At 35.5% G+C, this 108,899-nt stretch overlaps 8 protein-coding genes and 1 long non-coding RNA gene across 14 annotated transcripts; 5 read left to right on the forward strand and 4 right to left on the reverse strand.

Moving 5' to 3' along the window:
• The first annotated feature begins 5,344 nt into the window (after positions 1 to 5,344).
• si:ch211-131k2.2 (protachykinin-1) lies at positions 5,345 to 7,564 on the forward strand. 4 transcript variants are annotated; one of them, XM_059530467.1, is made up of 6 exons: positions 5,345 to 5,601; positions 5,784 to 5,880; positions 6,209 to 6,241; positions 7,140 to 7,220; positions 7,341 to 7,412; positions 7,518 to 7,564. In XM_059530467.1, exons 1-6 carry the CDS (start codon positions 5,488 to 5,490, stop codon positions 7,553 to 7,555), a joined length of 435 nt encoding a protein of 144 aa, XP_059386450.1. In that variant the 5' UTR covers positions 5,345 to 5,487; the 3' UTR covers positions 7,556 to 7,564. The 4 variants fall into 4 exon arrangements, with proteins under 4 accessions (XP_059386450.1, XP_059386452.1, XP_059386453.1 ...); XM_059530469.1 differs by having other exon boundaries at positions 7,140 to 7,190; XM_059530470.1 differs by lacking the exon at positions 6,209 to 6,241.
• kat7b (K(lysine) acetyltransferase 7b) lies at positions 6,939 to 16,069 on the reverse strand. The gene is made up of 14 exons (XM_059530466.1): positions 15,818 to 16,069; positions 15,265 to 15,412; positions 14,148 to 14,393; positions 13,879 to 13,961; positions 13,615 to 13,698; positions 13,224 to 13,322; positions 11,920 to 12,030; positions 11,322 to 11,513; positions 11,106 to 11,195; positions 10,795 to 10,935; positions 10,004 to 10,097; positions 9,207 to 9,353; positions 9,016 to 9,122; positions 6,939 to 8,245 (listed from the first exon to the last, which is right to left on the reverse strand). The coding sequence occupies exons 1-14, from the start codon at positions 15,830 to 15,832 to the stop codon at positions 8,144 to 8,146; spliced, it is 1,659 nt and encodes a 552-aa protein (XP_059386449.1). The 5' UTR covers positions 15,833 to 16,069; the 3' UTR covers positions 6,939 to 8,143.
• On the forward strand, positions 15,340 to 17,461 carry LOC132121251 (uncharacterized). The gene is made up of 3 exons (XR_009426258.1): positions 15,340 to 15,459; positions 16,793 to 16,875; positions 17,004 to 17,461. It is a non-coding gene; the product is annotated as an uncharacterized LOC132121251 (long non-coding RNA).
• A 5,056-nt stretch (positions 17,462 to 22,517) lies between these two features.
• LOC132121252 (glucose-6-phosphatase catalytic subunit 1-like) lies at positions 22,518 to 26,483 on the reverse strand. The gene is made up of 5 exons (XM_059530472.1): positions 26,051 to 26,483; positions 25,153 to 25,262; positions 24,269 to 24,374; positions 24,076 to 24,191; positions 22,518 to 23,032 (listed from the first exon to the last, which is right to left on the reverse strand). The coding sequence occupies exons 1-5, from the start codon at positions 26,266 to 26,268 to the stop codon at positions 22,521 to 22,523; spliced, it is 1,062 nt and encodes a 353-aa protein (XP_059386455.1). The 5' UTR covers positions 26,269 to 26,483; the 3' UTR covers positions 22,518 to 22,520.
• Positions 26,484 to 28,784: 2,301 nt separating this feature from the next.
• LOC132121253 (glucose-6-phosphatase catalytic subunit 1-like) lies at positions 28,785 to 32,727 on the forward strand. Its single transcript, XM_059530473.1, has 5 exons — positions 28,785 to 29,077; positions 29,161 to 29,270; positions 29,371 to 29,479; positions 31,034 to 31,149; positions 31,946 to 32,727. The coding sequence occupies exons 1-5, from the start codon at positions 28,848 to 28,850 to the stop codon at positions 32,446 to 32,448; spliced, it is 1,068 nt and encodes a 355-aa protein (XP_059386456.1). The 5' UTR covers positions 28,785 to 28,847; the 3' UTR covers positions 32,449 to 32,727.
• Positions 32,728 to 33,092: 365 nt separating this feature from the next.
• Positions 33,093 to 38,879, reverse strand: aarsd1 (alanyl-tRNA synthetase domain containing 1). Its single transcript, XM_059530474.1, has 12 exons — positions 38,726 to 38,879; positions 38,312 to 38,440; positions 38,052 to 38,211; positions 37,470 to 37,527; positions 37,226 to 37,382; positions 36,263 to 36,379; positions 36,034 to 36,164; positions 35,901 to 35,967; positions 35,723 to 35,814; positions 35,581 to 35,635; positions 35,382 to 35,476; positions 33,093 to 34,377 (listed from the first exon to the last, which is right to left on the reverse strand). The coding sequence occupies exons 1-12, from the start codon at positions 38,762 to 38,764 to the stop codon at positions 34,239 to 34,241; spliced, it is 1,239 nt and encodes a 412-aa protein (XP_059386457.1). The 5' UTR covers positions 38,765 to 38,879; the 3' UTR covers positions 33,093 to 34,238.
• Positions 38,880 to 42,285: 3,406 nt separating this feature from the next.
• On the forward strand, positions 42,286 to 70,441 carry LOC132121255 (phosphatidylcholine:ceramide cholinephosphotransferase 1-like). 2 transcript variants are annotated; one of them, XM_059530475.1, is made up of 6 exons: positions 42,286 to 42,421; positions 63,467 to 64,266; positions 65,670 to 65,787; positions 67,523 to 67,676; positions 68,946 to 69,112; positions 69,215 to 70,441. In XM_059530475.1, exons 2-6 carry the CDS (start codon positions 63,653 to 63,655, stop codon positions 69,386 to 69,388), a joined length of 1,227 nt encoding a protein of 408 aa, XP_059386458.1. In that variant the 5' UTR covers positions 42,286 to 42,421; positions 63,467 to 63,652; the 3' UTR covers positions 69,389 to 70,441. The 2 variants fall into 2 exon arrangements, with proteins under 2 accessions (XP_059386458.1, XP_059386459.1); XM_059530476.1 differs by lacking the exon at positions 42,286 to 42,421 and adding an exon at positions 62,680 to 62,910.
• A 4,796-nt stretch (positions 70,442 to 75,237) lies between these two features.
• On the forward strand, positions 75,238 to 87,603 carry asah2 (N-acylsphingosine amidohydrolase 2). 2 transcript variants are annotated; one of them, XM_059530477.1, is made up of 21 exons: positions 75,238 to 75,362; positions 76,518 to 76,656; positions 76,853 to 76,962; positions 77,220 to 77,363; positions 80,476 to 80,652; positions 80,785 to 80,912; positions 81,188 to 81,265; positions 81,364 to 81,484; positions 81,820 to 81,945; positions 82,398 to 82,484; positions 82,576 to 82,680; positions 83,157 to 83,238; positions 83,337 to 83,452; positions 83,656 to 83,750; positions 83,849 to 83,888; positions 85,705 to 85,803; positions 85,950 to 86,045; positions 86,135 to 86,287; positions 86,597 to 86,653; positions 86,751 to 86,839; positions 87,377 to 87,603. In XM_059530477.1, exons 2-21 carry the CDS (start codon positions 76,527 to 76,529, stop codon positions 87,567 to 87,569), a joined length of 2,226 nt encoding a protein of 741 aa, XP_059386460.1. In that variant the 5' UTR covers positions 75,238 to 75,362; positions 76,518 to 76,526; the 3' UTR covers positions 87,570 to 87,603. The 2 variants fall into 2 exon arrangements, with proteins under 2 accessions (XP_059386460.1, XP_059386461.1); XM_059530478.1 differs by having other exon boundaries at positions 76,856 to 76,962.
• A 636-nt stretch (positions 87,604 to 88,239) lies between these two features.
• LOC132121258 (APOBEC1 complementation factor-like) lies at positions 88,240 to 98,502 on the reverse strand. Its single transcript, XM_059530479.1, has 12 exons — positions 98,371 to 98,502; positions 95,095 to 95,238; positions 94,585 to 94,719; positions 94,216 to 94,346; positions 93,882 to 94,120; positions 93,473 to 93,637; positions 93,167 to 93,264; positions 92,812 to 93,091; positions 91,924 to 92,141; positions 91,687 to 91,823; positions 90,470 to 90,612; positions 88,240 to 89,805 (listed from the first exon to the last, which is right to left on the reverse strand). Exons 2-12 carry the CDS (start codon positions 95,191 to 95,193, stop codon positions 89,666 to 89,668), a joined length of 1,785 nt encoding a protein of 594 aa, XP_059386462.1. The 5' UTR covers positions 95,194 to 95,238; positions 98,371 to 98,502; the 3' UTR covers positions 88,240 to 89,665.
• Between the last annotated feature and the right edge of the window lie 10,397 nt (positions 98,503 to 108,899).

A 108,899-nucleotide genomic window follows, 5' to 3' on the forward strand; every position in this document is an offset into this window, starting at 1 on the left:
GATCTGCTATATTGATTTATGTGCTGCTTCACTCCAATAGCTGGTAAAACAGCAAATGTGATCACCAGCTCAGTTTGCTACAATAAAAGTAACAGTAATAACACTTGAAATCTGTTGGACTCGATGATTGTTCTCACACACATGCACAAACTGGCATTTGGCCAATTTGACAGGGAATCTGTCATCACAGGACTAGAGCACAAAGATTTTACAGTGACTCTTTTAACAAAGGGGGCATTTGTCATCTGTTGGCAGGGTTCCTGTCTTTATTCTATATAGACACAGTCTGTAAACAGTACAGCTGTATAGCTGTACATTTATTGTCTCTCTAAGTACATTTCTTTATTAAAAATGTATGGTGTTCACTTAAAGCACAAACCATTCTAACTGGTTTAACAGAATTTGTCTAAATTTGTGCTTAACACTAAAGACATAAAAATATTGCTCAGATTGTTTAACTGACTGTAGCTAATTATTTCCCCGAAAACTCAATTAACGGTTAATGAACAAATGTCATATTTTAGAGATATCTGATCTACTTGCACAAGGTGACCCTCAAATTGAGTTAACAGAAGACATTCAGAGCAAACTGCTGGTACATTTCTTCAAAGCTTTCGATAGCTTTTATTCTCAGATTAAAATCGAAAATTAATCGTTTTAAAGGCTGACAAAACCTGTTCCAGCACATGCTGTTCTGCTCCTCTAAATGCAAACCTGGACCTGCAACAGGAGAAAAAAATCACCTTACTTCAAATTCAACAGATTTCAAATATCAGATTCAACTGTCTGGTTCGAAAAAGGCTTCAGAAAATACAGGACAATTTGAACTACAGATACAAAAGCAAGAAATGTCTCGTCACATCTATTAAAAGCAACAATATCAGCCATCGGATGATTCACAAAGGAAGAAAGATCTTAAGGAAATGTCATTTGGTCAAAGTGAATGCAATCAAGACATACCCAGTCACGAATTCCCACCAAGATCACGACACTCCTCAAGAGTACTTTAAGACTAAACTTACTTTCATTTGCTTTAACAGGGCTATACAATTATACAATTACATATATAATTACTATAGGCCTAAACATAGGAAATTATGTATCTGAACTGCATATAAAATTTCCATCCATTCAGATTACACAGTTTTGACATAAACTAATAAACTTAATGTAAAGCATAATTGTCAGCTAAACATGAATAAAAGAGGTATGATTTCAGCACTCAAAATTAATAAAAAAATAAATAAATAAAACTTGGCATAGTTTACTATTAACTATTAAGAATAACTATCAAGCATCTGCTTGATTTCATTAAAATAATTATATTTGCATTTATATATTTAAATAAAGTTTAATAGTGAAATCAATTCAATTTATATTTTTGTTATTCAAGTTTTTTCTTGTATATATTGTCTTGGATTGAAATCAATATATAGTTCACACACACACACAACCCTAACCCTATATATATATATATATATATATATATATATATATATATATATATATATATATATATACAGGTGCTGGTCATATAATTAGAATATGATCAAAAAGTTGATTTATTTCACTAATTCCATTCAAAAAGTGAAACTTGTATATAATTTTCATTCATTACACACAGACTGATATATTTCAAATGTTTATTTCTTTTAATTTTGATGATTATAAATGACAACTAAGGAAAATCCCAAATTCAGTATCTCAGAAAATTTGAATATTACTTAAGACCAATACAAGAAATTTTGGCCAACTAAAAAGTATGAACATGAAAAGTATGAGCATGTACAACACTCAATACGTAATTGGGGCTCCTTTTGCCTGAATTACTGCAGCAATGCGGCGTGGCATGGAGTCGATCAGTCTGTGGCACTGCTCAGGTGTTAGGAGAGCCCAGGCTGCTCTGATAGTGGCCTTCAGCTCTTCTGCATTGTTTGGTCTGGCATATCACATCTTCCTCTTCACAATACCCCATAGAAAATCTTAAGATCGGGCGAGTTTGCTGGCCAATTAAGAACAGGGATACCATGGTCCTTAAACCAGGTACTGGTAGCTTTGGCACTGTGTGCAGGTGCCAAGTCCTGTTGGAAAATGTAAACTGCATCTCCATAAAGTTGGTCAGCAGCAGGAAGCATGAAGTGCTCTAAAACTTCCTGGTATACAGCTGCGTTGACCTTGTACCTCAGAAAACACAGTGGACCAACACCAGCAGATGACATGGCACCCCAAAACATCACTGACTGTGGAAACTTTACACTGGACCTCAAGCAATGTGGATTGTCCAGTCCAGTCCTTTTTGAAGCGAGACGCTTCTGATGCTGTCTGTTGTTCAAGAGTGGCTTGACACAAGGAATGCGACAGCTGAAACCCATGTCTTGCATATGTCTGTGTGTAGTGGTTCTTGAAGCACTGACTCCAGCTGCAGTCCACTCTTTGTGAATCTCCCCCACATTTTTGAATGGGTTTTGTTTCACAATCCTCTCCAGGGTGCAGTTATCCCTATTGCTTGTACACTTTTTTTCTACCACATCTTTTCCTTCCCTTCGCCTCTCTATTAATGTGCATGGACACAGAGCTCTGTGAACAGCCAGCCTCTTTTGCAATGACCTTTTGTGTCTTGCCCTCCTTGTGCAAGGTGTCAATGGTCATCTTTTGGACAACTGTTAAATCAGCAGTCTTGCCCATGATTGTGTAGCCTACAGAACTAGACTGAGAGACCATTTAAATGCCTTTGCAGGTGCTTTGTGTTAATTAACTGATTAGAGTTTGGCACTGGGTGTCTTCAATATTGAACCTTTTCACAATATTCTAATTTTCTGAGATTTTGAATTTGGGATTTTCCTTATTTGTCAGTTATAATCATCAAAATTAAAATAAATAAATATTTGAAATATATCAGTCTGTGTTTAATTAATGAATATAATATACAAGTTTCACTTTTTGAATGGAATTGAAAGTGAATTAAATAAACCTTTTGATGATATTCTAATTATATGACCAGCACCAGTGTGTATATATATATATATATATATGAAAAAAATAACTAATACATGAAATTAATTGGATTTAAAGATACATATCTAAAGCTGGTTATTGTATATTTAAAACACATTCAGTTTATTAGTGTAATATAGTTTGTTACAGAAGTCTTACATGCTTCTTAACTGTTTTTGTTAAAAAAACTGCAATCTCAATAGATGGAAAATTGATAAGCAATTCAAATACATAAATGTCAAATTAAGTGTAATTATTATTATTATTGTATACTTTTTGTCAAAATGCTGATCAGCTACTATCAATGGTATATTCCACCATAAATCTATTCCTAGTATGGGCAAACAGTTGAGTATTACATGGTAATATGGTGTCAGCATTGTCGTACCCCATTGAATGAGCGGTTTTCATATGCAAATGAAGAGCTTCTGAATCTTTTTGATTCAGCACTCAACGTTAGACCTCTGTGGGCTTGGAAGCGCATGAGTGGCGTTCAGGTGAAATTATCGAAAATTGGTTTCTTGCTTTGTTAAGCACCTGTGGTGAGATCAAAGAGCACAAACCCTATGTGTCATCTAGGTTTCAGTGAGAGGTGTTTGTGTGAAGCACGATACGTTAGTCATTTGAAAAAAAAAAAATAAATCACATTTAATTGTCCACCGAACACAAACAATGCATCAAGCTTTTGAAGTACTTTTGAATAAGTGTTTTTTAATTGCTTCAAAGAACCACAATTAATGGTTTCCCCAGACGATTCTCAGACATTGACGTAATCAAACACTTATTTCTTAATTTTAATAGCTACAGTACCAGTTCATAGACTTGCACTCTCAGAAACAAAGGTACAAAACTATCACTGTAGCAGAACGAATATGTACACTTTAGATAACAATATGTACCTTCAAAGCAACTGTTTGTATTTTATTTATTTTTTAAATGCACATGTTCAGGAGCTATCCATGCTAATTACGACAGTGGTATATTTTCAACAGTGGATCCACTTCCAAATCTACATACAGTTGCTTTAAGCTATTATTATGTGTAATTTAGGCATGAATAAGAACATTTGTAGACTGTTAGGTTAGGGTTAGTAGAATACGTACAAGTACTTGCAAAGTTACTTATACTCAGCAGAACATCTGTTGAGAGACCATCAAACTAAAGTCAAGTGTTAGTAGATATTAAGCAGACAGGCTACTAATACTCTACTGACTGCTAACTGACATGTAGTTGCAAAGTTACCTATAGATAATAGAATGCCTAAAGCGGACTATCAAAATAATCCTGTCTCTATCATCAGGTCACACCGGTGATGTCAAAAGCCTTTCCTAGACCTCATAGAAGAAACCCTCACAGTTTCTTCACCGACAATGAACAGAAGATCTATTATATTCTGAAAATCATTTACCTAATTTGATGTTGCCTGTCAAAAATGACCGTGCATTTAAAAAATGGCTTCTCTCATTATGCTATATTATCACCAAATCTTGGATTCAATCTTTCCGGCAACTTGTCTTCTTTCGGTTAGCACAGGTTTCGCATTTCTTTTTTGGAAGTGATTGATCGTAGCCCTCATTGGTCTAAGCTTGTGCTCCTCAGCTTAGCTTAAGTTTTTGAGTAATTTTTTTTTTTTTAAAGTTAAGATAAATAAGGACTATGACTAATCAGTTCCAAAAGAGATGTGCTAATTTAAAGAAAACAGACCGATAAAAAGACTGATCCAAAATTTGGTAACAATAAAGCGTACTGATACATTCATAAGCAATTTTTTTGTATGCCAGTCATTTTGGGGAGTTGGCATACCCCGTGCAAGCAAAGTAAGTCAGTTTTATTCCAGTGTGATAACTTTAACCAGAATATATCCTTAAACCACCTTTCATAAGATCACATACTATTAAGTGGTATAACAAGTTACAGTAAGCAGCAGTTTCTCCAATGTCAAAAAACAAAATGACGAGCAATTAGAGTTTACAGGTTTTGTAAATCCAGGCTAATTTGGAAGCAATAATTTGTTTGTATTCTTAAATTGTATCCACTACCAATCTCACTTAATAATGGACTAAATAACACATCAAAAATAAAACACTGTTTCATGAATTATTTTGCATCTTCATTGACGTGTGATGGGTCGATTAATCAAAACCTGGGAAACCTACAACAAATGGAGTCACTGATCACTCAAGTCAAGTGGTGGTTATTTTGCAATAACTGCATTATGTGAATTGATTATGGTAGAGAGATGGTGTGACGAGGGTGGTTTTGGGGACTGAGAGCTGGGAGGGGTTGGCAGCCGTATGGCTATAAATGCAGCCGCCACTATCTGAAGAACAGAAAAGATCTGTGATTTCAGGAGACCCTCCTGCTGGCTGGACAGACTGTACTGATGGGGGAAAAAAATCTCTTAGCTGAGAAAGATTTTTCTTTTGTCTTTTAAGCCCATTTTTCAGTAGTTTTTACTTACCATAATCATTTTATTACACACTTTGGTTCCTTATGGAGATTTGGAAACTCTCAGCGTTAATGCTCACCATACTTGCTCTTGCCTGTAGTGTTCAAGGATTGTCTTTCACTCTCAACAGAGACCACTGGATCTCAGATAACTGGGAGGTGAGTGAGGATTTAGTTTATTATTAAGGAATCATAAAGGTTATGATTAATAAACTAATTAATGCGTTTTTTTATCCACTACAAACATTGGTACTCAATTCTTTTTTTTTATTATTCCAGCGTAAAGCCAAAATATACAGTGTCGTATTCACATCCATCAAAATGCTTTGGTTGTTTAACAGGATGAACCAGTGGAGGAGACACTAGCCAGCCAAGTGGCCAGTCTACTCAAAAGATCCAAATCTCATCCATTCTATGGACTTATGGGCAAACGCTCCAGTAAGATTTAAGATTTGGTTTTGTTGGCTCTAGGGAGCAAAAAAAAAACTGGTGGTTTCACATTGGTCAGTTTGTTATATGTGTTGGATTGTAGTTACTAATACTTTATTGCCACCACCAAAAAACAAACAAAAAAACCTGCTAATTTAAAATAAAAGATAAAACAACACAAAGTATTAAGATTTAAAAATTAAGAGGAATCAACTATTAGTGTGTTATTTCAGTTGTTCTTGCATAACTCACTTTTTTATTTAGAAAATGATTATATTTACGATAACTATAAAAACAAAATTTTTGACCACCTGATTTTATATCCCTTACCTTTTAGAATTTTTCCAGCCTGTGAAAATGGAACGAAGAAGTGAGTAAATTCACTGAAATTAAATACTTCCTTAGATAACTATATTTTTTTATATAATAATCATGTTTATAACATACATAAACACGCAGGGTTTGTGCAGGTTTTATGAGGGCAAATTGAAGACTTTTTTATAAAGAAAATGTAAGGAATAAAATAAAGGGAACGCAGTATGTCAATGCTCTCTAAGTGTAAACGTCTAAGGAGCACACACTGAGTTGTATTAGCAACGCTGTTTGAAAATATAACCCCCATTGTATGTTTCATATCTATTTTGTCGTTTTCAGCGCAAATGTCTACAGATTCTTAAATCAATATTCATACAAAATGGCATATAGGAAAGATGCAGTTTGTGTATTAAGCGTAAAATCAAGCAATTTCTCAGACTCAATGGCCCGGTTTCACAAACGGGGCTTAGCTTAAGCGAGGACTAGGCCTTAATTAAATTAAGATATTTAAGCAACATCTACAAAAATGCCTTAGAAGAAAACATTACGCTGTGCATCTTGACAGAACAATGACACTGACATATTTTAAGATATGTCAGAGCAAGATGTTTTCAGTAGAGACTGCTCAAACATGCATTTTAGTTTGGGACTAGCTTAAGCCTTGTCTGTGAAACCGGGGTATATTTTTTATTTTGCATGGATCTTGATTTAAGGATGTTCTTAGAATCAAGGCAAAAATATTGAGGAAGATATTAAGTTTTGCAGTGTATGCAACATTTAATGCCATGACTATGAATTTGAGATTTTCTGCTCCTACTTGAGACCTTTCTAAAGCCTTCAAAGACTTTTTAAGACCAGCAGAAAACCCATACATCCCAACAGACTGATTTTCGCCACTGTCTAAATGTCTTGATTTAGAGACATGAATTAAAAACAGCTCTATTTCCTCAAAGGGCATAAGGGGGACATGTTTGTGGGACTCATGGGCAAGAGATCTTTAGGAGGTATGGCTTTCCACTGCTCTACATACACCAGTAGTAAATGTTTTCAGACAGTCTCTCTTACAGGTGTTGGTCAAAGAAAGTAAAAACCCACAGTTTTAAACAGCACTGCTAGGTTTAAGGTGAAAAACTGATTTTCATATTAATCTGCAGGTGATTTCAGAAGAACAATCCCAGAGAGCAGCACAGCAATGGACAAATCTGGAGATTTGAACAAACAAACAGGTAGAACACTGAAAGAACAACTGTATCAGAACTGTATTTATGCAAACATGATGAAATGAACCAGCAGTTTATAAAGGTGAAATCATGTTGTTTTTCACACGGCAGATGTGCGAGAGGAATGGAACAGACTGCAGTATTACTGATGACATTATCCAGCACTATTACAGACTCTACCACTCTTCATCAATCAATATACAATTATTTTTGACTCTTAACTGGCACCAACATTATAATTCAAAAGAACATCATTTGGGAGTATTTTTAAGCAAGTAAATGTCTTGCTTCAGGTATCAAATGTGATGTAATAAAAGTATCAAACAGGAGTTTTTTTCTCCAGTTCTGATTTAAATGAAATCATTTTCACAAAGAAGTCAAGAAATAAACTTTGAAGTATGTGTAATTAAAGCAATCAAAACTTTTTTTTTTGTGAGGACCCCCTTATTTTACTACATTCTACTGATGAGAAACTTTTTTTTTTTTGCTTAAAAAATAAATAAATAATTGTACTTAAAAAAAAAAAAAATACATTCTGGGGCATAGGCAATACTTTGGCCAAATAAAAATATGAATGAAAAAAAATGGCACTGTATGAAACAAAAGTGAGATTCCAGAGTTACAAGGGGGACATAAAGAGACAAAAATGACACTAACAGCTGAAGCCATTGCAAAAGACATTGTTGACGGAGTCATAAAAAAGATAACGGCAGTACGAAATGTAACACGTAAGTCCATTAGGTTCCTTTGGGAGGGGTCCATTTCAGAGAGCTGGGGTCTATGGTCTTGTTGTTGTTGCCCCTTTTGGTCTCTTTGGCCTTCCACTCATCAATCAGGTCCTGTACCATTCAGAAACAAAAGAGAACCAGAGTAAGAATAGCATAAAGCAAACATACACTGTCAAAAAATATCCTGCTAATATTTGCCAGAGATTTCACATTTTATGACAATAAAACATGCACAGGGTATTTCACACAGACAACATTAGGCTAACACACAACACTAAAATAATCCAATAAACTTTCACTGAACAACAAAACACCCAAATGTACATTTACTGATTATAAAAATAAGAACTAAAAATATAAATCACACAGGGACCTCTTGGAATGTCCTTTTTCTATTGTCATTCATAGTTTTCACTTAGTCTTAAGTCTTTCCAAATTTGACTTTTACTGTAAAATGACATACTGTAGTGGTAAACCATTTATAGTACATTATGACCTAATGCTTTAACAAGGCAGTCATAAAAAATTTGTTTCACTCGTCAAATTGGTCGAGGAGGAACATGTGTACACAATAACTTATTCTAAGTATTTCTTTATTTATTGAACAAATGTGTAATGTCTATTTTAATGCAATATTTCTGCAAGAACAGCAAAAGTAATGTAATTACTATTAAATAAACTTTTTTAATGAAAAAAAAAAACGTGCGTTTTTTACTTTTAAAAATGTGAGAAAATTCATTGAAAGATTAATCCATCATCAAAGTACTTCAGTCTGTAAAAACAATAGCCCTATAAAATAAATAATAAATGAAAAAAATATATACACACATTACAGGCTGTAAACATCTGTGGTTTTAATAAAAGAAAGAATTTCCTGATACCTGTCGCTTCAGGACCAGATGCTTCCCTTTCCAGTACTTGAGCATCTGAAGTGACTGCAGAGTACTGACAATGTCCACAGGATTCACTGCTGTCTCCTGACTGATCTCTGAAGAAGATGAAAAATAAAAAAGGAGCTGTGACATGGATGTCTTCAAACGCTTCCTTGTGAGACAGGGGCAACTTAACTTACCCTTGATGGAGATCTCTTTGCCCTTAAAGTTGCACATATACCGCAGCAGCACTTCCTTCCAGTAGCTGCGATAACTGATGAGGCCCAAATCTGAGAGAGGACGTTCTGGAGAACCCACCTTCTCTTCAACCTTTGACAACAGGTAACCTAGAACCATGACAAACAAAGACTGTGATGCAAGTGCTGAGGAATAACAGCATCAGAGATTATGACATCACAACTGCAACTGTTCTGAAATAACTCCAATATTAATGGAAACGTTAGGCTATCCGTGTTGATGATATCCGTGTTGGTGAAAACACAGATGGTATTGCAGACTGCAGATATACAACTGAATGTCACAGAATTTTACATTTGAATAGCAAATCTATGTTGTGTGGGACTTTGTTTGCCCAAAAAATAAAACTGTTGCAGTTTAATTTGATTACATTTTTAAATTTTAAACAATGTTTTAAGCATTAATTTGTTTTGATTATACATTTGTTTCAAATGTTTAAATCCAAAAAAACTTAAACAGACAACACAGAATTTCAAGACATACATTTTGCTTATTAAAATATAATGAAAACATTCAAATGGAATTCAGAAATATTACAATTAAAAAACTAATTTGGGAAGAGCAACATTTTTGAGGAAACAAATATTCATATAAGGTTTTAAAATGAATTTGTTAAACTTAATAAATTGTCACAACTCATCAGTTTCATGATTTCAATTAATTCGACATGCTTTTAGATTACCATCTAGATCTTCATATCACTGAATTGAACTCATATAGAGATGACACAGGAACTCACTGAAATCAATGAGCATCTTGCCGTAGCCCTGCCTCATGTACTGTGGCATAGTCAGGATACAGGACACATTGTAATTCAGGAATGAGTTCTTCTCCTGCAAAGAGAGGAGAATCAGTTAAGTCAGTATGCATATAACATAACAACTCTTCTGTCTTGACTTAAAAGACACCATAGGCTAACATTTCTCAAAAATGTTCATAAAAGTAGCAATATATTTGCATGTTCTGCTGGATCATGAGACTTACAGTAGTCAATAGGGTGAAGAAGTGCTCTTCAGTCTGGTTAGTATCCCCACAAAACACTTAAGACTGGTTCAGATTTTTATTTTTTAATTCACATAATTTGACCCTTACACTGCTACTCCATGCCAGCCGATTCCTTATTTACATATTCAGAAATGAAAACCGCAAAGATCAAATAATTTTAATTTAAAGTAGCATCCAACAATGGTTCGGTCAAAGCTGTTACAGCTACCAACAGTTTTTGTTGAGGTCTGTAAAATTAACAAATTAAGAATGAAAGAGGGGCAACAGTTTAAAACACTTCCTTTTGATGTGATGCTCATCAAAATAACATACTTCAGGAACAAACCACTGAAATAAACTGAATTAAAGAGTTTATGGACTAACTTATTTTTTTATATTGGAGATAATTATTTGTGCTTGCTCACACAATATGTAAATTAATCTTATGGCTGAAATGCAAATGTGTTGACAGAAAGTGCTTATATTTTTGTGCATTTCAGACCAGATCATGTAATTCACAACAAGTAGCCTCAAGCACCTCTTTACCTTTGAGAAATATCCCACGAGGTGACAGCCTGTGTTATCAGCTTCAGTCATGACATAAAACAGGAAAGGCTCCACATCATAGTACAATGTTTTATGGTCCAGAAACAGCTTGGCCAGCAAACAAAGGTTCTGGCAATAGATCTGTTGGGGAGGGGATGAATAAAATTCATGTTTATCAAACAAACTCATCAAGAACCTAGAAGTTTATATAAGAGTGGAAACAGTCAATGCCACAAATCAACAAACGCATCCAGAACTCTTTACATTCAAACAGCCACAACCAATCAATTACATCAACATCACTTGCCCACCTTGTTCTTTTTCCCATCAACCTCAAACATGGAGATGGCACCTTTTCTGTAGACTTCATCACCAGGAGGGTGTTTCCACACACATTTAGCCTGCATAGATCACATATGACAACATGTCAAATTTAACCTCTGTATAGATTCAGCCAGTACTACCACTGGACTAAATGTTTAGACATGCAACCATAACAGATTATTTAGGAAAGTTTAATTTCATACCATGTGTCTGCGCAGGATGGTCTGACTCTTCATATACTTGAGGCAGAACTCACAGATGTACAGACGCCCCAGACGGGCGTATTCCTCAGGGTAGGGAGAATGGTACCAAGTGTCTAGCTCATAACGGCCAAACAGGATGGTCTTGATCATGTTACTGCCCTCTGTGATCTGACCCTGCAGACGCAGTTTCTCCTACAAACAAAAAAAACCTCAGACATCATAGTTAAACATAAAGCTAATTTAGCTAAAATAACACATAAGAACTAGGCTTGGGCGGTAAAACCAAAATCTAGTAATCACAGTAACAGTATACCATCATATGGTTATTTATATTGAATAATAATTAAAAAAAAAAAAATAACAATATAAATAAATATAAAAAAAAAATAAAAAAAAAAATATATATATATACACACACACACACACACACACACGGCAATGTCCATAATTTAGTTACTTAAATTATGACATCTAAAATGACTATTATTTTCATTTGCAATTTGATGGGATGAAGCTAAAGGGTGAGATTTTAGTCCTTTTAGTGCAGATTCACTGCTATGTCAGAAGTGTGTAAACTAAGAGGCATGTCTGTTCATACCAGATCCTCTGCTGCTCGGGCCTGAGCTTTCCTGAAGAGCTCCAGATCATAATCACTGGTGATGTTCTCCAGCAGTGGTTCACGCGTGGTTCCGTGTGTCTGTCTGTGTTCCTGATACATCAAAAAAAGAACAGATGTAGATCAATCACAAATACAAACACATCATTAATACCACCCGACACATAAAACATAATGGCATTGTATATATTAATCAAAAGATTTTTAACAAGGGCTAAATTGGGTTGACCTACAAAAATACATCTCTGCAGGACTTAGCATACATATAAAAAAAAAAAAATTTATCAGGGATGCAAACTCACCAAGTATTTTTAAACACTAAGCCTTTATTATTTTTACCTTTACAGGCGTGCAATAAAATTAAATTTAAAGATTCCCTTTTCATTCACAAAGATGTCTCCTGTTGAAAAACAAAGACTTTTAAGATGAAAATGACATTACCATTATAACCAGTAGATGGCAGCAGAGGATCACACATTAGCTAAGTTTCCTTTCCACACCTTAGCTTTTTTTAATGCCTTGCTTTTGGATATCTTTTAAGATGACTATAACAACAAATTTTTGTACTTTTACTGTACTGAAATATAAAGTATAGCCAGTTCAATAAGCCTAGAATGATTAAGTATTCAAATATTTAACTAGTTAATTACAAATTAAGTTTATTAATGGTACAATAATTAATAATGTAGTAAATATTTTAATATTTTAAAATATTTTTAGATTTAATTTAAAAACTAAAATTTTACAAATTTTCCTTAAAAAGGACATATCAAAAAGGGTGATTTAAGTTTTATCTTTAAAACTTAAAACTCCTGATATAATCAATGACTACCATGTGCTTGCTTTTTTTCCCTCAATATAAGGAAAGGGAAGGTCTGCGAGTGTGTAGGACTCTGTGAACCTGTGAAAACAAAAATGATTTCAGAGTGAATTCTGACTAACCTACAGCAAACACCTCTGACTGGCCATCGCTTTCAACAGAGATGCCTGTGATTAGCTATAATACTCTGCAACACTGCAAAAACACATAAATAGAATCTTTTGGTTTTGTAAGTCGAAACCAAAACGCACACACAAAAACACACAGGATCATTTGAAAGTGGTTGCCTTCGAATGGGTTCAGAATTGAGTTGGTACTACTGGTACTATAAAAATACTCCCCATCCCCACCCCCCAAAACAATTTAACAAACTCACCAGAACTACATTAAATTTTGCCGAAAGGTGACCAGTTTGCATCCCTGCATTTAGAAACATTTGAATATATCACTGAATGGATGCTATTACCATGTACTTCTCTTTTTGGTCTTTTGTCAGTCCAGAATCCCTCCTCTTCCTCATCTCCATGACCTTCTCTTTATATCTAACTTGTCTTGGAGTTGGTGCCTGTGGAAGAGTAATGCAAATTAATATTACATCCCACTTTACTAAAAGGTACATTGTGTCTCATCCAGATAAAGCTCTTCATGGATAGCTCATCAGTTATCACCTCTCTGTGGACACCACAGAATTTATGGCTTGCAAACAACCCATCTTAAAAATAGAAGACACAATGCTGCTGATGTTAGGCCTCCACGCAAGTGTCTTTTTAGCACAAAAGCACGCATGCATTTAAGAGGCATTAACACACTTGTGTGATGTTTGTTTAGTGTTGAGCGAACATCTGCTTGGCGAGCACCTGATGTCGAGTAGCGTGTCTGTTCTCCTCGTTCTGCCCCTGACTGCGCTCTTCCTCTTGTTTCTCACGCTCGATGGCTTTCACCTGATCAGGAAGACAAGCACACAGAGATAAACAACAGAGACAGTGCTAAACAATACGGAAAAGGATAAACCACACATGCCCATGCAAAATAATAACTGTCGAAGCTCATTCCATGTAAGAAATATAAAAAATAATAGCAAATAAAGCAGACAAACAAAGTATACTTTGGGCTTAAAGCACCTTGCATTCATCTGCTGAGAGGTTATGGTAGAGAGGGCATCCTGATATGGAGAAATGTCGCTCATGTTTGCCTGTTAAATGTCCTGTAAGAAATACAGAAAAGTAAACAGATTTTAGCTTTAAACCTGACAACAAATAATCCATTCAAATTTTAAATGTTTTAAAAAACTGTGAACATTGCTGTTTTCCAATTAAGCTCTTGTAAACCATTAGCACTGGATTTTATTATTAAGCAGATGCAAGAGGAAATTAATCTGAAGAGCAATTACCTAGAGAATTGCACCCAGGTGTGGGGCACTTCATATTGAAGTTGTAGCTCTCGTGAAAGCGGCGGCGTTTTGGACGATGGGAAGGATCGCTGCCAGAGTCTTTCTGGTCTTTAGTCACGCTCTCATCGTGGGATGCATTGGGACTGGATATGTCAATGTCTGATTCGGATGAGGGGGCATTTCCTGTGGGTGTCCTGGGGGGAGACTCATCTCTCTCTGCTGCTTGTTTCACATCTGGTGGGGCATCTAGGAACAGAAATAACATCTTATAAACATGTAAAGATGTCAAACAGAAAAGAATAAAAGCTTGGCAACATGAAATTTAATACAACTGTAACCTTCATGAATAAAAGAAGAAAAACACATCACAGTAATGTATTATGTTCAGGATGTATGTATATGTAAATACATATGAAAACGTATATAATTTCTTTTTGGGCAGGATACATTCATGTTTATAGCATCCAAATTTGTGAATAAACTAATGGAAAAAAAATAGGATTTGTTTTCTGATTAGACATTTTCTTGCTGATTTCAAAGCATTGTCTTTTTTTTTTTTGAGAAGTTGATTTATATATATATATATATATATATATATATATATATATATATATATATATATGCGTATATATATATATATATATATATATATATATATATGTGTATATATATATATATATATATATATATATATATATATATATATATATATATATATATATATATATATATATATACACACACACACATTTATTTAAAAAAAAATGTACAGGACACATTCATGTTTATTATTACAGCATCCAATTTTGTGAATGAAATATGGGAAATGACATCAGGATTTTTTTCTGATTTATTAAACAGTAATCAACATCACAATATTTTTAAGGGTTTGGTAACACTAGTGAAATTTTGCAGGCACAAATGTCTATTCTCTTCAACCATTTAGTAAACAATACGTTTTCTTTAACATGTTTTACTTTAACACATACGTTTATCCAAAGAGTATCAAAGTCAACACTTTCCGAAGCGTTTTAGACAACTGGCACTTCGAAGTGCTTCAAAATCTAAATACTGACCAACTGTTGGAGGTGCTAATACATCAGCAGTGTGTTTCTACCTTGAGAGCTCTGGCTCAGGCGCAGTGATGCTCGGGTCAGACGGGTGTTATTGCGCTGATGGGCTTCACTGTGGGAGCTGTCGGTCTTCTCATGATCCCCAGAGTCATCAGAATCAGCAGTCCCTTCTGAACTACTGCCTGCTGTTCTCTGCAAACACCATGTAAACAGCTATATCACCATGCACAGGTAAGAAAGTCAGACTAGATGGAATAATTAAAAATGCCGAGAACATAAATACAGACAATAACATAAAAAGCAAACAGAAATATTTCACTATTATACAGTCTGAAATGTGTTTTTATACATCCCCACCTAAAGCCAAACAAGCTAATGTTAACTAGCTTCACTATCAGCTTAAAACACACAATTTAAGATCCACCTCGGTGGTTTTCGATTCTTCCGTGATAAAATGTTAGCTGCTAATACGGTTGACAAATATTCTTAATATTTTTATTGAAACTATATGTGTCCAAAAATGTAAATAAACACTGAGTTAGCCGTTAGCGCGCGCTGAGGCTAATTTACTGACCCAACTCTCGCATTTTCTCTCACCTTTCTTCGCGGCATGTTCTCCTCGATGAGTCCAACCGCTGCACTTTACACAAATTTGTCAAATGGAAATGTCTGTTTTCTGCTGTCTAATATAATACTGCAGCTGTGTGTTCAGAAGTTTGTGTGTTTCTGTTCTCTTCTCACCGACTGTTCACTCTCTCGCGACTCGCGCCACACCGAACCAAAGCGGAAGTGACGTGAGAATGAAAAACATGATGCCCTCATACGGCATTCACTAGCCGATGGCATACGGCGAGTAGAGCCGCGGATAAATAAGTTTGGACTTGTTATGACGGAGCAATACTCGTACAAATACAAATGATGATTTTCTGGTTAATAACATCCTTATTTGTGGATTTTATAGAACATTACGCAAATATAAGTATTTCAGCGTAAAACCTACGTTTTGCTCATTTCACAATGAGTTTATTTCGTATACTACAAAAACCCTAAATATGATGTGAAATAAAAATGCATTTAAACTTATTTATTTATTTTATTTTATTTTTGCCATAGAGTAATATAATTTAAAAAATATATTTTTTTTTTCTTTTATGCAGCTGATCCTACTGTAATATTTCAAACGCAATGTTTTATGTGATTAATTTATTAAACTAACTATATTATTTCCACAAGTTAAAATGGCTGATATTTGTTTTCAAATATTTTTTAAAGATTATTTATTATGTTTACACAAATGTCCTTTTCTGTTCTCATGAAATCAATACTTTATTTTAAGGTTTAAACTTTATAACATTGATGCAACTTTGAATGTGCATTTGAATTTATTTGTAAATTACAAAATATTGATATAACGTGCACAAAAAAAAAAAAAGTAAAATATTACATGTGCAACGAGAACATTTTTAATGACATGAAACTTGTTTCAGTAACATCTATCTATCTGTCTGTCTGTCTGTCTGTCATCCATCCATCCATGTCATTCCTCTGATCATTGTTTCCTTGTGGTTGTAGCCAGCATGCATGACTTTGATAACTGGAGAGACTGGGAACATGAGGAGGAAGATGGCATTGCAGAATATGAGCAGTATGTGGATGTAAGTCACTTCATCTGTTGGGTGATGCAACCTGTTATCATTTCATGCACTGACAAAGTTGTGGCATGTTGAGGTCATGATAGATTTAAATAATTTCTGTAAAATGTAATGACTCTTTTGAAATGCAGATGCTTAATGAAATGAAGTACAAAATAGAGGCTCCTGCAATGGATGAAATGGAAATCTTGTAAGCATCTGAAACATATCATATGGTTATACAGCCTTTAGTTATTTATTTTCTGTATCGAGGTCATCATTTGAAACCTGTTCTTTTTTTATAGAGTGACTGACGGAGCACCACTGCACATGATGAGCCTGTACAGTTTTCTAAAATGTTATATGAGCAGTAAAAGCCAATTCACATTGCCCCAATAAATTTGCCATTGTGAGCTAGACTAGACACACTAGTGTGTGTAATATGAATGACTCATGTAAGTGTATGTAATATGTAACTGTCTTTTATAACCTTTGATTTTCTTTTCTTCCTTGCAAAACAAATGTGACCCTGGAGCACAAAAGCAGTCTTAAGTCGCTGGGGGTATATTTGTAGCAATAGCCAAAAATACGTCAAAAATTATAGATTTTTCTTTTATGACTACAATCATTAGGATATTACGTAAAGATAATTTTCCATGAAAATATTTTGTAAATGTCCTACTGTAAATATATCAAAACTTAATTTCTGATTAGCAATATGTGGTGCTAAGAACTTAATTTGGACAAATTTAAAGGCAATTTGTTCAATATTTAGATTTTCTTTTTTCTTTTCTGAGAAAAAAGGATGATTTTTTCTGAGAAAAAATGCATCTGAGGATGCATTTTTTTTGCATCCTCAGATTCCAGATTTTCAAATAGTTGTATCTCAGCCAAATATTGTTATATCCTAACAAACCATACATCAATGGAAAGCTTTTTTATTTCAGATGTATAAATCTCCATTTTAAAAATTGACATTTAAGACTGGTTGTGTGGTCCAGTGTCACAAATCATCCTTGCTTTGTCAGAAACAAATTTAGATGTGTATTTACTTTCTATTTGTGATTTTAAAAATGCAACTAAGGAAATGTTTTATGTTTTTTCATATGCTTTATAATGTTTTGTTTTCTACATTAAAGTTTGAAATCTGTGTGTGTTGGTTTATTTTAGGTTCATACAGCGCTTAACCAAAGAAGTAACAGGACCTGTAAGTCGCATTTTCAAAAAATTATACAATTGTATATTTATCAAATGGTTAATTACATTATCTTAAAAAAAAGAAAATGCTAAAATTATATATATATATATATATATATATATATATATATATATTTACATTTACTATTTTACTCAGTACATTAATTACTGTCTTGTGAAGTGAAAAGCTGCCAGTTTCTAAGAAATCAATCATGAAGGCATTTTGCAGTAACTTTAAGATATCACTTCTGGCTAAAATACCAATCTATAATCAATAAAACCTCTAGTGAAAAGGTCTCACATCAACATCAACATATTTGTTTAGAACTGTTTTCACTTGTAACAGTGCTGATCTGTGCATATTTCTCTCCTGATTCAAATTAGATTACTTTATATATATATATATATATATATATATATATATATATATATATATATATATAATAAAGCAGCATTACAGACAAAGGACTTGTATTTTAACCATTAAAATGTCTTACGATATAAATATAATTTTTTATCAGTTGTGTGGACTCTCATTCTGACGGCACCCACTGCAGAGGATACGTTGGTGAGCAAGTGATGGAATGTTAAATTGCTCCAAATCTGTTTCACCAAAGAGACAAACAAATTTAAATCTTGGATGTCCTGAGTGTAATTTGTTTTGTGTTTGTTGACCCCCCCCCCCCAATATGCTAATAAATGCTAATACACTCACAACATGCAATTTATTGCTTTAAATCATCACTGTATATACAGTATTTCATACAAGAAAATGGGACAGTTTGCATCAGAGGCCCACTTTTGTTTTTTGAATGCACAGCAGGTCTGCAAGCACAAGCGTTCACTACTGTTACGCATGGACAGCACTTGCTCAACTCTTTTTATTCAACAGGATTGTGCCATCCTCCTTTAACTACGTCAGCTAGTAAAAGTGACCCCCTTGACTTAGGCCGAGAGAACATGCAAAGCTGTGTGTGTGTCTGGATAAGCTTTTGCCATTTTATTACAGCTCATTCATGCAATGGAGCGGAAAACAGCTCAAGCATTAACCTTACCTCTCTTTAAATGACTCTTGGTATCATTGTTCATGACTCATACAAGTACATTGGCCAAATCTTGTTTATCAGTGCGTACAAAGAGGAAGAGACCCACTCAAGACTCTGTACTACAGTGATAAAATAAAAAAAAATGATAAGGAGGGAATGATTGCTGAGGTGGAAGCAAAACATCATATGATTACAGTGCAAGTGTATTGTGATTTCTTGAAGCATTTTTCAATTCTGTCATCATTCACTTACATTCATATCATTCCAAACCAGAATGACTTTCTTTCTTCTATAGAATACAAAATAAGATATTTGGAAGAATATGCTGGTTGTGCTTTTACATAAATCAACTTTTACAGTACAATGAATGGAGACTGAAGCTTTCAAGGACACAAAGCCAGCATAAATGTATTATGAAAGCAGCGAATCCATCTTGTGCACTGTATTCCAAAATTTGTACACATTATAATGTTTAAATGTTTTTAATGAAGCTGCTCACCAAGGCTGTATTTATTTGATCAAAAATACAGTAAAAACTTTTGTTTGAAAAAACTATTTTCTATTTTAATATATTTTGAAAAGAAATGTATTCCTATGATCAAAGTTGAATCTTCAGCGTCATTACTCCAGTCTTCATTGACACATGATACTTTCAGAAATCATTCTAATATGCTGATTTGCTGCTTAATTATTATTGCATAAAATTGCATCATCATTACAAATGTGCAATTACAAAATACATGACCTATTTCAATAGAAATGACATTAGTTTACCATAAATGCTTGTCATTGCATGGGGCAGTACACTTTAACTCTATTTCAAAAACAATGTAATCATGAATTGACATATAAAGATGTACTGATGTCCTACATAAGTGGGTCAGAAAACTAATTGCATTTGATATAAATTTAAACTAAAATACATTTATTGAATTGTAAATAACATGAAATTATTATTCAGCTCACACTGAAGTATATTCCTTTAAAGTATATCACTTTTTTATTAGTATTCTAATGTGTAGTTCTTTTTGACAAGAGTGCATGGAAGTACATCTCACCGTCTTAAAGAAGAAATAAAAGTTTTACAGGTTTGGCATGATATGAGGGTGCAAATAATGCAAGCATTTTTGCGTTTACTACTCTTTTTTTTTTTTTCAGCCAATGCATGGCCAAATAGCAACTGGTGCATTGTTTGGGACAGAACAGCGCTGTGTGAAGCACACGTACCACCTGTAACCTTCAGTAAGGAGTGAAAAACATTGATAAGGATGTTTGTGCAGTCTGTGATGTAACGGGCCGGACAGATTCTCCAGGCCACAAGCCGCATAAACAAAATGTTCTGAACTTTGGCCTACTACGCCCGTCACTAACCCTTACAGAAGAACACATTTTAAACATGTATAAGAGGGTAGAGAAAAGTAATTCAAGTTAATATTTAAAAGCAGAACTCAGAAGGAAAAATGAATCACTGTGAATATGAAAAAATGCTAAATAAATTTTTTGAAAACTCACTTTTTAAATACAATGCATTCATTTCTTTTCACATGGTGTAGGATTTACTTTTAAACACTTTTACTCAGAAACTACTAATACATTTAGCTATTAAACTTAAGAAACACTCAAGTAATACTTGTAAAAGTAATATTTTAAAGGCTAAAATACTATTTTGTTATAAAATGTAAAATAATGATTTTATTTACAAATTTTAAAAAATCTTTTTTCCAATGCACTACTGTAGGAAGCCTCTGCACCTGACTCACTGGAACTGGAAAAATGAACAGAGGCTTCGGTGATAAGTTTGAAAAGTATAAGTGAACCAGAAGCAAACACCACTGCAAACATTATTTCATTATGCAACATCATGTGCAGTTAAAGTAGTCAGTAAGTAAATCTGAAAGATATGCATGCATTCATTCAACTAAAAAAACAAAAACAAATCTATCCTAGACACAATATTTCATAATTAAAGTCATAAAAAGACACCAAGAGATATCCAACATTTATTACTGCATGCAATCTCTTATAATCTTAATATTTGAAGTAATACAATATAATTGAAAAATATATTTGAAAAATTAAAATATCCATTTCCAAAAAAAAAAAAAAATCCAATCTAATGAGAATCATTTGCTGTTCATCTAAAGCCAGTTTTTAGTTGGATATTAAAGTGTAGCTCCAAATAATACATAGATGAATGGTGCTATAAATCTTATATAAGTTATTGAGCTGAATGATCCCTTTAACATCCGTCATATGAACAATGTACAGAACCCAGCCTAATGTACAGAGCATGACTGAGGGACCTTTGAACGGAAGATGTGAATGAAAGTTAGTTAGTGAATGGACCAGCCGCCTTTAAAACCATTCACAGATAACAAGATATGCAGAGAGGAGCCATAATCTGAAGACTTGCCAACAACTAGCTCCATTTATCTGGGAGAGATCTGTTAAAGAGCTGATTACAGCCACATCAATTCACCAGAGTCATCACAGGCGGGAGGATTTCAAACCTTTCATGTTCAAAAGTTTCTAAAAGACAAGCTCATTATTGCATTAAAAGGATTCAATTCTTTAAAATGAATTATTAAGCAGTTTTCCATAATCTTTTATTATTTCTATAGCTTTTTGATCTGCAAATATTAGATTATTTCAGGCTGTAAAATGTCATATGGTGCAACTCCCAAAAATGTATGAATTATTATTATTATTCTATTATTATTCTTTATTAATGTATGAATAAAAAGAAAGATAAAAATAAAAATATTTCCTAATTTTTTTCATGAACAAATACATTTTCACTTGCTTTATGAAATGTATTGCAGAACATTTTTCAAAATATTTAAAAAAGTTTTTTTTTTTTATATTGCTGACCAACTTTTCATATTGGATATTGTTTCTAAATGACATACTGTAGGAAAAGACAAGAAAAAAACTCACTAAAAGGATGAAATGCTTGATGAAAGTTTTTTTTTCTCATAATTTTTTATTACGTAATATAGATTTTTTTCTTTTCTAATTATTTTTCACAAAACTGCTACACTGCTTATTGATATTTGAAAATCATTTGTATGCAATGATTGAGTCAAAGTCAATTAAATGATCACCAGAAAAATACCTATTATTAAAAAATAAAGTTTAGGTTGTGAAAGTAATGTGGTGCACCTCCCAAAAAATGATTTTTATGAATTAAAGATAAAAAAAAGAAACACACACACACACACATTAAATTTTAACAGTCATTACAAACATAAAAAAACCTTCAAAGATTCCATTTTCTTGAACCAATATGAATACAAAGTACATTTCTAAGATCTTTTCTTTCTCTCTCTCCTTTTAAATTGATATATGATATATTGAGGGCAGTTTTGCAGCTACCCACCCTGTACATGCCATATGAGGTATTTGCATTTAACTTGAAAATCAGCACTACATGTCCTTTTCATGCTTGCTTTTTGATGAAATCCAAAATATGACTCCAGGAATGAGTGCAGTGGGAAGCACCAAAGCCACAGCGCTCTTGCAGAATGACAGAAAGTAGAAAAGTAACTTGTTGCTTGAGGAAAACGTCATCTTGTCCAGGAGCTGCAGCAGCACCAATGACACGCCGATGCATCCTGTCCTGACGGAGACGCTGCCGTGATTCTGGCCTGCTGTTTGATTGTAGCCTGCCAGGTGGAGACCAAGCCCCAGACCAAAAAGTGTGCCCATGTTCCTCAGCAGGCTGGCGAAGGGGGTGCTGTCCAAAAGGACCCAATCTGGATTGATGCACCATTTCTGGGCTTTAGCCAATGTCCACAGAAGATCCACACCCACAGCTTTCAGAAGCACATAAAAACCCACCGCGAAAAAGAGCAGGTACAGAGTCACGCAGACGTACTTCTTCAGAGTAGCGCTGTAGATCCACTGCACTCTGGAAAATATTTCTGCTACAATTATACCTGGGAATAAAAGACCATCTGTGTGAGCACTGATGCACTATATAAAGTGGATAGAGTTGTGCTCATTTTCATTCTGCTTTTCCAAATTGTAAATAAAACAGATATTATTGTAGTAGGTTTTACATGAAAGGTTCTGTTTTAGTCTTTCACTTTCAAAATTTCATGTTTAATGTTACTTGCATTTAATTTTTAATGTTAGTGAAATTTACAAGCAATTTATGAGTACAAATCGTTTAAAAATAAATCCTACACCAAATCTCTTTCAGATGAGCATGTTTTTAATTTCTGAATTAAAAGTCGTTTTGATATTTATTTTGGGGGCCATAAAAGATAAATACATAAAATAAAATAAATACATAAAAAAACAAGAAAGAAAATAAATAAATAAAAATAAATAAAAGAAACGCCAAAATACTGTATTATTATTTCTAAGAAAATTATTTTAATACAACTGCTTCATTCCTTAATAATAAATATAAAATAATATATATTGAAAATATTTTTTATTAAGAAATGTTATATTTAACTAAAAAGTTATTGAAGTAAAATAAACATTAACTAATATAAAATAAAATGTAAACATCTAAGATGTTGAAACGAACTGAAATACTGTACATTAATACAATACATTAAATACATTACTAAAACCTACAAAGGAAAAAACTTTAAAGTAGAAAATAGAAGACAAAACTATGTATATATATATATATATATATATATATATATATATATATATATATACATATCTTTTTATTTAATCTACATTACAAATTTATACAAAAAATACTTATAATAATAAAATTATTTTTTAAATAATGATTGAGATGTGTACACTCGCATGTATTCAAGGCATAACATTTAATGTTTTACCTAACTGTTACACCACATGACATTTTGACATTAGAAAGGTCTAAAATGGAATACAATTCTTTCTAAACCAACATGTACAGAAAGAGTACATTTAAAATTGTATTTTTTTGCATGTTGAACACACTCACTGAACATGCATCACTGCACCCCATATAAAAAAAGAAGATATCTACCTGAAATAACTCCACTGATAACTTGGTGTGGGAAATGGGCTGCCAGATAGACTCTAGACATGCACACCAGTAACTCCACCAAACCCAGAAGCATCCAGAGCATCAGCTGCAAAAATCTGAAGGCAGGCGTTGTATTAAAATTATACATTATATTATTTCTTTAGATGATCAAGCACAGGTGTCTCAAACTCACCTATATTGTAAAGGAGGTGGTTTTCTTTCAGCGACAATGGAAAGCACTGCTGTAACCATCACATACCCAACACCCGCAGAACCCATGGCGTGACCCGACGGGCTTCCTGCCAGGCGAGAACCAAACACACACTGGTGAACACAGGGCGAAATTTAAACAAACATGAATTATAATAACAGATTAGAAATATCAAATCAGAGATTGTGAGGTGCGATTGATTAGACAGCTGTACAGGAGCCTAAACTGGTCTGCTGGTTTCTCAGTCTTGGACACTTGTCAGACTGGGAGACCAGCTAAATCCAGCTTAAACAAGATAAGACCAGCAAACCAGCCTAGGCAAAATACCAGCAGCTATTTAGATAAAATATCAGTTCAGGACATGTCATTTATGGGCCTTTTTAATTGATACAGGGTACTATTTCAGGTCAAGAATGAATGGATACTTGCCAACATGTGTAATATTAGTAGTAAGTAACACATATGACTTCATTCAAAGGCGGCCCTTCAACTGGAACACTACGATAACCAGAGGCAGATCCGTTTCCACATGAAAGATTAAAACTGCTACCTTGCTTAAATTGCATAACTACCCATTTAGAGATAGCAGGTTTTAATTGGAGATTCATACACAACATAATGAATGTAATAAGAAGGGGTTTTAATATTCAATCAACCATGGCTTATTTGTGAAGTAAACCCCAAAAGATTAGGCTACTTACAGACATGAAATGATGATTTATAGTTGAAATAAGTTTATTTTGTGAGTTAAAAAGATTCTGTAGAGTAAAAAGCCATTATACAAACCCGTTTGACCACAAAAGGCTGTGACAGACCCATCAGAATCAAGTATTTCAGATAGTTGTGCAATAAATACTGTAATATACCTGGTCCAGTTTCACATGTGATGGAGAATTGCTGCAGTTCAGGACGTTTTAGAGGACCATAAAACCTAGTCTCATGTACCCACCAGTACGGCCTCTCACCGAATAGCACCCTATGAATATATCATAAAATAATATGGAAATGCATCATTAAAAATCATTTGTTTTAATTGTAAAGGAAAGAAAACATGCAGCATAATAATAATAATAATAATAACAATTCATTTAAATAAAATAATATAACATAATATAAAACATACTCCAATATATGTTTTTTCTTCACCTTGAAATATATATTTTTTAAAGTGTAATAAATTGGATGAATTGCATTATCAGAAATATAATAAATTTAATGATCAAGTTAAGCATTAATATTTAAATGATTTGTTTATATTTATTCATTATAAATCATTAAATTGTGTTCTATGTTTTCGTTGTGCTGTAATATTTCATTTATATTATATCTGATAATTCCCCTATTTATTTTCTAAATAATTATTTCTTGAAATTTATCTTTTTTTTCACGGTGTAATAAAATTGGTGGAAACTACTGGAAATATTATAAATTAAATTATCAATTAAAAATGAGTTATTTCTAATAATATTAAACTTGATTTATATATGTTATTACATAAACATTAATAAAATAATTGTGTTCAATGTATTATTTGTGCTGCAGTATTTAAGTTATTATATTTTTGATAATGCACCGCTTTATTAGACCATAAAACTAATATGTTTATTCCACATGTTATTTGCCATTACTTAATCTTATTTGTGAAGTTTACTAGCAATTTCTGAGTGCAAATTGGTTCCAAGTAATTTTTTTTTCATCGAGCATAATTATCCTGTTTATTTCTATCTCAGGGATTAACAATACACAAACTGATGAGCATCTCACCACTTCAGGACGAGGTTCAGCCAGTCTCCAACCACAGCCACCCAGATGAGTTTAACACCTATGTCTCTGCGCAGATGAAACCAGATGGGAAAAAACACAAAGAACGTGGTGTGGAGATCGGCCACAGAGGACACCCACTGAAACAGATTCTCGTAGTCCACGTACTCCGTCTGCAAATGGATGGCTAGGTTCACTCCCCAGCTGTGGAGCAGGTCCATCTCTGCAGTCTGAGATCGGGACGGTCACCCTGCAAATGTGGAGGGCAGACACAGGGCACAGGAATGGGGATCAAACTGCAGATACGAAGGCAGCCTGCCAGGCTTCATCCAACCATTTCTTTTCTAGTTGGACTTTATTCAAGGCTAGATGGATTGGTTTTGTTTGCATGTTGACTGGAGAAGTCAGAGGCCCTCGATTTCAGGACCTTTCACCTGTGATGACGCTGATGGGACATATGCTGATAATATGCTGAGTGGACAGACTGATTAGGTTTGTGACGTCACTGGAATGATACATTTAATACAAATATTCTTTTTTTTTTAAATGGTTTTAATGGTTCTGTCTGGCTTTTGATCATTTGTCAATCGGCAAATGGGAAAAAGAATGAAGCATACTGTCCTGCATGACTACTTCATTGATCCATTTGTGTTCTGACTTGAGACATTTAGTTTTGGTGTACTTCATGGTATTGTTTCTTACAAACAAATGTTTTAAGAACATTGGGCTTTGCTTAAGCATAATATAGGCATATTTCTAAAGTTTAATATACTTTAAAAGAATATACTTGCATGCAAATTGAATGTAATGTTCAACGCCATTCGCCAGCCTGTTGAGGAACATGCGCACCCTGTTTTTTTTAAAACATACTTTTAAGATTTTAGGTACACTATAAGTTCGCATTCTAAGGAAGCTCATTTACGCCACTGAATAAAAAATAAAACAAATTGCGACTTTTTAACTCAAAATTCTGACTTTTTTCTCCGAATTGCGAGTTTGACAATGTCTGACAATTCTAAGAAATAGACAGATTTCTAATTCTAAGAAACTGACAATTCTAAGAAATAAAGTCAGCATTGTGAAATAAAAAAGTTTTTTCGTCTCACAATTGCGAGTTTATGTGCCGCAATTCTGACTTTCTTTTTTTCTCGCAATTACGAGTTCGTATCTCACAATTATTACTTTTTTCTCAGAATTGCGAGTTATAAAGTCAGAATTGCGAGATATAAACTCGCAATTCCGAGAAAAAACAGTCATAATTGCGAGTTTATATCTTGTAATTCTGAATTTATAACTTGCAATTGCGAGAAAAAAAGTCAGAATTGTGAGATAAAAAAAATGCAGTTCCATAGCATTCAATACAATTAAGCACATTTCTTTTTCACAAGGGTTTGGATTTGGGGAAGTGTGTGAGGGCCCCACTTTTGTCTTGGCACCAAAATATAATAGAAACATGGGAGTGGGCTATTTTGATTAGCATACTGAAAAGTGACCAATCCAAAATCGTTGCAGGGCGTTTTGTACCAGCAAACACCATTTTCTTCTATTCTGTGCGAAGATGATCTGTAAGCAATTGGAAAGATGAACAAACAGTACAAGTATCAGCAACAACTGACTAACAACTAACAACAGCTATGCTTGTCATTTAAGCATCAGTGATCAATGTAATGATTGATTCGCTTATGTAACACACATGTAAACAAACCAATTCAATGCAAATCAGCAAGTACCTATGTAAGCAGTCTGAGAGCAACAGGTTCCCATAACACCGAGATTATCTTCTAAATAGGATTCCCCTGTTTTGTTTGGGTACACTTTTGCCCTAATTTTTCCAAAAGTCAAAAATGACGAAGGCCTATAAAATAATCACAACACGTGCTTGTTTTGACAAACTAAATAAATAAAATAAACTTGCTTTACAATAGGACATAATTTAAATTGTAAAGTATTTACACTTGTAATATTGTATTATGATGATTTAAATGAACAAAAAAGGACTTAAGAGTAACATTTATACACAATTAGGTAACATTTTAATATTAAATTCATGCATTGAGCAGATGCTTTTATCCAATGCAACTTACGGTGCATTCAGGCTAACATTTTTTACCTAATGTGTTTCCTGGGAATTGAACCCACAACCCTTTGCGCTGCTAACGCAATGCTCTACCACTGAGCCACAGGAACCCATAATAAATATATAATAACACATAAATATAGATAAATATGGAATAATGCAAACCTTAGGATTCATTTTCTTTATGTAACAAATTAATATTTCATTTGTAAGAATCGCTCATAGCCTAATGTTTTATAAATCATGTAAATAGACATTTTGATCAAATTTCTAATATTAATAGACATATTTATGTCTTGTTATTAGTAAATACATTTGTATATATATTAGTACACTATATATATATATATATATATATATATATATATATATATATATATATATATATATAAAATTGGATATATTTAGAAATAGAGTTACAGATGTCGACAGAGGTTGGATGTGTTTCTGAGGTCACAGGTTAGTTCAGTGATTCACTGCTACGTCTTTTCTATGTCCTTTTTCTCCTGAACTTGTTTGTATGTTATCTCTTCTGACAGGACACACACAGTCTTTTTTTTCTGTTCCACTCTGTGTTTTATTACACATGTGCAAGGTTCAAAGATCGTTTTGTCCATGCGTTCTGGTGGTGGGCCTGCTAGTATAAAAACCAGAGGCAGGCGCTGGAGGACTACCACTCTTGACTAGCTCTACAACACATAGGGCCTTAGAGAAAGTCTAAACATGAATGCTGTGATGGACACAGTGCACGGGTTTGGCGTGAGTAGCACCCAATACCTGCAGACCCATTACAAAGATGCCCAAGGATGGTTTCTTTTCGTCTCCTTTGCGGCAGATCTGAGGAACACCTTCTTCATCTTCTTTCCCATCTGGTTTCATCTGAAAGAATCAGTCGGGATCAAGCTCGTCTGGGTGGCTGTGATAGGAGACTGGCTCAATCTGGTCTTCAAATGGTAAGCAAAAGGACCAATAACGTTTTTACTGTCAAATGATATCATATATTGAATTTTAATGTAGTTCTATTTATCTATTTAAGGATACTGTTTGGAGAACGTCCTTACTGGTGGGTCCATGAGACTTCTTACTACATCAACGGCTCAGCGCCACATATTGAGCAGTATCCCATGACCTGTGAGACTGGCCCAGGTGCGTCCTTCTCCTCTAAAGTACCATACTAATCCACTTATCACCTGTTCCATCATACATCAAAAGAGCACTTTGATCACTTAGCTGCTTCTTGATGCAGGAAGCCCATCTGGTCATGCTATGGGGGCCGCTGGTGTTTACTACGCATTGGTCACTTCAATCCTTGCCATAATGCTGAGCAAAGAGAAGAAAACCTCATCTAAGAGCCTGTAAGTCAATCTTTATCACAATTAGGCTATTTTAACACCGCTTCCATTTCAAGATACAGGTCCTTCTCAAAAGATTAGCATATTGTGATAAAAGTTCATTATTTTCCATAATGTAATGATAAAAATTAAACTTTCATATATTTTAGATTCATTGCACACCAACTGAAATATTTCAGGTCTTTTATTGTTTTAATACTGATGATTTTGGCATACAGCTCATGAAAACCCAAAATTCCTATCTCAAAAAATTAGCATATCATGAAAAGGTTCTCTAAACAAGCTATTAACCTAATCATCTGAATCAACTAATTAACTCTAACCACCTGCAAAAAATTCCTGAGGCTTTTAGAGGGTAAGACACAGAAAGAAATTTCTGAACGAACAGGCTGTTCCCAGAGTGCTGTATCAAGGCACCTCAGTGGGAAGTCTGTGGGAAGGAAAAAGTGTGGCAAAAAACGCTGCACAACGAGAAGAGGTGACCGGACCCTGAGGAAGATTGTGGAGAAGGACCGATTCCAGACCTTGGGGGACCTGCGGAAGCAGTGGACTGAGTCTGGAGTAGAAACATCCAGAGCCACCATGCACAGGCGTGTGCAGGAAATGGGCTACAGAGAAGCAGCACTGGACTGTTGCTCAGTGGTCCAAAGTACTTTTTTCGGATGAAAGCAAATTTTGCATGTCATTCGGAAATCAAGGTGCCAGAGTCTGGAGGAAGACTGGGGAGAAGGAAATGCCAAAATGCCTGAAGTCCAGTGTCAAATACCCACAGTCAGTGATGGTCTGGGGTGCCATGTCAGCTGCTGGTGTTGGTCCACTGTGTTTTATCAAGGGCAGGGTCAATGCAGCTAGCTATCAGGAGATTTTGGAGCACTTCATGCTTCCATCTGCTGAAAAGCTTTATGGAGATGAAGATTTCGTTTTTCAGCACGACCTGGCACCTGCGCACAGTGCCAAAACCACTGGTAAATGGTTTACTGACCATGGTATTACTGTGCTCAATTGGCCTGCCAACTCTCCTGACCTGAACCCCATAGAGAATCTGTGGGATATTGTGAAGAGAAAGTTAAGAGACGCAAGACCCAACACTCTGGATGAGCTTAAGGCCGCTATCGAAGCATCCTGGGCCTCCATAACACCACAGCAGTGCCACAGGCTGATTGCCTCCATGCCACGCCGCATTGAAGCAGTCATTTCTGCAAAAGGATTCCCGACCAAGTATTCCGTGCATAACTGAACATAATTATTTGAAGGTTGACTTTTTTTGTATTAAAAACACTTTTCTTTTATTGGTCGGATGAAATATGCTAATTTTTTGAGATAGGAATTTTGGGTTTTCATGAGCTGTATGCCAAAATCATCAGTATTAAAACAATAAAAGACCTGAAATATTTCAGTTGGTGTGCAATGAATCTAAAATATATGAGAGTTTAATTTTTATCATTACATTATGGAAAATAATGAACTTTTATCACTATAAGCAAATTCTTTGAGAAGGACCTGTAGATAGTTGCCTCTGCAATATTTTTTATGATGTTCTATCTGTTTTTCAATCAGATACTTGCGTGTTTCACTTTGGACGCTCTTCTGGACGATCCAGGTCTGTGTTTGTCTCTCTCGAGTCTTCATCGCCGCTCATTTCCCACATCAAGTTTTCATGGGAGTTATTTCAGGTAAGCAGTTCAGAAAACCATCATTTAAAACATTGGTTTTCTAATTTAATATATTTAAATATGTAATGTTTTCTTGAGATGCAAAGCTGAATTTTCAGCATCTTTACTCCAGTCCTCAGTGTCACATGATACTTCAGAAATAATTCTAATATGCTGATTTGCTGCTCGGGAAACATTTATTATTATCAGGGTTTTACTGCTTAATATTTTTCTGGAGACTGTGATACACTACCATTCAAAAGTTTGGGTAAGAAAAAAAAATTATAATAATTTTATTCAGCGATGATGCATTAAACTGTTCAAAAGGGACAGTAAAAACATGTAATATTACAAAATATTTATATAATTTTTTTTAATGCTTTCTATTCATCAAGAATCCTACAAAACATGCATCAGTTTCCACAAATATTAAGTAGAAAAACTTATTTTTTCATATTATATATTACTATATTAAGAACCATTATAAATTAATTAAAATGTATTAATTGAGCACCAGTAATAATGGATAATAACTGAGCAGCATATCAGCATATTAAGAGTGATATATGAAGGATGCTCAAAATTCAGCTTTGCGTCATGGGAATAAATGACATTTTAAAATAGAAAACACTTATATCACAGTATTAATGCAGCCTTGGCGAGAATAAGAAACTTCTTTTAAAAAAAAACACACACACACACACAAATCGCAATTAGTCTTAACTTTTGACTAGTAGTGTACCTGTTAAGGAGCATTACAATTTTAAAAATGTCTTCGAGGTAATAAAATAAATTAATTTGTTCTTGTTTTTCACAGGCATGATTGTTGCGGAGGCCTTCAACAGACAGAAATGGATCTACGGTGCCAGTCTAAAGAATTACTTCAACATCACAGTGTTCCTGCTCTCATTTGCGGTGGGCTTGTACCTGCTGCTCAAAGCTCTGGGTGTGGATCTGCTGTGGACGCTTGAGAAAGCCCAGCGGTGGTGCGTCAATCCAGCCTGGGTCCATTTGGACACCACGCCGTTCGCCAGCCTGTTGAGGAACATGGGCACCCTGTTTGGTCTGGGACTCGGCCTACACTCCCCACTGTACACGGAAAGCAAGAAGAGCAGCAGCGCTCGAGTCAGGATGGCCTGTATCGTCGCCTCTCTGTCTCTGCTGCATCTCTTCGATACCATCAAGCCTCCCACACACACGGCTGCCCTCTTCTACCTGCTGTCTTTCTGCAAGAGCGCCACCGTTCCGCTCGTCACGGTCAGCATCACCCCATACTGCATGTCCGGAGCCCTCAGTTTACAAAGCAAAAAACAGCTTTAAGCTGGAAAAGAAACCGCACAAGACTGTGAGCAATTACACAACTATTTACAGTATTCCAAACTAGCGTGTTTTTCATAGTTCATCCCATCAGTTGAAGAAGCACTGCCAGTGAACAACTTGCCTGTTTAAATGGGATGCAGATACTTAGTTTAAATTAAGCACTGTTATATAACATTAAGGTGAAACGTTGTGCGAGATAAAGATTTGTAGAGTTTTAGTATTTTTTATCTTAGTGCCTTTGGATCTTCATGAAAAGGTCTGGCATTTGTGTTAAGTTCTTTTTTGAGAACTGAAATGATGAACTACAGTATATGTATAGGACGACAAATTTTGATGTATTTTCTGTAATTTTTTTTTTTTTTTTTTTACACACATTTTAAATACTTTGTACAAAAACACAAGGTTTGTTGACCCATAATGTATCAAGATTTTACGCTAAATTAAATTTAGAATGTATATATGGATGTATTTTAAAACTATTCATATTTGATGTAGTTAAAAACGTTTTTGAACAGTTTTAGCTGGAGTATTTATGTCACCCATAAACACATTTGATTAATTAAATCCACTACAATAAAACAGGTGTGAGTCAAGTGTGGACCTTATCTGAATTGCACTATAAATCCATAGCTTCAAAAACAATATCAACTGGAAGATTGTTTATTGGCACAAGCTCTGTGGTACATCATACAATAAAGTCTTCAATCAGCTTTATGTTGTGTGATCACTGGCCCAATAAAACAAAACTTCTGCTCTAAATGTCCACAGACTGATTTTCTCAGGTCTGTTTTGGTGACTTTAAATGTGAACAGTTCACCCACAAATAAACATAGTCATCATTTAAATTTTGTTCTGTTCAACATACATAGACATCCGAAGACTTGGATTATAGCACATGACATTATAGCACTTTTTTAGGAGAGAGCCAAAAACCTGATAAAATGTAATTGTATGGAAACGAGTGGCTTGAACATTCTGCAAAATATCTCTTTTCATATATCCATACACATCAACAAAAGTCATATGAATTTGGAATGACATGAGGTTGAGCAAACGATGACATAATTGTCAATTTCAGGTGAACTGTTCATTAAACTACTTTGACAAACAAAAGAAAAAAAGATGATACACAGCCCAGTGATTCAAAGCAGTATATTACATACACATATGCATACAGTATATTAAAGATGTCTTACTAGAACTGCTGCTTGTTTCTAATTCGAATACATTTATTTAGAGTTGTTTTTGTTTGCAATTATAATTACAAACCAGTTCAAGGGCTAATAAATAACCAATGAATTACGTGCATTATGAAGATTTCTGAAGGATTACTTCAAATGAACAATGCAAAAAATAAAACAATTTCAACTTCATAGGTCATGGAGTCATTCCATTCTGATCAAACGAAGACAAACATCAAACGACTCAATCATATAACCCTGAGTTGGTACTTATTACTATAATTATTACTAGTAAAATTATTTAAATGTGAAGGTCCAAAAAAATCACAAGCTGGCTTTGAAGCAACAAGTCAGAAGATTAATATACAGTATAACTAATATATCAACATACATTTTTCTTAAATTTGTATTTTTATAAATTTTTTTGTTGATGGACGGGAAAAATAGTTATGTGGTTCATCAAAAACATAAAAGGAGCCTCTATCAGCTGAAGGTGACTGTTTCATTGATTGCAACAAAATTATCTAGTTCTGATGCGTCGCAACATGAGGCATGTGTTTGGTGTAGACAGAGTCTGGATGATCACGACAGCACCTGTCTGCCGTCCTTTTATTCCTCTCCTGCGGTGAGTTTACAGCAGTGCTCCTTCAGTAAAGCCTCAGCTTCTGCTCTCTTCACCAAACTATTAGCTTTACCCTGGTAACGTCCAGCCTTTCCTGCTCCTTTACCCTGCAGCAGCTCTGACACCCTGCACACCATGACACAAACACAGGAGAATGTGTTTCAGAAGATTGCTACCTACTGGAAGAATCGCTGCACAACATAAATCTACATGCAACCTTGGAAAAATGTGAAAATTCAGTCATATTTAATATAGCATCATTCGCTTGACACTCATTCTCTAGAAGTCAGTAACGCCAAAGAAAAGGAATATTAGCAGAAAAAGTCAAAGTAGTACCAAGTAAACTTGATGGAAGAACTGAATTCAGTTGTTTCTGTGTTATGTCTATGTAACTCTTTTCTTTTCATGTCAGTGTATTATTGTGGTATCAAATATCTGAGATGTGAAAGTCACTTTACATGCAGACTGACAGTATTTGCTTGTCTAAGTGGCTGGTTCTTGCTCAGATTAAGCTGTCTCTATTAACCCTATGAAGCCTACTGTATCATATTTGATATGCAAATTTCTAAGGCCTGTAAATGATCAAAATGACCAAAACAAAATTTTTATATTGTTAGTTATGTTGGAAGATGAAAATTTACTGGACTTTACTTGATTGTCCATACATAATTTTAAAATGCAAGTATCACATGAGATACATGAGGCTTTTGAGGAATGCTTATCTCTCAGTTATCATTACATTACATTATATATTTTGACCCCACAACTAAAAACTACAGAGCTTTGATCATAAAACTGAACATTAAAAAATCATCTTAGACTGTAAATCTCAGCAACTGCACAAAATTAAATTTTTTGCTTAGTTTGGGCCTCTGAATAAATGTTTTTTCTTCCTCGAGTATGAGCTCCATATTCTTACCATATCACATCATGAGCCATAAAAGCCTGATGTACTAAAATTGATTAAATAAAAAACACATTAAAATATATGTTTTCTAGACTTTGTGAAAATTTTACATAAAGTATTCCATTTAAACAATTTAGATTTTGCTTACTATTATTAAATATGTCAGGCTTCACAGGGTTAAAAATTGGCAGAACGAGAGGGAATAAACTATCATGGGTCTCACCGAGGTCCCACTTCAGTGACAATATTCTCAGGCCCAGCGAGCAGGAACAGTCCTGCACCCTTCTCCTCGCCCACGGTCAGAAAGATCACCGTGTCCTACACAAACACAGCAATGACAGAATAAACCACGCTCCAACCTCCAGAACCTGAGAATAACAATGCGAATACATTCCGTTCAATGTATAAAAGATGTGCTTCACCTGAAATCCAATTTCATTCGCGATGATGTTCATGAACTCATTATCACCGTCTTTACTGTGAAAACAACAAGGCTTATTTTTGACCAACTTGGGCTCGATTTTTGAATCGACTAAAGGCTTCAAAAGAAGAAGTCAAACACACTTGTGCATGCTGAAGAAATTTCCTCTGTCCGGTTTGTTTTTGAAGTTCTGCGCTATCAGAACAGCCATTTCCCTCAGGATGATTAGATTACTCTGTCAGAGGAACATAAAGGGTAATGAATAATAACTGCAAAAGTGAAAGATTAATCCTGTAGAATAAAGGTTCTACAGTACGTTACCTTCTGAAGACGTTTGACCGTCTTCTGTAGCTTGTCCACAGCATCAACATGCTCATCTGCCCCTGTCCTAATAAACCACAACGTTTAGTTCATGCTAGAAGAAAAGCAGACAGGTCACTTGACTCGAACTCACTTGAGAAGGCCGGTCAGTGATTTTTCAATGCTGTAACTCTTTTCAGCATATTTGAGCACTCTGTTGCCAGCTATGAAGATCAGATTGGTTTTATTCTTCTTCCCTTTTTCGGTCCCCAAAATCTTTATAACCTAAGGAGAATTGTTTTTGAGAGATTAAACAGTAGAATAGCTCTGATTAAGAGACTAAAATCACCAGGTTAAGGTAAGATAAGGAGAGGAGGGCAGACCTGAAGGTGACTGAGGTTGGACACATGAGTCCCACAGCACATGTTAGCATCTACACCCTCAATGTCAACGATTCTGATGGGACCGGCAGGGTCATCAGGAAGGCCGCGGCTTCTCACCTGTACATGAGAAGAGCAAAAATTGGATTTGCTAGTGTTGTGCAAAAAAATCATTAAAAATGTATTTTAATATATTGTAATTTGCTGCATAACTTACATCAAAATAAAGGCAACTGAAAACAAAGAATGTTTTCACTGCTTATCTCAATATAAGATGGATTTTTAATTTCAGTTTTGTAGTTAGCTCAGTTTTCTATTGAGTCATTTCATATATTTATTATATTATTATCAGCAAGAATCCATTTATTCATTCAAAAGTTAAAGACGTTTATAATGTTATAAAAAAATTATATATTAAATAAATGTTCTTTTTAATCCTGAAATAAAAATGTATCATGGCTTCCACAAAACAGGACAACCCTTTTCAATACTGATAATAATGAGAAAGGTTTCTTGAGCATTAAATCAGCATATTAGAATGATTTCTGAAGGATCATGTGACACTAAATACTTTAGTATTGATGCTGAAAATTCAGCTTTGCATCACAGGAATAAATTATATTTTAAAATACATTCAAACAGAAAAAGAGATATTTTAAATTGAAAAATATTTTACAATATTACTCTGTTTGCTACATTTTTTATCAAATAAATCCACCCTTGGGAAGCATAAGAGACTTTCTTTTAAAAACAAATAAAAAATATTTATTATGTTTGAGCAACAGTGCATATTATACTTTTTCACTTTGAATTTATTTTATTCCGAATTATATTATTTTTTTGATTGAAAAGATTGAAAACTCACTTGTTCTGTAGTTTGGGTTGTACAACTTGAAGTGTGTAAATGTTACTGAAAATGTGATTCCTAAAAAGACTAAAAGCTGATTTCTGAAGGTGCACACATGCCTTCTCCACAGCAGGATCATCAATGGACAGGAGATTGACGGCGACTGGAACGTGTGCACGAATCTTCTCATTCACAGCAGCCTCCAAAGCCTCCATCTCTCCGGGCTTCACCGTGGCTGTGTCCAGCTCTATGCTGCTACGCTGACGTCCCAATTCCCTGAATCACAGCCAAGCCGAGTGGTTTCACATTCAGAAATCAAACGTATTTCCCAAATCATTTAACAGATCCTGCCAAAGCTCTTACCAAGAAGTAGTTTTGTAGCCAAACATTGTATCAGCCAAAGCTGTGATCAAGTGTTGACCTTTAAAAATGACAAAAAGCATGTGATGAAATTAGTTTAAGCTTGATTTAACCCTATAAAGCCTACTCTATCATATTTGATATGCATATTTCTAAGCCCTCTAAATGATCAACATCATCAAGTTTGCGGAAAAACCTGTTGCACACAATCTAGTAGATGCCTTATGTCATCTGATTGATAAATACTTTTTTATTTTATTTTTTTGTAAAAAAAAAAAAAGGCTGTGTGTGTGTGTGTGTTTTTTTTTTTTTTTTTTTTTTTGATTAGGCAACCATATAAATAACTTTTTTATTGTAAGTAATTACTGAATGGACTGAAGCAACTTAGGTTGATCCATATCATTCATCATTTTGTTCCTCTCACAATCATCAATGCATTGCATTGCATTATATGTTTTGCCCCCCAAAAATAAAAACTACAGAGCTTTGATCATAAAACTAAGCATTAAATGTCGTTTTACAAACACAATTGATTAGGAAATAGCAATAACTGATATTTACATCCATTACATAAGTAGTCCTTACCCGAGTGCTGCTGCATGTGGTCAAAGCGCCGTTCCCAGTCCAGTTTGATGTGCACCTCCTGACCCTCCTCCAGGGCAGAGCTGATGAAATGCACCGCATCTGGACCCTGTCTCAACACACGCAGGACACTGACACCTCCAACCGTCCCACGATCATCAGGCTGGACATGGAAAACAATAAGAAATCAAGCTCACGCAAGGAAAGGTATATTCAGGGATCGTTTACTTCTATTTACCTGCCATTAGAGAGGGGAAACTCACCTGTCCTCCACCCTCCGGAAACAGAATCGTGTCTTTCAGTTTCAGATTAAAGCCCTTCAGCTTTTCTTTCTTTCCGTTATTCTCTAGGGTTAATTCTGCAGGCACGCAAGACACTACACATGTGTCGAACTGTAAAAGGAAAATTGACAAACAACATGCCATGGACAGTGGACTTGAACTCTTGCAGTGACAAATGCATTTTTTAAAGTACCTTAAACTATGTTACTGTTAATATCAGCATGTGTAATTATTTTACATGAACTGTATATAACGAAGGAAATTCTCTGCAGCTGTCACTGTTGTACATGTGCTGTCACTGAAAACATTGTTCACACATTCAGATAATGTTCGACATTCATTGCTCAGGCGATACACACGCAGTGAAATATCATACAATCTGAAAAAGCCAAATACCTCTTGCATATAACTGTCCCTCTGACACTGGAAAGCCATGTTTCGACTAAATGTAAAGTACAAGTGATCGGTATTTGCTACAGTAAAACGCAACCGAAAGTTAAAAGATGGTCGTCGTTTTCAAAATAAAAGTCTTAAACAGTAACAGTAATTCAGTGTGTTACTTGCGGTGTCTTCATTTAAGAAATGTACTAGCAATTCCTGAGTGAAAATCGTTCCCTAGCATTGTCAAGCAAATCTTACTCCAGAAGTGTGAGTGTCAATGCATTAAACACAGAGGTGTAAAAAGTACTCCAATATTTTACTCAAGTGAAAGTACAAGTACTCAGTGAAAACTTTACTCAATTAAAAGTTCAAGTATCTGGTCAAAATCATACTTGAGTAAAAGTAAAAAAGTACAACTTTAAATTGTACTCAAGTATTAAAAAAGTAAAATAAATAAAATAACCCAAATTAAATAAAAATAATTAAAATACAAGGAAAGGGATTAAAAGGAAACTCCATCATTTCACCCTCATATACTTTATGACTTTCATTTATCAGATGAACACAAACTAAGAGTTTTAGACTAAAAAATAATAATTTCTCTTTATATAATGCAAGTGTATGGGACATCCAAAAATGACATTTCAAAAACTATACACAAAGAGAATGACAGTAACTCATGCAACCCCTCTTAATGAATCACTGTCTTCTTAAGTGAAACGATATGTAAGAAAAATACAAATACCAATATTTTAATATTGACTGTCATGTTCACTTTGTGTGGTTTCTGAAGTGGTCCTGTCCCCTTGGATTATATGGACTAAAAATCTTTGCTTGTGTTCATGTGAAGAAAGAAAGTCATAAAACATCTGGGATGACAGAGGTTCAGTAAATGGTGAGAGAATTTTCATTTTTGGGTGAACTATCCCTTTGAAGATCAAGTTGTGATGGAGAGGCTAGAAATATATTCCAGACAGAATACAAGAATGTGTTGAATTAATGAGAAGAGTCATAGAATTAAAACATACAACGTTAATGTTTTTAAAGGCCACTTTATTTGTGCTGTCTATTCAACGTCACTGTCTAAAAGGACAATTTATCTTTTAAATGTTTATTTGGGGCTTTTAGAGTTTTTTTTTTAGCAAATATTGATAAATAATTATTTGTGACTAATTCGATTAATTAATGAGAAAAGCATGCTGTTAAGATAAAAATATATATATATTCACTGACAGTCCTTATTCCTACTTCATGATTCATATAATGACATTGTAAATACAACTTATCCACCACCTGGTAAGAACATTACTAAACATGAATTACAATTTATTTAGCATATAATGTTTAAACATGACTAAACATGGACAATTAATTTAGCATATAATGTATATTTAAACACTTTTTTGGAGATTTGTAACATTTAATAAAAAAACAATCCCACAAAAAAATATTAATTGTATTTAAATTCTCATCACTGATTTTATTTGCACTCAATTTGGTGCATTCAGCTAATATATACACAGCCAATGGCTCTATCAAAACAGAACAAATAATGAATCAACTTTTAAGGGCGGGAAAACAACTTTGCTACCTCAATATGCTTCCTCAGATTTGATGGTGAACTTTTGAAGCCAGACATTTACCTGATGAAAGTCGTAATTGAAGTAGAAATGTGTGTGTTTGCTGCATGAAAACAATGATCATTAGTTCTCACGTCACACACGTTTGACCTTCTGTTTACCATATTTAATGTGCATAAGATAAAATAAAAATATAATCTAATCGTAAGGAGTAAAAAGTACTGTTTTTTCTTCAGAAATGCAGGGAAGTCGTGGCCTAGTGGTTAGAGAATCGGACTCACAATCGAAGGGTTGTAAGTTTGAGTCTCGGGCCGGCAGGAATTGTGGGTGGGGGGAGTGCATGTACAATGCTTTCTCCACCCTCAGTACCACGACTTAGGTGACCTTGAGCAAGGCATCGAACCCCCAACTTAGCACAAGTGGCTGCCCACTGCTCCGTGTGTGTGTGTGTGTGTGTGTGTGTGTGTGTTCACTGCTCTGTGTGTGTGCACTTCGGATGGGTTAAATGCAGAGCACAAATTCTGATTATGGGTCACCATACTTGGCTGAATGTCACGTCACTTTCATCAAGTAAAAGTACAAGTAGTCAGTTTAAATCGTAGTTGAGTAAAGTACAAATCCCCCCAAATAATACTTAAGGACAGTAATCAAGCAAGGAAGCAAATTTGTATTTATATAGCACTTTTCTAAACAAGTTAATGCAATTCAAAGTGCTTGACAAGGAAACAATAGAAACAGCAATTAATAAAATTAAAAGAACAATTAAAAAGTAAAATAGACCCATACCTGATAAAAATTGAATTTATAAAAATCAAAGTATGAGTAAAAATAAATAAAAATACATCATTACAACAAAGCAAAGCACAATATAAAAAGGTTTCATAAGATTTTATAGGAAGGCCTGACTAAAAAAATATGTTTTTAATTTAGATTTAAAGCTATTAATGTTTTGAGCACATCTTATGTTCTCTGGAAGGCTGTTCCAGAGGTGAGGAGCATAACGGCTAAAAGCAGTATTACCAAATTTTTTAGTTCTACTATAAGGTACATTTAAAAGAAAAGAATCTGAAGATCTTAGAGTCCTTCTCGGTTCATATACTGTTATCATATTTGAAAGATAGTCTGGAGCAAGTCCGTGCAATGCCTTATAAACTAATAAAAGATTTTTAAAATCAATTCGAAATCTAATAGGTAACCAGTGTAATGACTTTAATACTGGTGTAATATGATCTCTTTTTTTGACTTTTGTCAATATTCGAGCAGCGGTATTTTGGATTAATTGTAATTGGTTAATTGTATTCTTTGGTAGACCTGTAAGAAGGGCATTACAATAGTCAAGTCTGCTAGTAATAAATGCATGCATTAATTTTTCTGTATTGCTCAGAGAGAGAAATGATCTTACTTTAGCAATGTTCTTGAGATGAAAAAATGCTGTTTTAGTAATATTGCGTACATGTGCATTAAAATTAAACCGTTGGAAATGGCAAATGTAAATTATATAGGCCTACTTTACTTTTCATTTGCTTTTTGCACCAAACTTTGCACATACGGATAATAGAAAATGTAAGTTTAAATACTGATAGCCTGCATTTCCGTTTTGAAAATTGCATTACCATTTTGCATAGGTTATAGGCTACGTTTGAAATGTACGTACTTGTGGTACTTCTTGCTTCATACGTTAACTGTCCAGAAGATGGCGCAATTGACAACAAAAGACATTTAGACTAACGGCCTATTTCGTGGAAATAATTATAGGCTATTAAATGCATGTGCATGTGTATTTATTTGATATATTATAATATATAGGTAATATTATTAATATGCAATAAAAATAATGCAATAAGTTACGGACTATGGCAGGACGTTTTCTCCACAATAAAAAAAAAACAATCAATAACTGCTTTCAACTGCAGACAACAGCTCATTAACTGTGAGATGATATGGCACGACTTCGATTTTCCCATTCTCATCCTTTTTGCTCCCCCCGATTTCCGTGCAGCTCCCAACACATGCGCGTAGTGAGCGGCCTAGAGACGCTTCGTTACGTCTGCAGGCTCTTTCAGAGAGAGCATCTCCAAGATGAAGCTCAAGGCACATGAGTCCTGTGGGTTTGTGAAGACGAGCGCTCGTGGTAAGACTTTTAGCAATCCATTCACTGTGTTCGCCGAGCGCGTTTCAGTCTAACAGACGAAACTCGAACATTTGAATGGTGTTGCGATTACAGCGGATACAATGTTTCATCTGTTGATCGTCGCAACTTTCCGAATGCGTACAGTTACTCTGATTCATTCATGCTAGAGCTGCTGGTGTAATGTTGTTGTTCCATCTGTTGCGAATTCATCACGGCTCGTGTGCATGAAGGTGGAAATGTTTGATTTATGTTGTGTTATCGAGTGGTGGCACGGTGATGATATTTGGGTTGGAATCTCTCACAAGATGCAAATGTTAGCCTACTAGCATCTTCTGTGGTACGACTTCTTCCTTTTTTTTATAGGTACTTTATTTTAAACTGATCAGTTTGATAAAATTGTAGAAAAGCCCTTGGCTACAGGTTCCTGTGCCATGCATAGCTGTCTACTGTAAATGTCATGGAAATATCAGGCATTTGTTTTCAGCTTGCAGGAACCCCATAATAATGGATTTTTGTATTCTAAATGGAATTGTTTTTGCATTGCTTTTTTTTGTTTTTGCACTTTTCTTTTAACATTTTCAACCAAAAATATGATGTAGTGACTGTGAAAATCTAAAAAGTGGCCAACCAAAAAGTTAACTATAAATGTTAATGCAACTATTTAAATTCTATACTATTTTGTCCAAAGAAAAATTCAATCAATAGTTTTAAATCTTACAAGCAAGTCTGGGCATCCTGACATTAAGTATGACATACATTTATAAGTATAGATAACTACTATTTTGTCTAATAAAACCAGTGCTATTAAATTATTGCTATTAAAAATGAGCTTGAAGTGCAAAACAGTTTATGATTAGGTTCAATTCATTTTATACATTTTAAGTTGTATAAAAAATATGTGTTAATGTATTATGAACACACTCGAATTACCTGTACAATAGTGTATATATACATTAACCTAGATTAATACTTAAAAACAAACTCTTGTATCTTACATAATAGTGTTTATTTAGCTGCATGTGTGTGTGTGTGTGTGTGTGCTCGCTCTGGAAGTCACTGGAAACTCAAGGCCTGCAGCTGGGCTTCAGTCCCATAGGGCTAAACTAGAGACTTACAGAAATGTTAAGTTGTTGTTTACATGCTGTTGCGTGTTTTCTATGCAGAAAGTTCCTCAACTTTCCATAAAGCTGTTTCCTGTTGTATAAAAAGTCGGTTCCTGTGACGAGGACAGAGTGGCATTCGTTATTGAGGTTGTCTCTGTGGTTGTTGACACTTTCATAACCAAGAGCTCCAGTCTGTTTATAGAAAATATGAGACATGCGCACTGTGTGGAGACACATGCACCTAGCATAGACTTTTACTTTGGAAACTATAGTGCTGTCAAACGGCTGTGGATTAGGGATGCATCAATCTGATTCTCAGGATCGGTATCGGCTCCGTTACTGGCATTTTCTACGGATCGGGTATTGGTCAGACGAGACAAATCCAAATCCGATATTGTGCGTATACTATTGTGTTATTGTTGAGCCACACGAAAGTCACAAAAACATTATAAAGCAACAAAACATTTTTGTGCACTATATTTCAGGTTTTCTGAAGCTGTTCAATGTGAGGTGCAGATATATATTACATATATAATTACATTCAAGTTCACCTAAACTCTTCTTTCTGCTGCAGCAATTTTTTAGTATTGGTTTTTATATTATAATTTCACATAGTTAAATTGTTTAATTTTAAAAGGTTTTTTTTTTTTTTACTTTTTTTTCCCCCTAGAAATTAAGCCTTTTGCAACGTAAAGGGCATATATTTATGACTATCTGAGTTAGTTTGGGCTCAAAACATAACAGCCACAAAGAGTTTAATTGGCAAAAAGAAACGAATGTCTAATGAATGTCAAACTACTGCCGTCGAGTATTGCACCAACTGCATAAATGCCCCCGAAATGGGAGACAGCTGCAGTCGCGGGGTGACCCTCCCGCCTATGGCTGCACCCTGCGTGAGCCTCTTCACACGGGTCGGCGGAACCGAGGTGGTGCCAACACCACGGTCCCACGGTGGACGTTACCACAAAAGGCCAAATGACGGCACACTTCAGCTTTGTACACCCCAATATAATATCAATATAAGCTGTTTTCAGACTAACAAGGTTTTGAGTTCTGAAACTTACAGGATGTTTTTATAGTACAAAGAAAAATCAAGCGAATTTTGATTCCTCAGTGAATGACCCCTTTAATGGATAGATTTATAAAGCATTTTGAACCGTATGCAACATGTACAGGCAACGTGGCAAAATAGACTCCACCTTAAACTATAATTGGGCAATTTATTTATTTTTTTTCCTTTCAGGCAGCATCGCAATAGTTTCATGGTTCTTTGTTGTTATGGTTTTTAAGACTATTTTTTTGAGTTGCTGATCAGTAAAGCATATTTAAGAAAAAATACAGAAATGGTAAAAAAAAAGAATGACAAACCATTTAGGCTCGGGTGAGTGATATGACCAACATATTTTTTCTTACAGAAATATACAACACAGTAAATTTTGTTGTGATCAAAGAGTTACATTTTTTTTAAAAATAGGACAAATGCAATAAAATCAAAAGGTACAAATGAGGATTCTCAAAAAAAAAATCAAGTAATTGATCTACATCCTGTGGTTGTATATGACTGTTATTCTTGAGGCAGTCATGATGAAGCTCTCAGTGTTGGAAAGGCCAGAAAATGACTCTCCCCAAAGACTCTTATAAGGGAAGTCGTGGCCTAGTGGTTAGAGAGTTTGACTCCTAAATCTTGGGTTGTGGGTTCGAGTCTCAGGCCGGCAATACCACGACTGAGGTGGCACTGAACCCCCAACTGCTCCCTGGGCACTGCAGCATAAATGGCTGCCCACTGCTCCGGGTTTGTGTTCACGGTTTGTGTGTGTGCAGTTTGGATGGGTTAAATGCAGAGCACGAATTCTGAGTATGGGTCATGTATGTCACATCACTTTAATAGACATTCATAGACATTAGGGTTGTGATGGTGAGTAGATTTTCCCCAGTTAATCGACATGTGACAACTGGGTTGGAGGGTTTGGTTCATTGGGGTTTTCCCTCTTTTCCTTGCTTTCCTTCGCTTTTAAATAGATTATAGTTGCCCTGGCGCGTTTTACTTTTACATTCGAATTAGCAGCATTTCGGTGTCAATTGCTTGAATGGACAACAACAAAGCAGTACTAACTCATAGGACTGCACGATTAATCGTATTTCAATCTCGATAACGTTATCCACCTTTCTCGATTATTTCAAAATAATCGTCACGTTATTAGCTGGCTCGTTATTTATCCTGAAACGTGTTTTTAATTTGCCGTTTGCGTTATCTTTCATTGATAACAGTCTAGCGTTCATGCTTGTGGTTGCCAGATGTGAAGAGCTTTAAGCCCCTAAAACTTTTTTTTCTTTAATGAAACTCTTTCTGCCTGGTATTTAATTTAATTTATGCAATCTGGCAACCTTGTGCACGCTCACAGATGACGGAACAAGCGATGATGATGATATGAAAACATAAGAGTTTAGCGATCTCTCCACAGCGATATTCTGCTTACTTGAAAGTGTCATATAGACAATATGTGTTTTTTCACAAGCCAGTTGTACTGTTTGTGTTACCAAATGTGCCATGATCAAACTTTCACTGAGTTTCAATAATGGATCTATTGTGTTTGAGGAATAAATGCGCTTTTCCTACCTGTGATAATAAAATGGGGAAACATGTACATAAATTGGAATTGTTGGAATTCATATTAAGAGTTTCTAAAGCTTTTACCAGTTTTCATGTTGAAAATGGCATGGCAATGTTAGTTTTCAGTGTGTATTAATGATCTTTGAGCAAATTTACTGTGCGATCTGAGTGTTGTTTTCCCATTTGGGAACAAATTGTCACTTAGAAAATGTAATGTGAATACAGATGACAAAACACTAACCAAAACCATGAGTTTTGCATTATCATAGTTGGTTAAATTAAGTCAGTGTATCGTCAGTGGAGGTTGGTTAAAGGACACATGAAATCTTATTGCATTTCCCTGCTGAATAAAAAAAAAAACAAAACAAAAAAAAAACACCCTAAACCCAGCCTAAGCTGGTTGACTGATTTTAGTTAGTCATCCAGCCTGGTCTTTGCTGGACAAAGCTGGTCAGAAGGCTGGTTTTAGAGGGGTTTTGACCACTTCCTTAGCTGGTCAGGCTGGGAGACTAGATTTTTTTATTATTATTTTTTCAGCAGGATAGAATAATCGTTATTAATAATCGTGATTATAATTTACTCAAAATAATCAAATAGAAATTAACCATTCTATAGGCCACAGTGGTCATGTGACGTGACCGGTGTAGCGGCTTAACACCGGTAATACAGTCAACACTGGAGTAATTGCCCGAAACAGACACAGAAGCCAAACATCCTTGCTTTTGCTTTATAAAGCTTAAGTTCGTAGTTACATGTAGTAACAAGTGTGTGTTTATTACTCGTGTCAACAAGTGCAATTCTAATTGTTGTTTCACCTTGCAAAGTCAAGCATGCAGAAAAATGAATCCGTATAAAGCAGCATCTCACACTTTGATATCCGCCTTTTTGAGCTGCTTGAATTGAAGTGCTTCCAAGTTTGTGCTCGCGTTTGTTGGTGTGAACTCAAGACATGCTGGTAATGCTAATTCAGTTTCAGCTTATGGAATGTGTGTGTTGAGGAGTTTCAGAGAAGACAGAGAGTGATTCAGAGACTCAATGGGTCTATTGTGGTCTGTCCTTCCCCATCAGCAGTAGTTTTAGAGTAGTTGAACATTTAATTAACCTTTCACTTCCCAGTTTTTTGGGGGTTGGGAGATAGCAAAACAACGCAATACAGCCTTTTCATATATGCGTGTGTATGTATGCACCCATATAACAATGATGATCAGTAATATTTACCCAAATACCTACATCTATTTTTAGATTTTTGTTGTTGTTATTATTATTGCTTTATTTTTTTAATTTTGGTCAATGTTGGATATTTATATTGCAAGCTCATTCCCATCTCAAGTGAGTGCTTGAAGTAAAATAAACTATAATATATTAAAATACAAATAATTAATTATTGTAATTTTTTGTATTATTTTGATTTGTTATATTATTGATGTATTAGTGGATTATTATTATTTTTTTTTTAATTTTATGATTTAATTATTAGATTTTCATCAACTTACTAACCAACCCCCTGCAGTATCCTCTTGAACCCCAGTTTGGCAAACCCTGGTTTAAAGGATAGACATATATATTTTTACAGGAACATCCCTCTAATTGAAATCACATTAGCCTGACTGCACACTACACACTTTTGATAAGCCCTCTGGGCTAACTGAGAGGAAATCTGATCTACAGGAATAGGATCATGTGGCGTACCTACTATCTTGGCATCGGGAGGAGAGGGTTTTTCTAGAGTTTGGATTTTGAGCTGGTTCTTTTGGCATTTTAGCAGCTGTTAGAAAGGCATGGCTCATGGCTGGCCCAGCAACTTGAAGAATGTTAATGCCACAGTATAAACAATGAACATTTGAAATGTTGTGCAACTGTGAAATTACATAATGTTGTACAGGGTCGGCCCTGACCAATTTGCTGCCCTAGGCAAGATTTTACCTGGCGCCCCATGCATCACAGCCCATTTCACCCTGTCATTGTGTTCATGATTTAGCATATATATATATATATATATTATATATATATATATGCTAAATATATATATATATATTATATATATTATATATATATATATCTGTATTTTTGATCAAATAAATGCAGGCTTGATGAGCAGAAGAAACATCTTTCAAAAACATTAAAAATAGTAATGTTTCCAAACTTTTGGCCTGTACTGTATCCCCCCAAAACTGCACAACTGTAGAGTAAAACATTAATAAAAAAAAGTGATAATAAAAAATGCGTCTTAAAGCTGACATGATTGTACAAAATCACAGTCTGGGGACTCAGAACTCAGAACAACTGCTAACATTAAGTTTAAGGTAAAAATAACTGCCATGAAATTATAGTATCTTACTCCTATGCAATAAATTGTTCTTTCACTACATCTCTTTACCTCTGTCTTTATCCTCTTCTCTTCTTTTTGGCAGTGTATCTATCGCAGACTATGCTCATTTATAATGTGTCATGTAAATTCGGCCTTCCGTCACAATCAGGAAACTTTCACCGTGTCTAGAACTGGCGCGAGCTGCCAGGCCCGTTTCTACGAGCTGTGTGTTAACAAAAGCAGTGCTGTCTACATTGGATGCGGCGTCGGGCACGCTACACAACAAATAACCAAAAACTGATCGTGCGCGCGCTCTTGTTTCTGACGCACTTCAAGCACTCGATGGGCGGGGGAAGATTGAAGAGCCGGACTTTTTTTTTTTTTTTGCTTTATTTGGTAGTATTTCGAATTAATAGTTTTTAAATAGTAGCCTATTATAAAAAAAAAATTCACTCGTTCACTCATTCTGGCGCCCCTATGGATGAGTGGCGCCCTTAGCATTTGCCTATGCCGCGGGCCGGCCCTGATGTTGTATGTCTGAAAAAAAAACATTGAATCTGATTAAATGGGTCTGTTGATGATTCCAGTGGTTTGCATTCCCGTGAGACTCTCGTGGGACATGATGCAGCTAATTGTTGCATAGGACAGCTGAGTTTGGGATGGAAGATATGTGCGCAGGAAGCGGGAGAAAGTCTCTAAAAAAATACAATGTTACTTAGATGTTATGTTTTAAGGTACAGTTATTTTTATAAAAACATAAACAGTTTACAGTAGTTATGTGTGAAAATGACAAAAATAGTCATAATATCTCAGTAATTTCTGGAATATTGTCAGTAACGATAATTAGACAACATTTTGCTGAGGGTGATATTGTGCTGGTATTTTGACCGGTTTTGGACTGCCGTGGACAGCTGACCCCCAAAGCTTTTGGTAATATAAATTTCCATATTATCATCATTTACCATCAATGACTATAATATCATAGACAATATATATCGCACACCCGTAGTTTACAGTTGCAGGGTTTGATATTCTTCAGTTTCTCGGTTTGATACAACAACCAGTGTTAATTTTATTGACAATTTTCAGCATAGTTTTTGTCAACAACATTTTTTTCACAATTTAAAAGAGACAATAACTAAATTCTAACTAGCTTTGACAAAAAATTGACAAAAATCTACTGACCTTTTTATCAAGAATTGACAAAAAAGATGTGTATGTGTATGTTAGATCCGTGTATTAGGTCTTAAAATGACAGCAGACTTATGCTGCTGTCTGGGTCCTTGATGTTAATCAAACAACAAAAGAAAACAAGAAACTCACTCACTACTCTTGACTTAATCACTTAATTAGCTTTAATAAGGGTTAATCTATATTTAATTTATAAAATAAATATGTCTGTTTGAAAGAATGAAAAATGTTGTATCAGGGCTGCAGGATTAATCGAATGTGATTTAATCATGATTGTCATGCACATTTATGCCGCGTTTCCACCGAAATTACCCGGAACATTTGTACCAGGAACTTTTTTCCCCAGGAACTTTTTGCGTTTCCACCGCAGTGTAAAGTACCGGGAAGATTAGGCAAATAGACTGGTGATGTAGATCTGCGCACATTTCTCAATACTATAGTACGTTGATTTTGAACGTGCATCCTCGGTAGATCGGACTTTGCGCATTCGGGAGTGTGATGTCCGCGACGACGCAAATCCGGTAAATCTGCAAACAGCAGCATACATGATAACTTCAGTCAGCTCGCCTTGGCTACTGCTATTATCCTCACTGTATATTTACAATAAAACGAAATAGGATCTCAAATACCACTGCCTCCTTTCGTTTACATTTAAACATAATAACAGCTGCAGAAATTTACTTAGTTCAGGGATATGTGTACATATACAGCCATTACAATGAAACGAAATATTATATACATTTGCCTTTTTTATTTTCATTTTAACATATAGATAAATTGAATACAGACCAAAGACAACCTGTTAGATTTACCCAAAATGGATTATATCTTATGTTTAACCACTAAAGAGACATCAGAGCCAGCGGCACACATCAGAAGGTCTAGCCGAGGTGAGGCTGCTATCGGCGGATACATGATCACTGATCTCTCGCTGATCGCGTGGAGCTCATGTCTCCGAGATCGGCGAAACACATTTTTAAATAGGCGCAGATTTGAGTTTTAAACAACTACATTCTTGCCTGAAATAGTTTTAAAATTACATTTCATGACACAATAACAGTAATATTTTGAAAATGATCCGAATAAATGGTGGTTGAACTCACAATGGTGCTTGAAGTCACACATGCGCATGCACACCCGCACACAAAACAAGATCATTCTAATTCAAGAAAGATTTCAGAACAGTTTTGTGACTCAATCGACTTCCTTAAATATTTTTAAGGCATGATGATTAGTAAATGGTGATGGAATTAAAATGTTTAGATGAACTTTGAATGTTCAATGTTAAGTGTCCTTTAATGTCTCAGACAGTTGTTTAATTGCTGAAATGTGATATGTAAATATTTATGTCATGTTATCCCCTTTTTGTGGCTCTAGTTATCATAAATTATTCAAATTTTTATGTTTTAAGTTGAGTGGGCCATTCAAAAACTTTTGACCCCATTCTTATACAAATCTAGATAAAGCAGGTGAAAGTAGCTGACACACAATACCGGTTGGCACTTTTATTCAGTCTTACACCTTCTGTTTGCTTTAAACAGGAGAAACTGCTCAGTAACTTAATACCACCTTAGTTGAAAAAGTCTGTCTGAATTCTATAGATGGGTTAAAGAAATTATCTTATCTAGAGGATTGCATTGTTATTAGGTTCCTTTTTACCAAAAGTTTTAACTTGAATGTTATCTTAAGGAAAGTGTAACGTGTGTGCCATGGCATGCTCAAATAAGTACCTAGCACTGTTTATAAAATAAAGTCAGCAGTACAGTAGTTATAGCAACTGTATTTTTGTAATGAGTAACTAAGTAACTGGATTACGGAGTGAAGCAACTTCCTAAAATTGCAGTACTGTGTAAAAGCCTTAGGCCACTAGTATTTTCACCAACAAAAACGGCTTTTAGTCAGTTATTTCTGTATGTTGCTGTAGTGTGACAGTAGTAAATATCAGTTTACATTTCTTAACATTATTTTTCCATTAATTAATTAATTCACCATTGTTGGTGAAAAGACTAGTGGCCTAAGACTTTTGCACAGTATTATACATGTGGTATTTTTTCCTTTTAATTATAAATCAAGTTAATTGGTTTGGTTACTTATGAAAAGGGGTCAAGTGTGTGAACTCCTTTAATACTATTTAAAAAGCATCCCAGAATGCACCTTGTAAAGTTGGTTGAGTGAACAGTGTGGCGATGTCCAGTTAAACATTTGCCAGTACATGATTCTTATATGTTGATATGTTTTGCATCATCGTTTTTGTGACATTACTCTATTTTTTAATAGTAAGTATAATTTGAATGTGTAATATTTGATAGCCTGATCACAAAATGAGTCAAGAAAGGGATGTCAGAAAATCTTCCATGACTACTGGTTTATCTATCATATTGGAAATGGAGGGTTCAATATGAAGTCATTGTATTGTGGAATACAATATTTCACACAGTGTGCTGTGTTGTATTGGGTATAATGAGGCTAAAGTTGCATCTGATTTTATTTTTTTATAAAACAACAAACTCGCTGCAGCAGTTCACTATAAACCTGGATGTTTGTCTGAAATTTGACACGATTGTGGTCTTGTTAATGGTTTTCTGTTTCATTCAAAGTATTTAAGTACATTTTTTAAAATAACTGAAGTAGGGGTGTGCCATATCATACCGTCCACGATAATACCAGTATATATTTTTAAATGATAAAAATTGCGATATCAAGGATATAGTGACACAATGACATATGGTGCATTTACGTTCCCTAGCACGCACAACAAAAACAACACCCCAAACCCAATAGGTGTGTTCAGACTGATCGGTGCATGACATCAAAGTATCGCTCGAACGGTTCTAGAACATATTCGATTGCATACTCTTACCGTCAAAAATAGGCGAGGCACCTATCTTTAGCGAAGTGGCGCGAAGAGTGTAAACACAAGCATTGACTAGACGGGTTGTATTGGAGCCGTAACACTGCCTGCAAAGTCATTGCCTGATAAGGCAGATAGGCAACAAGCCAGCTGCCTAGGCTTTCGGGTGCAGACACATTGAATTTAGCCTCTGATGTCATGCCTACGGTATGTTGGCTAAACGTCTGATGCATATGGGACACAAAAGTGGAAACACTTCAGGAATGTCGAAGTCGTCATCGGATTGGTTGAATTATACAGGATTTCTGTGAGACGTGTGTGTCGCGTTCATCAACGTTCCGCCTGTAAACAAAAATAAAGCCATCCAGTTTACAACTGTGACAACAAGGATCAACTAAACAATATACAAAAGAATGTCAAATATTTAAAGTTTGCGGCATAGAGTCATTTAAATACGTCAGAGAGTTTTGCTCACTGGTCTGTTATTGTGGCGACATTTCCGCGCCCTGAAAATGGCTTCATGGGCAGGCATTGGCCAGTGAAACCTGCCATAGATTCCAGACCTTTAGCCGCCATTCTGTAGGTCTGGCGATGCGAGACTACTTTGAATTAGGTAGTCTGTCATCAATGACAGAAGCTCATTGGATAAGGATGAAAAATGCCCTTCATTTTGTTAGCACTAATAAATGTTGCTGCCTGCCAGCTGCAATCACCAATAAAACATTGTTCCATATTTTGTTTCTTCATTAATATCATTATCGCAAATATTCTTGAAATATTGTGATATAATTTAGAGGCTATATTGCCCACCCCTAACCTGAAGGATATGTAAAGTATGGTATTTGGGATAATTAAGGCTAAAGACACAAAAATTGACTTGACACTTTCACTTGTTATAGTTGGTGTTTATAGTTAATGCAAAAATATAAAAATGTCCATTCCCCTAATGTTGTTCCAAGCCCATAAGACTGAAGACCCATAAGTAAATTTTCAAAACCCAAATTGATGTATTTAATAAAAGCTGAGAAGTAAGCAAAACGTAAGAGTTATTAAAAACATTAAACAATGAATCCATATAAATTGAGCAGTTTAATCCTAGTCCTGTGATTAGATATGATCACATTCTATGTTGAACATATTAGTCAACAAAAATGAGTGTCGTTTCATGTCATTGATCCAGTAGCTCTAACTGCAGGCCATAAACTAAAATGATAAGTTCATAATACATGAACCTCATGTTTTGTTGTTTGAACACTGTATATGATTACCCAGATTATTGTTTTACGGTTGTTCTAGTCACTAAGCAGTTGAGCAGTTCTGTTCTGGAAAAACTAATTCATTGAGTTAATGTATAGCTTTACTCATGACAGTTGATGTTCCAAAGAAAGAAGCACATGAGATTACATGATTTGGAGCAGGTGACTGGCTTTAATTATGATTGTTATGGAGTTAAATTTTCCATTCTCTAACATTGTTCCACATCTTTATTTACCTCTTTAGTTACCCTTTTTATGTAATTGATCTTACTTAATATAATCAAGTTTGTGCTGTCAGAACAACAATGCAATTCTGTCTAGTAAAACTATAAATTCAAATCTAAAAATCTTTTATTTGATGTTATCGTTCGCAGTGGCAATTGAAATGTCTGTGGTTTGGTTTGTTCTTTGTTGATTATCATTCTTGGGTTTTGACAAAAGTGTTGCAATAGATTGTTTGCTTGTTTAAATGGATTACTCATTTAAAGTTTTAGAAATAATATCTTAAAGCCCTAAAAGCTCCTCCCACAGTCCTAGACTTTAGTTGTCTTGTTATTCAGTGGCTGTTTCATGTTAAATGTCACTTTTCTTTTTACCCCTCTGAGTATGGAGGAAAGGATTCTGTATGTGTGTCAATCAAAACTTAATTTGCATTAAATTAGAAAAGCACCCTGAATACTTGCCTTTTTGTGTCATTAAACTGCTAGTAAATGTTTTGCTTTGATAGTAAATGTATTAATATTATTTTTTGACAATGTAAAAAGTGCCTGTCCATTTATCCCATGTTTATTGTATGACTAATACTTGAAAAATAATAAAATAGTAAACATAACAATAAATCTAAATCATAAAAATCTAGAAAAAAAGTTAATAAAAAAATTGTTTTGCAACTATTATAATACACTATAAATTTAGAATCTATATTATTATTAATTTGCAATCAATTTAATTTGTTGGCTAACTATGCAACATTTCTAACATACCTGTGGATTTTTTCTTACAAACAGTAGCTATTATTTGTGCAAAGTGCATTAAAATTTTAACAAAATTTACTTGTTAAACTGTTATTTATTTTGTAAACAGAGATTTGTACTCTATTCATGTTCCACTATCCACAAAAAGAGCAACCTTCACATTTCTTTTTAACCACCACCACCAATGATTGCCTGCAGCTGCAAAGTGTGGTTGGCACGCGCACGGCCCAGCTCTCGTATCTTTTCTTGTTCTTTCCAGTAATGCTTTTTGCTTTAACCTTCTTTAAAATTGTCAGTATAGCATACATCAAATGCTACATCAAATTAATTTTGAAACCCTCCAAGGCCATTTTTACTACAGTCGGCAGTATATGAAAAAAATACATGAAAATATTAGTCCAGTCTAATAGTTTACCATGAATATGCTTGATATGCTGTGACCAATCAAAATGATATATTCTTAATTGCTGATTAATAAAAGTGTTGACAAAGCAGCTGTTGTAGAAGAGTGCCACTGTTTTGTTTCAATGCATTGATCTCGCTCAGTTGATCAGTAATTATTTCATACTTGTTTGCTTGTGAGGTTGAGATATTTCACAGGAAACCACAGTTATACACTGATATAAGTTTTGCATGTGAGCTGTTTTCATTTAGTCCCATTCTTATTTGCATATTAATTAAATTTGCATTGCAGATAACTGAAAGTTTTGCACTTCTCTTTAACACCTAATCTTTTATATATATACTTCTGTTTCCTGCAAAATGGGGAAGGGTTTCTCATGTCTGAAGCAGTTTTTGTGTTATACAGCTTGCACTCAGCAACACGTTGTTGCAGGAAGGAAGGCTCTTGCAAGTGTGTGGCATTTTTTAAATAAAGATCCCTCCCGTTTTTTCTTTTGCACATTTGCAGTTTGATTTACGATTTTCCTGGAAACAAGATCACAAGTTCTGTGAATACAAATATACAACCATTTGCAGAAACTACTGAGACTTTATTACTGTATTTACAGACAAATCTACCAACCCTAAGCAGCATGTAAATACAAAAAGAACTTGTCTGTTGAGCAATGTCTGTCTAAATTGTACTTATTCAAAATGAACTGTAGAGTGGACTGGGCTTTCCCATTTTGCAAAAACGTTCTTTATTGCCGCAATGAAAAGGAAGTAGTGACAGATTTTTTCCTCTGTATTTTGATGCACATCCAAGTGGATTATCAAAAAAGAAGGATGTCGGGTGGGGACTTTTATTTTATTAATTTGTTGTTAAATGGGAATTGAGATGTGGTCGTGGCACTCAAAATTGGAAGCAGATGATGTGTGCTTGCAGAAAGGTGTGGGGTTTAAGCAGACTAAATGATTGGAGAAATCCTGCATATGTCACCAGGGACAATTCTGTTTCACCAGAGGTTCTAGTAATGACATTTTGATTAAACATACAATTAAAAAACATTTTTGTAAGAAATGTGAATAAGGGTGAAGGGTGAATTGTTCACAGTAAGATTTATAACATGTCGACTGTTTGTGTGTGTGGGAACTAAGTCAAGAATCACTGTTAATATTCCTCATACTTAAAGGGTTAGTTCACCCAAAAATGAAAATTAGGCCATAAATTACTCGCGCTCAAGTAGGGATGTAACGATTCACTTAACTCATGATTCAATTCAAGATTTTGATTTCACGATTTGATTCATATTTAAGACAAATGAATTAAATGAGTCCTTTTATTATTGCTTGGACAAAATGATTAACATTTCTTTGTAAAATTGAAAGATAACTATTAGATTGCAACAGTCAGATACTCAGTATCAGTATCTGCCCCGAATACTGGCATTTTTTGTGGCTCTGGTATCGGTCAGACGAGACCGATCCAAATCTGATATTGTACGTATACTGTGTTATTGTTATAGAGCCCCACAAAAGGCACCAAAAAGTTTTCTTTCACTATATTTCAAGTGTTCTGAAGCCGTTCCAGTTCAATGCAAAGTACAGATGAATATTTAAGTAATTCAATTCAAGTTCACAAACTCTTCTCCCCGCTGCGTCTGTCTGTCATCCTCCATTCAGCAATTTCAGCAGTTCAGTTACTACAGTCAAAATGATCAAACTCTCTTCAAGAGCGCACAGTAACTGAGGTTTAAAACTGTAAGAAAAAAAAAGGTTCAATAAACGGAGGCACGTATTTAATAGACAATACTGACTTGTGTTGTTTCAAGGGCATCATTCTGCACATGCTCTGTATTGGAGCCTTTAGTATTATAATACTTTTATGCGCAATGAAAGATTATTAATAGTGTTTCTTGTTCTGTCCTATTTATCATATGTTGCTGCTTTCTAGGGATATACCAGTATCAAATTTTCCTGTTGCGATTAATTGCTAATGCTTTTATCACGGTAAACGTTATTATCACAGTATTGAAATTTAGTAAAAAAGTAATAATACAGTATAACGGGTTAAATAACTTTTTTCTTATAACAAAAACAACTGAACATTTAAATATAACAAAGCAGTACAGAAAGATATACAAAGTTATTAGTCATTAGTACAAGGTTATTAGTCATTAGTTAACCATTAACATTCACAATTAGCAATAGCTACATTTTATACAGAAGTTATTCATCTTTGTTAAAAAAAATACAAGTTGTTCATGTTAGCTCATTAAATAACACGGCTGAAACTTTCAATTTTAACATCATGTTATTAAATTGGAATACCAAAGATAAATGAATGTTCAAAATAATTTTTCATTGGCAGTTTAACTAATGAATTAACTAATGTTAACTAATGAAGTCCTAATGTAAAGTGTAATTGAACATTAAATAAACAAAAACACTTTCAAAAAATATCTAGGGCATGTTGTAGTCCAGATTAAAATGAAGAAAAAAAAAAGTTTAAAAAAATTTGCCTATTAAGTCTAAATATTACGTATTTGGCGAACACCATAAAATACACATCTGAATGGCTATTTAAAATTATTTAAATATGTTTTAAAAAGTAGCAGCTGCTTTATTTTTAGGGTTTCCAGGGTAAAGGCTGCATTTTCTTCAGTTTAGCGCCATCTGCTGTCAGAGAGTGAATGTGCTTTCATACAGCATCTCTGGTGTTCCTTCTCATGTGTGCTTGTTTACATCAGAGCGCACACCTGCCTTTCAAGCAGCATACAGTGCTGTTATGCATTTTGACCAGTTGATGGCAATAGTATTCTTAAAATACATTCCAAATTATGAATTTGTAATTAATAATTATTCACGGTAGGGATGCACGATCAGTGTTCAGTATTTGTTTTACATTTACATTTAATCATTTAGCATACACTTTTATCCAAAGCGACTTACAAATGAGAACAATAGAAGCAGTCAGGTCAACAAGAGAACAACAACAGTATACAAGTGCCATGACGAGTCTCAGTTAGTCTAGTACAGAACACATAGCCAGGTTTTTTTTTTTTTTAATAAATGAAAAGACAAGAAAAGGAAAAGGTCTTTACCATTGAGATTAAATAAATGTATGCTACTGTATATAAATAAATTATTCCAAAATGTTAAAATCAAATAGTGTTGGTGCGAATTAAATAAAGATGCAAAGTGTTTCATTCATCCAATTAAAAATTGTAAAAATAAAAAAAAATTCACATCTATATTTTTTTTACTTGAGTCAATGAAAAATAAATAACTATTGGCTCAAGTTTCATTTTTTTTTTAGATGTGAATCATTACCCACATTTTTTTAATTGGATGAATGAAACACTTCAGTGTGCTACAGCAGGTGATTTTTAAATCAAATTAAGTCGATGTAATTTTAAGGTAAAATAAAAAATAATCATCCTATACAGAACTGACGTTTACTTTTGGCTTTTCAAACATATGCAAGTTCTACTAAAAAAAAAGGATTTCAGTTTTGTCCCTGCATTGTCTACGCTTGTTCAGGGCGCGGACAGGTACAGATACACTCGTGCAGCTTCAGTGAGCAGGAAAGGGACTCTTATTTTGTGCAGTCGGCTGTTCGCTTCCTGCTATCTGTGCCTCAGACGTGTAGCTCTGCACTTCCAGTGCTGAACGGCTGCCTGTGTCCTGCGCACAGATTTTGAAATACTTTCACACTACTGACATGATAGCAAATGATTACAATGTAGTCTGTGCACGCGGGCACACTTAAAAAAAAAATCAGCCGAACAAGACCAAAAAGCCGATTGCGTAATTTTAAGCAAAAACCGTCCGGTTCCGATTTATGGCCGGTCAACCGTTGCATCCCTAATTCATGGTATTTAGGAGTGCCCATGATAACAATATCGTGCATGTTCATTACTGTGCTATACATTTAGATAAATTTATTTTAATTTTATAGAATATTTATATATAAATGTATTTACTTGTTTTTTCATTAATGTATTTTACAACAATATGAAGAGCAATATGTAACATTTTACCAGATTTAGACATTCGCTTTTATTTTTAAATAAAAATGTTTCACTAGATTTTATAAAATTATCGTGCACCTGTGATTTTTCTAGAGTATTGTTTGCTGCTGAATTATCCACTAACCTAGCTTATAATAGTATTTTTGTCATAGATAAAGATTATATATTTTTCTCATTTGTTATTTTTCATTCACAAATGAAGTTGTCTATATGTAGTAGATTGTGTTTAACACACAAAGGAGTGACGATCAGGTCAACACAGAGAAGTATAGAAATTCTACATTGATTAAAATAAAAACTGTGCGGGTATTGTATAGGTATCTGCAGATACTTTTTCCGAATTTTTAGAATTCTGTTTTGTAATTTTTCTGGTTATCAAATGAGGCATAAAACATTAATTTCATTTATCATTTATCTTTAATTATTGAAAATTAAGAAAACTTAATTTTTGGACAAACAAAGGATATTGAGTAGCTTGTCAGTGATCTACGGCTTTGTCTATTAAATGCCGCTCCATTCGAAAGCAGGTGATGGTGATTTAGCGGTAATCACGGAACCAGATTTACTGACTAGATGTGCATGATCATATCATTAGATATATCGCCCAGCCCTACTCAGCGGGTGTTGTAGTGCTTCAGTCCAAGTGAAATAAAAAGTGACCATCCATTAAAAAAAAAAAGTGTCTCTCACAGATCCGGGTGGTGAAAAGTAGTTGGCAATGTCACTTTGTAAAGAAACACTACATGCCAGCGCACATACGCAACACACCGTTTCACATTATATTTTCCAGCAAACATCCGGGTTTTGTGATATCATAAAGATCGACGAATGGGACGAAACCTGGTAGAGCTGCACTACAGAAGGCAAAGAATGTTATCATTGCTAGCATTCCCAAAGCAGATGAGCTTAGAGTGGTTATCTGGGTTTAAATCATGATCAAATTGATTTGATTTTGACGCAAAATATTTACGTTGAAGCTCGCAGGAGGCGGCTATGGTAAGTCAAGTAAAGTCATCTTTATTTATATAGCGCTTTAAACAAAAAAGATTTTGTCAAAGCAACTGAACAACATTAGTTAGAAAAACAGTGTGTCAATAATGCAAAATTACAGTTAATGGCAGTTCATCACTGAATTCAGTGATGTCATCATCTCAGTTCAGTGTAAATAGTATCTGTGCAATCATTTGCAATCAAGTCAACGATATTGCTGTAAATGAAGTGTCCCCAACTAAGCAAGCCAGAGGCGACAGCGACAAGAAACCGAAACGCCATTGGTGAAAGAATGGAGAAAAAACCTTGGGAGAAACCAGGCCCAGTTGGGGGGCCAATTCTCCTCTGGCCAGACGAAACCAGCAGTTCAATTCCAGGCTGCAGCAGTCAGATTGTGCAGAAGAATCATCTGTTTCCTGTGGTCTTGTCCTGGTGGCCATTTGAGACAAGGTCTTTACAGGGGATCTGTATCTGGGGCTCTAGTTGTCCTGGTCTCCGCTGTCTTTCAGGGATGTAGAGGTGCTTTCTAGGTGCTGATCCACCATCTGGTCTGGATACGTACTGGATCCGGGTGACTGCAGTGACCCTCTGATCTGAATACCGACTGGATCTGGTGGATACGGTGACCTCGGAACAAGAGAGAAACAGACTAATATTAGCATAGATGCCATTCTTCTAATGGTGTAGCAAGTACATCGGGTGTTATGGGAAGTGTTCCCGGTTCCAGTTTACCTAATTAATGCAGCCTAAAAATCCTTAACGGATTTGGATATTAGAAGCATATTAGTGTGTTATGTGTAAGACAGTTTAAAGAGATGGGTCTTTAATCTAGATTTAAGTGAAGTGACATTCAGTGAAGTGAAGTGACCCATACTCAGAATTCGTGCTCTGCATTTATCTCATCCAAAGTGCACACACACAGCCGTGAACATACACAAACCGTGAACACACACCCAGAGCAGTGGGCCGCCATTTTATGCTGCGGCGCCCGGGGAGCAGTTTGGGGTTCAGTTCCTTTCTCAAGGGCACCTAAGTCGTGGTATTGCCAGCCCGAGCCTCGAACCCACAACCATAGGGTTAGGAGTCAAACTCTCTAACCACTAGGCCACAACTTCCCCAAACTGCAAACTGGTAGGTTATTCCAGAGTTTAGGTGCTAAATAGGAAAAGGATCTACCACCCGTAGTTGATTTTGATATTCTAGGTATTATCACATTGCCTGAGTTTTGAGAATGTAGCAGACATGGAGGATTATAATGTAAAAGGAGCTCATTCAAATACTGAGGTGCAAAACCATTCAGGGCTTTTTAAGTAATAAGCGAGATTTAAAAAATCTATACAATGTTTAATAGGTAGCCAGTGCAGTGTTGACAGGACCAGGCTAATATGGTCATACTTCCTGGTTCTAGTAAGAACTCTTGCTGCTGCATTTTGGACTAACTGGAGTTTGTTTATTAAGTGTGCAGAACAACCACCCATTGAATTACAAAGCATTACAATACTCTAACCTTGAGGTCATGAACGCATGAATTAACATTTCTGCATTTGACATTGAGAGCATAGGTCGTAATTTAGATATATTTTTGAGATGGAAAAATGCAGTTTTACAAATGGTAGAAACGTGGCTTTCTAAGGAAAGATTGCTATCAAATAGCACACCTAGTTTCCTAACTGATGACGAAGAATTGACTAAGGAGCATGACATTTCCCGACCAGGCACAGAGTAGTGCCAGTCAGAACACACACTGACCCAGCTAACCATTCACAGCACATTTCATATTTCAGAAGGCAGGCTTTCATTTGATACAGTAACTATTCGAGCCATTCATACCAGACTGGGGAGAGAGTTGTTGTAATAATGAAAAATAATGTGTTTTTTCGAACAGCCTAGAATGAGAGCCTGTTCTAGTACACCCCGCAATCAAGACCTTATAAAAGAGCATAATAAACAACTGTGGTGGAAAAAAAAAAAAAAATCAACCATAATCCACTGGGCTCAATCAGAATATCAGCGTGTAAGGCTAAAAAATGCAAAAGTAGGATTTTTACTTGTCACAAAAGACATAAAAGTCATAAAGTCATAAAAAGCATCATCTGGAGGACTTTACACATTGTTCATTTACTCATTAAACTTGTAAAAATACAAAGTTGGTTGAAAATGATTGAACTTTACTCTTTTTGAAGGAGCAATATTTAGGTACTGTGATATCATGAAGCAGGAAACAGATGATTCATTGGCTATTGTTATTTTTAAACCAATGGAAAAGCTTGAAGGCCCGTCCCCTATCATAATATATAGAGACTTAGGGTAGGCTTTTTGACTCACCCTAAATACCCTGGCAACCATGTAGCAACGTGCTTAGGGCAAGCACTAGATAGACTTTTGGTAAAGTTTTTCATAGGGTCAAAACGATTTTCATGTAGGGGTAACCAATGAGCTCATGGCAGACATCCTCACAGATGCAAGCCAGATAGATAGTTCCTTCCCTTCCCCCTACTGCTGTAATGTAAACAGCCCTGCCACACCCGTGGAAACACTCCAGAGCTCCTGGAATTCTTGCAGTCAGATGATGCATGTGGTCCTGATCAGTGCGTTTCTGCTCCAGCTTGCAGCCATTCAGAGAACTAAATGTTCTTCTTTCTGCAATCCACAAAGATGCAATATAGCAGTGGTTCACGTTTGCTGTGTTGACTCTATGGCTCAGATATTGTGTAGTTTGGAAAAGTTTCTTTTTAAAGAGTTTCTGCTGTTAATGTAAATTATGCTGAACTTGGGAGGAAAGTGAAGTTTGTGAGTACAGTTTCACATGCTTTTTAAATCTTACCTTTCTCATAACATTAGTTGTCTGCACATTGTTGCACTCTTTTAACTATGAATATTGAGTTGTTTCATTCAGTTGCTGTTGTGTACATTTAAAAACGAAATGCATTTGATTGAATAATTTTTCATCTTAAAGACATTTAAAGGTCTGAAGGATTAGCCTATTCTTAAATGCTTGAAGCTAATATAAATTGTTTCATAATTTTAATGATTTTACTGTTATTTTATTAACTTTATTTCATCTAGTTTACAAGGCAGCATCTCTCATTTTCATTTAGTTTAACTTTGCGTGATAACATAGCTAAAACTAAGACTGTAATACATAAAAACAATGTAGATATTTAAGAACAAAAAATAAAATGACAGAAACAACTAAATTGCAATAACTTAAAATGACATTAAAGCGGAATGTTTATTATAATAGTACGCCTATATATAGTTTCTCTATAATAGTATCTCAATGATACTAAAATAACACTGGTGGAAATAATTGGAAATAAATGCGCTTTTGTCTTTTCTGTTACAGGACAGACATTTATGAAGAGGCTGTAGATGTGTGTCATATTTGGATTAAACATCTGGAAATTGTGAGCCGTTCCTCCCTAGAGGCCTTCACATGTCATGAGCATGGTCAGAGAAAGACTTTGTGTTTCATAGCAGTGTGTGCCTATGTCAGATTCTCCATTACATTTCTACAAGCTCAAGGGCTGATATGAATAAAGCAGTGTCGTGGTCAGAGGAGGAGGTCTCGCTCTGGCTGACCGATCAGGGCCTGCAGGAATACTCCGAACCTTTACGAAACTACGATGGACCATCTTTGTTAAGTCTTACGATGGATGACTTCAAGAGGTCACCCCTCTCCAGGGTCACATCAGACGGTGGTCATCTGATCTTGGAAAAGATTGAAACCCTTAAGATCGAGCATCATATCAACGTCCACAAGAATGGACATGCCAACGGGCACATGGTGTTGAATCATAACGTGAATGCTGGGAGTGCCGGAAAGACTCACCAGAATGGCATGGTGAATGGATTCCACAAGGAACTGGTGCAGATTCTCATACCAGAGCCAGCTTCTCCGCAGTTTCCTCCTGAATGGGGAAAGACCGCCGTGGCTTTTGTCTATGCCTTATGCTGCTTCGTCTTGACCACTGTCATTATTTCTGTGGTCCATGAACGTGTGCCTCCTAAGGAGGCATCTCCACCGCTCCCTGACAAGTTCTTTGACTTTTTTGATCGCGTGGAGTGGGCTTTCACTATATGTGAGATCAACGGAATGATTCTGATGGTCTTGTGGATTATACAGTTGAGTCTCTTAAAACACAAGTGAGTTGTCTAAGTAGCACACACTGTGTATGTGAATCATTCACGAATGCTGTTTGTAGGTGATTCTCATAAAACCTGTAATGTCCCAGGCATGTTTATTTCCCCAATTTCAGAATAAACAAATAATACATATTTTGCTTAATGAGGAGACATAATTTTCATTACAATTGTGCATTTTATCTTAAATTAACAAAGTAATGAGAATAATATTTTATTGGATTAGAGTAATAAGTTGTGCTTAATTGTCACAAAATATTATTTAAATAATATATTATTCATAAAATTCAAATTCATAGAAGAAAAAAAATATATAAATACACATACACACACACACACACACACACACACACACACATATATATATATATATATATATATATATATATATATATATATATATATATATATATATATATATATATATATATATATATATATATTGCATGATAGTAATGAGATAACATGATAGATATGAGATGCAATAATTACCATAATGCAAAAAAAATATTATTTCCTTCTGATTATATGAATACTGTTATATGAATAATACTGTTCTTACTGTTATGTGAATAATATATTACAATTATTCAATATATTAAACAATTTTGTAATGCAAAAAGTTAGATTTTAATATGCTAACTGTTTTATGAATTACACATTAATATAATAATATATAATTTTTGTGACAAGCACAATTTTTTAACTAAAATTATTATTATTCCAAGAAAATATTATTCTCATTGTTGTAACTTAAAATATTTAGATTTCTTGTTTTCTGAATAAACTAGTTTAAATAATATTTTCATAATTAAGTTCAAATTTCACTTAAATGATCATTACTGTAATGATTGATGATGTAATTGTTGATGTAATGCGACAAATAAATAATATTTAAAATTGTATTTGATATTATAAAAAAATAATAAAACAAATATTTAAATTTGTAGGTCAATTCAGCACAATTAATCATTACCGTAATGCAGGGCAATAAGATTCTCATTACTGTAATGCAGTAAAAATTATTTTAATTATATTTTATTGTCATAGCTGTATTATGAATTAAATATTATTTAATGACACTTGAGCATAATTGTCCTTTATATTGTCATTACCATAATGCAAAAACTTGTTCTCTTTACTCCAATGATTGAAAAAAATCAACAACAAAAGAATTGCTGTATTTCTTTATATAATCATCACTGAGAATCGTCATGTAAAATGTCTGGATGTCATTATGGTAATGAGAATTTGTGCTTGATTGTCATGACCGTACTTTCACAATTCAAAACATTAATAAACCAAGTCGAATTTCTTGTGACAAAATGTTACTTGCTTGGACATGTGAGACGCACAATAGTAGTACTGTGGTTAAAATATTAAACCATCACATCTGGCTTCTACAGATCGATTGTTGGCCGACGCTTCTTCTTCATAGTCGGGACACTCTACCTCTACAGGTGCATCACCATGTACATTACTACTCTGCCAGTTCCTGGCATGCACTTCAAATGCTCTCCTAAGGTAAATGCAACATAATCTCACTCTCCTTTCCCATTCTCATATTACTTGTTTACTTTTTAACATTGTTAAACCTTATAATCAGCACAACTAGCATTGTTCAGCAGACAGGCTTGTTGGCCAGTTAAAGGAATAGTTCACCCAAAATATTCTAGATACAATGGAATGAAATGGTAGAGGATAGTGACTCCATGTCCAAGTGTTGCATATGAATTTTAATCCCAGATCTATGTTTTGAACAGTTGATGTAAAGTATTGGTATTTAAAGTATTTATATTTATAAATATTGTTTTATAAATGTCCTCGGAGCAGAGGTCACAAAGGGGCATATTTCAGGAAAATGTGAAGTGTGCTATTTTCAACTGTTTTTCCCATCCATATGCTCTGGCAAACCACTTATATTGAGGATCGGGATAGTATCGGAAATAAGTTGACCGGACTTTTTTAAACATAAGAGAATATTTTGAGTAAAATATTGTTTAAATAATATTTTTATGACGGTTAAGCACAATTTTCACTTAAATGATCATTACCGCAATGAAAGAAAATATTATTTTTGTTACTGTAATGCAATATTTAAAAGGTATTTTGTTCATATTACTTTTATTTAAATAATATTTTAATGTCAATTAAGCACAAATTTTCATTAAATGATCATTACTGTCATGCAAGGCATTATTATTCGCATTACTCTAAGAAATGAGAAAATTATTGGAATGATGCTTTGTTCTCTTTGCTTTAATAATAATAAAATATTATTTAAATAATATTTTTAGGATCATAAATATGCCTGGAAATTTGTGTACAGCATTTATTTTTATTGTTTTGATGTTAGCAAGGCAGTTTGATCTGCAAATTACCCTCTTAGGGTTTTTACGCATAGATTTACACTTTTACAAGAAAAGTAGGCCATCAATTCACATTTTTGTGGAAATCAAATGTTTAAAAAATAATTATGCAGTTTTAAAAATCAGACCAGTCTAATCAGACTACTATTTTTATTTCATTTATTTTTATTTGTAATGGGTAAAAAGTATTATTGTCTGTTAACAATGTTTGAACGCCATTCCACAACACCTCAGGTTCTTGAAGCTTTGCAGTCATGTTCACCACCATAAATGATAAATAGTCATGTGATTTCAAGAACCTATGTTAGTTACTCAAAATTAAATCACAATATATAATATTAGGGTCAAATAAGAAAACAATGTAAGTTTCAGAATATGGCAAATAATGAAATCTATGGTAATTAGCTATTTTCCCCATCAGTGGCACACTTTCCAGACTATATGAATGCTAAGTCTGCATTTATCAGAAAGAATGAGCAATATTATTGTGAAATGAAATGTGATGGTGTTGCAACTCCTCTAGTTTTGCCATGCTGACAGTGCACTGGTGTAACTGATGAGATGTGAACACACAGCATTAAAGGCAGGAAATCCACACCACGGGACCTGCAGGAAACACTTATCCTCAAGCCCTTTGTAGAACCTGTTTTCCTGTTGAATGCAGTTGCTGAAAGCCAGACGATACACCAAGAACTTTGTTTACTAGGAGCAGGTGTTTGCTTTTATGTTAAGTCTCAAAGGTTTTTTTTTGTTGTTGTTGATTTAGGCTCTCGACATGAACACATGCTGAGTTTGTAGAGACAAAATGGGGCAAGCAGTGTTTGGAGATTGGTTTTAAGGAATAATGGGAGAATGTCATGATGCTAATGTTGTTTTGTTGTTTCTGGCAGCTGTATGGTGACTGGGAATCTCAGATGCGGCGGGTGATGAAACTGATCGCTGGGGGAGGTCTGACCATCACAGGCTCTCATAACATGTGTGGAGACTACTTATACAGCGGCCACACAGTCATGCTCACCCTCACTTATCTCTTCATGAAGGAGTGTGAGTAACTCTGCTGTGAAGAGAGATTTGAAACGACACCATCCTCTAGTGGACAGTTGAAACACACATTCTGGTTATACAGTTGGACCAAAAAGTATTTGGATATTATGATGCTTTAAAACTTTTATTGCCTTAGACGATTAGGATTTTTGCATTCCTGTCTCTGTTTGGATCAGATGAAACCTAAGCTTAAAGTAGTTATGTAATATTTGTGAACCAAAACTATATTTTTTATATATGTATTTATATGATCAATATTTTCTCAAAAATTAGTGATCATGCAAATATATCCTTATATATATATTTTATTGTTACTGTATTAGTAACATGTTATTACTACATTTGCGTCTTTTTTATTACATTTTTTTTTTTCAACTTTACATGAACTTCAGGAAACACTCTGATGCAAGAATATTATTTTAATACACACGAAATTCTATTAGAATATATCCTGTGAAATAAATAAGAACTTTTGATTTGAGAATTTAAATTGAGAATCCGTTAGAATCGATGGATTTGAATTTCTTGATATACTGTATATATCATAATAGAAAATATGAGTTCAAAATAGTCTACATTTATGAAACCCCAATATTCTATCTAGCATAGCTCTAAAAATATTACTCTACAATGTTTTCAGATAAAATATATTCATTATACTTGCATGAAGTTTCACTTTATCAGTGGTTCACTAGGGGTCAGTGGATCACTATGGGTTAATGTTCATGTTTATTAACAATATTCAGTCCAAAAAGTGTGTGAAAGATGGGAGAGGTTAAATATATTTTATGAAGTATTATATTAATAGGTATTTTTGAGACACTGAAAGCCTCTGGGTCAAACCCAAACAAATAATGTGTATCTTTTTTTTTTTTTGATGTACATCTAATAAATCTAAAAGTTAATCTCATTTTGCAAAGTTTAGTTCCTGTGCTAAAAAAATAATAATAGTATGCTGTATTAATCACTTCCATTTCTCTTCTGTATCTACACCTATAGTTGTTCACTATTTTGAGACATTACAGCATTGGCAGTTTGGGCAGAAATGTGCTGAAATACTCAATGCAAAAAAATCTTATTGGTCCTCAAATTACATTTTGAGATGACTTTATGTAAGTTTTGCTTGCTATCAGTAGATTTTGGTCTTATTTTATTAATTTTCTGTTTGGTAGACTCAAACTGCTGTTCTCCTTGCATTAGCCTTGAAGCAAATAGTCTGTAATTCTGTGTTCTACATGAAAAGAGCCCTAATTTTCTTGCCCCTCACAGATTCTCCTAGACGGTTCTGGTGGTACCACTGGGGCTGTTGGGCTCTGTGTGCAGTAGGATTGTTTTGCATCCTCCTTGCTCATGACCACTACACAATTGATGTTGTCGTGGCCTACTTCATCACCACACGTCTCTTCTGGTGGTATCATACAATGGCCAACCAACAGGTACGTCCGTCTGTTTTGGCACAGCACACATGCCAACAGTTCCATTCATAGCCCTGTGTCAGCTTGTTTTATTTGAACCTTCTTCATCTGCATCTTTTCTAGGTGCTCAAAGAGACATCTCAGACCAACTTTTTCACCCATGTATGGTGGTACCGATTTTTCAGGTACCTGGAAAACAATGTTCCCGCCGTCGTCCCCCGCAGCTACCAGAAGCCTTTCTCATGGCGATTGCTGCATTGGAGCCATGTGAAGTACACACGGATAGACTCAGATTGACTAACGTGCGAATGCTCCATTTGGATATTGGTCTCCAAAACATGTGTCCAAAGTGCCAGAACAAGCCTGATCCCTTTAACTACAAAACCAGTCATCCAAAGCATCTCATTCCTCTGTGACCTCACAGGATTGGTTTTGGATGTAAAACTGAGAACAATATGGCTGTAGGAGGAACCATTGTCAGTGATTTTCTTCTCTCTAATTGTGTTATTGGGCTTGTGTTGGCCTGTAGTATCATTTTGCATTGCACCAACAAAAACCACAAAAAAAAGCCAGCAAACTAAATGCCAAGTTATTTATTTTCCAGAAAAACGTGACAATGTGTCAGAGTATCTTTGCCCCTTTGCACAAAGCTGTCTTTTCAAGGAAGCAATTTGACAAACTAAATATTGCATTTTTCTAATCATCCGCTAAATAAAACTTGCTATCAGAGAAGGTTTATAGGCATATGATTATTTTTTTATCTAATTCTTTACTTCGAGAGCTACAGAAGATGTTTATCGTTTGGATAATCGAATGCTCTTCAGTGCCTTAATAGTTGGGAGCGATCAGTGTTTAGGTGGTCAACTGTAGTAATGTATTTATGTTCGTTCAAAGCAAATTTCAGTGTTTTGTACTTCATATTCGGGGTTGTCGTGCTGTAACTACCCTTTGCAAATTCATGTACCACATATGCTTGAAACAGAACTCACCTTGAAGAAAGTGTATTTTCATGACAGTGTCAGCAATGCTAATTCCTTTGTCCATAACCATTTCTCTGATGTTGTTTTTGGAATGTATTTATTGATGTTTTTGTTGCGTTTTATTTAGTATTTGTCTGTGGAATGTTTTTTTGGCACGTTGTTTGTCTGTCGGACAGCTGGTGCTTTATGGCTCTGACTGAATGTTCTGGGTTTGACTGACATGATATGAACCGATCCATCGTTTCTACAAGCCAGAACAGATGATCTGTCCCATTGACCATCCAATAATATAAGCTGCTATATTGTGTTTTAATAGTAGGAGGTGTTTGTCCATTTACAAACAAATAAATGACAAAATATTAGCACAAAACAGCTTTGCTTGATTACATTTACATTGTCATTTAGCACATGCTATTTTTTGCAATAAATAAAAAGAAAACCAAGATAGCATATGAAAAGAATAAAGAATGTTAGTGTTAGAGAGTCAGAATAGAGATTGAGAGTTGTGCAGGTCATTCCACCAGGAGGGAACAGTAAATGTAAAAGTCTGTGAAAGTGATTTTGTGCCTCTTTGGGATGGCTCTAAAATGTGCTGTTCGGTGATGATTACTGGATTTTTTTTACAGTATAGTTACAGTATAGACAGTCTAAATTCTAAAAAAATATCCATGGTCTTAAAAAGAATTTAAATGCTTGTTTAAATAGTTTGGTAGACTGTATATCAATTTTTTGTTTTACTTGTAGAGCCTCTTACTGTATTGTCGACAATCATAATAAAATTCATTTTATTAAAAGGATAGACAAGAGTAACTAACAACTGCAAGAAATGAATAAAGTGCAAAAGATCGATATATGCAAGTGATTGAATGGATGTTACTGTGGATAGACATTACTAGACAGATGAACTGAAGTTTCCTGGAAAGTAATAAGGTAAAGTTGTTCTAGATTCAGCAAATCGAGAGATTATTTGTTATTAACTGGCATCAGCTATATAAAATCTAATGCAAATTAGATAATCATATACTGACAATACACACTTATGCCAGCGGTCTCTTGGGAAGAGGTCTGGAAGGAGTGATATTTATGTTCCAATTGGTCATGTGCTGAGTCTGAGCGGCGATGTCTAGAACATGAAGCACTGGTGAACGATGAACTCCTGAGCACAGAGAAGGTTACTGGTCTGGAAACACACAAATCTTCTGAAGTCTGTGAAGAAGATCCAGGCAAACTGGAACATGCAGCGAGAGGAACACTGATGAGACGATTCTGACGTTGGTGGAAAAGATCCTGGCAGTCCGGAACACGCAAAGAGGATCACTGAAGAGAAGGATCTGAAGCGGTTTCAGAAGATGGGGGGCACCAACGTTGTGGTCATTGTTGCTGATGCTGTTTCCAAACTTACCAAATGTGCTTCTTTCTGAACATCTTTGATTCTCCTTGGAAGACCTTAGCATAGCAGCTTAGCAACTATGTGATAACTCTTTCTTCGTCTCTGAGAGAACCTTTTAATCTTTCCTGATAAGGAGGGATTTGGTGCCTTTCAGATCCAGTGTTTTGATTGGCTGAAGCTGTCAGAGGTGGCAATGGTATGGCCCTCTCTGGCCTGAGGTCTATTTGCATACCTTAAAGTCCACGATTAGAACAATTTCTTTAGAATAATATCTTTAAGGTTTTTCCTATGCATTATGCACATTCCAAACCAATTCCAGATGAACCTACACATTGTGCTGAAAATATGAAGATCAAACATCAACGGGTAATGCTGTACTTTGACCCATGCATTTATATATACAGTATATACCCTTAATGGGTAAGGTTGCATACATTGTTGTGTTACAAACAGCACTCATTAAGTATATACAGTCTTTTTTTAAACAGATATGAAGAAGGTTTAATCACTTTTGTGTGTATGCATGTGAAGATCTGTTCTTCCTTTGGTCAGATGGCAAAAGTTATATCTCCCGTAAGAGGAATTTATGATCATTCACACTTGATGAATAAGGGAGAACGAAGCAGTTCCTACCCACTCTCCGTAAGAGGTAGTGTTGTATATCTTAAGGGAAAAGTTCCTTTGTTGTCCATAAATCCTGATCACATCAAAATTAATTTGCACAACTATACAACAGTTTGCCATTACGCTGCAGTGTAATTATACATTTACATACCGAGTTATATTAGCTAACATATAAATACTTTAGGGTTAGATTTAGGGTTTGTATTAGAGTTAATTGCATGCAGAACTTATTGCTATAGTAAGCAGTGTTGGGGGTAACGCATTACAAGGTGACGTGAGTTACATAATCAGATATCAGATACAATAAAAAATCTGAGTAGACTAAACGTGAACATGCATTTACTCATCTCACTTGCAGTATTCCTCACAATTAGCACAAACAGAGAAAAGCAAACTCAGCATATGATGCAAACTTGCAATAATTAAGTGTTACCACAAAAATCCTTTATATATTGAATTGCATTTTATTAACCAATGTCTTTGCTGCTGGCCTTTCTGAACTTTCTTCTCTTGTGTCATATTCTTCTTGCAATCCAGAATGGGAGTGCAGCTGAAAGGTTTATTTGAGCTTTTTGAATTTACTTTCCCTTCTGAGGCTTATTCATTTCACCTTTGGTGTGAAAGGGCTTTTACATTTGCCAGAAACAGAACTTTTTTATATTAAAAACAAACAAGCAACCTCAATGCCAGAACACAAGAAAAATTAATGCAAAACTAACTACATAAAAAGTAACTGCGCAATACAATTAAATATTTTTTAGAGAGTAACGCAATTTTGTAATGCACTGCTTTTAAAAGTAATTTTCCCCAATACTGGCAGTACTGTAAGTATATGTATCAAGGGCACTGTACAGTAAGGTGTTACCACTCAAAAAACTAACTTAATGCCCCCCCCCCCCCCCAAAAAAAAACCCTTAAAAACCTAATGACTAATAATTTTGTATTTATTCCCCAATGTATTTACAACCCGAATTCCAGAAAAGTTGGGACGTTTTTTAAATTTTAATAAAATGAAAACTAAAAGACTTTCAAATCACATGAGCCAATATTTTATTCACAATAGAACATAGATAACATAGCAAATGTTTAAACTGAGAAAGTTTACAATTTTATGCACAAAATGAGCTCATTTCAATTTTGAATTCTGCTACAGGTCTCAAAATAGTTGGGACGGGGCATGTTTACCATGGTGTAGCATCTCCTTTTCTTTTCAAAACAGTTTGAAGACGTCTGGGCATTGAGGCTATGAGTTGCCGGAGTTTTGCTGTTGGAATTTGGTCCCATTCTTGCCTTATATAGATTTCCAGCTGCTGAAGAGTTCGTGGTCGTCTTTGACGTATTTTTCGTTTAATGATGCGCCAAATGTTCTCTATAGGTGAAAGATCTGGACTGCAGGCAGGCCAGGTTAGCACCCGGACTCTTCTACGATGAAGCCATGCTGTTGTTATAGCTGCAGTATGTGGTTTTGCATTGTCCTGCTGAAATAAACAAGGCCTTCCCTGAAATAGACGTTGTTTGGAGGGAAGCATATGTTGCTCTAAAACCTTTATATACCTTTCAGCATTCACAGAGCCTTCCAAAACATGCAAGCTGCCCATACTGTATGCACTTATGCACCCCCATACCATCAGAGATGCTGGCTTTTGAACTGAACGCTGATAACATGCTGGAAGGTCTCCCTCCTCTTTAGCCCGGAGGACACGGCGTCCGTGATTTCCAACAAGAATGTCAAATTTGGACTCGTCTGATCATAAAACACTATTCCACTTTGAAATAGTCCATTTTAAATGAGCTTTGGCCCACAGGACACGACGGCGCTTCTGGACCATGTTCACATATGGCTTCCTTTTTGCATGATAGAGCTTTAGTTGGCATCTGCTGATGGCACGGCGGATTGTGTTTACCGACAGTGGTTTCTGAAAGTATTCCTGGGCCCATTTAGTAATGTCATTGACACAATCATGCCGATGAGTGCAGTGTCGTCTGAGAGCCCGAAGACCACGGGCATCCAATAAAGGTCTCCGGCCTTGTCCCTTACGCACAGAGATTTCTCCAGTTTCTCTGAATCTTTTGATGATGTTATGCACTGTAGATGATGAGATTTGCAAAGCCTTTGCAATTTGACGTTGAGGAACATTGTTTTTAAAGTTTTCCACAATTTTTTTACGCAGTCTTTCACAGATTGGAGAGCCTCTGCCCATCTTTACTTCTGAGAGACTCTGCTTCTCTAAGACAAAGCTTTTATAGCTAATCATGTTACAGACCTGATATCAATTAACTTAATTAATCATTAGATGTTCTCCCAGCTGAATCTTTTCAAAACTGCTTGCTTTTTTAACCATTTGTTGCCCCCGTGCCAACTTTTTTGAGACCTGTAGCAGGCATTAAATTTTAAATGAGCTAATTAAGTGGATAAAAGTGTAAAATTTCTCAGTTTAAACATTTGCTATGTTATCTATGTTCTATTGTGAATAAAATATTGGCTCATGTGATTTGAAATTCCTTTAGTTTTCATTTTATTAAAATGAAAACTAAAAAAAACTTTTCCGGAATTCGGGTTGTATAATTCAGATATTAATTATATTTGGCATTTGACAAATGTTAATATTGGACCCCAGGCATACAGTATATTCAAAAATGTGCATTTTATCCAGTTTTTTAATGTGCAGAGTAGCATACTTATTCTTGTGCATACCTGATGGAAAAAAGCTTTTTACACAGGACCACAGGGTATTTCTATTATGGATATTTATTCCTAATTACACAATTTTACCCATAGCATAACACACATTTTATTTTTTTTATTTGCTGCATCCGCCAGGACCTCCCAGATTTTTGTATTTTATAGATTTTATAGATTAAATCAAAGAATTCTGAAATACGGATCCAATTAAATTTAATTTTTTTTGAAGAGAAACTGTATCTTTTTGAACTATATGCATTACTACACATAGAAATATATTAACTTTTGCATTTATTTTGTCGCGTTTATCATTAACTGAAAATGTTCTCTGCGGTTAAAATTTAACGTAAAATTAAAATTAACGTCTTGATATGGTCTGTGGTATCTCAAATGTTGTGCAACTTAATCTAATCTAATCTCAGAGTTTGGTTTCACACTGTCAACATGAAGTACAGCTATAAACAGAAGAAGGAATATTACCTTTGTCCTTGCGTTATATACACTATAAGTGTGCACTTCTTCCCCACTTGATTCACTTGTTTCTTCTGCACAAAACCTACACCTTTCATTGAGTTTGAGTCCAGAGTAACAAAGGTAAGTTCATTCACTACATATTATACAGATCAGGAATATGTTTCACCTGTTTGATATTATGTTATATCTGCTACATCAGTGTGGATGATTTAAGAAGAGTAAGCATGATGCTAATAATTTAAATTTAAAACAGTATAAAAGGGATCATAAAAAAATGCATGATATATTTTATTTAGTATTGTACTGAATAAGGTGTTATACATGAAGATCAATGCATAAAGTAAAAATAAATATATAATAATACATTTTACACAAATTAACTGGTTCAAAAGTTTACATACTCTTGAATCTTGATGTGCAATAAAAAAAAAAATCCATAGAAAAACACAAAATGTCAAAATTACACAAATTTTGACAAAATTCACAAAATTACCTGTACAACTTCTATTAAATTTATGGACATTTCCTTTAATCCTAAAACAAAACACAATGCACTGCAATGCGTAATTCAAAATACATGTAAAACATATTTGAATAATACAGAAAATGCCTTCATATTAACATACATTTGGCCATTTTTATGCATTTAAATGAGCATCATAAGTCAAAAATAATTATTTTATACAGCAAGGGTGCATTAAATTGATCAAAAGGGACCTCATATTACTGTAAACTACTTTTACTTTATGACTTTTTTTGAAGTAAATGTTATTCTTGTGAGCTTTGTTTTCATCAATGAATCCTTCAAAGAATTATGAATGTTTCCACAAAAATACTAACTGAAAAATATTAATAAGAAGAATAGCTAAGCACCAAATCAGCATAGTATTATGATTCCTGAAGGATCATGCGACATTTATGATTCTGAAAATTCAGCTTTCCTTCACAGGAATAAATTCTATTTTAGAATATATTAAAATAGAAAACAATAATTTTAAATGGTAAAATATTTCACAATATTACTATTTTAACTGTATGTTTGATCAAATAAATCCAGCCTTGGTGAGACCTCTCTCAAAAACAAAGTGTAGTGTTACCACATTTGGCAACATAGAAATCTGGATTTGTGTTTCATACCTTGCACACTTGCTCTTTGTTCTGTTTTTAAGTGTCAGTGTGTTCTCAATGCTCAGTGTTCTGAATGGTATAGTGTTTATATGTGCTTCTGTTTTGTATTACAAGTGTGTGCTCTCTCTGTGTGTGTGTGTGTTTCAGTGAAGGGGGATGGCGCGGAAGACTGCTTACTGTAAGCTCAACGGTCTGGAGATGTCGCTCATAGTTCTCTTCCTTTTGATGACAGTAGTCTCAGTGGGGCTAATAACAGTCCTGTCCCTCAAATTGGATTCAGAAAAACGTAATCATACGTTTTAAAGCAATTCTGAACTGTACACATGGTTTAATTACAAGACAATTATAGATCATAAACCAATTTGTATTTTTCTTAAGCAATAACTTTTGTCCTTAGGCATTCTAACACTTAGGTAGACATTTTGCTGGTTTTATATTCACATATTTAATATTAAGAAATATTTGTATTATTTGTGCACCAGAAGAAGTGACTCCAGAGGAACCGAGCCCATCAGTGAGTCCTCCAGAGAACCCTTATCTGATCGGTGTGGGTCGAGCAGACTGTACCGGGCCTGTGGCAGATCTGCCTATGGTCAGTTTAATTTCTCTCAATCGTTTTCTGTTCTGTTCATTTCTTAGACTTTGATCAATTGACTGTACTCTGAAACTATTGCCCGCTGTTCTGTGTGATTATTGGTGAGGCCTTAGTTGGAAGTTGTTATTCATCAGTTGTTAGAGGCTGATAATGTTTATGACATTGATCAGATGTGATGATAAAAGACAGATATCAATGTCAGTGGCCTTTAAGATTCTTGTTAATCCTGATTTAGTTTTTTTTTTGTGGAAAAGATGGGTTACGCCAATACTGAGCAGACAGCGAGAGGGCTCCACACACGTCTGTTCAGCAGAGCCTTCATCGTGGACGATGGCAGTAAAAGAGTGGTGTTCATCACTGCAGACATCGGCATGATCTCTCAGAGACTAAGGCTTGAGGTAGAACACACACTATTTTGGGTTTCTTCTTCTGTAGACATGGGAAAAGTTTACATAAAGCACTTCTTTCATAATAGCACTTGGGTCATTGACAATGGTCAATATTAGTGGTGGGCATAGATTAATTTTTTTAATCTAGATTAATCCTCATTTGCATTCTGCCGAAGGCATTCAGAATATGTGTGCTACCCAAATAAAATAATGACTAAAAGTAACGTTAAGTCTTTGAGAACGGGTTTCTCAAGACAGGTGGTGCATTAGACCACGGGCTCATCCTCCTGTTTCCAAAATGCATTACAAACTGCTAGAGAAAGCTGTTAACGAATTCCATATTGCACAAGGTGCACAAGGTGAAAACAACCTTACGCCTGTTTCACACAGTGTAGCAATCGTTCACGTACCGAGTAGTGGACTGCAAAAGCGTCCTGTGTGAAAACAGTGCACAATGAGTATGAGTCCGTGCTGCTTCTGCACCACATACGTAACACATACGGACTGCATACACACTGCAGACGGAGTATGTGTGAAACAAGCGTGCGTCTTGTCGAGGTTTCCATTGGGAAGCTTCTTTAAAAAACAAAAATAAAATCCTTGAAGCAAACATTATCGGCATCTTAGCTGCATCCATGTTAACATGTCACGTAGGATGTGGTAATTTCACAGTAGGTTTAAAGAATCGTTCTTGCCCCCTACAGATTCGGCTAGGTATACATCCGCACTAAAATATCACAAGGCTGGAGATCATTATGTCAGGCTGATTGGGTTAGAATGGCAGACTTGACATGTTAAAAGGAGGGTGATGCTTGAAATCATTGTTCTTCCATTGTTAACCATGGTGACCTGCAAAGAAACGCGTGCAGCCATCATTGCGTTGCATAAAAATGGCTTCACAGGCAACGATATTGTGGCTAATAAGATTGCACCTAAATCAACAATTTATAGGATCATCAAGAACTTCAAGGAAAGAGGTTCAATTCTTGTAAAGAAGGCTTCAGGGCGTCCAAGAAAGTCCAGCAAGCGCCAGGATGGTCTCCTAAAGAGGATTCAGCTGCGGGATCGGAGTGCCACCAGTGCAGAGCTTGCTCAGGAATGGCAGCAGGCAGGTGTGAGCGCATCTGCACGCACAGTGAGGACAAGACTTTTGGAAGATGGCCTGGTGTCAAGAAGGGCAGCAAAGAAGCCACTTCTCTCCAAAAAAAACATCAGGGACAGATTGATCTTCTGCAGAAAGTATAGTGAATGGACTGCTGAGGACTGGGGCAAAGTCATATTCTCCGATGAAGCCCCTTTCCGATTGTTTCGGGCATCTGGAAAAAGGCTTGTCCGGAGAAGAAAAGGTGAGCGCTACCATCAGTCCTGTGTCATGCCAACAGTAAAGCATCCTGACACCATTCATGTGTGGGGTTGCTTCTCATCCAAGGGAGCGGGCTCACTCACAATTCTGCCCAAAAACACAGCCATGAATAAAGAATGGTACCAAAACACCCTCCAACAGCAACTTCTTCCAACAATCCAACAACAGTTTGGTGAAGAACAATGCATTTTCCAGCACGATGGAGCACCGTGCCATGAGGCAAAAGTGATAACTAAGTGGCTCGGGGACCAGAATGTTGAAATTTTGGGTCCATGGCCTGGAAACTCCCCAGATCTTAATCCCATTGAGAACTTGTGGTCAATCCGCAAGAGGCGGGTGGACAAACAAAAACCTACTAATTCTGACAAACTCCAAGAAGTGATTATGAAAGAATGGGTTGCTATCAGTCAGGATTTGGCCCAGAAGGTGATTGAGAGCATGCCCAGTCGAATTGCAGAGGTCCTGAAAAAGAAGGGCCAACACTGCAAATACTGACTCTTTGCATAAATGTCATGTAATTGTCGATAAAAGCCTTTGAAACGTATGAAGTGCTTGTAATTATATTTCAGTACATCACAGAAACAACTGAAACAAAGATCTAAAAGCAGTTTAGCAGCAAACTTTTTGAAAACTAATATTTATCTAATTCTCAAAACTTTTGGCCATGACTGTATATATATATATATATATATATATATATATATATATATATATATATGTGTGTGTTCTATGTCAAAATCGATTAATCGTGATTAATCGCATACAAAAATGACCTGGTGTAGAAGAATTGCTAGTAAATCTCACATATACAAACGACACATTGAATTAATATATATATATATATATATATATATATATATATATATATATATATATATATATATATATATATACACAAAAGTGCCAAACTACTTAAAGAATTAACAAAGAGTTTTTAATAGCAATGTAGTATTATTTATTAAAGATTCTAATATTATATATACACACACATATATATATATATATATATATATATATATATATATATATATATATATATATATATATATATATATATATATATATATAATATTAGAATGTTTAATAAATAATACTACATTGCTATTAAAAACTCTTTGTTAATTCTTTAAGTAGTTTGGCACTTTTTTTATTTATGAATTGGCCATTCTTTAAGACTTTTTTTTTTTTTGTAACCCTGAGAATAATCATGATATTCCCGTTTAAAAAAGCTTTTCAAAATATAACTTATTATTGTTATTATTATTTTAATATTATTGTTACACCACTTTTTGGAATGATTTAATCCACATTTTAGTACAGAACTGTATAAACTGTAGAAAAAAATAATTGTATATATATATATATATATATATATATATATATATATATATACACACAATTATACAATAAAATGTAATTAAAACAAGGATCTTGCATATCTAAGAATCTGACTCATGTTTCAAACTAGATTTTCTCCATATGGTCTAGCATGTCTTGTGACTATGTTTACATACCAATAATGTGTTTATTTCCAATAATCAGAGTACAGACAGTAGAATGTTCACATGCCTGTTTATTATGTGCGACTTTAAAATCAGTATGCACCACAAATTTTACTATTATGATTGTTACAATTATAAACTTAATCGCATCAATTTGATCGTATCGTGTTTGCATGAGGTAAAGTTTAATCTCAATATTGAAACTCGTAATAATCTCATTAGAACTGCATTACATCATTGTCCCAAACCATTTTAGGTTCTTCAAGAGCTGAAGGCAAAATATGGAGACCTGTACAGACAGGACAATGTGGTCATGAGTGGCACACACACACATGCAGGTGTGGGTGGCTATTTCCAGTACACACTCTTTATGATCACCAGTAAAGGCTACATTAAACCATCAATACAAGCCATCGTCAGTGGAATAGTCAAGGTATGCTTTACTGGCCAACTCTCACTTGAAATGCATTTCTGACATGTTAACATATAAATGTGTACCCTTTGGATTAGTTCATGTAAATGCCTTCCGCATGTCACTGATAATGCTTTCTACTCTCTGTATCAGAGCATTGATATAGCTCACAGGAATTTGAGACCTGGACGCATTTTCATAAATAAAGGACAACTAGTTGACAGCAACTTGAACAGAAGCCCACATTCATACATGAACAACCCCGAGGAGGAGAGAAACAGGTTTGTTAGTTTGCTGATGTGCTCATATTGATCCGGCTGTATTTTAAAGGAACTCAAATCCCACCAGTGTCAGAAATCAGCTTTGATTATTAAAGGGATAGTACACTCAAAAATAAAATATTGTCATTATTTACTCACCCTCATGTTTCTTTCTTCTGTGGAACACAGTAGTATATTTTGGAAGAATGTCTGTAACATTCAAACGATTTCAGGTCCAGACTTCCATTATAAGTATGATTATCAAAGGTAAATTTCTGACTCTGTTTCCAACCCAGATATGAATTCACCACAGACAAGCAGATTGTCATCATGAAATTCACAGATCTGGACGGGGATGGTATCGGCTTGCTCAGGTACAAAACACCTTTTACTTAAAAAATAAGAATAATTTAAGTTTCAGTGCAAACAGAATAAGGTCTTAGGGATTTATTGGCTATGTATCTGCCCTCAGCTGGTTTGCTGTACATCCCGTCAGTATGAATAACACCAATCGCATGGTGAGCTCGGATAACCTCGGCTACGCCTCCTATGCCTTTGAGCAAGAGAAAAACATTGGCTTTCTACCCGGTGAGGTAAAAGGTCAACTTTTAATTACAGCCTTTCCCTCTGAGCCCCATCTTCAAGGTTAATTAATTGTCTTTATTAGTTGTAAACTACTTGAAGAGTTCACAAGGACATTTTGCTGTTCAATAAATCAATAGTTCCCCTGAGAAAGCTCTGAACACCGAGGAAGTTTATTGAAGATGGTTAATTAATGTTGTTATTATGCAAGATTTTTGCCCTTTAAATTAAACAGAAGATAACATTTCTGTTGCTTATGTCTGCAGTTATTTTTAATAGGCTTTTTGCCTCTGATATGTATGAAAAGCTCAGCAGTAATGCAAGCAGATTGTCTGTTTACGTCCAGGGCCCTTTTGTAGCCGGCTTTTCCTCCAGTAATCTTGGAGATTCATCTCCCAACATTCGCGGCCCTGTCTGTGTGAACACCGGCGAGAAGTGTGACTACCTTAACAGCTCCTGTCCCATCGGTGGAGTGAGTTATTCATCAGCAATGTTGTGCACCATTTAGATTTACAGGATGTTTTTTTTTTTTTTTTTTTTTTTTTTTACATTTGTCACACTCCACTTATTAAAATCTTCTTGAGTGTGATTGTTGAATTTGCAATCCAGTACATTTCTATTTTGTGTCATTCAATTAAAATTCCACTGTCCAAAATATGTAAGATGTCTTTTGGTTATATTTTTATATTATTTTTCTTAATATCTATATTATATAATATATAGGTCAATCTTTTCAAATAAAAGTATATATATATTATATATAAACTTGTTATAGACATGCATATACACACATTTTAATATGTATATTTTAATTCATATTTTTTATTTAATATTAATTGATTGATTGAAATGTTCAGTTTTATATGTCAACTTAAATAATTGCAGACACTTGTAAATGTTTATTCTCCATTTGCCTTTCAACAGAAAAAAGCATGCATAGCTTTTGGACCGGGTGAGGACATGTTTGAAAGCACCAGAATCATAGGAGAGAATATGTCTAAAAAAGCAAAGGTTTGTCTCATTTGTCATATTGCTTGATCCTGATGTGTATCAGTGATTTTGGTGCGAGTTCATTACTTTACGTAGTCAGTTTGTTCTGCAGGAGCTGTACAGCAGTGCAAAGCAGGAGCTGCATGGGCCCGTTTACGGCGCGCATCAGTGGGTCAATATGACTGATGAGACTGTCCCACTGAACTCCACTCATACAGTGAGTACAGGGTTCCTGTGCATGAAATACGGCTAATGAGATCAAGAACATGCACTAAAAGAGTAAAGTGCATTTTATTTGTATACCACTTTTTAAAATACACATCTGTATTAAATTACTCATTAACTTATATAATGATAATAATAATAGAGTTTTACATTTTGGGTGAACTACCCTTATATGTTGACTACCTGAAAAAAGTTTGCAATAATAATGATTTTCAACAATTACTTGTGTGTGTGTGGAAATTGTAAAAATGTAAAATGTAAGTTATTCCTATAATGTCAAAGCTGAATTTTCAGCAGCCCACTACTCCAGTGTTTAGTGTTACACAATCCTTCAAAAATCATTCCATTTGCATTGTTTTAAAGAAAACATGGTCATGCATTTAGACAATTATATGTGCAAGCATGAAACTAACATGACTAGAAAATTCATCATTTTGATGTTTGTGCTGACACTGTTTCTGTCATCAGGGACAGACGTGTAAACCTGCTCTGGGCCACAGTTTTGCTGCTGGTACAACTGATGGAGGAGGAGAATTCAACTTCATACAAGGTAAGCTTTCATGTCACACGCTTGGTAAGTACTTCGCCAATTCTTACGGTTACATAATTTGACAGATTATTTAAGGTTATGCTTTTTCTTGTGACCAGGGGATACTGATGGAGATCCTTTCTGGGATGGAATTAGAGATGCAATTTTGGGACCCCCTTCCAATGAGACCACGGCTTGTCATCAGCCTAAACCAATCCTCTTCAGCACTGGGGAGGTATGAGGAAAAGTAAAGCTCATAAAAAAATTGAATAACAAAACCTGATATACAATATTGTTTCTTTTGTTATTATTAGCATAAGATAAAAATGTGCCAAAGGGGAAAATAGCTCCAGAATTGGCACTTTTTACATAGTACATGACAATAGCTAATGGCAAATATTTAAAACTCCTGTCGGACTGTTTATTTGTTTTGTGCAGATGGATTTGCCCCTCCCATGGCATCCAGCCATCGTGGACGTTCAGATCATCACTATCGGCTCTTTAGCCATAGTTGCAGTCCCAGGAGAATTTACGTGAGTTCAGTTAATTTGTATAGGAAAATTTTAAATAGGAAACAGTGGCTCCGTAACCAGCCAATGTTGTTAACCCCAAATTGTCTTCTGTGATCTAGTACCATGTCAGGAAGAAGGATACGAGAGGCAGTCAAAAAGGTGAGACTTGCACATTCACTACTGGTAAAAAGTAGTGAGTTTTGTAAATTATTATTGGTGCTTAGTTATTTTTGCTGCGTAATGTTTTTGTGGAAACTTGGTAAGCAGCAGTCCTGTGTTAGATTGGGGGGGGGGGGGGGGGCGCTGTTTTAAGTTGGTTTAAATATTTTTTAACCAATAGACATTTCTCTGTAAAAACAGGATGTTTTTCTTCTTCCCCTCGCAACCGATTATGTGGTGTCCCTCAAGGCTATGTCTTAGCTACTGTCTTCTCCCTCTGGGTTCCATCTTCTGGAACCATAATGTCTCATTTCATTTAATTTTTATGCTGATGATAAGCAAATCTATATGCCTGTGTCTAGGAAAAATAAGAGTGGTCTAGGTAATCTAACATGTCTTGGGGATTTGAACACTTGGCTTGCCAAGAACTTTCTTTTTTTGAACTCGGACAAAAAGAAGTCATTGTTTTTGACCCTTCAGAATCCAGGCCAAGAAATCACCTTGACCTTGAATCTTTAAATCAATTAATTTCTCCCCAAGCATGAAATCTAGGTGTGATGATAGATAGTTGCCTCAAATTCGACAAGCAGATCAGCGCGGTCATTTGGTCTAGCCTTTTCTATCCTAAGCGTTCCTTGGAGATTGCTATCCATGTTTCATTACATCCCACCTGGATTATTGCAATTCCCTCTGTTTTGGTATATTTAAGTCCCAAACGGCATGCTTACAAGTCAAAATGCTGCGGCAAGTTTCCTGAAGGGAAGGAGGAAATTTGATCATGCTATCCCCCTTCTGAGATCTCTTCACTGGCTTCCGATTAATTTTAGAATTGAGTTTAAAATTTTATTACTGCTGTATTACATGACTTGGCATCTTCTTACTTGTCTTATCTACTTCCTGTACTCTCCCACCAGAGGCCTTAGATCCGAAGGTAAACTCCTCCTGCAGATAAAATCGAGGGGAAACCTAGCATTTGAGGTGACCGGCCCCACATTGTGGAACAATCTCCTACTCTATTATAGATCGGCTTCCGCTTCGTCTGAGTTCAAGTCATGTCTCAAAACTTATTAATTCTCTGTTGCATTTAGATAATAAGATTGTTTCGGTTTTACTGTTTTGCTGATATTAGTGTACTCAACTTTTAAATTGGACCTTTTCTTGTACATAACTTTTTAAATGTTCCCTGTACATAAATTGAACTTGAAAATGTTATACTTTTTTTCTCAGAATTATTTGATGAATAGGAAGGCCAAAAGAAGAACAGTATTTATTTAAAACAGAAGTGTGGCATTGAATACTGGAGTAATTATGTGAAGATTCAGCTTTTTTTATATTTCAAAACCAAAAAAAAAAAAAAAAAAAAAGAATTCATTAAGTTAAATGCATAAACATATTGATATTTGTGTCAAAATATGTTTATTCAACTTAAAATGGAATCCTCTAAAACAAGTCATAGCTTTAAACAAATTAAATTATTATATTTGTATTAATAGAGTTTTCACTTTTGGGTGAACTATCCCTATATGTAGACTGCTGGCTTAGAATAAGAATTACATTTAGAATAATGACATTTTTTAACAGAAGCTTTTATCCAAAGCAACTTACAGTGCATTCAGGCTAACTTTTTAAAAAAATTTTATTATTACCTGACCTGTATTCCCCTGGGAATCGAACCCACAACCTTTTGCGCTGCTAATGCAATGCTCTACCACTGAGCCACAGGAACACTGTATGCTGTATGTGTGTGTCTGTATGTTTAGGAGGAATAGACAGAGGTGCATTTTGACTTCACAATCATTTCACATTATTTCCATAGGAGTTGGAGGTAAAAGAGTCTTTTGCTAATGCAGAGGTGGTTGTCGCTGGTCTGTGCAACATTTACACCCACTACATCACAACATACGAAGAGTACCAGGTATGTACTGTTTGCCTCAGTTTTAATGAACCATCGACATTTACCAAAACATACTGTAATATAGTCATGGCATTTACATGGTGCTCCAGCGTACATCAGTGATCCAAAAAATATATATGTATCTGCTTTTTCCTCTATCCTCACAGATCCAGCGATATGAGGGTGGATCCACTATTTATGGGCCTCACACTCTCTCGGCTTACATCCAGCGCTACAGAGGCCTGGCCAGAGCTATAGCTCACGTAATGCTCCACTGCCTTACAGTCATTTTTGCCTTTTTGATGAACTGAAATGGCCTACTAGATCTCATTAATGAATCAACTTTTCACAGGAAACAATTGGAGATCTGCCTAAGGGTCCTGAACCCCCATTCTTCAATGAAGACAAACTTTTTAATCAAGTGAAGGACCCAGTTGCAGATGTAGCTCAAAATGGCACAACATTTGGTGACGTCTTACAACAAGTTGACCCCGTCTATAAAGTGGTAAGTCAATTAATTCTGAGGTACAAACAGTACAGTAAAGGTGCAGTCACATTTACCATTGCTTGGTGTAATTTTGTGGACAACATCAATTATTTTTTTTGCGTGTTTTGCGTGAAGGTGAAAAAGTTCCCCATGTAGATTTTGCTCTTGTTCAAGTTGCACATGTGAATTTGATGCGCTAACCTGGTTTGAATGTGACTTCTACGCGTCTTCTTTGCCCATGAAAAATGTGACTGCATTTGAACACTGTCCTAGTGAAAGCTTACTATTATAAATTGACAAGCTTTATGTGATTTATTTATTCTAAAGGGCGAAATTGCATCTGTCACATTTGTTGCTGGAAACCCAAGACAATCTGGAGATATTGTGAGTTCTTTAGTCGCAGTAACTGTACAGTAATCTCTTGCAAAACATGCTCTTTTATGCATGAGATATAACTAATCTGTTTTGATTATGATATCAGAGAGACAAGACATTTGTCACAGTGGAGAGGTTTCATAACGACACCAACTCATGGGAAATAGTTCACACGGATGCATCGTGGGAAACAAGGTAATGTGTTTTCTACAGACACTACAGTACATGCTGCAGAAAGATGCAGTTTTTATGCTTTTTAAATGTTATCATATTTGTTTGTATCATTGTATAATTTGACTTTGAGGTTGAGTTAATAAATCCATCTTAAAGCTGTTGGTATCTTTCAAGGTCTATCCCAGATAAGGCAAACGCTGAGTCAAGGTCTTATCAATTATTATATAGGCAATTCAGTCTTCGGGACGAAATCCATGTGTGATCCCTAAAGGAATTCTAGATTAGACAGTCTGTAAATTTATGTTGACATAATGTGTTAAGGCAAAACACAGTCAGCAGATCTGGAACTGATAAAAGGGCATCAGAGTTTTTAACTGAATGTTAATTTATTTGTTATTAGTTTTCAAAATTCTGTTCAAAATTCTGTGAGCATTGAGACTGAGTTTTCAAACTGGGATAACAACAAATACATAAATAATTGTGTAAAAATTTTAAATTGGAATAATAATAATTAAAAATACATATATATTATAATATGGACTGATTTTGTGTATTCAGGTTTCACTGGATTAAAGGACGTCCTGGCCAGAGTCAGTCAAAAGTTGAGTGGCACATCCCTCTCACGGCACAGACAGGAACCTACCGGATTCAACACTTTGGACATTACAAGCAACTGACGGATAACACCGCCACACCATACGTGGGCACGTCTGATGCTTTTAAAGTCACCAAAAGCTTTTACTACTATTGATCAGTGTATCACTGAGAGAGTACATTAGACAGATATTAGCTGCTCGTAATACAGTGCTCAATTAAAAACATCAATCTGTAACTTAATGTTGTTGTTCTTTACACTGTAAGTGAAACTTTCATACAGCAAGAGTACTAAAATGTCAATATTGATTTTGAAGGTGAAGTAATTGTTTTGTGAAGTATAAAAATATCTATAAAAACTGTTGTAGAAGCTCTTGATGTCTTAAGAATTTATTTAATAAAAATGTTTAATTTAAATTGGTGTCCTACTAATAAGCCTATTCATCTTGTAAAAGTAGCAAGCACCTTGCAAATGGAAGAAAATGTTTGAGAAATCACCAGTTTCAGTTTAAAGTAGTAAAGCCTCAGTAGTTTAATTTTAATTAAAATAATAATAATAAAAATACATAGAAATAATGTTTTTTGTAGTTTTACAATTTACATAAAACTCAGAGAGTTGTCCATGAAGCGAATTACACAGTAGTACACAGTAATTATGGTATCGATACTTAAAAGCAGGCCTACACAAAGAACAGCGATGCTAATGCTAGCTCAAGAACTACCGAATGTACAACCTGTACTTATACTTGTAGCATATCAACAATGTTTTAGGGTTTCGTTATAATTTAAATTGAGTCACAAATGCAAAAAAAAAAAATCAGGAGACATTTCAAGAAGTGAATTTGATTTATTGATGGTTAGTTGATTTTGCCTAGAATTATATTTTCATAACTCTCTTACTTTGTAGCACTATTAAGCTTATTTTTATTTTAAATATTTTTGTCCTGATGATGCCGTTCAATTCCCCCTCTATTTCTGATGCCAATCGCTTAGATAATAAATTATTTCAACATGCCATGATCGAATAACAAAGTTCATACAAACAGAGTTGGAATTCAGGTATAAAAATAAGTTCTAAGTGCCACACAAACTTTAATACTGTCACCTTTAAGGCATCTTAATATTTAACAAAAATGTGTCCATGTGTATTTAAACAATTGCTCTTACATCCCCCACTTAGAAGTGGGAAAATATTAGTAGCAAGCCTGTAAATAACTTATAAAATATAGCAAAACTACTTCTCAATGAACCAGATACACAGTGTCAACCATATCTAAAATGATCATAAAACATGCAGATACATACAAAAGAGTATGAATGGGTTTCATCTGATAAATCTCTCTGTACTTAGGTGTTAATGTAAATACTGAAAGAAAAACAACACAAAAACAAACCACTTTAAAATACAGTACCAAAGCTTATAAAGGTATATATAAAGGTGCGTCCGAAATCGCATACTTTCTGAGTAGCTACTACATTTGAATTTACTTTACGACCGTTAAAAAAGTGCGTTCCATATGAAATCCGGACGTACTTCATCTGCAATGTTGCTGCTGTCACATGACCTACCAGTGTCGCTTCATTTCCACTCATAAATTCTCTCCCGTGGCCTCATGGGATAGTAATGTGTCCATCATATGTGCACTTCAGAATCAGAAGTAGTAGGTCATCCGGGTACTTCTCCCTACTGATTTTCGAATACTATGAATTTGGACATACTACTTGGCTCAAATACTGTTTTTCACATACTATATTGTAGGGAAGTATGCCATTTCGGACGCAGCAAATGTCTGGATAAAAGTCTGTATCATGTAGCACATATTACTATGTGTGTCGAAATTACATTCAGTTGTAAGAATTCATTGTTAAAGGCAGTCGTTCAAAGGCAGCAGGCAGCATTGAACAAGGGTCCAGCCTAAATGTCTCTAATTTAGTCACAATTCAAATCTGATGGGGTCACCATTCTGAATGACCACAATTTATGACACAAGTTATGTTTAAATCAAGGGAATTGAAGCTTTGACAAATGTTTGGGAATGTTTGGGATTGAGATGTTGGCAGCCTTCAGACGGCCCTCTTCCTGAGTTACGTCAAAAGATGACTCATGTTCCTCAATATTGCAAAAATCCTCAAAAAAACTTGGGAAGAAATAAAGTTATCATAACTCTAAACAAACAATCACTACTGAAACTAGAAACACAACAGAATGGAACAGATTAACATTAAGATTACAGAGACTGTTAGTTAAAGGTTTTAAAACACTCCATATGCATCTCCACGGGTTGCCACAGCAAAGGCAGGGTAACCCTCGTAGGTTGCATAGGCAGTCAGGTCCTGGCCCAGAGAAACAGCCTGCTTCAGCTGGGTAACAGTGGTGCTGGCAATCGTATAACCTGTGAAACCAAAAGGAAAAGACTGTTGAAAGGTGTTTTTTAAATATATATATATATATATATATATATATATATATATATATATATATATATATATATATATATATATATATATATATATATATATATATATATATATATAATTATTTTTTTTTGCTTAGAAGGCACATATGTGGGTATCAGATGACAAGACCATTTAAAAAGATTTTTTTTTTTTTATTAAATTTTGAATCCAGGTAAATAGTTTAGGGTTACAGATATAGAGTATCTGTATTTCTATAAACATCAGGGTTTATGCATGTCTTAAAAAAGTCTTTGCCTAAAAAAATTGCCTTTATACAAATTAAGGGCTAACAAAAGAGCAGAATATCTTACATTTATAAAGTCATGGCACTAGATGTTGCATTTCAATGCAAAAAAAATGAATATCTTTCCCAATACACACACACACACACACACACACACACACACACACACACACACACACACACACACACACACACACACACACACACACACATAACAATTCTTTGTCACAGTCATGCATACATTTAAAGAATACAATGTATATATTTTGTATGTAGCTCGAGTAAATATACTCCGTAATGATATAATGAATTAAAAGCAAAGTCAATTAAGCAGCAGCCTTACAGACCTCACATACCTGGGAATGCAGCAGCGACTGCCGCAGCAGCGGAAGTGTCAGCGCCCTCTGTCTGAACACCGAGGATCTGCAGCGTGTGTTCGGCTGCATGCAGCTTCGCCTCATCCACTGATGAGCAGAGCTTGGCGGGGGTGAACGGATGTCTGATTGGGCACACAGAGAACATCAGTGGTAACAACAACAAAATAAATAAATAATAATATAAAAAAATATTGCTACGTGTTCTGCTCTTGTTGATTTTGATTGCTTCCATTGTACCCAATTGTAAGTCAATTTGGATAAAAGCGTCTGCTAAATGACTTACAGTAGGCTACTGTAAATGTAATATAATGTAAATGTAAAATATGCTATATATATACTTTTAACTATTGAAAAAACGTCAAACTCCTTGAGGGTCACAGTCATTAAATTTTTACCCTCCTCCAACACACATACTTGTAGTTTTCAAAGTCAAAGTCTTTCTAAGTCTTAAGGATTTGATTAGCTGGATCATGTCCGTTTAGGTTGAAGCTAAACTCTGTTAAACCTCAGAGAACTGAATTTGACACCTCTGAACTTCAGTAAACATTATATTCTAGTGTATTGTACTAAAACAGAACATGTTAGTGATAATTTCCAGAAGCTTTAAATAAAAATAAATGGAAGCTTTTAAATAACTGTTAATGTAGATCTACAGAGAACGGTCAAAGCAATGTAAATGTAAAACAGTGGTTCTCAACATTAAAACACTAATTGACCATTAACCACAACTTTCAGCCATCTTTATTTTACAGCTAAACTGTTTTACAATAGAACACAACCCACACGTTTGTGGGATATCAAAATCGAAGTGAAGGATACATCTATGCTACCTTAAGAAATCGGTCAAATGATAGTATCTCAGTAGACAGGATGAAAAGAGAGAGAGAACAGGAGAAAAGGAGGACATGCGGTCACCCCTAATCTAGGTAAGTAGATCCCAACCACATAACTGGGGAACCTGCATCACTGCACATTTTCATTGTCTCATGATCAGATCATTAGTAGTCTTCAAAACCAGAAATGGTTTTGAAGCCAGACATAATGAGACATACAAAATGTGCAGTTTTAGGGTTCCTCCAGGATTGTAGTTGGGAACCATTGATCTAGGCAGCTAACTAGGATTTGTGACACAGTTTATGTGGGTGTTTTTGCTTTGTGATGATGTGAGTGTGGTTGAGGTAGAGGTTGTGGCATACATATTTGGATATTGTGTAGCCAGAGCTGGGATGGTGACTTTGTAAAGGAACAGTTGCCTCTGATCTGGTGCAATAGCAGAGTGAAGCTGGTAAACGGGTTGCCCCCAGTTATTCTTTTGGCAAATATCCTCCAAGATCTGCAAACACATGCAAACTCATCCTTGGAAAAAATTTCCTTTGAAAAATTCCACCTTTTAAAATCCACAAGTGATCTTTTCAGTGAGGGTATGAGTGTACCTGTGGGGCGTGTTTGATGCCTTGGGGCTTCAGAGTGACTGGATTCATGGGTGTGAGCTCCATGCCAGGAAGAAGGTCATAGAGTTTGTCGTCGGGATGTTTGTCTGTCTTGAGTTGGTACATGGCACAGCCACGTCCCATGCCTGCATAAGCGAGGTACCCTCGCCCACCCAAACCTCTTACGCCCGCTGCCCCTACAGGTACATTCATGTAAATTTCTAGGAATGCAAAAAAGCATTAAATCGAATCAAATCACCAGAAATCACCCGGGTTTCAATCAAGATTTAGAGAAACTGATCATCATACAGATATATACCAAGCCAGTACATTACAGATGCTGCATCTCTGATTAGTGTCAGATCATTTATTTTATAAATGTGATAGATTTGATTTTTGGACCCCATTCATTCAGAACAATATATTATTGTCATTGGACTGTAATATGCAGGCATGGATAACAAATTCAAATGCTAAATAGGACAGAACAATATAGTAAAATACATTATGTTTATGGTCACATGCAAATGAAGATGCAAATATTATGCAGTTGAACTGCTACAATGAACAGATAGATAATGAAAGATCTTTACATAACTGTAATTTGACCTGGCTCTTTAAAGTCAACATGACAATAAAATTTACTTCCTGATCTTACTGAACACCACCGTGCACCATGTCACATTATAAATGTAAACTATAATTTGAAAGCATTTCATATTGATTTTGTTACTTATATGAAGTGTATTTTTTGGTCCGAGTGATTATATATATTCATTAAGAACTACTGATTTTTAGCAGATTCTTCACAAGCTTGATTAACAGTTACAGAATGATATTTCTTTTAATCATGTCTGGAACAGATTTCTACAAGTGAATCAGATTACCCACCTCTCACGGAGGGGGAGTGCACCAGCCCCCTGGAACTAATGTGCCCTTTGGTACTGGGAAAGCGGAACTGATTAGGGATGGCTGTGTATGCATGGGGGGCATAGAATATTGGTGCTCCTAGGTAGGCTGCTGAGGGGTCGTACATCTGGCCTACAGTGTAAGCATAGTCTCCTTGGAGCACAGTACCGCCACGACCCCCTGTGCCTCGGGTGTACCGAACATAGCTGTCCTTATCCACAGGCTTGGCTAGGGTGACCTCAATGGGAGAACCGTCAATGACCTGGAGGGAAGACAGAGTTTTTTCTATGGAAATATTTCATAAGGATTCAAGTGAGTTTCTGGTAGGTTGTCTTGCCTTTCCATTCAGTGCGTTCATGGCATTGATGGCATCCTCTCTTTGAGAGAAATGAACAAAAGCGTAATCTCTGATCTTCTTCACCCTTTCAACGGCACCTGTAGATTAGCAAACACTGTAAATATTGAAATGAAATCCTTGAAATCTTTTCTTCAGAGTTCAGACTTAGCAACTGGTTATTTATTTGGGGCTTGATTTTCTAAGTGCTCATATTTGATATAGAAAACGTTAAAAGAGTTGCACTGAAAGATTGACCTGAGCCATATCCAGAGACCAGAATATTAAAGAGACTTTTTGTTAGCTCACCATGTTTGATGCTGTTAAATTCTTTCTCTAGAGTTTCCTCTGTGGTGGGCAACATCAGATTACGAACATAGAGGATCTTCACAGTGGCCATGGTGTCCTCGTCTACCTCAACTTCAGGTTCAGCCCAGTCTACTGCAATAGGATGACCCCACAGCTGAATTCTCCCTGGAAAGAGATGTCAGTGGCTAGTCTTTTATCTCTCACTCATCTTCTTTGGGCAGTGAACTGAGTATCTTTGGAGTCAACAGGAGTTCAGCCTGTGGGAAATCAATAAAATCCTGCCCTTCTCTGGAAACCGACAATTACTTTGAAAAATGTTTGAAAATTTTGAAACAGAAGTGTGAGTGGTTTTTGGACAAGATTATTTGTGTGATATAGCTCAAATTATTTGATGTATATTGGGTGTTACCTGGCAGTAGTTTTCTCCTGGCCATGGCAGCAGCTCTATGGCTCTCATACTCAACAAATGCGAAACCTCGATTCTTGGTCTTGTCAGCAGCACTTGGATAAACGATGACATCCATGACACCATCCGTCACTTTCTTCATCTCTGCCAGGATCTCTTCTCTCTTTTTGGTCTTTGGAATGCCGCCCACAAATAGACGACAGTTGTCTACACTTGCGCACACACCAAGAAGTCTTCCATTCCTGTGTGAAGATGAAGAATGTTTCATCAGTTTTTTTGTTTGTTTTTTTTTGGTTCTGCATTGTCTACAAGATATCCAGTTTAAACAATGACTGACCGGATTTCATAATTGTTCAGTTGTTTCATGGCATTCTTAGCTTCTTGTTTTGTGTAGAAGGTAACAAATGCGTAGCCCCGATTATTGCCATTGAAGTCCATCATCATCCGTACTTCATAAATTTTGCCGAACTGCGGAGACAGGTTCAACACACTAAAGTATCTACAGAAGCCTGTTTATATCTCAGAGTAAAAAATTTTGTTAAATAAATCAACATTATGGAAAATCAAAGCAAATAAATGTGCAATTGCAAGATTTAGTCACAATTACCTAATGCGATTACATATTTAATTATTTTATGAATTTGGTTAAAGAAATTTTAAATGTATTTATCTAAAATAATAGAAGTTGACCAGTTTTCCCCTTTACTTTTTCACAGAGCGGCACCAATTCATCCTCAAAGAGGTCTCGAGGAAGCTTTCCCACAAAAATCTCACTGCCTCTCTCTGGAGGTGGGCCTTCCCAGCCCGGTGGTGGACCACCATATCTCCTCTGGCCATTTTCCTGAGGAGAAACCAACTCTGTAATATACTTCAAGTTCATGTGCACACTGAGATGTGGGCAAAGTACAACCATGAATGAGTATGCTACTGCTCTAGACCTCAAGGATGAACAAATCATTGTACTGATCCACAGACATATGCTGCTGTTTTCCTTCACAGATGGAGATGAAGGAGGTTTTCCATTTTCACCACATGATGGTGCCACTATACATGCTAAAATCTGCATAAGACCACCACACGAATATCTCCAGTAGTGAAAACATGAAAGAAATGGATCTTATAGACCAGAAGAATTTCAGTCACATGTATAAGAGTCCAATTAAACAAGTGTTTCTATCCCATAATCCCACAGTGGCACCTGTCCTGTTACTCCTACCTGGTGTATGTGATATCCTGTGCGCTGGATCAGAGCACGCAGCGCAGTCTCTTTCTGCGTACCAGCCAATCCATCTGCGCATTTTTGATTGGTTTCCATTGTGAGTGATTATCAGCAATAAATCAGCAAAATTAGATGTGCTCACTGAAATTAAATCAAAGTTCAAACACACATAAATGACATAGCAAGGCAGCATTCTCCTGTACATGATAAGAAGCCAGTTCATGTCTCTCGCGGACAGGTACAAAGGTAAGAGATTCATGTGCCCTAACCATGCTCTTTTAAACAACACGAATCCATTAGAAAACTGCCATTCTATTCATTTATACGTAAGAGAAAACTGTATAACAAAGATCTGATCCATCCTAGTGGAGGAGAAACATGATTATTTGGTCTTAATCTAAGCATCTGTCATCTTAGTATATACATTTTGTAAAAACAAATGTTCCATGGACCCTCTAACAACCTCTCGTGGCCCCGTCGTGCAAAACCATTTGTATAAAATCTCTTAAAGAGATGATGGCAACATATGGTGTTTTTAATCAATAAATGTCTCCTTACAAATAAAAACATCAGAGACACTGTTTTCATCAGTGTCTCTGATGAAAGTCAGTTTGAACTGCTTGAAGAAAGCTTTGGGTAGATATCAGCTTTTTATCTTCTGGACAGCATTGGCAAAAAAGTGGGGATAAAAAAAGAAAGAAAAAAAACCCCATTTTCCTCACCTCCAGGTCAGTGTAATTATTAACTGAAGAGAGCAAATCAAAAAAGCATACATTCATTGAGTCACATATGTTTCTATAGGAGGACATCTGTGTCCTGCCCTTATTTCACACTTTGTTTCAACCTGTGTCCCACAATCAGAAATTAGAAAATATAAAATCATAATTTTATTATTTCATCAGAAGGTTGCTATAAGGTGACTATAAATATCTCAGCAGACTAAAGGGATAGTTTACACACACACACACACACACACACACACACACACACACACACACACACACACACACACATATATACATATATATATATATATATATATATATATATATATATATATATATATATATATATATGTATATATATAGCCTATATGTATATATATATAGCCTGCATATATTTATTTATACACACAGACACACACACACATAGTTTTCTTTTAGAATACAAAAAAAATACTAGAAAATAAAACTATACAATTAACACGAATAGCAGCTCTGATAAATATTTTTTTCATTAGTTGATAAGTTCAGATTAAAATCTATGACTTCTGATTGCAGACTTTGCTGACTGAGCAAATCTGAGAACATTGCAGAGTTCTCTTCAGAGACTACTCTATCTGTTTCTGATGAGAAAAACATGTGCAGGCAGGAGACTGAAGCAAAAGTGTCCATTTATCTTGATCTTATGTTAACAAGATCTCCCTCTTTCTTTTCAGATGAGAGTGATATCAATCGTGATTGAATCACATGGGCACGGATCTTTAAAACCATCAGTGGCGTGTCTATTTGTCTTTGTCAGCTTCATTTGATCAAAGAGAGATGCTGAAGGCAACAAAGGAGTGTGAGCACAGAATAGGGGTCAAAGGTGACAAGACTGCCAGTCATTTTTAAAAAACATCTGCATGCAATCATGAAAGCACTGATGAGACCAAACTTAAACTATAATAAAAATGAAAACTACATATACAAAAAACAGATATAAACAATATGTCAATGTTTTTTTTTTTTCATTTAGCACAGTTTTATACAGAGCGACCTACAAATAAGGACAATAGAAGCAATCAAAACCAACAAAAGTGCAATAATATGTAAGTGCTGTGACAAGTCTCGGTTAGCCTAACGCACCATACGTAACATTATAATGATACATATATTTTATATTTTTTTGCATGTACAGGTACAGTATAAGGTTAGGATTTGGATCCAAGATACATTTTACACATAAAAATAACCATTTAGTTGTTAAAATATACTTTTTTCAAATCTTATATTGCTTAGTCCATTGAGTGAGGGAGGACTGCCATTGGCATCCCCTTAAAAATAGGTGCATGATGCCCCTGGAAATATCTGTGTGCTGTTTTGAATTTTATCTGGTTTTCTTTACATTAATTTTTCAATGCAACACTTCCCACTTGCAATGACAGTGCTACTGTGTTCGGCTCTGCAAATTCAGTATCTTGTGCAAAGCACAAAGTGAGATGATATTACCGCAAGCTTTTGCAGTTGGCAAATGTGTCCTTTCATTCAATCCATACAGTACATGAGACCAAGAAATCTTTACTAAGGGTCATAAATGACAATTTTCTTGAAGCTCAAACATTAGGGATTAAAAAGAGATGGCTGAACATTAGGAATCCATTAAAGAGAGCATTTTAAGACAGTAATGAAAGGACTCCATTAGTCTGCAGTCCATCCACTCTCTCTTCTGGACAGCCTGGTTACCGTTTGCATAAACAAGATAACTAGACGTGTGCTTATCGGGCATGGATATCTGGCTGCTTTTCAGCCTATGTTGACTGAAGCTAAATACACATGTTCTGAAGGCCATTGTGCTGTACTGAAACTGCAACACAAATGCAGGGAATATAATATTTGTAATTGCACTTCAGTTGCATGGTACATTTGCTGCCTGCCTCTGTATTTAAGCTTTTAAGACCATGAATCATAAATTATGTCATATGCACTGTGCCCCCACCCCATCACACTTGTACACACTGCTGCTGCTAGTTAAAAACCATCTGTGAGGTTCAGTGTGGAGTGTTCAATAAATACTGTATGTTGGAGAAGTACCATAAGTTTTAGTAACTGTAGTGATAAGCTCTGGGTTTGTGTTATAGCTGACCTTCTTAAAACTATATTAAAACTCATGTGCATGTATGTATTTTGAAATATTAAATTTGAAGAAAGGTTAAACAAGACTAGCTAATTTCTGCATTATAAACACTGATGAAGAATCACAAAAGAGTGTGTGCTGTTGAATCTTAAAATCGAAATACCTTTGGTATAAGTAAGCTGAAATAATTAGTCAAATTAATGTTTATAATTCATTGACCCCTTGTGTATATCTTACCTAGACAGCACCCTCAATCGTACGATAAAATAGTTTAAATGCAAACTGATTAATTGCGTTGCACAATTAAAAACATCAAATACAAGCAACAGAGCTGTATGAAGTAGCACAGTGTTTTTAAACACTGCCACTACCTTTATCTTGCCACTACCTGACAAGGCTCCTTCTGTCATATAATTTGCTATTAAAGAAGCAACTTACCTGAGCAATTTCAGAGATCACCACCCAGAAGTCTCAGACCCTCATTCTGCTGAATTTGGCAACGTGTCACTGGGGTGATTCTGTAATCACATCATATCAAACTCCAAAGGTTCACTGTCCTAGGGCTGCTTTACAAGCCGGCATGGTTAAACGTTAACCAGCTCTATCTCTGCCTCTCGCTGTAGGCCAGCCCTTTTGACCAGGAACAGCGATCATGGTTTGTCTGCAGCAGGGATCAAGCCTCCTGAACCACGGATCATGCTGCAGAAGACTTGTAATGCTCTTTTTTCCTCAAATATTTATATATTTTTCTGACAAATACAATCTACAGGCTAACCAAAAGCACAAATAAACGTAAAAAATAAAATATTTGCTTGAATTCAAGGGGTTTGAGATGGAGTTATAAAAATGGGCCCCAGCAGTTCGGACATGTTTTGGGTCCCCCTCAACACAGGGTCAAGGACAACATTTAAAGTTGTCCTTACTGATGACAGTCCTGATGTTTTTTTTATTTGTAAGGAGACATTTATTGATTAAAAACACCATAGGTTGCCATCATCTCTTTAAGAGATTTTATACAAATGGTTTTGCACGACGGGGCCACGAGAGGTTGTTAGAGGGTCCATGGAACATTTGTTTTTACAAAATGCATATACTAGTCATTGTATATACTACATTACAAAAATGGCAATAATGACATTTATAATGTTACAAAATATTTCCATATGAATTATGTTCTTTTGAGTGTCCTATTCATCAAAGTATCCTTAAAAAAACGCATATTAGAATGCTTTCTGAAGCAGCATGTTACACTGAAGCTGTTGAAAATTCACACTGTTAAAAAAAGATTCTTTATTGACATGGATTGTTTCATAAATAACTTTTCCATGTCCTTGGACCATTTCTATTTCTGTATTTGTGATAAAATAAAATGCAGCCTTCGTGAGCATAAGGAAATGTCATCTTTTAATTATTTATTCTTTCACAGAATAAATGCCTTTAACACTGAAAACATATGGCTGCCTTTATATCTTAGGAACAAAACCATTACAACTGATCACCTTTGAGCCTTAGAGAGTCGGAAATCTGATGTATACATCATAACAAGTCTGAAAAAAGACCAAATGCTATGTTTTTCTGTTTTGAACTCCTAGATTGTTCTTACTTTCCACTCAACACCAGGTATTGACAAAGTAAACATGCTACTGCTGATGTCTTGTCATGGCCCAGTGTTTGCTGTCTCCTGACGTGTTTGTTTGACTTTGATATGGACAAGTGACCCCATGCTCCCTGTGCTCTCAAGACAAACTCTGTGCTACATAGGATCCACTGATGTGAATTTCTTGTGAATACTGCATTAAATGACATCCAACAGTGAAGTTCACTAAGTGTGAAATTAATTTAATTCAATTTAAGTTTATTTCCATAGCGATTTTTATGATACAAATCATTGCAAAGCAACTTTACAGAAAATGTAGTTTCTACAATATTTAGTAGTAGCTTATCAGTTGTGACTGTCAGTTTATGTGCATATGACAGAAATTTTCTGAAAAATGTAAACAAGATGTAGTCAGCCAGATGATGAACACTATTAACAGCAATTATTATAGGAGGCAATCACACTTGTAGCAATAATTGTTAGTTCTGTTTGTTGATTCAGGGTTAGCATCATCTGGGGTCCTCTGAGGGTCAGCATCATCTCTTCTCAGGTGTTCTCGATCCAGACTGGAGCTTGTGTTAATCCTAGTTACCACGGGATGTAAATCCCATCGCAAAACAGAGAAACAAATAGAGACATAATTAGCATAACTGCTGTTCCAACCAATTAAAATTAATTAATTAATTCTTTAAAATAAAGAATAATAATGTGCATTTGATCAGATCAAATACAACTGCAGTCACAAATTATGAGATGCATTATCTGAATGCTTGGCAAAAGAGATGTGTTTTTAATCTAGATTTAAACAGAGAGAGTGTGTCTGAACCCCGAACATTATCAGGAAGGCTATTCCAGAGTTTAGGAGCCAAATGTGAGAAAGCTCTACCTCCTTTAGTGGACTTTGCTATCCTAGGAACTACCAAAAGTCCAGCGTTTTGTGACCTTAGGGTGCGTGATGGGTTGTAGCGTGGTAGAAGGCTAGTTAGGTACACAGGAGCTAAAACATTTAGGGCCTTATAGGTAAGTAATAATAATTTGTAACTGATACGGAACTTAATAGGTAGCCAGTGCAGAGACTGTAAAATTGGGGTAATATGATTATATTTTCTTGACCTGGTAAGGACTCTAGCTGCTGCATTTTGGACTTACCTGTAGCTTGTTTATTGAAGATGCAGGACAACCACCTAGAAGTGCATTACAATAGTCCAGTCTAGAGGTCATGAATGCATGAACTAGCTTTTCTGCATCAGAAACAGATAACATGTTTCGTAGCTTGGCAGTGTTTCTAAGATGGAAGAATGCGGTTTTTGTAACATGGGAAATATGGTTTTCAAAAGACAAGTTGCTGTCTAATATAACACCCAGATTTTTGACTGTAGAGGAAGTAACAGTACATCTGTCTAGTTGCAAACTGTAATCTACGAGATTCTGTGTACTGTTTTTTGGTCCAATAAGTAATATGAGATGAAATGAGATGAAGCCTTGATCTGACGCAAGAAGCAAGTCATTTTTAATTTTAACAAGTACAATATCTGTGCTATGGTGGGGCCTGAAACCTGACTGAAATTCTTCATACAGATCATTTTTTTTGCAGGAAGGAGCACAATTGAGCAGACACAACATTTCCTAACATTTTAGACATAAATAGAAGATTTGAAATGGGCCTATAATTTGCTAGTTCACTAGGATCTAGTTGTGGTCTCTTAATAAGAGGCTTAATAACTGTCAGCTTGAATGGTTTTGGGACGTGACCTAAAGATAACCACGAGTTAATAATACTGAGAAGCAGCTCTTCGGCTACGGGCATCAAATCTTTCTGTAATTTAGTGGGTACAGGATCTAATCAACATGTTGTTGGTTTAGATGCAGTTATAAGTTTTTTGGCTCTTTCGGTCCTATAGTTTTAGTCTATTTTAGTATTAGACACTGTAGAATCTACATTTGTTATTATATTTCTGATGTTATCTATTTATAAGTGAAGAAATTCAATAAACTCATTACTTTTAAACGTTGATGGAATATTTGAATCGGGTGGCGTCTGTTTATTTGTTAATCTAGCCACTGTGCTAAATAAAAACCTTGGATTGTTTCAGTTTATTTTTTTAGAGTTTGTGGATATGCTCTGCCCTAGCAGTTTTCAGGACCTGTCTAGAGTTGGACATACTGTATTTCCATGCAATTCTAAAAACTTCCAAGTTAGTTTGTCTCCATTTGCACTCAAGACTACGATTTTCTTTCTTGAGAGAGTGAGTATTACTGTTATACCATGACACAATATGTTTTTCTCTAACCTTTTTCAATTTGATGGGGGCAACAGCTTCTAATGTATTAGAGAAAATAGTGCCCATGTTGTCAGTCATTTCGTCTAATTCATGTGTATTTTTGGGTACCAATAGCAGTTGAGATAGATCAGGCAGGTTATTTGCGAATCTGTCTTTGGTGGCTGGAACAATAGTTCTGCCCAGACGGTATCGCTGAGACATATAGTTAATATCAGTCATATGCAGCATGCACGATACAAGGAAATGGTCTGTAATATCATCACTTTGGGGTACAATATCTATAGCAGTAAGATCGATTCCATGCGATATAATTAAATCTAGTGTATGATTAAAACGATGAGTGGGCCCGGTGACATTTTGCTTGACTACAAAAGAGTTTATTAGGTCAGTAAACGCAAGTCCTAATGCCTCATTTGTATTGTCAAAGTGAATATTAACATCTCTGACAATTAGCCCTTTATTAACTGAAAGGTCTGAGTGGAAATCTGCAAATTCTTTTAGGAATTCTGTATATGGCCCTGGTGGTCTATACACAGTAGCCTGACAGTGTAACATTAAGTAGAAGTTAAACCTATATCCTGTTTTCTGGGTAACATTGAGAATATCACTATATATTGTTGCAACACCTCCCCCACGACCAGTCTAATGGGGCTCATGCTTATAACAGTAGTTTGGTGGAGTAGACTCATTTAGACCAAAATAATCATTTGGTTTTAGCCAGGTTTTAGTCAAGCACAGTACATCAAAACTATTATCTGTGATCATTTCATTAACAATAACTGCTTTAGGTGTGAGTGATCTAATGTTTATGTGCCCAAACTTAAAAAAACTGTTTTTGTTCATTTATTTGACATTTTTCTGGTTTAATCACGATAAGATTTTTTTCGAGATTCTACATTAAATTTGTATTTTGACCCCACTGTTCGGGGAACAGACACAGTCTTAATAGATTGGAAAACAGTTAATGAAGATCAAAAGCTTTTATATTTCATAAACATAATTTTTTATAGATACAATTTTAATGAGTCACGATTCAGATTTAGCAAACAAAATGGCATGGCGAGTGAAACGGCTCCCCCTTGTGAAAAAAAAACACCTACTGTCTGATGAAAATGAGTTGGGTGAGGGCTTTATTTTTTATTTGATCAGATTCAGCCAATCAGAGGCGCGAACTGTGATTAATTCAGTGATTCACACAAATCTTTGCCTCTTTAAATGCAAATGTTGCTGTTGAAAGACATATTGTCTAAGACTTATTGAAAACACTGCCACAAATAGTAACAAAAAGGATATATGCACTAGCAGCACAGCAAAAAGCCTGAGAGCTATTGACTCTTAAAAGGCTTCTTTTACAGAATTCTATTGATTTCTGTTTGGTCCATGTGTAAATTGGGCTTTCTTTACTCAAGCTCTGTCAGTAGCCACCTACAATCACAGTCTCTCTCACACACACACACACACACACACACACACACACACACACACACACACACACACACACACACACACACACACACCTGCTTGCGGTTCCATCAAACCCATCGTTTCATCACAATTTCACCATCCAGTTAGGCACATCAACCATAACTCCTTCAAAAATGGCCAGAAATCATGGAGTTATGATTGATGACCAGCTTACTCTCTCAGACCATATTGCTCAAACTGCTCAGTCCTGCAGATTTGCTTTATTCAACATCAAGAAGATCGGGCCCTTTCTTTCGGAACATGCTTCACAACTTTTTGTTCAAGCTCTTGTTCTGTCCAGGCTGGATTATTGCAATGCTCTCTAGGCAGGTCTTCCAGCCTGTTCTATCAAACCTTTAAAATTAATCCAGAATGCCGCAGCAAGATACATTTTTAATGAGCTGAAATGAATGCATGTCACACCTCAGTTTATGAATTTGTACTGGCTACCAATAGCTGCTCACATAAAATTCAAGACATTAATGTTTGCTTACAAAACCACCACGGGCTCTGCAATACAAACATGACACAAGCATATTCAAGCAAAAGCCAGCATATATTAGTTCTGTGAAACAAAGCAAAACCAGTGTTACTCAACTATTGAGAAGAAACAAAGCAACCTCAACCTTGCTATGTTTACTGCATTAAGCTAACTGAGACTTGTTATAGCACTTGCATATCATTGCTCTCTTTTTTTTTTGATTGGTTCCGTTATCCTCATTTGTAAGTCGCTTTGGATAAATGCATCTACTAAATGACTAATTGTAAATGTTGTTGCTCTTATTTTAAATTCCCTCCTTACATAGTACAAATAGTACCAAAACTGAGGTTTAATATGGCTGAAGAAAAAAAAAGGGTTAAGGAGTGTAGCAGGAAGTCAGCAAAATATCAGAGAGACCTCATCATTTAAAAAAAATAGCTCACCTAATACTCTGACCCATTAATATTTTACTTTCCATAAAAAATAAAAAATAAAAATTTGATGTTAGGAAGAATGGCTTTATGCTAGCAGACTCTAAAAAGCCACAATAAATGTCATCCATATGAGTTATGAGTTATATTAGTAGTCTTCTAAAGCCATACATACTATTTCCAACAAATTATAGACAGGAAGTTATTCATTTTCAATGGAGGGTAGTATGGGAGCTGCTTTGACTTCCAATCAATTGCACATGCAGCATTTACTGATCAGATTTGAGCTTTGGGAGGGTTGAAATATTCAAATTTATAACTGCTATACCAGATATAATGAAACATTTAAATCAAAACTATGTGCGTGTGTCACGATCGGTGTTACAGAAAACACAGGAGAAGGAACCAATCGCAGGTAAGTCATTTATTAAAGGGTAATCCAAAAGGGGAAAACAGTCCAGGCAGGGTCAAAACCAGAATATCCAAATCCAAAGATAAACAAGACACAAAGACAAGGCAAGGCAAGATGACGGACATGAATAAACTTTCAACATTAAACAAGGACTCCGTAACACAGACTCAGACAGACCGGGTATAAATAGACAGAAGGATAATGAGGGAACAGGAGACAGGTGGGGAACAATCAATTACTAACAAGGAGGAAGGTGACCAAATAAGGGAACAGGAAGTGATAAGGTGACAGACACCGTGAGAAAGGGGGACATCTAGTGGAAACCCAGGGACACAACCCAGACACTGTGACAGTACCCCCCCTCTACGGAGCGGCTCCCAGACGCTCCACGACAGACACAAAACAGAGACCAGGAGGGAGGCGGACAGGTGGAGGCTCAGGGGGAGGGACGGAGGGCCAGAAAAAAAATCATGGGGAACAGATACCAGAATTGTAGACACAAAACAGAGAGACCAGGAGGGAGGAGGACCGGAGGAGGTTCAGGGGGAGGGACGGAGGGCCAGGCTCACAGAGAGGAACAGGGACAGGAGTGAACACAAAAACAAAAAACAACATGAAGACCCTTCAGGGCGGGGCAGAAGACCACCACGTCCGTGTGGTGGAGACTGGAGTCCCCCAGGGCGGAGCAGAGGACCACCACAACAGTGTGGTCAGGCCGGAAGCCTCCCAGGGCGGAGCAGAAGACCACCACAACCGTGTGGTCAGGACGGAAGCCCCCCAGGGCAGAGCAGAAGACCACCACAACCGTGTGGTCAGGACGGAAGCCCCCCAGGGCGGAGCAGAAGTCCACCACAACCGTGTGGTCAGTACGGAAGCCCCCCAGGGCGGAGCAGAAGACCACCACGTCCTTGTGGACGAAGCCAGAGTCCTCCAGGGCGGAGCGGAAGACCCCCACAACCGTGTGGTCAGGGCGGAAGGCCCCCAGGGCGGAGCAGAAGACCACCACAGCCATGTGGTCAGGACCAGAGCCTCCCAAGGCGGAGCAGACCTCCGTGCGGCTGGATCAACGGGACAACGAAACTCTGGTAATCCCCTGGTGTCCTTACTGGACTCCAGAAGATTGGTGCTGGCCTGACACTGCTCATGAAGATCACTGGTGACTTGCATTTGCTCATGAAGATCAATGGTGACTTGCCTTTGTTCATGAAGATCAATGGTGACTTGCCTTTGTTCATGAAGATCAGAGGTGACTTGACTCAGTCCTTGAAGATCAGAGGTGACTTGACTCAGTCCTTGAAGATCAGAGGTGACTTGACTCAGTCCTTGAAGATCAGAGGTGACTTGACTCAGTCCTTGAAGATCAGAGGTGACTTGACTCAGTCCTTGAAGATCAGAGGTGACTTGACTCAGTCCTTGAAGATCAGAGGTGACTTGACTCAGTCCTGGATGGCAACCAGCCAAGCGCCACAACTTAAGATGGCCGCCAGTCCAGCACCACTGCCCAGGATGGCTACCAGCCAAGCGCCACAGCCCAAGATGGCCGCCAGCCCAGCACCAATGCCCAAATTGGCCACCGGTTCAGCGCCACAGCCCAAGATGGCCGTCAGCCTAGCGCCACAGCCCAAGATGGCCGTCAGTCCAGCGCCACAGCACAAGATTGCCGCTAACCGACATCTAGTGGAAACCCAGGGACACAACCCAGACACTGTGACAGCGTGAGGTGAGAATTATCACATTTCTGGTAATAAAATGTTGATTAGCCAACACTGCTTTTCTTTCTAACATATTGGCTGTTATTGTATTATTATTATTTCATTAATGTATGTATATATTTATACATTCATTATTAATTTATGCCAGGGTGAATTTCACCAGCTGAATAAATGAATAGTATAACAGCAGCTTTACAACCTGTTTGAAAGTTCAATACAAGTGCCGCTAAGTCAAAATGGCAAAATTGTATGTGAATTTTTGAGATGGCAAAAAATAGGATCTCAGTTATACTGCTTTCAAGAGCACCTATGACACTCATACTGTCGGTTGTGCGTTCGTTATTATGACGTGACGTGTTTATGTTCCACTCACTGATCTCCATAGATCTATTATTATATTATATATTATACGTAGATCAGTGTTTGAAATCGATACATCCCTTCCACAATTCTGCAACTCATGTAGCATCTAGAATACCAAGTTTCCCACTTCTAAATGTGACTTTACTTGATCCTGCATGTGCTTGAAACTTGTAATTACTATTTTTTGAGTCCTCTCTGGCAGGCTGCTGTTGTACCCAGACCACAGTGTACTGAAGCGAATAGAATGATTTCCCACTGGAATAACCAAGCCATTTAACTCACTCTTCATAAGCATGAGGAGACTCAATTACAGACATGATTGTTGTGAGATCAGCTGGGAGTGAACTTTAGTTCTCTATAATCGAATATCTGCGTGGAAATACCATGAATTCACCTTTATCTCATTTAAATTCAGGTTAACTGCACTTTCTGATATATGTGCTGATAGGGAGAATGATGAGAGCCATAATGGAAGAGAACAAGCGATTTCAAAGCATTTTTAAATCTATTTGATAGCCTGCTATACGTATTATGAAATACTGCAGTAGGACATTTTATGTGATTCCGATTTGAGTTATGTTTCAAAGATCAGCTTTCTTTAGGAGAACTAGGCAGCTCTTGCTTGGTTTGTGATATATTATGTAATATACTATATTCAATTAATATCCCCTTGACCCTTCTTACCTTCTTGCATTTTCATTTTTGCTGTTTCCACCTTCTTTTTCATTAAAAGCTTCCAACTTCTTTGATTAGAAATGCAACTAAAGCTATAACCCACCTTAACCAATAAGTAAAAACAATTTGTTAGAGCATCCCAACCAGTCCAACAGTCAAAAGCACAAGTTTTGGGCATTCACTTCCATTCATTCACATGAAAACACGGAAAACCAGAAAACACAAGCTCATGCGAAGAAGTTTATATTTTCTAAAGACCAAGTTTAGCAACTCAAAAGAAAATGTTTTACCAACAGAAGATCTACTGTAAATATAACAGATTGACCCTGTCAAGGTAGCACCATATTTATAGTATATATATTTTTGACAGGAATGAAAATGAGGTGGTGGAGAACAGAAACACAGTGCGTTCAATAGATTGTTGTTGTTTATACCGATTGTTCAAGCTGATGAAACGTCTTTATGGACGAAAATAAATAAATAATTCAAGACTCAAAAACTCCACAAAACAGTTTTGAAAGTTGTGACTTGTGAAAATGATGTGATTTAGAACCTTTATTCTGTGTGTGCCATTGTAAAGACTGCAAGTGTATACCTCTCCTTTTCATCTGTCTTAAATTCAGGGCGGCATCTAATCTGACTAAGGACTATACAAATACAAAGAATACAAAAACTCCCACTTTTAACTGATTTGACCATGCATTGTGCAATGCAGAAGAATTTAATGGATTTAGCTGCAGTGACACTATCGGATAAGAACACATTTCAACTAAATTGAGCTGAAAAATGATTATAAATTTGTAACATTGGCACTGTTACTGAAATGAATAGAATCAACATTTAACTGGATTGATCTGAATAATGGCACTTTTTTTCTGTCGAGCTGAATGGAATTTGTTACATAACTAATTCATTTTTAACATCAACACTGTTATTGAACTGAACTGAACCAACAATTGATTCAAGATAAACAATGAAACAGTTTTCTTATGCAGAGCTGCTAAGCTAAAATTGAATTAGTTTCATAATTTGTGAATTTTTCTGCATAATCACTGTTATTTTCATGTACCTGTTTTGAAACAATGAATGTTATATAAAGTGCAGGTTATTTTACTTGACTTACAATGAAAGTCAATGGGGTAGACATACGTATAGACAATTTGTGTTATCACGGAAGAAATACATTTAAAGGTGACATATCATGACATATCAAGTGCTATAATCAGGTGCATCTACCAACCAAGTGTAAGGGAAACAGGTCAATTTAGCTCAAAGGGAATCATTTAAGATTTTAAAGGGAATTTGAACAGAATCACTGTTTGACGGCTGATCACTGAGATGCCCTGCGATTCACTGAACGAGCCATTTAACATCAAATCTGTGCTGGATATTAATATCCAAACTATAGTGAAAATACTATCAATTCGCACAGTAACAAGATCGGCAGTTTAAGACATTAACTGGTAAGCACAAAACACAAGATACTTCTCTTTTCAATATGAATAAGGCTTTATTAGATAAATCTAAGACATATAAACTAATCTAACACA

Source organism: Carassius carassius, chromosome 39 (genome assembly GCF_963082965.1).
Source record: "Carassius carassius chromosome 39, fCarCar2.1, whole genome shotgun sequence".
Classification (NCBI taxonomy): domain Eukaryota; kingdom Metazoa; phylum Chordata; class Actinopteri; order Cypriniformes; family Cyprinidae; genus Carassius; species Carassius carassius.

What these genes read in the sequence shown, in the direction of transcription:
- si:ch211-131k2.2 (XM_059530467.1), top strand. Translation starts at nt 5,488, where the DNA reads ATGGAGATTTGGAAACTCTCAGCGTTAATGCTCACCATACTTGCTCTT. An exon ending in GGATCTCAGATAACTGGGAG is followed by an intron (nt 5,602 to 5,783) that starts GTGAGTGAGGAT and finishes GTTGTTTAACAG; the next exon opens with GATGAACCAGTGGAGGAGAC. An exon ending in AGATTTGAACAAACAAACAG is followed by an intron (nt 7,413 to 7,517) that starts GTAGAACACTGA and finishes TTCACACGGCAG; the next exon opens with ATGTGCGAGAGGAATGGAAC.
- kat7b (XM_059530466.1), bottom strand. An exon ending in CCATCCTGCGCAGACACATG is followed by an intron (nt 11,196 to 11,321) that starts GTATGAAATTAA and finishes TGATCTATGCAG; the next exon opens with GCTAAATGTGTGTGGAAACA. An exon ending in TTGATGGGAAAAAGAACAAG is followed by an intron (nt 10,936 to 11,105) that starts GTGGGCAAGTGA and finishes CCTCCCCAACAG; the next exon opens with ATCTATTGCCAGAACCTTTG.
- LOC132121252 (XM_059530472.1), bottom strand. Translation starts at nt 26,268, where the DNA reads ATGGACCTGCTCCACAGCTGGGGAGTGAACCTAGCCATCCATTTGCAG. An exon ending in CTGAACCTCGTCCTGAAGTG is followed by an intron (nt 25,263 to 26,050) that starts GTGAGATGCTCA and finishes ATATATTCATAG; the next exon opens with GGTGCTATTCGGTGAGAGGC. An exon ending in CACATGTGAAACTGGACCAG is followed by an intron (nt 24,375 to 25,152) that starts GTATATTACAGT and finishes CTCGCCTGGCAG; the next exon opens with GAAGCCCGTCGGGTCACGCC.
- LOC132121253 (XM_059530473.1), top strand. Translation starts at nt 28,848, where the DNA reads ATGAATGCTGTGATGGACACAGTGCACGGGTTTGGCGTGAGTAGCACC. An exon ending in CTCAATCTGGTCTTCAAATG is followed by an intron (nt 29,078 to 29,160) that starts GTAAGCAAAAGG and finishes TATCTATTTAAG; the next exon opens with GATACTGTTTGGAGAACGTC. An exon ending in AAAACCTCATCTAAGAGCCT is followed by an intron (nt 29,480 to 31,033) that starts GTAAGTCAATCT and finishes TTTTTCAATCAG; the next exon opens with ATACTTGCGTGTTTCACTTT.
- aarsd1 (XM_059530474.1), bottom strand. Translation starts at nt 38,764, where the DNA reads ATGGCTTTCCAGTGTCAGAGGGACAGTTATATGCAAGAG. An exon ending in GGGACAGTTATATGCAAGAG is followed by an intron (nt 38,441 to 38,725) that starts GTATTTGGCTTT and finishes TTCCTTTTACAG; the next exon opens with TTCGACACATGTGTAGTGTC. An exon ending in GGCTACAAAACTACTTCTTG is followed by an intron (nt 37,383 to 37,469) that starts GTAAGAGCTTTG and finishes GCTGTGATTCAG; the next exon opens with GGAATTGGGACGTCAGCGTA.
- LOC132121255 (XM_059530475.1), top strand. Translation starts at nt 63,653, where the DNA reads ATGAATAAAGCAGTGTCGTGGTCAGAGGAGGAGGTCTCGCTCTGGCTG. An exon ending in TTGAGTCTCTTAAAACACAA is followed by an intron (nt 64,267 to 65,669) that starts GTGAGTTGTCTA and finishes TGGCTTCTACAG; the next exon opens with ATCGATTGTTGGCCGACGCT. An exon ending in ATACAATGGCCAACCAACAG is followed by an intron (nt 69,113 to 69,214) that starts GTACGTCCGTCT and finishes CATCTTTTCTAG; the next exon opens with GTGCTCAAAGAGACATCTCA.
- asah2 (XM_059530477.1), top strand. Translation starts at nt 76,527, where the DNA reads ATGGCGCGGAAGACTGCTTACTGTAAGCTCAACGGTCTGGAGATGTCG. An exon ending in AGAATTCAACTTCATACAAG is followed by an intron (nt 83,239 to 83,336) that starts GTAAGCTTTCAT and finishes TCTTGTGACCAG; the next exon opens with GGGATACTGATGGAGATCCT. An exon ending in GCAGTCCCAGGAGAATTTAC is followed by an intron (nt 83,751 to 83,848) that starts GTGAGTTCAGTT and finishes TCTGTGATCTAG; the next exon opens with TACCATGTCAGGAAGAAGGA.
- LOC132121258 (XM_059530479.1), bottom strand. Translation starts at nt 95,193, where the DNA reads ATGGAAACCAATCAAAAATGCGCAGATGGATTGGCTGGTACGCAGAAA. An exon ending in CTGAACAATTATGAAATCCG is followed by an intron (nt 94,121 to 94,215) that starts GTCAGTCATTGT and finishes ATCTTCACACAG; the next exon opens with GAATGGAAGACTTCTTGGTG. An exon ending in AGTCGCTGCTGCATTCCCAG is followed by an intron (nt 89,806 to 90,469) that starts GTATGTGAGGTC and finishes TTGGTTTCACAG; the next exon opens with GTTATACGATTGCCAGCACC.